Source organism: Acipenser ruthenus, chromosome 2 (assembly GCF_902713425.1).
Source record: "Acipenser ruthenus chromosome 2, fAciRut3.2 maternal haplotype, whole genome shotgun sequence".
Classification (NCBI taxonomy): Eukaryota; Metazoa; Chordata; class Actinopteri; order Acipenseriformes; family Acipenseridae; genus Acipenser; species Acipenser ruthenus.
In genome coordinates this window covers 21,721,399-21,865,577 of record NC_081190.1, presented here as the reverse complement: position 1 = coordinate 21,865,577, position 144,179 = coordinate 21,721,399, and the positions used below count along the sequence as shown (strand labels likewise).

The 144,179-nt window shown below is 37.0% G+C and overlaps 1 protein-coding gene across 2 annotated transcripts; it reads right to left on the bottom strand.

Annotated features, from left to right (window-relative positions):
- Nucleotides 1-26,360: 26,360 nt before the first annotated feature.
- On the bottom strand, nt 26,361-140,052 carry LOC117963540 (contactin-associated protein-like 5). 2 transcript variants are annotated; one of them, XM_058991942.1, is made up of 24 exons: nt 139,767-140,052; nt 110,973-111,083; nt 99,582-99,775; nt 87,017-87,164; nt 86,075-86,278; nt 84,962-85,146; nt 84,425-84,568; nt 82,303-82,564; nt 78,714-78,863; nt 77,964-78,135; nt 70,424-70,530; nt 64,221-64,340; nt 63,579-63,767; nt 54,131-54,287; nt 53,706-53,833; nt 51,532-51,702; nt 46,533-46,751; nt 43,385-43,624; nt 42,887-43,111; nt 40,730-40,863; nt 40,387-40,474; nt 32,217-32,435; nt 31,025-31,096; nt 26,361-29,051 (listed from the first exon to the last, which is right to left on the bottom strand). In XM_058991942.1, the coding sequence occupies exons 1-24, from the start codon at nt 139,852-139,854 to the stop codon at nt 28,855-28,857; spliced, it is 3,924 nt and encodes a 1,307-aa protein (XP_058847925.1). In that variant the 5' UTR covers nt 139,855-140,052; the 3' UTR covers nt 26,361-28,854. The 2 variants fall into 2 exon arrangements, with proteins under 2 accessions (XP_058847925.1, XP_058847932.1); XM_058991949.1 differs by lacking the exons at nt 86,075-86,278; nt 87,017-87,164; nt 99,582-99,775; nt 110,973-111,083; nt 139,767-140,052 and having other exon boundaries at nt 84,425-84,563; nt 84,962-85,074.
- Between the last annotated feature and the right edge of the window lie 4,127 nt (nt 140,053-144,179).

Genomic DNA, 144,179 nt, shown 5'->3' with positions numbered 1-144,179 from the left:
TTTATTTATTAACCACACCTCTCTGTCTGTTTATTTCCTGCTTCTGGTCTGACGCCACCCACCCCGGCCGTCTTTGTGACAATGACCCAGAGCATTCTGATGTCGCTCCAAACACACCGACAGTAATAAACCAAAAGCATTTGTGACAGGGGTCATTAATAATCTCTTCCTTGTGCTGCACCTTTTTGACTCTGCAAAATCCCAGCATGAAAACTTCTATCACTGGGATCCAACTTCATCAAATCATTTGAAAGCGCAGTTGTCAATTCAGACAGCTTTGTCAAACTCCATAACGTATATAGTGAGTATTGCAAATGTCAAATTCATCATTAACTTTAGAAAACAAAAAATCCTCTCACCAAATGTGTTGACAGCAAAAAGCAGATTTTAAAGCTAGAAATTCTCCATGGAAAATAGATCCAGTACTTTTAAAAAAGTGATGAAGACTGCAAAATATAGACACAATAAAATAAACGTCCAGACTTCAAATAGAGATCAAGGAATTGCTGCTGGTAAATCAAGCCAAAAATAGACTCGAGGGCATTAGTAGTATATTACAGCAGAACTTATAAGTGATTTATACATTTCAAATACACCTTACAAATATTTAAATGGACAATGGACATGGATCTTTTTTTAATAGTCAAGCCCCATGTGTCACATTTAAATGGGGATATGGTCAGGACCCAAAAATAATGCCAAATTTTACAGAATGCTGATGTGTGGAGGGGCAGGATTAGACAGGTTTCACTGTATGTCTTACAAAGACAATTGGTAAACAGTAAGTCGCTGTGGAAAACACTGCAAAGACTTATTATGTTTTTTTTGGATCTGCTCCCAGAAATGTTAAAACTGAGTTTGCCTTTGTATTAAATGTTGATTCAGAACTTGAAACAGTGACACGTTTGTGTTTGTGGTTTTATTCTGATCACTTTTGAATACCAAATTGAGCAACAGAGTGAAACGTTAACTCTCCATATGATGTAGCAGGCATAACATGTTTCATTCAAAATATATTACATTTATAGATTATGACAACTTAATATCCAACCTACAGTTATGGCCAAAAGTTTTGCATCACCTATAATTTTAAGATTTAGCCTTCATGTAATCAAAGAAACTACAAAATGATATCGCAAAAGTCTACCGAAAGCCATCATAGTAGTATAGTATTTAATGTTAGATTTTGTTAAGTATATGGAAAACTACAAAGTGGTATTTAATTAAATATGCTAATGTGACACTATTCAGCAGGTTTCATTTGACATTATGAAGCAAAATTAGTTAATTCTATAGGGTGAAGCAAAACATTTGGCCATAGCTATACACAACCCTATGGCACAGTAGGCTTTGATTTGGTGCTGATTTGATTTGAGTCATTTTTAATAATATTAGGAAAAAATGTTTTATTCTTTATGAATTACTGCATTGAGTATTTTGTTTTATGTTATGTTATGCCATAATGCTACAGCATGCTTTTTCACACAATGCATAAACCTACCTCCTATTTAATCCATATTAAATTCATGTACATTAATGATACACTCAGCATTAATTCATATAAGCAATTCTGTTTTTTGTTTATGCTAATGCTGCCCTTGTAAGTAAGTGTAAGTGTAGCAGGTTCCAGTGGGTGCTTGTGCTTCTTATAGGAGATTGACATGGTAAGGTGAAGCTAACGGATTCTCATTCAGAAGCTGGGCAGGAACCAGTGCCTTGTGCTCTCATCTTAAGATATTAAACACTATACAAGAGAGTCAGACCTGCTTACATGATCTGTTACCAACCTGGTATATTTCCCTTTGTATGCATTACCTCGTATATGCCACAAGGGTCAGTCTTGGTCTGACTCCTCTTGACCGTGTTCCCCACTGCTGGCCTGAAGTCCCATCCATGGAAATCCCACACAAGGCAAAAGGTTTGTACTGCCCAATTTGGACACAAAAATCTGGGTGAATAAGTCATTGAAAAGTGCACAGCCCTTCAGTATCAGGTAACGTCTTATATCTTCCTGTATAAACATCTGACACATGCCACTCGATTTCTGCACAGACATAATGGAATTGAATGCACTGTCAAATACAGTAAGCATTTTGTATGGAAATATTTTTTTCCTACTGTGCTGCATGTTCTGGACAGGCTCCCTGTTGCCCATTAAGGATTACACATTAGCACCTTTGGGTGAATACCAAATTATAGCTTCAGGGTGTTGTGAGGGAAAACACTATTAGGGGCAAGTCAGAGCCACTGTTGTATGATACTTAATACCAACATTGGCCATATATATTTATATATGTCTTAAAATATTTAAATAATATTTTAAATAATGTGTTAACTATCTTTATACAGCTTTAGGCATACTAGAAGTATAGATGACAAATAGCATCTAGTCAAGACACATATGGCTGGCTGTTTTAGTAGCGAGGAATGTTTTGGGTTACAAAACTTAAAAAAGTATGACTGGTATAATAAATGAATAAGAACATTACCTTTCAGTTGGATATTAAATATTATTTTAGATTTACTACTCTACTAAGCAGTACAAAACACAATTGTTTTGTGAGGTGAAAAGTTATTAGCACACATGTGCGTCTGTGGGTGAATACAGAGCTATCAGAAAACCACTTGGCTAATTAACACAAGTAAACTAAGAATATAAATAAACTCAAATATTAATTTGGCAATAAAACTGCTTAGATTTACAAAAAAAAGGGGGGCTATCGAAGGTTAATTATATATATCGTCATTTGAAACAACAGCTCTAATTGAACTTTGTCTACCTTTTTCCCCATACTGTCTCCAGGCAATTTACACCTCATTTCAGTCTGGTTACGTGCATTGTGGACTCTGTAGTTTTTTAACAAGCACTTGTATACCAATGGTGTCATGCAAGTATGTAAAGAAGAAAAAAACAGAATGCCACCCAGTCAACATACAATTGCAACGTAATACAAAAATACATCAGGGATGATAATACAGACCTGTCTGCTACTTAATGTTAGTTTATAGATTTTTCAAAATGTTTATTGCTAGTAAACTGAACAGAGGGATTTACATGTTTAAAGGTGTGGTGGTGGAAAAGTACCCCTTGCAATTTTCACTCTACTGAATTAGTGAATGGTACCACAGTGGCAATAAAGGCAGAATAATCTGATTAGCAAATGTAAACCCCCCAACCCGACCCCCAGTTATTAAATATATAATCTATGTCATAACAGTTTGGGACTGACAAACCGCTGGTTTAGGCTTAATTCTTAAAACTTGTAATTACAAGTCTTTGGATGCACAGAATCAAAAGGCAGTATTTGAGAATCTCTTCGGATGTACACACATTTGCTTTCTATTCGGCAAAGTTATTAAAAATAATTTACTTACCACTTACCATCTCAGCATAATTATGTGTGTCTTTTAAAATGGTTATAACATCAAAAACATGAACCTCATGGTAAAACTATAATAACTAACATACACTTTTTATTAAAGCCAACATAAAAATGATCTAAAGGGACTCGGTATAACTTTCTGTAGACTTTTTTGTTTTCTTCCTTTGTTTTTCTTTAGCAAATAAGAAATCTTTCCATTTTTTACCCGAGAAACGATACACAGAATAATCTGGATGTATCAAACAGCGAAAACAATTCAACCAGCCGCTATTGACAAAATGCAGCTGCGCCTAATAAATAAAACCATCAAAGTACTGTGATTATTATTTATGTTTACTGGAGCAGTTGTACTAAAGCATTCAGAAATATTGTGCTTCACTGATTTGTATTCAATTATACGATGAGTAGCAAACTGCAAAGTTCAGGAGCAGCACAGAGTGCTCTGATCAGAGTTCTCCATAGGCAGAATCACCAGGCACCTGCTTCACCCACCCTAATCAGAGTAGAAATCTGTTTAATCGGAATCATGCAAGCGTACAGGTTGGATGAGAGTTTTAAAATCTATACTATACTAACCTTTGAGCTGCTAAACAAAAATGAAATATTGATGTACAGTGGTTTAGAAATAATATATAATACCGTAAACAAATCAATTCCAGATCATTTCTGGTTTTTAGTGGTGAACGGCAACCTAATTTCTTATTTGATTCTCGTACAGGCATTTATCAATGATAATCGATGCATTGACATTTTATTTTTCAAAATAAAGAACAAATATTAGTTTTTAACAGAAGATCCAATAACTTAAAACACTGTTGTGCCTAATAGTTAAACAAAAAGGCACAACTTACATTCAAATTAGAACACTTCCAATTATAAAAAAAGAAATACAAAGGACTTGAGTGTTTAACAAGTGGAAATTAAACATTGTTATAATAATAAAAAATAGTATTGTAACGGCAGGCCTGAGGTGGGCTGGTGAGATGAGCGGGGCAGGCAGAGCAACCCGGAAGAGCGCACCCTGCTGGTTGGGGCGTGGTCAGCGCACTGGAGTGAACGGGAGAACTCAGCCTGTACTTTTCCATCCAGCGAGGTTACCCGCAGCCAGGCTGGGGCCCCGCCCCCTTTCATCTAAAGTGTTCCGATCCCCAGACTGAGGCACCTGAGCTGGGGGATTTCCATACAGCTGTCATTCTGGAACCTTCCAGCAGGATGAGGTGTCCGTTCTGGATTGGTTGGAACGGGCACCGCCTCCCTCCAGCTCTCCTATAAAAAAAGTTGAGAGCTGGATCCCGGGGTCGGACTGAGAAAAGGAGAACAGAGTGAAGAGAGAAAGAGCTAGAGAGAGAAAGAGCTAAAGAGAAGAGAAAGTCAACTTGTAGAAGCGTAAGATGTGGCTGACAGCAGCTTTGTTAAAGCGATTATTAAGGCTAAAACAATATAAATTTGTTTTGCCTTGAAACCTTGTCTTGCGTCCTTCTTGACACCGCCACACTATATTTTAAGAGAAGTAATTTCTATCTGAACTATGGTTGTTCATTACTGTTAACATTTTATGTCCAAAGCAAAGCAAAACATTTGAATTTCACAAATCCTGACTAATTTAACTACCATGCTAAATTCTGCTTCTTTGTATATAATATTGCCATATAATCCAAACACAACATGCTTTGAAACAAAACGTAATCGGTAGATTTAATATTGGCATTCTTTTGAAATTATAACGTATACCATAAAAGGCATTGGAACAGGGGAGATCTGTGCTGACTGTCTGGCACATGCATGGTTCTGCAGGAAGAGGGCAGCAACTCGTAAGATCCACCTGTCAGTCATGACAATGACATGGAGAGGTGGGACGAGGGTGTGTGGTGTCTCCCTTTCTCTGAATGGTTGGGAGGCGGGCGATTGCTGGGCCTATAAAAATACGCTCTGTTGTTCCCTCAGCTCGGCCCCTATAGGGCGACAAATGAGTGAGCGGAAGCTCTATAGCCAAACCGAGAACGGCCGGAGAATGAAAACAAAAAGAAAGGACAAAACAAGAGAAGAAAATAAATATAGGGGTAGTGGAGAAACTGTGGGCAGACCCCAAAAGTATAAACCGTAGTCTGAGGGAAAGGTAGAGTGTAGGACAGAGACCCGGACCGAGCGGGTAGCTACAGTCAGGGAAACGCTATTTATTTTGTAGTTTTGTTAGTAGTGTTTTGTTTTCCCTTTTTCTTTGTTCCCTTTGTTTTTATTATTATTTTGAGCACTTGTATGTGCACTGGACTGTCTACCTGTATTGGTAACCCTGTGGTCCTGATTACTGTTGTCAGTATTCAAGCCAGGGACAACATCGCCCTCTGCGGGTAAAAATAAATCGGGGCGCCTGAGCGGCATTACAAATAAAGTTCTGTGTCCTGTGTGTCAGTGAATTGCCCACCAGCCTTCCACAGGCATTCTGTGTTCTTGTCACTTTTTAGTGTAAAAAAAAACAGTGAAGCAACTCAACTCATTTTACATGGGGTCAATCCTAGCAACGCGCAAACGTTGTTTATCTACCGAACTAGCACTAAAAGAAGCACATTCTCACACACTTAGGTTTTAATGCAAACCTTCAACGGGAGACTTCAAACTGGGTTCTAATTTGATGCATCGATTCATCAATATGTAATCGAAGCTCGGGAAAGTTAAGGACAGATAAACAATAATCGATGCATCGATTCATTGTTGCACCACTATTGTTTTTTTTTATTTCATTTTGCGTGACTCTTAGAAGTACCCACAGGGGTATGCGCACCCCCGGTTGAAAACCCCTGCTCGAGAAACTAAGAAAAACTGTTGGAACTTCTACTAGCATCTCTGACACTGCATCTTTTATTGTCACACTACACTCCCCTAAGGATACAGTGCAAAACCATCCTGACCCTGCTGCCACGATATCAGCCCTGTCAACTGAAAACACAGTCCTCCCCAAGTTTGCTGTTGAAAAAATATACCAATTTATAGTCTAACAATATTTCCTCAGTATCCTATTTTTTTTCAGATCAAATATTTTGCTGCAAGCAAGACATTAAGTGAAAAGCGGACTTACATGTGATTCTTAAAATAATGGATCCTAAAGAAAAAAGCACCTTAAACAATTACAAGTATTTCCATTTTGAAAAAAATAAAATAATGATTTTATATTATTTTCTTTTAATTTTAATAATGTTAAGTAGTATATATTAATCTTTCAGTGGCATTTTTAAAATGTTTTTATGATTTAGAACGATGACAAATATCACCATAGTAATGCAATTTTTTTCATTAGAAACTATTACACTGCATCACATTTTTTTTAAACACAAGAAACTGTTAGTACTGTGACAGCTGGAGGAATAATGTGTTCTTGTTGCTGAAATGGCTTTAGATGATGAAACTCAGCCTCTGTACACACAATCAGCATACAAATGATGTGGATCTGCTGTTTACAGTTATTTCCTAAGGTTTCTTTGTAACCAAGGGAGATGTATTTTTAATCTCCACAAATAGGGGCCTGTGAAAGGTTATGAGGTGGCTTTTACTACCTTATTAACTTGTAAGAATAGTTATTTATGGAAGTATTTTTATACCCTGACATAAATTGCAGGTGAAGGCTCAGGGTTGCAGATAGTTTTGAAAATTGGTGCTAAACTGTTTTGAAAGTTTAGGCCCAGACAGCCTACCTGGTGTTAAATGATCAATTATATATTTTTTTTCATAAGGTTATATTTGTCATGCTATAATGCAGGGTGTGGATTAAAATGAACAACTGCAGGCCTCTTTTTTCCTGTATCTTTGAATGCAAACTAGTAGATATCACAAACATACCCCTGAGCTCTGCTTATTTAAGATGATAAGTTTGTACTGAATACTACAATAATGTATTCCGATTTCCTCATTTCTCGAATCTGCTTCATGTAAAGTAAGAACCGAGTTTGTACCTAACTCTGTAAATGTACAAAGATCATCGGTTCAGCGCCCATCCTGAAAATATGACTGTCAGGAGCAGAGGATTGGCAAGTCAAAGGTTTCCAGCTACAGTTCACTCCATTTCTCTTAGTCTGTGAGAAAAGGAGCGTGAATGATTGATGGGTGAAAAGCATCATTTTACGTAGCCTCGCTGTGCATAAATGCAAATAAAAATAATCCTAGATTTACAGTTTTCCCCATAAGGCTGAATGATTATGACAACTGGAAAATTATATTCCAGATGGACATAAATTATGTATAGGATTCAGTGAAATCAGCCTTGATGTATATCTTTGTTCTTGTGTTTTGAACCTGTTGAAATTCATGGTAAACCAAGGTGTACCTGTTAATTAAAGAGCCAGCTGCCCTACATATATATATATATATATATATATATATATATATATATATATATTGTAACCGGCCGGCACTCACGGTCGTTCGTTGCCCCTTTAAAAGCAGGACCCAGGACACAAGAAATGGATTTTCAAGCGCTTACGCGCTAATTTTAATACACACAACAATAAATAAACAAAACGAAACAAAACACCTAGCTCCGTTTTGAGCACTAACTAAACATTTTATGCAGGTCCCTGACTAGCTCGCAGGACGGCTAAGCCGTTTACCTGTCATAAAAACACTGAAACCACACAAGTTCAATTCAGCACTTTGACTGCTCGGAAGCAGAGCACCTCTCTTCTGCTTCCTTCTACTCAGCAGCCATGTGCAGACAAGCTGCATGTCTCAAATACCCCGCGTCTGGCATTAATTTACAATAAATATCAGGTGCGGGTGATAATTAAACAATAAACAAATTACCAAAATAATAAAACAATTAAACAAAATGTGCATACGCACATGTTTTCTTCAGGGAGGATACTAACCCCCTCCCTGATGTGTTACAATATATATATATATATTTTTTTTTTGGGGGGGGGGGGGGGGGGGAGTAACTATATACTTTACATATATTAGAAGTCAAATGTAATGTTACAAAGCAATCTCAAATTATATCCTATCCATAAAGTCTTATTCCCCCTTTTTGTCATAAAATGCACGCAAAGACAATGCACATGGAAGCTTAATTGGATTAATTGTTGCAAACTGTTTTTCTAAATGGATTAATTGTATACAAGCCCTTTTTGTTGTTGTGGGTACGCTGCACTTCACTCAAACAATGGCTGAAGATGAAAATATAACCTACAGTTTGGAACATTACAATATGAAAATCAAATAAATAAATAAACATATCTACAAACACTAACAATTATTATCTCATCTAAATATGTTTGAATTAAATATTTTTCATACAAAGCCTAAAAACTAACTCACTTGCAGTTACTCAACAGTGGAACATTTGTAAAATGTATTATCTCACTGAATTTGTAGCATCTAATGGAATAACTTGTCTAACCTGGCATCACATGGGACCAGAAAAGTGTGCTGTATAATAGAAGTAGTTTATAGAAGTAACTACTGTCAAATATAATACCTTAAAAAAGGTATACATGACATAACTATTTAAACACTCTGAAAAACTATTACAGTAGATACAGTAGGAGTACTGTCCAGGTATATCCTGCAATTCAAGGACTGTATTAATTTTAATACAATCTACCCACGGGATATGTGTGTATATACACAATATATCTGATTATAAAAGTATAAAAGAAAAATTCATGTGACTTGATGCCAGACTGCAAAGTCAGATTTGTATTGTTTTTCATCAGACAAGACTTACAAATCATGTCTGATTCTATAATAGACAGGTTTCGGGATTGTAGAGGGTATCACACCATTAATTTCAATAGGGATTTGGTCGGGACCCCAAAATTATGCCAAAACAGAATGTCGATATGTAGAGGGGCAGAATTTTACTGTGTGTTTGGTTACTGTCTCTTTAAATAATTAAAACGCAATACAAAGTGCAGAAATCCATGTATTTTCTTAAAGGTTTTGTTTCGTTTACACTTGTATATTCTATAGTTGTTATCCTTATCCTGTTTACTATGGCTCTTTCATTTTCAGTTTTTCTGTTCCATTATTCTTTTATTTTTTTGCCTTTTGAATGTTTTATACTTGTTTAATGTTGATGATGACGATGATGTCTTTGTATTTAATATAACATGAATAAACTGACTTTTAATAGCACATTTGCAATATCGGCTCTTCAATCATATTCAGAAGATAATGCTTAGAGGACAGTAGCTCATAATGTTTGCCTATTATTTCATAAAATCTCTGCAGGCTTGTTTTTTTATTCTCTAGATTCTTAATTATTAAATCCCTTTATGCTAGCATTTGCCCACCAGGTGGTCTGAACTTTTTTGTTTTGTAAAGCACCCTAGGATGATTCATCCATACAACTATAAAACACTCTATGGCAGGGGTTCTAAAACTTTTTTTGCTGGGCCCTCCATTGGAAATGTTTCAGACTGTGATGACCCCCCACCCCCGGTGTGATATCATATGAAATTACTGTACATCAGTGGTCCCCAACCTTTGCTGGCCCATGGGCAACAACACTAGTAACGCACCACGGGGAACATCATACTCTGCTCTACCTATCAGCCTGAAGAAACATGTATTGATGGCAAGCAAAATATAGGAGACAGCATTGCTCTCCCTCAACCTAAGGAAACATTTATGTGTGGTTGGGTGCCGGTGATGAATCGAGATTTTTGCACGTGGCTGATTTTTTTCATTGTCCCACCTAGTTGAATAATTCATTTCGGTGTTGGTTCAAATCCCTAAAAAACAACCCCCTTAACTACACCACTGACCTGGACACATTTTTTATTTATTTTAAATAAATAGCAATAAAGTATAAAGTAAAATAAATATATAAATAACATTAAAAAAATACTTTAATGCTGACATTAAATGCTGGGCGAGATTGGATCTGATTTAAGAAGCTGACTGACAAGAGAAATACAAAAAATAAGAACATACCATTGGTATGTAACAAAGACAGAGCCGGCAGATACTAAACAACTACCTGTATAATGCAGGAAAGCTTAATTATAATAGACACATACAGCAGTATATCAACCCTAGATCGATCAAGCAACAGTTTGCACCTCCTTACCTTGCATTCACATAGATTCCAATATCAAAGACACTGCTTATACAGTAGTAGACTAGGCTACTGAGTACTGTACTGGTACATTTTATCTGTGTTTTGAATGTAAAGTTAATGTACGAAAGGTGCTCCTTTCTTATTCCACTGACCGTTTAGCCCATTTTATTTAAGTTGAATTAATTGCCCACCAGGTGTGTCAAGCAAGTATATATATATATATATATATATATATATATATATATATATATATATATATATATATATATATATATATAGGCTAGACAAAAAAAGATTCCAGCTGGATTATTAATATTATTAATTATCGTTGTTGTTGTTGTTGTTGTTAATGTATGTATGTATTTTCTTATAACAGATGCCTTTATCCAGGGCGACTTACAGTTCTTATAAAAAAACACATTACAAAAATCAGATCAGATGGAGCAATAGCGGTTTGATAAGCAGGATCACGGCTAATACTGAGAAAGAAAGAAAAAAAACGGATGGTATCGTAACAGAAAACAAGAAAGTCAAAAAATGTAAATTAATTAGAATAGTTAACATGTACTCAAATTTGTGTGACACCTGTCAAAATGATGGAGACAGAAGTAGAGAAATCATAAACTCACTTCCCAGCAAACAGCACAGCATAGAGACATCTGTTTGAATTCTGTAGAACTTGTGATGGCCCTTTAAATATTTAGCTTATCAGCCATGCTAATTAATGCCTGTGATAATGATAAACATTAGATACAAATGTATGTATGTGCACAAATGTTATATGCTTAAGCACAAAAATATCTGAATTGCTTCAAAGGCCAAATTTGAATGAAAATGGCTAAGTTTTGTGATAAGCGTGAAAGGTTTGCAATGCTCAGAATGTTTCCATGACATGCGTTTTGCTAAGTGCCCTATCCTCAGGAACATTGGCAAAGGGCCACAGTGCCTAAGGGCTTAATCCGTATATCCGTGGCCAAAGGCTGCCTTTCCTTTTCATGCCACTCATCTTGTAACACAACCCACTGATACAACCTTTAATGACGTTGCTGGAATGTTGTAATTTACTTATGTCGTTTCTACAAGGTTGTGCGCAGGCAGCGTTTTCATGATTGCATTTGCAGATGTTAGTAACCTTACATAATAAACGAGTCAAATAGTCGTCGGGGCTACTGGCAAATATTGTAAATAAACGCTGGGGAGTTTATTTATAGTTTTACGATATTCATTCTGATTACCATAGTGTGGCACAATAAAATTAGCGTGCACCATAATATGCCCAATGTTTCCCGCGATAATAAATTCAATTGCAATAGTAGATACGGAAACCATTAACATGCACAGTAATTGCAATTATCGTGTACCATAAAGTTTAGTGCCCTTTTTTAAATGAGGCACGAAGTACACTATTTTATTACACATATGAGCAGTTACATTGTAAACAATACAAATGACAGTATGTGCATACAAATTAAATTTGATTTAACAAAAGGTTTCTTTTTACTTTCTTGTCTTTCACAATACTTTAAATGTATTATTATTCATTAAACACAGTCTCTTAATAAGCCAGTCAAGAAACTATTAAGTATTCCATTTTCTAATCAGATTAGCTAAATAAACAAAGGCACATTTAAAATTAAATAACAATTACAGGTCTGTTATAAATATGACATTTATAAAAAGAGTTCCATTTGTCTCAAAGAAAATAAATAACTAGGAAGAGTCTTATCAGATAATAACCATTGTAGTTAGAAAAAGAAAAAGGCAACTCAAACACAATTAAAGACGGTTTTACATTTTCAAATACATTTAATACCCTTATGTAAACTCTAAGTGACACTTAATGCACTGCATACAAAAAGTATTATACTAGTATTATATATATGTTATGTAATGTACAATTGTAGAGATCTTTCATTTCATATTGCATGCGCAAATAGACAACAGACGATATTAATGTATCAAAATATAAACTGTATTTATCAACATCCACCCATGACATGAATACTATACTGTAGCCTCATTTACAAAAGGGCGCTAAGCTTTCTGGTGCAGCATGATTGCCATCAGTGTGCACGTTAATGATTTCCGTATTTACTATTGCAATTTTATTCATTATCGTGTGCGATTATGATGCACACTAAATTCAGTGCTTCACACTATGTTAATCAGAACGAATATATGATTTTTATGGTAATTCACGCTGATGTGTTTAAATGAGCATCCTGCTCAGAATAATCAGATGAGCTGTATTCACATGGTATTTACTAAAGGACATTCATTTTAGTGAGCGTATTAAAGTGATCATTTATTAGTGAGTATGGATACCAGGCTTTAACCACTGACAAGCGCACTATTTAAACCTCATTTTCTGGCCTGAAAATTAATGATGTGCCGTTCAATTCTTTTTACTGATTTGATTCATTCAGTTTAGTGAATCAATTCAACAGATTTGTTCATTTGATTCACTTGATTCACTAACACAAAATAAATACATCTTGCTGAATTACTTGGTTATGAAAATTTGTTTGAACATGAAGTCCAGAAATTATTGATATTTGATTGTAGTTGTGCTTACACATGAAATGGTGTACAGTTAAAATAAAATAAAAAATACTATGTTTTATTTTTATAAATTTAGCAGTCACCAATATTTTTTTTTATTGTTTTCTCCCCAATTTAGTAGTGTCCAATTATTTTTAGGCTCAGCTCACCACTACCACCCTTGTGCTGACTCGGGAGGGCGAAGACAAACACACGCTGTCCTCCGAAGCATGTGCTGTTAGCCACCCGCTTCTTTACACACTGCAGACTCACCATGCAGCCACCCAGAGCTGCAGCGTCAGAGGACACCGCAGCCCTACACAGCGTACAGGCAAGCCAAACCACAGGGGTTGCTGGTGTGCAGTGAGCTGAGGACACCCTGGCTGACCTAACCCTCCCTTCCCCCGGGCGGCGGTCAGCTAATTGTGTGCTGCCCCCTAGGAACTACCGTCCACGTTGGCAGTGGAATAGCCTGGACTTGAACCGGCGACGTCCAGGCTATAGGGTGCATCCTGCACTCCATGTGGAGTGCCTTTACCAGATGCGCCACTCAGGATCCCCTCGACACGGGGCATGTTTTCTTTCATTTTTTCTCTAAAGGGACCAGAACTGCTTAAGGGGTTTGTATTTTTGGGACACTATTGCAGCAGATTTGTGTTGTTATATTGCTTATTGGGGCTTAAGTTACCTTTTGAAAGAGACCCAAGTTGCAACGAGGAGGCTGTGTGGTCCAGTGGTTAAAGAAAAGGGCTTGTAACCAGGAGGCCCCCGGTTCAAATCCCACCTCAGCCACTGACTCATTGTGTGACCCTGAGCAAGTCACTTAACCTCCTTGTGCTCCGTCTTTCGGGTGAGATGTAATTGTAAGTGACTGTGCAGCTGATGCATTGTTCACACTCCCTAGTCTCTGTAAGTCGCCTTGGATAAAGGCATCTGCTAAATAAACAAATAATAATAATAATTTAATATTCATAAACCTGAAAGAGTACAATATGTTTGTCCCACATTGTAGGCTATATTTACAAACTTTGTTGAAATAATAAAAAATAATTTAAAAAAGAACAGCAAGTGAAGTATTACTGAAAAATCAGAAATGAAACTAGGTAGATGGATGTAATGTACAATGAAAACAGAAAGTGCAAGTCTGCTGCTCCTCGAGGCATTTAGTCTGACAGCAGATTGTTTCTCCCACCGGTGCTGTCAGGAAATAATAAGAAGGGTGGGTCTGGCTTAGCTGTATTGAAGTGCCAATCTGTGATATGCTGTGAAAAAGAAAACTGCTGGAAGTAAAGGTGCCAAAAATGGTGTCATCACATCTGCTCCACAGCAGGCGGGGCATGTTAATGTAATCTCGTATTAAAACAACATTGATTTAATTACAGTAAACATGTCACTGCTGAAACTGGATGCATGCTATTATGAAAGAGTTACGTTCTGTTCAGAATGTGAACAACCGTCAGACACTTGAAAAGGAAGCAAGTCAATCCTGTCCTACCCTAACACACGCATACACACACATGCCTCAAAGGCAACTGAAAATGGGAAAAATATGTAACAAAAATGGTAACGGTGTACTGCACAGTCCTACTAGGGTCACCTATGTAATCAGGAAAATGATACAGACTTTGACAGCAATGAATATGTTTCACCAGAGTTATTTACTCCCTCATCACCAAAATGTACTTCAACTATACATTCAAGTACTTTTTCTTCTCGCTGTTAGGTTTTTTTGCACAGCAATTTTGGTTTCAATAATCCACCCACTTAGCCTTAGGTAGTGAAAGATTGTGTGAACACAGGGAAAAATGCATACTGTATGCTGTCCTCCAGTAAAAAGGTTATGTACATAGAACATATTTTTCCAAAGCTTGGCAAGCGATAAACCCACCATAATTTACACATGCAGGTTTTTGTAATTAAGAACATAAGAACATAAGAAAGTTTACAAACGAGAGGAGGCCATTCAGCCCATCTTGCTCGTTTGGTTGTTAGTAGCTTATTGATCCCAGAATCTCATCAAGCAGCTTCTTGAAGGATCCCAGGGTGTCAGCTTCAACAACATTACTGGGGAGTTGGTTCCAGACCCTCACAATTCTCTGTGTAAAAAAGTGCCTCCTATTTTCTGTTCTGAATGCCCCTTTATCTAATCTCCATTTATGACCCCTGGTCCTTTTTTCTTTTTTCAAGTCAAAGAAGTCCCCCGGGTTGACATTGTCTATACCTTTTAGGATTTTGAATGTTTGAATCAGATCGCCGCGTAGTCTTCTTTGTTCAAGACTGAACAGATTCAATTCTTTTAGCCTGTCTGCATACGACATGCCTTTTAAACCCGGGATAATTCTGGTTGCTCTTCTTTGCACTCTTTCTAGAGCAGCAATATCCTTTTTGTAACGAGGTGACCAGAACTGAACACAATATTCTAGGTGAGGTCTTACTAATGCATTGTAGAGTTTTAACATTACTTCCCTTGATTTAAATTCAACACTTCTCACAATATATCCAAGCATCTTGTTAGCCTTTTTTATAGCTTCCCCACATTGTCTAGATGAAGACATTTCTGAGTCAACATAAACTCCTAGGTCTTTTTCATAGTTCCCTTCTTCAATTTCAGTATCTCCCATATGATATTTATAATGCACATTTTTATTGCCTGCATGCAATACTTTACACTTTTCTCTATTAAATTTCATTTGCCATGTGTCTGCCCAATTTTGAATGCTGTCTAGATCATTTTGAATGACCTTTGCTGCTTCAACAGTGTCTGCCACTCCTCCTATTTTTGTGTCGTCTGCAAATTTAACGAGTTTGCTTACTATATCAGAGTCTAAATCATTAATGTAGATTAGGAATAGCAGAGGACCTAATACTGATCCCTGTGGTACACCACTGGTTACCTCACTCCATTTCGAGGTTTCTCCTCTAATCAGTACTTTCTGTTTTCTACATGTTAACCACTCCCTAATCCATGTGCATGCATTTCCTTGAATCCCTACTGCGTTCAGTTTGAGAATTAATCTTTTATGCGGGACTTTGTCAAAAGCTTTCTGGAAATCTAAATAAACCATGTCGTATGCTTTGCAGTTATCCATTTTCAATGTTGCATCCTCAAAAAAGTCAAGTAGGTTAGTTAGACATGATCTCCCTTTCCTAAAACCATGCTGGCTGTCTCCCAGGATATTGTTACCATATAAGTAATTTTCCATTTTGGATCTTATTATAGTTTCCATAAGTTTACATATAATAGAAGTCAGGCTTATTGGTCTGTAGTTACCTGGTTCGGTTTTGTCTCCCTTTTTGTGGATTGGTATTACATTTGCTATTTTCCAGTCTGTTGGTACAACCCCTGTGTCAAGAGACTGTTGCATGATCTTGGTTAGCGGCTTGTAAATAACTTCTTTCATTTCTTTGAGTACTATTGGGAGGATCTCATCCGGCCCAGGGGATTTGTTTATTTTAAGAGCTCCTAGTCCCTTTAACACTTCTGCCTCTGTTATGCTAAAGTTATTTAAAACTGGATAGGAACAGGTCGACATGTGGGGCATGTTGTCCGTGTCCTCCTTTGTAAAAACCTGTGAAAAGTAATCATTTAATATATTTGCTATTTTTTTTTCTTCATCTATGATTTTGCCATTTGTGTCTCTTAGACATTTAACCTCCTCTTTGAATGTTCTCTTGCTGTTATAATATTGGAAAAACATTTTGGAATTGGTTTTAGCCCCCTTAGCAATATTGATTTCTATCTCTCTCTTGGCCTTTCTAACTTCCTTTTTGACTTGTGTTTGCAGTTCCAAGTACTCTTTCTGTGTGCTTTGTTTTTGGTCCCTTTTAAACGCTCTGTAAAGTGCCTTTTTTCGCTGAATATTTTTTTTAATTGATCTATTAAACCATTTTGGCCATTTTGTTTTAGATTTAGATTTGTCTACTTTTGGGATGTAATTGTTTTGTGCCTCTAGTACTACATTTTTAAAAAACAGCCACCCTTTTTCTGTGGATGTTTTCTCTATTTTACTCCAATCTACTTCTGTTAGTCTCTGTTTCATACCTTCGTAGTTTGCTTTTCTAAAATTGTAAACCTTAGCTTTAGTCATTACTTTTGGGGTTTTAAAAAATACTTCAAATGAGACCATGTTGTGGTCTGAGTTTGCCAATGGCTCTCTGACCTCTGTTTTAGTTATTCTGTCTTCATTATTTGAAAAGACTAGGTCAAGGCATGCCTCCCCTCTAGTCGGTGCCTTGACAAATTCCGTTAGGAAGCAGTCATTTGTCATTTCCACCATTTCAATTTCGTCCGTCGTGCCCCCCATCGGGTTTTCCCATTTTATACAGGGGAAGTTGAAATCCCCCATTAGTATGGCTTCTCCTTTTCTACACGCATTTCGAATGTCATTGTATAACAGATTATTTTGCTCAGCGTCTGAATTTGGCGGTCTATAGCATGCTCCTATTATTATGCCCTTTGAATTTGTGTCCATTATTCTGACCCATATTGATTCTGCATTGTTTTCTTTGTCCTGATTTAACACCTGGGCTTCAAGGCTATTTCTTATGTATAGCGCTACCCCTCCGCCTCTTCTGTCCTGCCTGTCTTTCCTATACAGTGTGTACCCACTAATATTATATTCGTCTCCATCACTCTCAGACAACCAAGTTTCTGTAACACCTATCACATCGTAGTTGCTTGTTAGTGCTGTAGCTTCAAGTTCTAACATTTTGTTTCTGAGACTTCTAGCATTAAGATAAATACATTTAATAGTGGTCTTACCTGAGTTGTTGCCCTTGTTTTGATGTGATCTCCCTTCTGTTTTTTTGTTTTCTCCCCCCTTCCTTTCTGTATTTTTTTTGTTGAGGTGTAACATTTCTAAAAACCTCCTTTTAAGACTATGGGCCCAGTTTTGATAACATGGGGGCAAGCGCAAGGACAACGCTCAAAGTCGTTGCGGTAGCACTGCAGGGAGTGGTCTGTCCTAGCGCAAGCATAAGCCGACGCAATGGCCCTGAATAAAAGTGTCCTCTGACCGTCCGAAACTCACTGGCTCCATCTGTTTTAACCTGACTCTCATCCCGAACGTTGTTTTCATCAAAAAATGAACAACTTTTCTGATGTTTTCCTGACAGGTGGAGGTGGTGCAACTTACATAAAGGTGGCGGAATAACTATTCAGTATTTAAATGAGAAACCTATGTGTTCATGACGCAAGTGACAGTTCTTTACCGTAATTTCAGGATTTCAATCAATGGACAGGTGGGATTGAAAGGTAGTAAGGCGGAGAAAAATAAAACAGACTTGTGCTTCAGGAGATATGGAAAAAGATTTAATAGAACATAATAATAAGCAAGTACCTCAGGACAAAGAAAAAAGTAAAGTTGGAGAGCTCATTTTAATGTAGCCTAATTTGTTTATATATACTGTGTGTATATATATATATATACACACACACACTGTATTAAATTATAGTTTCATGTACCCGGATATGGAGGTCATTTTATGCCAAAAAGAAAAAAAATAATAAATACAAAAACAAATACATAAATAAATACATACATGTAAAAAAATAGATATATAGACATTTATTTCTATATTTGTAGATTTATTAATTTTTGTATTTATTTTTCATTTTGGCATAGCAGCTACATTATCCTTTTCATCCTCAAAAATTGCAGCAATCTCTAGCAGCACATTGCGCTCCATCACCATAGTCATCAGAGTCCCTGTACCTACATCAAACCCTTTTTATTTTAGACAGAGCATGTTTGAAATAGGTTCCCATCTCCATTAGGGCTCTTTGAAACAGGGAACCACTTCAGACAGAAAATACTCAATCCGACCACAGCAACCCTTTTGATTTTTGCACGGGAGGTATGTTAATTAGGTACCCACTTAATTTGCATACTGTCAGAATTGGGGTTTTGCGACCGTTCTCATGCTTCCTGGACATTTTTTATTTCTGTTCGGAACACGAAAAGTTGGAAAGTTAAAACCCTGGCATAAAAGCCCTCCCCGACGATTGGAAAAGCATTGATTTTCAGGCCCAATGTCTACGCCAGTCACTGCCAAGTGGGAGGTGAAATCTGATGCCCAATCGCAAGTCAGTAACATTCCCTTTAATAAGCTATTTGTGCTGGCGCCAGGACGCTCAGCAATTTCGAGTTGAACAAAAGAATAAGCAATGCCAGCTCTGTGTTTTTGGTATCTAACATGAAAGAGACACTATCACAGCATGAAGTGGAATTTGATAATTCGCAGACAACGAAAGGAACAGTACTAGATATTTTTACAGGAGGTTGACAATAATATATAGCACAAAACATCGAGAACCCAGGGCAAACAAGTCATAAAAGTCATGTGAACGCATTGCTGCCTCAATGAATGCTTCTGTAAATGGTTTGATGTTTTGTCTTTACGTTCCTCTTCTCTAGTTTCTCCACGCTTCATTAAATAGTGCTGTCTGAAGTTGTAATAGTAGATTCAAAGCATGACTACTGCCATCGTCATGGATTGCTATCTGGTTATGACAAAAGACAATGGCTCCAGAATCTATTAGCACAGAAACTAAAATCACAGAACTGCACATGTCGGCATACTTTATTGCATGATGCTGGTAATAAAATACACTGGCATTCAGGGACTTCACTGATGGAAAAAAAATCCATATGTAAATGTGGAAGATTGTGTATGCTTGCCAGTGGCTGGAATCATACATGCAGGGATGATCAAATATTAAAATGCAAAGCCGTTTAAGGGTAATGTAGAGGGAACCAATTAAATAAACCTCAAAGAAAACATGCAAAGAATGGGTAAGTAAGCAAAGAAAAAGCTGAATTGAATGAAGTGAAATGAAGTATTAGTGATGCTTGGTAATTACGTGAACCCTTACGCAGATGGTTATTAGAAAGTAACATGCATAGTTTTTGTCAGTATTGCTTGGCCTCTGCTGCTGATCCTGATACAGTTCATGGTTCCTTCAAGTTGTGCATTTTTTTAAAGAGTGTATAGTTGAGGAGCCGGATATGAAACTGTGTTTGCTGTGCTTGAAATGAAATGTGTCTATTTCAGTTTTAAGTGATGCATGTTTCATTCAGGGCTTTAGTAAACTGCAGAGCTATAACTGCGGGTATAGGCACTATAAACTAACATGTATACTGCAGTGCTTTAAATATTTTTTAAATGCATAGTACTTTTACAAAAGGAACATGGGTCTCTGCTGGAGGCTAAAACAATATTATTGTATTTGTAATTCCATCAGTTTAGCTTGGTTCAATGTTTCTATTCACATCTGACCCTTCACACCTATTGTACAGCTTTTCTTGAATTATGAAATATCCTGACTTCATTTGGAAAAGGTGTCAAAAGCTGTAATTAAGATTAAAAGCCTTTCCCATCTCTCAGTGGGTACATGCAGTGCTGAAGTGTTGGATTAATACATTTGATAAGTAATGATAAAAAAAAATAACTTTGTAGTCTGAATCTCAATTACTTGACACCATTGGAGGATGAATTCTAAAAGAGATTGCATTAAAACCTACTCTATATGTGTATATTGTGTGAACTTATTTATGTACGTTTGACTATGAACAAAATAAATAATCCAAGGTTAGTTCTTGAAACAAAGTGTTTCAGAAAGCCCATACAGTGTGGAATTAAGTGTGGTGCATATTCCCTGAATATGATAGACTATAAATATTCAAGCAAAACTAAACATTTTGCGCTCCACATCAATTGCTAAACAAGGTGCTGTCACTCTGCTAAACAAAGCTGTAACTCCGGGACTCTGCCTGAGAACAGGACCCAAGAAGAGAAAGCAAGCTGCAAGCGACCGAATGCAACAAGATTAAGGCCCGGCTGGAGGACTGTCGTAAAATAGACTTTTATCAGACAAACCAGTCTGGGTCTGCTGTACACCTAAAACCGTAGTATCCAAAAGAGACTGCATTCTTCTTTTATTAATTGTAACACATTATCATACAATTGAACTATTAATTGTTTACTTTGCACACCTTGCGTGTGGAACAACTTTTAGTAAAACTTGGGTGGGCTTCTCCCTCTCGTGCTGGAGACAGCGGGGCTTCTCCCTCTCACGCTGGAGGCGGGAGCAGCATGTAGTCTCCCTGTAGTGGTGGAGGCGGGAGCAGCATGTAGTCTCCCTGTAGTGGTGGAGGCGGGAGCAGCATGTTGTCTCCCTCTAGCGGTGGAGGCGGGAGTGGCAGGTAGTCTCCCTCTAGCGGTGGAGGCAGGAGTGGCAGGTAGTCTCCCTCTAGCGGTGGAGGCAGGAGCAGCAGGTAGTCTCCCTCTAGCGGTAGAGGCGGGAGCGGCAGGTAGTCTCCCTCTAGCAGTGGAGGCAGGAGCAGCAGGTAGTCTCCCTCTAGCGGTGAAGGTGGGAGCAGCAGGTAGTCTCCCTCTAGCAGTGGAGGCGAGCAGCAGGTAGTTTCCCTCTAGCGGTGGAGGCAGGAGCAGCAGGTAGTCTCCCTCTAGCGGTGAAGGTGGGAGCAGCATGTAGTCTCCCTCTAGCGGTGGAGGTGGGAGCGGCAGATAGTCTTCCTCTATCTCTGGAGACTGGTGCAGCTCTCCCTCGGTCACTGAAGACTGGTGCAGCTCTCCCTCTACCACTGATTATACATTCCTTGTGTCTAGCGTGTGTGTGTTCATAATAAATCCTCAATCTTGTAACACGTCAATTATTTGTTTTTATAAGATAACTAATTAACCTAGATAAACTCTAAATTATTAATTATAGAATTGTTCTTACATAAGCATCATTAAAGTTGTTGACAGTTGCTGGAATATGTTTTTACAGTACATGTCAAGGTTTATCTTTATTACAGTTGACCCTTCTAAATATTAACTGCTGTAAGCTTTCCTCATAAATCATACAGGTCTGTCTCTCTGCTCACAATTTAAAACTCCCTTTCTCTGTTTTGCAGAGGGTGGCCAGTGTGTTTGTGAGGAGATTTCGGTAGTGTGTGAATGAGTGATGTTGAAGGTTTTAAACGCTCTCTTTCTGTAGAGACACTGAAAAGGACACTTGTCAAAATGGTTGTTAATGCTCACCAACCACATTTATTTAGTGTAATTGTCTATTCTTGATACACCCAAACTAGTTTGATTGAATACAGTTTACTTTAACTGTTTTGTTTTCTCTGTGTTTACTTTGCTGCATTCAGTCACCTACTCTGTATATTATCAGTTTTCCAAGTAAGTTAATTTCAAAACCTCACAAGCATTGGAAAGAAAAATAAATAAACAGCTGACATTCTGGTAAATTTTTGCTTAATGAAGAAAAAGCAGATTTGTAAGAAATAAATATAAAAAAATACTGATTTCAACGATTAATACTACATTTGATGCCCCATCTATTATATTACTCAACTTTTGCTAGGGATCCTGTAGAAAATGATGAATAACAAAAAGGTTCAAAAAGTACAAACAAAGCTGTGAAAAAGAAAATGATCTTCTTCATGTCTTCTTATATCTTTAGATTTAAATTTAAAATACATTATGCTTATAATATATTGTCAAGTTCATCACTCTCCATGCATGTGTTATTCTTAAGGCCCTAATTTAGTTTTTTTGTGGAAATAGGTTTGATTCATATTAATATGAATTAATACTGTAGCAATCCTGGGGGGAGCTACCAGCTGCACTGTTCTCCACTAGTTTCTGGCTACACACTTGTGGCCTCCTTATGGTGCATACGGAAGTGCGTTCCCCCCACCCTGCACTTTATTAAAATCAAACATTCAGGCAGGTGAATACATCATGTTGTACTCTTTCTCTTAAAATGCTGTACATAGTGAGATGACTATGACAATGTGAAAGCCATGTGCAGTGTGTGAGTCATATCAAACAGCCTCTGTTCTTTCAGGATTCAGATGAACCTCCTGTAGCTTGATGTACTGTCATTATTTCTACTGTCTTGTGTATTGTTCCTTTAGAAGACTAAGGTTAGTAAGCTGAAACCAATTTTAAAACAAAATGCATATCTATTTGCAGCACAATAATATTTCTGATACATAAATGTCAACTACCAAGGAAAATTAGAAGCTTAATAAAAAAAAAAAAACCACAACTCATAACCTTTAGTGCTGCATTCCATTGTGCAAAATAACAACTTCAACAATTGGAGCCTTGCTGATAAATGTTTTATTTAGATGTGTCGCCTACTCAAAAGCAGCATATAATTGGAATCTATAAAAAATCCAACAAACAACAAAATTACTCACAACATGACCTCCGAGTGCAGCTCCTGTCTTTGGTTTCAAACCAACCAACCTTTAAATACTGGTATCCATTTCAGTATAGTTCTAGTAACTATTACATAAAACAATAAATCTACTGTACTGCTTGTGGAGTTTTTCAACTCTTCCAAATGCTTTCCGATTTTCCAAGGTGTTCTCTATCCTATCATCTTTCAAAGGCATCTTAGTTTTGCATTCTGCAGTGAATTATCTGGGTGTTATAAAGAATGCAAAAACAAAAATAAAACACAGTGAAGCACTTAAAAGTTCCCTCTTATAAATGAATTATAAGACCATTCAGGCAGTCAGAAAGGATATTCGAAGATGTACCGGTACCTGTAAGGTTTGTGATATTTTTCTCTTACAGTTCTTTATTCGTTATTATTGACATACATTCAACTTGGTTCCATCTACACATAGTAAAAATTAATGGTTTTATTTTCTGTTTTTTAAACAGATCGAGACAGACCGTCAAACAGTAACAAATATCTATGTTTTATTTAGTTTTTCATCTACATGTGTTGGTTGAAAATACTTGCACTCTTTGATGCACACACACAAAAAAAAACGTTGATTTTATTTTTAAACTGTGAACTGGGACAGCAATGTAGCGTTTCTTTTTATAGTCTTTACTTCTTACTTTGATATAAAGTGTTAACTAGAATCACATCTTAGAATACAATTAAAATATATATATGTATATCTGGAAGAATGTCTCTCAAAATCTATTTTACTGTAACTCATTATAATGTATATCAGTTTAAAACCTTAATGATATGGCAATTTCAAAACAGAACTGATGAGAGAACTACAGAAAATTCAGTTGTTGGGCTAAAATAAACCACAACTGGTACGGTACTGTATGTTGAAGCTGAAATAGGCTTCTGATATCTAGCAGTCATAATTAGTTTGTTGAAATTGAATCCACAAAGATGTCTTTTTAAGGCTTATTTTCAGGTTAATTCCTCTATTCAGTGTGTTACTTATTTGGGGTATACAGCAGGTGATGTCTCTGCTTACAGATCCTGTATCTCCAGGAGAATGGAACAGAGGAAGCAAGTCCCCAAGATCCCTCTCAGAATCTCAGCTTAGCCTTATAATTAAATCTGTTTAAGTTGAACTTTGCAATTGACCGGAGGTGTGTGTGCGTTTTTTAAAGCTAATTATGGTTGTTTTGTTTGTTACCAATTTTTGTTTAAGCCATTTTCTTTGTGCGGAAATACTGTAACACATGAAGCCTTACCCTGTGATTATTTGAGTGTTTAACTTTATTGCTGCTGTAATTTCCAAAATTTGATAATTCAATAGCGAATAAACAAAACAATGAATAAATGAATTAATAATAAATAAATTAATACTAATTACAACATGACAAATAATATTGTGAAAGTGTAAATAAAAATACATTCCCAGGGTTTTATTACAGATGGCTTATACAGTTTGCAAACCTCTCTTTAGACAGTTGATTGTTATCCATGCAAGTGACAGTTATGGAACAAACAAAACTAAACAAAAAAAAAAAAACACGAAGGAATGTTTGCGAATCACACACTGACTTACAAAGGAGACTTCAAGATTTAATAACCTGAAACCATTTAAGTGGATATTACTGTTGACAGTCATATCTGGTAATAGCAACATCTTGAATATAGCATGTTTCATCATTTCCTTTCTGCAAAATGTCAGAATCATGTAAAAAAAAATACTACACAACCATGTTTAATCTGAAATTAAACCCTGAACCAGATCAAATCATATAATTAAACTAGTGACTGTGAGATATGAGGAGGTTATGAATCTAATCACAGTTGGGTCAGTCTATAATATGAACATAATCACGCTAAACAGAGTTTGAATACTGAATTGGGCAGCAGCTTGTCTAAGATCCATCATGGTTTTCAAGGTCATTAGCAGGGAAGTATTTAGTAAAGGTCAGATCCACTTGATTATTAAAAAAAATAAAAATAATAATAGCTAGATATTAAAAGGCAACAGCACACATTGCAAACAAAATGATATGTGAGGCTGTTTATATGCAGAGGCTAATTCTGTTTTTTGAATGCAAACTTAGTTCTTGAAGATGTCCATTTACATTTCTAAAACATTTTGCACAATTATGAACTGGAAAGCGGCAGCACTGTTGGAGAATGAAGCATTATCTGGTTACAATACACATACTTTAACGCAAATGTGAGGTTATAATCCCAGCAGATGTATGACCCATGATGTATAAATAAGGATTACAATATGTTGTGAAATATATAGCGGTACATACAACACAGAATACAGCAAAGGTAAAGTAATGTACCCGTGCTGAATTTTAATTTTACCTTCAATTGTTCTATACTTAGTACTATAGATGCTGGCAGCCAGACACAAAGTGTAGATAAAGTCGATAAACACCCAGATAATTATTAAAAAAAAAACAAATATAACAAATTAACTCAAAGCTTGTTTTATATCAGCTATAGTCTAGTTTTTGACCTTCATAATGTGTGTCTGATCCAGTTTAACCTCAACCGCTTGCTGTATCAAATTTCAACATCAATCAATTAAATATTTAAAAAACGACATACTGTAACCAATCAACATGCAGCCCTTGCATTACTCATCAGTGCCAAAACGTGATCAAAGTAATAATGTGGTTGGCATACGTGCATCTTTATCTACTGAGCTTTCTGATAAATCAACAAAAAAACAAACAAACAAAATCTACAGCTTGTATGTCAGAATAAAAGGGCACTCCAGGGCAGGATGCCTGTCTAAATGATCACATTCTAACTGATGATGCAAAATCTCAACGTGATTCCAAAGTTACTGGCGGAATCTAATAACTTCCCCACTGGAGAGGAGCTTGTCTCTGCTTGCGTTATACACCCTTGAGCAAGCAGTTTTAGTGCATAGTCCATCAATGAAACATCCCATGGTAAATAATTGTGATTTGATACACAATGGTGTCAAATCTACTTCCCTCAGTTCTCTATAGATGCATAATGAATGGTGTGCTTGGTGTTGCTATATTGATTCAACTCAGGGAAGTGTATTTGTTTCTGGCTTTGTTATCTGACAAATTAGCAAACTGTTGTAATTTTCACAGTCACAATCTGACTACATTGAATAATGCAAAAAAAAACACAATCTCACAAAATGGCAGCTGATTCTGAATTTACTTTATTACATTTACTTACAGGAAATCTTTAAATTCAGAAATAATTAAGTCAAATCAATTTACACTGAAAAAAATGAACAATGCATCTTTATAAAAACATCTAAACAATGTAGAGCTTACATTGACTAATAACAGTTAATACTTTAATATAAACTTTACATTCTGACCTTGAGATCAAAAGTTGAGTGCCTTGTCTGTACATTTTAACAAGTTCCTATGACAAAAGCATGTGGACTCGGATACATCTGACTCACTCATCTAATAAGATCAGACCAAACAGGCATTGGAATGGTACTGTAATTTATTACAGGTCAGAAGTACTGTTACCAGCGAGAAAGTAAATACATTGCATAAATGAGATATCACATTAAAAAAGTATAGATACAGATTGAAGATGCACCATTTCTGAACTATATGAAAGAAGAATGTAAGGTTTCTATGTGTTTAAAAAATGTGTCATTCTCAGAACTAACTGGCATAATTGAGATGTCTAGTTACCTAACAGAGGTGGGCAAACATATTGTAAATAGCATATTACTGGGGAATAATGCAGTGGTTACCAGATGTTTTTTTTTTTGTCTAAAATTTTAAAACCTTCCAACTGGATTATATATTGTCGTGCTTCTCAGAACATTGCGCATATAGCAAAAATACAGTGCATCGAAAAAAAAACACTTTTTATAAAAATATAGGATATTATATCCATTGCAAACAGAGGCACTACAATAATAACCTTTTTGTTAAAGCCACAAAAAAAAAGAAGTACACATTTGCCCAGAGAACTGAAATCGAACAGGCACTCTAGAAACTATTACCACTTACAAATATGTTTATTACAGCAGAACGGTGGCAAGGTGAAGTAAATGGTCTCAAAATCATTTTATATAACGATGAACAAATACGAAGATTGAATTCAAATTAAGAGCAATTACTAATAACTGGTAAATAAATCCAGTAAGATACTTAAGACAAAAACAGACATGTTACTTACGAAAAATTATCAGTTATCAATTAGCTGGAAGGTTCTGAATCGTAAGATGCATGTCAGTTAAGCTAGCACTGTGTATATATAAAAACAAGAAATCCCAAGACACTGGCAAAGCTGCAAGCTGCATTAGCATCCACTGATGGTGCGTTGCTGCTGAGTTCCCAGCATACCCAAGGGTTATGAAATATAATGAGCTATAACCACATTCAGGAAGGACAGAGCAATATTATGTTGCTACTTCACAGAGAAGAGGGAGACATGCATACTGGGATGTTAATATACAATACAGTAGTGCATTTTCAGTGTATACAGAGGAAATCAAAGGCGATTATAATTTATGAGTGAGGAAGACAGAATAACTTGCGTGTGGCAAAGCTGTGAGCTTCAGGAGTTGTTTTAGTTTTTCCAGCAGCAAAGTGGATGTATTCATTGAGATCCCACATGTCTCCATCAGAGTTTATACCACTTGCAGTTTGGCTTCAGATAAAAGTTCATGTCTTAGATATATCTTCTTTAGGTTGTTTGATTGTGTTTATGAGGCACTATTTAATGGCAAATGTGTTTCGATACATATTAAATATACAGGATCAGTACACAGGAGTTTTGTAACAACATATAAAGAGCTATTTGTGTGTTTTGTTTTTTTTACTTTAAGGACACATCATTTTATTGTAATGTTCTCTCTAGTTCCGACAGCAGGTGTACTTGGATTGACATTCATGCCCTTTTGTACAGGCTATTTCCAGACGATGAAAACGATGGTACCTTCCAATGACCCTGTACTGTTCAGTAGGCTTATAATAATAAAATAAAACAAAGAAGTTCTCAAACAAAATTATTTAGCTACTTGATATAACAAAAATCTAATTTAAATTTTTTTTCCAATCTTTTTTAATGGTTCTTGTTAGAATGTTAGAGCTGGATGATCCGTGGCATCACACCTACGCTTGTACTGCACAGACTTCATTTCACTTTCAATAATAACAAAGCATGGTTTTCTGTCCAGCCTCTACATTTACACAAATAGCACAGCTGTGACTCACTTTGATCACATCTAACGCACATTTAAAATGACTTCGCTTTTGGTTACTACTTTAGGGTACGCTTATATTACCTAAAATAACATGCATATTTGACCTTGTTACATTTTAAATAAACCAAAATAAATAAACACAGTAAAATAAAAACAATTGAACAGAAACGAGTTAAGCAAACTTGTTGAGTATGTTACGAACATGTCAGAGCAACATTTACATAGTGCAGAATATCTACAATACAGGAATGTGAATGACCGGAGCACAACCTCTTGATTATCACTCTATGTGGAGTACAAAAAGCAAACAAAAGATACAATGGGTGAACATTTGAATTTTGCACAGTTTAATCTATTGTGCCTTGACAACTGAAAACTGCTTTTGCACAACAGATTTTTATGTCTAAAGACAGTCTTGGCAAAGCTTTGCAATTCCTTATGTTTTGTTGATCGTTCATCATATGAAGTATTCCCTTTGATTTTCACTCAGTGTATTCTGTGAGTTGAGTTCATTTTTTAAAGTAAGGTCTGAGTTGTCATCATGCTGTGGTCCCTTTGCTTCCCTGTTCCGATAGGTTTCTTTTCGTTGATATAAAAACCGTGCCATTACTGCGACAACACAGAGGATGACAAATATGATGACTGCTATCACACCTGTGGATTGAGATAAATGAAGTTATTTCACTGAACCTTGAACTACCCAATCATACCGTACTGGTTTAAATTAATGTTTTGCAAGCTAAAAATATACAGTATATTACTTGGTTAAACAATTAAACTTACAGAGTACTATCAAATAATAATAAGCATAATACTACATTCAGTTCTTCTGTATTCCAAATTAAGAATCAAATAAAAACTAAACCTTAAGAATCAAATATTTAAACTGCAATCTTAGTATTTCATAGCATGTAAGATTCTGCCTTTGACAGTTACCCCAAATATATATATATATATATATATATATATATATATATATATATATATATATATATATATATATATATATATATATTTCAAATCAATTACTGCATTAAAGAGAAGCTGTTATCTGATAAGACTTAATTTGCTGTAAACTATTAAACACCTCACAGTAATTGTACCTTATTTTCAAATAGTTTACCAGGAAATGTGCTATTTTAACTGTTCTGGTAAATTTCCGTCATGATAATATTTAATGAAATTAAACTATACACTGCAATTGAGAGAGCAATTTATGAAACAAACCTCCATCATTTGTGTGTCATTATGCCTGGCACATTCAATTACCAAGAGAATAAGAAACACCTAATGAGTGTCAAGACACAGTTCAAGTGAATTTCATACGACTTTGTAGTGGATTTGAAAATTGCAAAGTATTTAAATATAGCTGGTATTAAAATCCTTCTTAATCAGCAAATAGGTAAAACCACAAAAAAAGGTAATTTGTTTTTGGTGCCCTTGTCACAGTACATCCAAATAACCGCGTTTTGGTTTTACTTTATAATTTATGGTAGGCTCCTAATGTGCTGCCATTATTTGGATGATCCTTTATCTCTTTTTGAACGCAGGCAGGGAGATTAGACTGTTTTCCTTAGCTGCTGGATGCTCAGCACTGAGATTTCCATGAGACAGCACTGAATTAATCAATGATCTCCACAACAATTTTTAACACCTTTTGTGTCTCTTCGATTCAGTGCCTTCTGGCTGCCCATGGTGGCCCACACCCTGTTGATGGTGTTATTACAATCTTATGTTTTAACTTTTTAGTTTGTGTGTATAGTATACTTAGCATCAAAAGAAACATATCACTTATAACTGAGCATCAAAAGAAACATATCACTTATATCTGAGTATCAAAAGAGACTTATCACTTCTATTTGGATAAAATTCACTAGGTGTGATCGAAAAATGACACACTCTGTTTTAGAGCAGGTGCAGTGACTTTTCATTGTGCTGGTTAACAACTGACTTCACGAAGATGCTGCAAAATGATCTGCTGATCTTGGGCAGGTGTTGTGACTATTGGTCTACCAGTTCGTGGCCTGTCATTGACAGTGTGTCTCGCCAGGTTTGAAATTGCTGGCTGTGAGCACCCAAGACGACGAGCCACAGTACGCTGCCCTAGTCCAGCCTCCAACATGACGATTGCACGAGGGCACTGCTCTCTTGACAGATGTGGCATATTGTTTTTTTTCTGTGATTTTCTTTATTGCTTTTATTCAAGCTTGCAATTCAACAGCTGAAATCACTCCATATCCAGTGTCCAATCAACTGTCTCACTAATTAGGTGATTAAGTGCATATGCTTCAGTCATAGTCACTCAAGCATGTCATGGTCAAAAGGATGAATGATCGAGTGATTAAAAAGAAACCAAAAACATTTTGTCAATGTCCACCATTTATACACCGTATTTTTTCGAAAATAAATGTGTTATAATAGTGATAAGTTTATTTTGATGCTCGGTATATTATTATTGATGGTTTATTATTGTAAGGATATATGAGCTGCACCATTAAATAGTAGGCATGAACTTTTAGGTCCTCGTATGACTTAATTCAGTAACATTTTCTTTATTATAATGGAGTTTATATGGCTTTTTGTATTTTGTTCAAATATATTTTGGTGACAGCTAATGTCCCCTTTACCTCCAATAAGAGCAGAGTCACTCCTGATTGCATTTACTATTGGCTCACCCTCATCTAATGGACCAGAATGATCTACAGCAGAAAAAAGAATAAGAGGACAGGCAGTTAAACAGATCTGTATGCTTCTGTTAATTGGAGACTGATACAGAACAGAAAAAAAGTAATGTGGTTTTAAACAGAAAATAAATATGGACACAAAAAAGGCAAAGAAACAGAAAAATCTGTACTCTTGTGCATATTTTACCACAGGAACGAATACAACGGTTAACGCCAAGAGCTACCCCCAGCCCTCAGATGCATGTCCATTAGAAATAACAATATCATATTGTAAACACCTTCATTTCAACACAGTCACATTTCTGTAATAAACACATTCATATAATGTTAACCGTATATTGAAGTTTAACTGTAAAAACAATATTGATTTATTTTAAGTCATCTTAAGATGCATACATGTGTTCACTGTATGCACAGGTTCTTTATGTTTCAACTATACCCTAAGTTTGTGCCTATTCCTTTTGCTGTGTTTGCTTCCTGCATTAATGATGTAACAGTGGCTCCTGTTAAGCTGCATATCTTGTGTTGTCCATACATAATGCAATAAGAGCAACCACAATGTACTGTGTAATGCCTGTAAAGTAGGATGGCTTTGTATGCAGCTATGGCCGAAAGTTTTGCATCACCCTATAGAATACTTAACGAAAAAAAAAGAATATATATATATACAGTATATATTAATTATGTCTCAATTCTAGGTGATGCAAAACGTTTGACCACAGTTGTACACTAGTTTCTGATAAAAGAGGAATACATGTCCCCAACAAAGGCTATAATTGTAACTAACTGGTTTAACCTTTCATAACCCTACATTTACCCACATAGTCTATTGATCTGTCGAATCTAGACCACTGTGATGCCATACAATTGAGAAAAGCATTCCTAAAGCTCTTTAAAATGTTATGAAATATTATGAATAATAATTATTATTATTATTTTTAACAATTGGTTGACTTTTTATTTTACATACAATTATACTTTGACAAACAACAAAACAAATTACTGTACCATTTCTGCTACACATTTTGCTAACACAATACCATTTTTTTTCTACTGAACCTGCTGTCTATCCGCCCCATGCTGTCCCCGCCCTCTCTCATACAAGTAATGACTTTCTAACCCCTCCATGAAATACCTGACAAGGAATGCGTTGTTTCAACTGAGGACGGATCAGCTGCTGAAGAAGCTCCACAATGAGAATCAACCAGCTGTCCTTTCACTGTGACTGGGGCTGAATCAGGGTACAGCAACGCAGCTTTTAATGGAGCAATGTTGTTGAACTGCACAGAGGAGAGACAGCCACTGAATCCAAGGGAGTTAACCCTTGAAATATCTTGGTCCAGGTCACTGCTTTCTATATACAAAAAACAGAATTAGAACAGAATTAAAAATGTCTTGACATATGATGCAGCATTTAATTCATATTTCTTATAGCATATTCTTATAATTATGCCATGCTTACTGATTTTCAAGTGAGATGTGGACACTTTTTAGCATTGCTCTTTGCACTGAAGCCCATATGTGAAGTGTCAGAGGTCGCTAGAGTAATCACGGAGCACAGTGTATACCAGGAGAACATTCCCGCAACAGGGCGATGTCCAATCAGATTAGGTAGACAGATCCTAGTGAAGTGGTCAGGCAGTGTATATAATAATAACAGGAATAGTCTTCTTACATTTCTTACATTTCTAATATTCAAGTTTAAACATAATGGGGGACAGGTATCAAGTGTTTGTGACAGTATTAAGGCCATAGTGCTGAGTTTACACCGGTCTTAAAATTGCCCCGTATGTACCATGACACTTTTGGCAAGTTAAGGCTGTGTTAGCACCGCCAAAATGCTCTCCGCCGCTCATTAACCACGCACTTTAATGTGTGTCAATCCTTAATTATATGCATGGGCAAATTGTAGGTGGGGCTTATATGTAAATGAAGTCTGTGATATCAAAATGAGATTTATGAAGCAGCAGAACAGCTGCTTCATAAATCTTCATATTTGTGGACCTAAAAGGGTCCACAAATAAGACCGATTTCAAATTGGTCTTATTTGGGCGCTATGAAAAAGTCAGAAAGCAGCTGATAGGAAAGAGCATTATGGTAGAAGTCATATAGAGGCCTGGAAAATTCACAGTATTTTTAAAAGAAATTCACAAACGACTATAAAACAAGCAGACAAAATAGATTATTTAAAAACAACCTTGAATGACAAATTCAGCAACATTTTTTTAGTTTTGTAAACCTTTAAAACGTTAGGTTACTTACCGTAACCCTGGTTCCCTGAAAAATAAACCTCTCACATGACCTGAGCATGTGTCTGTTGCATTCTGGAACAAGACGCTGGAATGTCACACAGCAACCTTCGCAATTTGATTCCATATGGCAATAAAGGCGAGCTAACGACCTTGTAAATTTAATAGTTGACATTTCTTTTTCAGGGAACCAGGGTTACAGTAAGTAACCTAACATTCCCTTTCAAACTAAGGCAGCCACAGAGGAATCAACGGGGTGGAAATGCTGGAGCCCCAGCTTCTCCGCGCCATGGAGGGCATACAAAAACTGCAACTCCTTCACAAAGTCCGGGAGGACATGGAGGGGCTTACAACGGTGTGTAGTCGACACAGAGTTTTCAAAAACTGATTGGCGAACCTGGGTCTCCTCAGTCCAAGGGCTCTGGACCCGGGCAGTAGCTCTGCTCACAAGGGCTGCTAGCTCATCTGCCAGCGGACCGCTAGGAGCCATATACGTCTCCGAAGGGGAGCCCTCTAAACAGGAGGGGTCCTCTGTTCCCCCTTTGAATTCGCCTTCCTCCATGGAGGCGGCCAGGGACAACACATTGTCCTGCTCCTTCTCAATCAGCTGAGGGAGAGGAGGGACCAGTACTGGGGCTGAGGGGGTCTCCAGTACCCCAAAAGTCGGAGTGGGTGCAGCGGGAGCTATCAAATTGACAAGATGCTCCAGCAATGACTGCTGATTAACAACCGTGCTTGCTAGCTGCATCATTTGTGCCTGTAAGGCTGACACATCTGCATTGGGAGAGTGCCTGCGCGTCTGCTTTCTTGGTCTTGTGCTCTGGAGAGCGAGACACAGACCAAGCACTGCGGCTCGCAGACGCCTCATGCGAGGAGCTCCTCGAGAGAGTCAGCAAAGGCTGCAGAGAGTCAAAGGAGCGACCTTCAGCATGGTCTGCCCTCTTAGCCCTGGACCTTTTTTGGAACCGGGAGCACACAGCACAAAAGGGGATCTGTCAGTGCTCACCAAGCATGGTCAGGACCCAGGCATTGGATGCACATATTGTGGCCGTCCTCTGGAGGGAGGTTGGCCCCACATGTCATACAAACGTGGAAAATAAAATGCATTTTTTTCATGGTAGGCAGTCAAATACACGATTTCCGTGAAATTCGTGATAGCGTGAATTTTCAGGGGCATTTCTTACGACAGAGAGTGCAGACTCCTAACCTTCCTGAACAACCCAGAAACAAAGGGAGAGTATTTAAGGTTACCCTTTCTGTCCCTGAGGATGAAATTATAGCTCAATACCAGCTATTTCATTATGTACAATTGTTTGTATTGGTTGTATAATAAACTTGGTTCATTATATCATTTTCATTATGTATATTTGGTTTTATCCGTTGTACAATAATAACAATATAAAGTCAAGACATGATTTCCATTACATGAGAGTAGATGTTAAAACTTCATGCTGATTTGAACTTGGCTCTCGCCAAGATAAGCACCAACTAAGACATAGCTTTACAGTAAACTAATGTGATCCATCTGCGTCTCCATCCATTTGCATTTCCTTCCATCTGATGATGTAGATATCCTTCTGCCTGGTGTTGATGACTGAAGTGTAATGCTGGCTCCGGGGATCAGCTTATTTTGCCTCCCCAGCGAATCAGCACACACAACAGCTGTGATACTGGCTCTGGGGATCAACCAGAGTGCGGTCTCCACAGCGCATCAGCATGACAACTGTCTGAACTGAGCTAAGTAGGGTACATCTCTGTGGGCCATCTTCAAGTGGGCTCCTTCCATCCTTGGTGTTTCGTCGACTAGCCCACGACACCTCAAGAGGGCTTGACGGTGATGTTTTGATGGAACTGGTGGCGACTTATTGGTCATGTTAAGCTTGTCTTCCATGGTCAGCATGGGTCATTGCCTCTCCAAATGCCCTACCTATTGTTCAACTGAGGTAGCCCATTTGGAGGGGAGACACTATTTTTCAGATTAGTCTGTTAATCTGTGCTACCAGTAGCCCATTTTGCGGGACACCGATGCAGCAGAATTTTTCACACTTAAATATGCCAGTTTTAAGCCGTGCCTCATTAATTTTAAGCCAGTAAATACATTCTGGATGTGGTAAAATTTGTGCTGCGGCAGAGCGATACTTTACTCTCCGCCAATTTAGCACTGTGTTGGTCAGTCTTGATACATGTCCCCCAATAAATAATAATAAATACATGTCTGTTGCCTCAGGCCAAACCCTCACAGAGGATGAACACACTGAAGGTACCTTTTCTTTTCTTTTAAGTGCTGCGTTATTCCATCATAACGATTCAATTTTATACCATACAAGTAATATACATAGTTTCATTTAACCTTTGCAATGCCTACAGTTGTTATTTTCCCTTCCATACTTTGTATTTGTACATCAACCAATAAAATTATTATAGTAAAGGTGGTATTTTTTTCACAGTTATCACAAATCACACAATTCCAAAGAAATGTACCCAATGCTGTGTAATATGTAGTTCCCTGTGAAAATCCTCATTTCTGAAAGAATATTGTAAACATATTTTTTAGCACTACTTGTCACATTTAGGAAAACGGCAGCCAGTTTAGTTTGCTTCCTGTAAATGATTAAACACATTGCATACAGCTGTACACGTTTTTTAAAATGTCTTCAATGAAAAAGACAGCAGCTGTACAAAAGATCGGAAATTGCTCTACAAAAACGGGACATTTCATGTGGCTGGTGATACCGGGCAGCAGTGTGGAGTAGTGGTTAGGGCTCTGGACTTGACCGGAGGGTCGTGGGTTCGATCCCAGGTGGGGGACACTGCTGTACTTTACCTAGATTGCTCCAGTAAAAACCCAACTGTATAAATGGGTAATTGTATGTAAAAAAAAGTGATATCTTGTAACAATTGTAAGTCGCCCTGGATAAGGGCGTTTGCTAAGAAATAAATAATAATAATAATAATTATGTGTTGTTCTACATCCAGTACTGTTGTGGATCATAAATGGAAAGCTACATGCAGTTGCCATTTAGAAGACTTGTCACATATAGAGAAAAAGAAAAAGCTGAATTCCACTGCAGTTTCCTCAGCAGAAAAGCAAGCAACAGTGACAGAACAGGAAACAAGAAAAATGTTATATTACCGTATACTGTATAGCATTTTAGAACATTTCTATGATACTGGTATGTGGCTCAAGTAAAAATCACATCTTTTCAAAAGCAAACAAACAAAAAAAGTCTGCTCCCACAGATATTTACAGGGACACTACTGAAATAGTTTTTGCAATAATACAATTGTTGTAGTTAAATTGCCAAATACCAATGTGCTGAGAGTATAATGCCTTCAGATTTGTTATTATTTCGCTGTCTTTTCATGAACAAAACTTCACATTTTCCACAGTATTTCCTGTATAATCAATCCCGTAGATCTATTTTTTTTCTGTGCTATTTCCACGTTACCACAGATACATCTCCCTTTTTCTTGAATTAAATCCCAGTGGTTTAACAAGCATCTCATAAATCACTTTGTACTTAGTACTCAGTTATCCCTACCTATAGTTACTTCATTTGTGCCTTTTGAACTGTATGAGTTCCAGCTATTCCGGAACCACACTCCAGTGGCTGGTGCCCCCACTCTGTCTTTCAAAGCTATGAAACTCACAAGGGAAATTATGAGGCTATTATCGGGATCACCAGGTTCAACTTTTCTTACATCTTTACTGCACTTCAGCTGTTATTTGTGCCCTTATCTCATGAAAATGTAACATTTTGTTTTGGAGCTTGTCACTCCCGATGCGATATCTTAATGTGTCCCCGGTGTACTGTGAGGGCCTATTTGATATGAGGAATATTACTTGATATATCCATTCACATTAATCTGCTTGTTGGCAGAATATAATAAACAGGATCATTGTTTCCCTTCACCCCTACCTATTTATTTATTTATTTATTTTTAATCAAAAACATTTAAACATTGTTCTGCAGCAGCCTAAACTAATCGCTGTCACAGGTCATATTGACATTACAATCCCTGTCAGGGAAAAGGAGATTTTAATCTTAATGAACAACACACAATGTATCACAATCATAATAATAATAATATCAGACCGTTATCAGCCAGTAGAAACCGACTGTGACATCAGCACTGTTATTTAAATCAATCATTTTCACTTTTCAGCTTCTTAAACATGTCACTAGCAACTCAGCAATGGGTATCTTTCCTGTTTCAACAACATCAAGCTGATTATTATTATTATTATTATTATTATTATTATTATTATTATTATTATTATTATTATTATTATTATTATTTTCATGTTTGAATGCTGTTCTTGTTTATTTAATAACCAGGACTATTTATATTAATGCCTAATAGGGTTAACAAATGATTCAGAAGTATTAATAATAGGGTTAAAAAAGGATTCATAAGTATTAAGCTTTGCTACAGACGCAGCAAGATGTCAATTTAGGAGTCCATTTCTGTTAACTTTACCTTCAGGCTCTGCCACCTGTTACACACAGAATAGGTGTGGTATGAAAAAGGCATTGCATAGTGTTTCTATACTTCAAATAAATGCTGAAAAGAGAACAGTGAACACAACAAGAACTATTTAAAAAATGCCATTAAGGCAGAGTCCGATTACCTTGATTCATGGTTCAGTGTTTTGTCTGCTGATAAGCAGCCTTTATAATGAATAATAGACTGGGCTAAATTTACATTGCAGAAACTGTCACAGGCCCTTTCATTCCGGTGGAAGTATTCTGGCATTACATACATCAAAATGGTTTAATCTTATTTTGTTAAGTAGACTCATACAAGATTCATATCCCCCCCATCCCCCATTTGAAAAATAACTAATTGTATTTTTCATAAGTTATCAGGATATCTCCTGTACTTTAGTAGAAATTTTGACTTTGTTTGGTCTTAAGTGATCAATTTTAAACAAACCTCAAAACAATGACAATAATGTTTGCTGTAACATGCCCAATCCGTTGTGAACATATTACAAATAACACAAAGAGCTTCAAGCAAAATATCTTTTTGTGGCAAATCATTTTCAGACAGTTTCTCCAATCTGCAACTACTCTTTCGACATTTTGACATAACTACAACTTTTTGTGTCCTAATTGGAACATACTGTATAAGGTACAATAAACTTGATAAATGACTCACACTGTCAATTAAAATATGGAAATAATGTAAATTTCTCCACGTGTTTTTACTAGATTATTGTTACTGTGAAAGACTTCACTTGTAATAAAGGTCCGATAGCCCTTTTGAAGCAGACCCAGAGTCAGAAATTGAAGTTTTTAAAGCACTTTCATGCCATTTTATTAAATTAAAGGAATAAAATAAAAACAAAACAAAAACCTAACTCACACATAGAGTTCTTTTTTTAAAAAAATTTAGTCGTTGCCAATTATTTTTATTATTTTCTCCCCAATTTGGAAATGGCCAATTATTTGTATTATTTTCTCCCCAATTTGGAAATGGCCAATTATTTTTAGGCTCAGCTCACCGACCCCAGCGCTGACTCGGGAGGGCGAAGACGAACACACGCTGTCCTCCGAAGCGTGTGCCTTCAGCCGACTCACGCTTTTTTTCACACTGCGGACTCACCATACAGCCACCCAAGAGCTACAGCGTCAGAGGACAACGCAGCTCTCGGGCAGTTACAGGCAAACCCGCAGGCGCCTGGCCAGACTACAGGGGTTGCTGGTGCGCGGTGAGCCGAGGACACCCTGGCCGACCTAACCCTCCCTCCCCCTGGGCAGCGCTGCCCCCTGGAAGCTCCCGTCCTCTGTCGGCAAAGGAATAGCCTGGACTCGAACTCGTGACGTCTAGAGCGCATCCTGCACTCCACGTGGAGCCTTTACTGGATGCGCCACTCGGGAGCCCCACACATGGAGTTCTAACTAAACTTTGCACAGTTCCTAAACTAAAAAACTGTACAGCTAAGCTGTTTACCAGTCACCAAACACAAACATTATGACAAAAACACTTTTTTTTTTTTTTTTTTAAACCACACAGGTCTCTTCACAATGACAGCCTCTCTCTTCACACAGACTAGAGACTGCCTAGAACAAACATTTGATCCAGTTTTGAATACCTGCTATAGGTATGTGACAATTAACTTTAATGACAAATAATTACACATGTGGCTGTGCGAACACAGCCACACTCCCACACTTCTCTAGCAGGAAAACAAATTAACCCTATCCCTGCCAACCCCCAACACATTTCTTCCAGGCTGAGATCCGCTATGCCACACTACATAAAAATACTACTGATATTTTCAAAGAGACTTAAGAATATTGAGTTTTGTAACATACATTATTTGTACTTCTGTGTGAGAGGTTTCCATTCCTTTACTTTACTTTGATACAGACCTGAACTAAATGTTAATATAAACATTATGTATATCAACACTTGTATACAATTAGTAAAATTGGACTAAACTTTAGAGTACAATTAAATTAACCTCTCTTTTTGGAAAGGCATATGGGGGAAATACTGTAAGTTAATGTAACATTCAGAAATAATTTGATTTGGGTTGAAATACTGTATATTACAGATGTGTTACTCAAATCAAAATAAATATTGCTACACGTTAGCTGCAGTTGTTGCTCAAACGTATAATATACATTGCCAATCCCAGTTAATTAAAATATTTGAATTGTGCCCAAACTATAGTCTTATATTGAAGTATTCATACTGCTAAACTACATACTGTAAACAATAGTCTGGTTGTCGACCAGTAATGAATTTTAAAAATACAGTACCCAAGGGAGGGAGGGGAGTATCAAGCAAATCCTAAGCAGAAATCACCTTGAGGAAAGTGGTAAACACCCTGCTGAAAAAGGAAAGTACTGATGCTCACTTCCAGCTGCGCCGCAGGGTTACCGTGGTATATGTGCCACGCCTCGAGGCACCACAGATCTGTTGTGGTGTGGTGGAAGTTTTCCACCAAACCCACTGTACTTCTACAGTAGATGTGTTTCTCACTGATGAAACAGACAAGAGCAGTTGGTTTCTAAGAACTATAACAACTGTAGATTTACTTACCAAAGATTTTTCCAAGGATGATAGATTTGATGGCATTAAACTCAAAATCAGATGATAGACTAAATTCTTCTCTGGGATGCTGGTCAATCTGAAAAAAACAAACAAAAACAAAACATTCAGCGCCTATTAATTAAAAAAAAAACTTAACAGTGCATATTAATAACTTGATTGGTTGTTTGACAACTCTAGTATTCATATTATTTTGAATAAACCCACTCTTCATCATTAATTGTAGGGGGGTTTCTCAATATCAAGGCATTACCAATAAGAAACAGTAAGCACCCATTAACTCATTAAATCGTTAGCAAAAAAGAGTATGCAATAGTACAATACAATGTGTTACCTGTACAGAAAGCTTGTCTCCTTCCCTATCAATTTCAACTTCGTGAGGGTGTCCATTTGCCAGGTTTCGGAAATTTATCCTGAAAATGTCTGGAGCTTTGTTATTATGAAGCTTATACTTGATTTGTAAATGGCCTAAGAACAGAACAGAGCAGACAAGTATTGGACAAGTAATACTGTAACACTATTTTAATGATATGTAGTTCCTGTTCCTACCCCTCAGATATGTATATCATACAGACATACATCAGGACACACTGCACAGTTTAAATATTGAGTAATTTAATGAAACAGAGGACACATGCACTTTTTATAAACAATACTTTTTGTCCTGCAATTCATATGAAGGCAACACAAAACACAAAAACACATTTATTGTGAGGTTATTCATCATCGTATTTGGTGCATATTTTATGTTTCTGTTAGCTTGTATTAACTACAAGCAACAAATGAAATGGTCCATGGTCCACAGAGCATTTTTTTTTCTTTTTGTAATTTAAAGTTGAACGGCTTTATTTATTTTCAAATCAAATACAAAATATTTGAAGCCCAGTTAAGATAACCTTGGTTAAGGTCAATTCTTGGTTACTATCAACTTTGGTTTATGTGCCTGAGCCGATGATAACGCTCTGTTATGTCGTAGTCATACAGTACCTTTCACGTTAAATGATTATTAAACAGACATAATATATAGAAAAGAAGTGAACACTTTTTTTTTAAAATATGGGACTGGGAATGGTTGTACTTAGGTAATGAGCAGTAACAGCATATGACTGAATAGTTTAATATGGGTTCTTAAATAAAATAATCTTGTTTATGAACTAATCAGAGCATTACATACCCGTACCTCCTATGTTATCAATGCAATAAGTTCATTAATAAAAACATGGGAATGAATGGCCATGTTGAGCAATAACTGAAATTGTAAGAAATGATGTTCAATATTTTATTCCCCACGGTTTCAAACATGTTCAGCCAAACTATTATATTCCCTAAGAGGAGGTTTGACATCCAAGGCTGCTGTTTTTAAGAAGCCTTTAAGAAGAAGAAAACACTGTACTGTATATCAGACAATAACAATCATTGTGCAGAAGGAATAGCTTATCACAGTATAACATTTTAAAAAAATGCAAATCATGAGCTTGATTGGACAAACATTTAATATGCTACGTTTTGGAGAAAACAAATACATTGTTTTCTTCTTGTAGTTCTGTATTCCCTGGCAGCAGAGCAATTGAACAAGTTAACATAATTACTGGTTCAAGAGTACACCTGCAAGAAGAAAGATACTCCTGCAATCAATCAAAGTTTGCTTAACCAACTCAGACTTTACAATCACATAGTTTTATTGTTTCCTGTAAAAGGAATTGTTAATTTCATTGCCTGTCACATTTGAGTGAGCATTTTTTTTTCTCACAGAATTGGGAGTCAAATAAAACAATGCTCATGAATTAAATCCTGACAGCTGCCACAGAAAGTGCAGAGTCCTTTGATATGCCAGAAGAGATTTCAGAATGGTAGTGTGCTTATCCCCTAATTGGTAAGTCATGGGTGCATGTACAGTGCAACTGTCAAGCAAGCTGGCCTTTATCTGCCACCATGTTCATACCTTCTTGCATTTTTTTCCATTTATAGCCGTCACCCCTGCGCATGGATTCTGCTAGATGTTTGAATATCCCTGGAGGTATCAGGCACCATTCATCTTTCAAAGCCTCAGAGAGAGCTTTGTTTTATAGCAGATTAGGGTCCCAATACATGCTGAGATTGTGTAAGAAGTTATTCCTATGATGTAATGTTTACTGGCACAAAAGAAATTGTCTGCCCAATGAACACATTTTACTTCATTTCAAACCCTTGAATAATGTGATCTGGAAAAGCCACACAAACCTGCACATTTTAGACTTTGAAAGATGTGTGGTTAATGATACTGCAGCATCTTGCTTTAGGCACTTACAGACTCCAGATGACCACTGGTAATGAAGTATATCAATATGATTTGGTAGAATAGAAATTAATAGTTCTCCATGCATAACCTGAACAAGATGGCATGTAGTCTGTAAATGCTTCCTTTTTGCTCTCCCTGCACCACACACATACTGGTTTGGGATCATTATGTATGGCATCTTTCTATTTTTCTACAAAAAATAAATGAACTCACCATTTTTATTCAGTGTAACTGCCAGATATTCCTTGTAATAGGAGCTTACATATAATAGTAAGCTTGGTGTCTGAGTTGTACGGAAGCTAAAATAAATCTTCTCACTTCTAAGTGTTACATCAGAGTAAATGGAAGATGACTGAGCACTCGAGTTTGTATTAATCTCATGAGGCTCCTTAAATGTATACATGACAGATGTTCCACTCTTAAAGTATGCAGCGACCTCTGGAAACACAGAAACAAACACAGAAAAGTTATTCATTTTAAGAAAACCTTTCGAAAAAGAAACACTATACATCAGATGTTTTTATGAACAAATTATCTTGAAAATGAGGTGATGGATTTTAGTATTTTTAATTTTTTGTTTCCAATTATTAGATAATACATAGGAATACTACAAAATTAAAGTTACATGTGCAGTATATATATATATATATATATATATATATATATATATATATATATATATATATATATATATTTAAAGTGTTTTGTTACCTTTCTTGCAAAATGGCCCTGTGAAAGCTGAGTAACTACAATCACATGAGAAGCCATTGTATTTCTCAATGCATTTTCCTTTGTTGTGACAAAGACTACCATAGCTGCTGCAATGTCCTGGACAACCAGGTTTCACACCAGGGGTAATCTTGGCTCTCTCTTCAAGGTCAAGTGTTATTCCATTTAACTGCAATGAACGGATACATCCAAGAAATCCTTTTTGCCTAGAAGCAGTGCCTCCTGCAAGGAAATCAACATCATTACGTGAGTTATCTTTTGAGTGCAGAGAATTACACTTCACTTAAATACATTAGATTGCATGGACTTTTGTTATGGACCTTCTCTGATATTGTGAGCCATACAAAGCCGCAGATGTTTGTTTGTAGAGGACACAAAGTGACTACATCCACAGGCGGCGTGTATAAGTGGCTTGGGGAGGCTAAGCCTCCCCAAAATAAACTGCCAAAACCCTCACAAGAAATTGTTCTGACCAACACAAAAAATATTTGTCAGAGAAGATCGATTTTTTTTTTTTCATACAAGCACGCAAAGCAGGTCTAACAAACATATTTCTCATTTTCCTACTGTGCAAACACCAGACTGCTATAGGGCAGCTGGGATATCAAGGTACAGGATTTATTTACATTTCAATGTCATTGTAGGAGACAATGCTTGGCTGGTTTAATGTCAATTCATCCCGCCGATCTGAGCCCCCCATACCGCTGCAGGAGGCAGCGGACGAAAACTCGGAATCCTTTTCGCTCATTCCCTTGCCTGGAACATCCTCTTCACAATTTCAACATTTAATCAAATTGTTGTTATTTATACAAACAGCTTGATCCAAATCTGATTTTACAGAACTTTTGGCAAAATATTTTCGTAGCATATAATGTCCGTTTTCACGCACCACCGCTTTGCGAGAATTTGATAACTGTGACGCTACAGTCAGAACATACTTCCTTCGACTGTTTGAACAAATGCCACTTTTCAGAACACTGTTGGTGTTGCCAGATTATGAATGTTTCTGAAGTTTTTTCTTTAGATTTTTTCAGTCCTTCAATCCATTTTCAGTGAAAGTTGGGTCTTTTTAACTTCTGAAAAAGTGTATGCAAGGAAAGCAGAAAACTGCATCTGCCTGCTTTAATGTACGCTAAACATGAAAACGTATTTTAATATTCTGATGAAAATGAATGGTTTTGCTTACCAAAGACAGTTTTCAGATACACAGGTAAACAAGGCCATGACGGCCCTGTTGCAGTATCACCAAGGTCCAAAATACAGGATTTAGTGAATTTCAGTGTCATTCCTGGAGACAATGCTTGGCTGGTTTAACGTCCATTCTTCCCATCGATCTGAGCCCCATATAGATATTCGAAAGTTTACGGTAAGAACGCAGTTATTTTTTTTTGCAAATATGAAATACGTTGAATGCCCCTTGATTTTAAGTATTATAGTAAGTGCGTGTTTAGAAGCTTAATAGACAGTATTGATGATTGATTTAAATTGGTGTGAAGTGATGGAAATGGTGTTCGAAATTGGTGTAGGTACTGTAGGGCTGCAGAACAGGGTAACGGATTTAAAGGGTTAAAAAAAACAAAAAAACAGTGCAGCTTGTCATCCTGACTGTTTTTCTAATTTGCTTAAATAGGCATAACATGTTTTAAAGTACAAGCTAGTGCTGTGTTAAACTTCATTTATTTGGCCGCCTTATGTTGGGGGAAAAAAACAATGTCAAATATATATGTAGCATCCCTGAGTGGTTTCGGGGTCTGGTTTGTGCTACAGATTATTATACAGTACAAGTTCTCAAAAAGACGCAGGAGAATGAATCCGGTTTACAGCTTTTATTTGTGTCCGTCAGTCCAACTATTTTTCAAACTCAACACAATGAATGAAACGTAGTATTCAGACTCACTTGTAACAGAGTAATAAAAAATAATGCAAGTCTTAATTATATATATATATATATATATATATATATATATATATATATATATATATATATATATAATGTGTGTGTATCTTACTGTACATTGTTGGGTTCAATAAATGCAAGGGGGGAAAGTGTGGAATAGCTTCCCCAAACGAAAGAGTCTATGACTACATCACAATTTGGTTATATCTTTTCTTGCCTTTTGTGTAATGTAATGATATGATTTGCCCATTAAATTAGGTGAAACTCCGCTCAACAGATTAGTGTTTGTGAGTTGTTTTTCTTCTTGGGATTGTCCATTGTTTTAAGGAAAAAAAATATGCTTTGGAAAACCCAAAAGGCATATGATAAGAAGGGCTTTAATGAATTTTGTGACTCTATCCATTTACATTATTGTTTAGTTTTGCACAAACACTAAATAATGATACATTCAGAATGAGGTAACCAACAACCACTCCAAACACTGTATCTGAATTTTAATTCACGCAATATTCACCATATTTACCAAACTCAAGCCATCTTTAAAATGTGTGCATTCAGCGAGGGGGGTTAATGGTTAAATAAATCCAAGTGATAAATGGTGCTTTATTGTCAATTGTCAGTGAATCTTTCAAGCTTGAAATGATTCCTAAATGAATGTCTACCTCATAACACTATATCACAGTAATACACAGATTTAGTACATCAATGTCCCACTTCATGGGAAAAGTGTATTGTTTTTATTTATTTATTTTTTAATATTAAATAGTACATTTGTGTCACAGCCAAATAGAGGAATTGTTTTTTGAGCTAGCTCCATGATTCTCGCTGATTGCTAAGAATCAATGAAGTCACATAAACATATGACTCATGGTGGGATACAGCAATTGGAAGAGAGTTCCAAAGACTGCTGAGGAACCATATAAAACAGTGCAGTCAGACCTTGATAACAGTTCAATCCATACAGAAAAAAAAACATCTAGCAATAACATCTGTTTACCTTTATTTAGACAAGGTTGTGTGTATAATTTCAAACATCGTGATCTACTGATTGCTAACCTGATTGTTAGTAGTCTGTCTATCTGTGTACTATAGCATATTCTCCCTCGCTGAATAGATACTCAGTGAGGGAGCTTCTAATATAATTTATTGGTGGAGGGCTGCCAAATATCAAGTCAGTGGTTCAGCAACAATCACATCTTGCATAAGCTTAAAAGGGAAATGATGATTTCTTACCTACAAATAACTGGCTGTTGAGTTGCAGGTGAATGTGTCCATCAGCGGGAGCTTTCTGAGTCCTTCTTGGTATCTGATCCACTTGAAGCGAAGCTTCTTTTACATTCCGCTCAGCCTTCACATAATGCCACTGGTTGTCATTTAAACGTGTAGGCGTCTTCACGGTTACATCAAAGGGACCGTTTCCCACGTCATACGAAAGATTTACTTCTGAAGGAGCTAAAAGTCAAAATTATTATATTAATCAGCTAATGAATGTAATTTAGTGTTTATCTTCAAAACTATCCAGCCATACACAATCAATGATCTTTATGTGTTTTTTTTAGTTTACTAAACAAAATGCTTGTTGAATAATACATCACACTGTGCCAATCAGAGGCTTTATAAACTCACTATTAAGGCTAGAAAACAAACTCAATGATCTGCTTAAGGTTGTACATTTAGAATTATCAGTACAATTGCCACTTTGACATCGCGAAGCCAGAAAAATGAAAGCTAATTTCTTTATTGATATTCTGCCTTCAGTCAGTTATAGCATGTGTTTTTGTCTGCATTTATTCCTATATTAAATATAGTATCTAAAATTAAAACTCTGATAAAGGTTTGATAAAAGTGCTTGGAAATAAAGATTATAATGTCATACATTATACATAAGGCCCTGTGAAAATCACAGAATTTTCTTTAAAATTCATGGCAGTATCACAGGTAAAGTATCGTATTTCGCAGGATTTGCATGGAACTATTTTATAAATTATGTGTTCAGATTATTATTATTTTTTTAAAACATCAAATATAGATATAAATGCATTGACATCATCAAAATCAACGTCAAAGTTATTCAAGCACATTACAATAGCTTGTGAAACGGTGTTGTAATTAACAGCCTGTAGGTAAAATGTATCTGCAAGGACAGCTTTCAGTTCTAGTATGTCAGATGCATGTTCACCATTTAGGTCTTGCAAAACAAATACAATGTGTAACTAATACTGATCTTGGGCATCAGTCGACTTGTCAGAGACCACTGTTTTACCAATCCCATAATCTCCTGCTTGTGATACTCGGCAACTTTAGGTCAATATTCATGTCTCAGCTGGGCTGATGAAGGAATCACTCCACCATTTGCTACACTCAGTCTGAAGAATTTACGTAACTTTTGGTTGTCCAATTTTTCAAGCGGGATATTTGTGCAAACAAATGCCTCTGTCAGGTCAAAATTTAATGTGTTTCGTGCTTCACGGTTGTCAGTGGACGTTTAGAACATGGAAGTCACAGTTTATTGTTTCTTTGCAAGTAAAGCAGTCGCAGTACTGCTCTGCATTTCTGCTCTTTCGGTGAATACTTGAATCTAAATGCCTGTCAGCAGCTGATTCTTGGTAGTGATCTACAGTAACGTTGCAGGACGTACAGAAGAGTTTATCTCCATCGCTGTGTATAACTCCTGCTGGATACTGCTTTACGTGATCTGCTGCACGTCAGCGGTTGCTTGTGTCACCTATCCGCCTACATCTATTCTCTAACTATTTTATTAACAGAAAACATAATACTAATTAAGACAATGATAAGTAAAAAAACATAAAACTGCAGTTATTTAAAAATAATCAAAAACTGAAACATGTAACATGTTATTTTGCATGATTTATTGAAATTCAGATATCCATAATGAGCAATGTGGATAAGATATAAGAAAATCTGTTGTTTTAAGGTCAAAATTATGTCTTGTTGGACATAACTAACCTGTAAGTGCACCTCAAAGCCAACTATAACTGACAATAAAAATTGACCGTCTGTTACTACAACTCGAGTTTCAACAAATTTTCGATTGGCAATCGAGTTGGTAGAATAGACCACTGCTCTATTTTCAGCAATTCATTTTTCTATGTGCCTGTGCATGCTCAGCCAATGACATTGCCTTCAGTTGTCTCGTTATTCTTTCTTTGGCGCAGCCTTGGGGTAGTGGAATGCCCTTCTGGATTCCACTGTGTCATTGTCAAGCCTCTCCGGGTTTAAAACTGCTGTTCAGCGTCATCTGCGTCTGAGGTGAACTTGTTTTAGTTATAATGCAACTGTTATTAAAATATAAAAAAGACGACAAATATAAGTAATTAGCAAATATTTATTTTTTACATTGATGTACTTTCAAAATGATTCCAATTACTATAGCAGCTGCTGAAACATGTTTACTGCAAACTGGCACCATCTTAAAATTGTGTGTGGCACGTTAAGCAACAGCAAACCCGTTGTCAGTTTTTTGCTTGTGTATATCAGGCTTCAGTGAATTCTGGATTCCCAATGCCCCTGCAGCAAAACTCCAGATTTATTTCCTGGGCCTCAGGTCCATGCACACACAGGCTGTTCTTTTATTCAAACTAACCTTGCAGCCCCATGGCCATCATGTCAGTGCGAGCATATGTGCATTGGACTCCTTCCCATCAAATTTGTTGACAAAGGACGCAATGTTCTGTTCTGTCACCAGTTTACACAAAAGTCTATGGAAAATAACTATAGTCCTTTTCATGTTCTGTGAAACATATGTCTCCACCATTGCTGTTAAGTTTCCCAGTTAACCACCCTTTGCTGTATAGTACATGGATCCCAATTGTTGTTATTATTTAAAGTTTATTTTGAAAAACTGAGCCACTGTACCAAAAATGTTTTTTAAAGTGATCTATTTGTGGGTCACTCTTCACATGACCCAGGCAAAAATGACTTTATACCGCTCCCTTGTTAAAAGGCATCTGTCTTACAACAATGGTAGTTAGTGGTAATTGTTTATTGGTTATTATAATGCGCTACTCAACTACAGTAATATATGCTAAGTTTTCTTTCTATTAGAAATACAGAAGAGACACTTAGACAGAACACACCTTTAGAATGTCATGCCTATTTATTTTTACACAGATAGCAGCTCTTGAATAAAGATTCAAGACTGATTACCAGACATGTCTGATTTTTAAGCTTGTTGTAGGTTGTTTTTAAGCAGGATACATTTATGGACGTTACAGTATATATATATAAGTATACAGTTTGAATTTGCCTATTTGATCTAGTCTGATCTCTCAAAATTGAAAATAATAATAATAATATTTGTGGCCAGTAGTTTCTCATTGGTGAGTTCATACATAACAAGTGTGCATTTACAGTACATGCTTCAAGTAAAGTTTTACAAGCCTGGAGATGTTCATACTGTAGAGGACTACCTGAGTGACAAACAGTTGACTGGCACAAGCTATTCAAATGAATAGATGTGCATGGCAGCAGGCCTGGTGCCAGGTTTTTGTGGGCCCTAGGCAATGGACCTCCACTGCCCCCCGCCCCCTCACCCCCCACCTTCACCCCCAAATCAAAAATATTTTTCTATCAAAAAGGTTTTCATAATCAGTAGTCCCTCGCTAAACCAGACATGTCTTGAGGGAGGCACGAGTTGTCCGATTTATAAGAGAAAAAAAAAAAAACATTTGGTAATAAATCTGTACAGTAGGCCTATACAGTATTAAAATCAAATGAATACCTATAGCACACTTTCTTTTTATTTTAGCCTACCGGTAACACAAAATAAAGCATGCTGCTGCATTTTACACATTTCTGTACAGTGTGAAAATATTAAAATATTTTTTTTAATTAAAACTAAATGATTTTAGCACATTTTCCTGTTTTTACTGTAGCCTAGCTTAGTACACAATTAACACAAAACAGAACACACACTTTACAGAAATAATATTTTTTTAATGCACATATAAAATTTGCTTATTGCAGTTTTTTTTATTGTCTTTTTTTGTTGTCTTTTCCTTCCATTTTTGACATCCAAATTTGTGTTTGTTTTTATGTGGAGGTATGGCAGGTTTCATTTTTGATCGTTTAAAATCGTATAATTATAATTGGTGCTATGATAGTAATAGACGTTATGATAATGAGGCTCGACAAAACGCTTGTGAAATGAAAGTTGGATTGTTGGAAAGCAAATGTGCCAATTATAGAATGTCTTTAATGTATGTTGAGATCAGCCAATAGCTTTTGGCTTTACGATGACATGAGGAGGACTGAAGCTAATAGAGAGTGAGAAGAGTCGAGACTAAGAATGCATACGGTTTAGTTTAGTTTAGTTTAGTGCAAAATAAGCATTTCTTGCCCTAAAGACTATTTGAGTAGGATAGCTGGCACAGAAATAGTACATTTATTCATATTTGCAATTTTATTTCTGTATGTGTATTTCTGGCGCCAGAGCCCTGGGCGTTTGCCCGGGTTTCCCGGGTTCTGACACTGGCCCTGCATGGCAGATACATTTTATGGAACTATTGTCCTGCAGTAACTATCAACACCAGGCTAAAGAAATTTGTGATGCTATTGAGAGCATTTTTCTTTCTAAAGGCCTAATCCTTTTCATAATTTTCCAAACACATTTTTTGTGTACATTACTGTTTTGTTTGGAGTACTATACAGTAATCTGTTGCATATCCGACTGCGGTGACAATTACTACATTCACAGAATTATTGTTTTGAGAGTCAGCTTTTATTAAATCCCTTGTTTAGAAAGATACAGGGTATTTATTAATGCTTGTCACAGAGTAGCCGTCTGCCGTGTGTGTGTGCATTCACTGCTGAATGACAGGCAGGAGATCGAGACGGAGGTTGAAGTTGATAAGCCCCGCAGGCGAACAGGATTTATTTACATATCAACACACTGAACAGCTCACATGACACTACCAGCATTGGCAGCGCACGGAGCACATACAACACAGTGTACGGAAACTTTGGTAGGATCAACAATATCTGAACTAATCTTGTCTGTTCAATAATAAACATTGCTGAAGAGGTTGATCATGGCGGATATGTGACGGGCGGATACGTGACGGATTACTGTGTTTAAAATGTACTTTTTGGTCTTACATATTCAATGTTTTATTATTTGTAAAAACAATAAGGAAACTAAAAGCAACAGTAATTATAAATATAATGTGAATGATCATGCTAAAAAAATAAAAACTATTAACCATTTACTTACATTTGAGTTCAATCCTAATAAAATCTTTAATTCCAAGATTTTCCAGAAACACACCAGATGAAGCTGTGGTTTTGAATAAGAATGATATGTCTGCACTTAGTTCACCATGGAATGTTGGGAAGTGCAGGTAGGAGGTTTCTGTATTGAAGGAGGCTGCATTCCAAAAGTGCTCTGTGTAGCACAAGAAGAAGAAGAAGAGGAAGAATAAGAAGAACAACGACAACAACACAAAAAATGAATTAAGGCCCTATTAACAAAACTTTGAAAATATATATTAAAAAAAATTGATCAACAGTGTAGAACATTTGTATAAATATCAGACTTTAATTCAATAAACAAAGCCATAATAACTGAATTCTTTGTGAATAGTCACAGTGGATTCTTTCACAGAGCTCAGATCCTGAATTGCACAACATCCTTTTGAGTCCCATCCACAATTGTGGAATGGAGTTTGTATTGATATACATCAAGTATACACTGTATATTACTACTTGGCCAACTGCACAGTCATATAAAAATGTATACAGAACTCTCATATATTCATGATGACCTGACAAAGTGCGACTCAATCTCTGGGCCCAGGATTTTTTCTTCTTTTAAACCCCTTTAAATATGAGCAGAATATAATCCATTAAAAAATAGACATAAATACAAAATATTTTAGATTTTTTTTTATTAACTATTAAACATGTCTGGTTATTTGTTAATGATAATGTGGACTGTACAGTAGAGGTCTTCACGGGTCTACCCGGACCCGAGGACCCGAGACCCAACCTGTACCTAACAGGTTTTCGGGGGAAGAATTGTCATGCACCACTTGGGTCGGGTTTTTGTTTACTCAGTAATACAAAAACTGTCGATTACTACTAAAGAGGCTCTCTTTGGTACTAAAAATCATTATTTATAATTCCTGTTGCGTGGATTGGCTTCCCCCAGTAGCACATGACATGGCTTCCAGAGAGCAGCAGCAGACACGTGACCCATATTGAAGGTGCTTCTTTTAGATCATTCTTAAAAGTCGGAGTAATGGATTTGTTTATGAAGGATGTGAAAGAAAAACTTAAGAAAAACAAATTCCATGAACAAAAGCTCACAGAAAAATGCAAGTCTGCGGTGTGGGAATCATTTGTTGTTATTGTGGACAAAGAAGGAAAACAAATTTGACATCTCAATTGGATTTGCTCTTGTGTTAAGTTTGTAACAAAATCACTCATTTACGAGATCGTACTTCGGTTCATTTGTTTTTCAGATACTGTATTTATCTTTGTATCTTTTACACAAGCATCTTATATATTTCATTTTACTGTCCTCTGTGTAGGTTCATGATTGAAATAAACACTGTCTGTAGTTTAGCAAAAAAAAAACCCACTGCTTTAATACTGTATCTAGTCAGTGCATATACAAAGCTGGGGAAAAGAAAAGCGCTCCACTTTTTTTCGGGCTGGGTTGGATCCGGGTCTAATAACAAGAATTTTACATTGGGTCGGGTCGGGTAAATGATTGTCGGTTCGTGGTCAGGTCGGGTTGATTAACTTGGACCCCTGAAGACCTCTACTGTACAGTATAACAATACATTCAACTAAATAACAATGCTGAATAAAAAACAAAATCCTGCAATACACACTGCCCCATCAGTTTAACATTGGCCACTTTTTTATTTAAGTGTGACGTTCCTTAATTTTTGTGCTTTCTTATTTCTGGGCATGGTTTGTGGAGTTTATCGACAGAATCCAGGAGATAACATTTCAATGAATTCTTCTGAGTCATGTATGCTAATACTGTGTGCTTAGCTAAATATGTACTTTTTAATTCCACATTTTCATCTCTATAACTTATACCAGGCACAAACCTTGGTCTGAGTGGTGAAGGACGTTATGCTACAAAACATGGTTTTAACATTAAAGCATTTATCTTAAATATATACAGATCTCAGCTATATGCCGTTTCACCTTGATATGAAAAATTGTCTGTATCAGTTTTGCATACTTTAAGGTTGTCCCAAATGGATTTGAGTAAGAATTTCACATTTTACCCTTGTGTGGCTGAAGCAGAAGGTCCTTTGAGATTGTAGTACAAAGACAACTGTAGTAAAAAAACTCAGCATGGTTTTCATATTGTATGGCTTACATAGAATACATCACAGTTTTTAACATTAACTCCATAAAGACACTTACTGTCACCATTGCACTGCAGAAGTCCAACTTTATAAGCAGCTTCTGAACTGGCTCTGTTTATGTCACCAATTACAATTTTAGTAACCGGCAAATGTTCTTTGAAGGTCAGAAGACCTGAATCATTGGTCCTAAATACAATTGGAAAAACAGTAAAAAAAATAATGTATATGTATAAAGCATTTATTTTCATATAGAATTACCATACATTCATGAAGATAAATAACAATTATATATATATATATATATATATATATATATATATATATATATATATATATATATATATATTTATATATATACTGTACACATCTACTGTTAAAAATATATATTTTAAGTTTAAAGATGCTTAGTTCGTGCATATGTGAATTACAAAATACAGTACATGTTTAAAACAATATAATATTCTATGAAGAGTGCAATATTACCATTCATTTCTGTCAGAATCACAATTACAGAAATGTTTTGTATCAATGCAATTTTCCTTAAGGCCACAAGCACATGTCTGCCTCCCAGGTACTGCACCTCCCCAATATGTTTGCAATTCATTTGTTCTTCCAACCCACCAAGTGAATGGCGTTCCTTCTACAAGATAAAGCAAAAAAAAAACAACATTGTATGATACAATTTAAAAAACATTTTGGGTATATAGTTTTCATGACAAAATGTTAGGGTTCCAGTTATTAGCTTAATATTCCTGCTTTTAATAAAGCAGTTAAATTGCCTGGGAATGTGATAGATTGCAACATGTTTTCTGTATACAGTACTTCACGCAAAATCACGTTTTAACTGCGGTATGTCAGAAAACGTTAAAGAATTGTGTAACATTTTGCAACACAAAATACTGTATCAGTAAAAAAAACAAACATATATTTTAGAGCCTTTTATTGCTATTCATAAAACTGTAATGCCTGTATTCATAGAGCCTATGCTGCCCAATGTTTTCTCTGCTATGATTTATTGATGACTTAAAAAGGGTGACTTAAGCCCGCTTCGACATGTACCTGGATGAAGGTGCCTTTACTAAGAGTTGATGTCAGACTACAGAGAGCACAAATTCACCCAAACAAATGTTTATTTAGGGTTGGCATTATAATTTACTTTGATTTATTTAAGATAGACCAGAAAAAGTGCCTGGGTCACATTCAGTAATTGATTCTTGTAATGTAGATCTTATGATACAGCTTACCTGTCAGAAGCTGTCACTGAGATCATTTAAGTCAACGAACTAGGATGAATGAGGTAGGGGTGGTTACAAATATAACATGTATGATGTTCACAGTGTTTTACAGTATGAAGATTCAAAACTTCACAGGTTGTCACGCACATTACATACTGTATGTTATACACATATAATATTGTACTTTAGTAGTATAATTTGCACTTACTGTAAACTATACTGTATTAAAATATTTACCTGGCATTGTAACCCTGTATCACCTGTAAGTCTGCCAAATACATCAATAATAATAATACTAATATTGGGGCATACCCAAGACCTCACTTGTTTGCTGTGTTGAGTGGAGTTATTTGTCGTAGACATCTTCAGTGTTGAATGAATTAATGGATGTTTTGTAAGAGTACAGTGACTGATCAGAATCAACTGTAAAGATGTACAATAACAATCAATTCCTTTAATTTCTTAAATGTGCAAAAGATGTGTAAACACAGAACCTTAGTTAAAACAAATTACTGGTCAGCATGATAAAGAGCCCTTCTGATTTTACTTCTTGTAAGTTAGACCAACTCACTGTATATTCAAAATGAATCTTTTGGTCAAACTGGTACGCGTAATTTGAGTGACCATGAAGCCAGCATGAGTCTCAGAGGTAAAGGCTGCCAGTAAAACTGGAAGAAGCACAATAACATGATCAGTATTGCTGTTTATGTTCACTCTGATTTCCCAAGCTTGCAGACAGAACACATGTAACCATACTCCAACTTGAAAGACGGTGTGAGTCAGAATTGGAACAATGGAACTGACGACCACAAAAAAGTCGAAGCCGTACCAACGGCTGGATTTTATTAGCTGACAGAAAACAACGTTAATGTAATATCTCTCCTAGAGAGATGACCATATATATTAAAGCCTAATGTTTTTGAAAGTTCTCATTTATTCAACCTTCTATACCATATGCTAATCTCTGCCTTGAGACTTTCAGAACATTCAATCATTTCTCTGGAGAGACTTAAGTGTTAGAGCATGACTATCTGGTAACTAGGAACCTGCAACTATCTGAGAAATCCAATGTCAAAATACTTTTCCAATTAGATGGAGGCACAGAAAATGCCACTAGCGTCAGAGACAAGTAGCCAAAATGAAGCTTTATACCTTCTGAAACACATGGACCAGTTAAGATATCCACCTAGGAAATAAGACAAAAATGCCACCAACATTTTCCAACATGTACATGTTGCTCAGACTCAGTGAGTAGGGTAGCAGATGTGATTTTAATATTGACAGGGCAATGTTTACTAACAATACATGTATTTTACTTTCCTCAGACACACAGGCACTCATTGGATCCCTGTCCAATACTGTTTTTAAAAAACTGAAAACTAAAAAAAAAAAAGTTATTTTATACTTACATGGTCCAGGATTGAAATCAAGCTAGATATATACTTTAAGCTTTAGAATAATCTAACCCTGTGTGGGTTCTTTTGAAAAGAAGGGTCGCTTAAAACTGTGTGCAGACTCTAAGTAGCTTACTTTTCAATACCAAACAAACAATACACAGTGAACTAGGTTATCAGGCAGTAATCAATCAAAAGTCATTGTACTCAAATCAGCAGATTTTGTCAGAATACAGGTAAATGTGATACTAACTAATTGCACTTTCTACATACAGCAATACAGTATTAAACCATATGCATTTACATTAATAAATGTCACATATCGTGATATAGTTTATACACATAATATTATGCAGATTATAAATTATGGAAAAAAAATCTGTATCATAATACCACTGCTTTAAAATGTGTATACAGTTATCCAGTATATCTGAAAAGGGTGTCAATTTATATGTAAAAGAGAAAAAGAATTTGGTTTGAAGCAGTTTTTTTTACACAGGAGTAAACATTTTGGTTCAAAACATGTTTTTGGTATGCTTCTGAGACCACCACTTGAATATTTCTTAAATTCCTAACTCTGCTACAGATAAAAGAAGAGCAATTCAAGTAATGTTACTAATTTCCAACTTATTTTCCAATATTTGGATCAGGATGATGTTACTGAGATTTAAATAATATGTCCAATGGGTCAAAATAGTTGGTCATACCTTATCTAAAGTTCATCATGGGTAAAAAATCTAGAACTTGGGACTATCGGACTACTTCTCTGGGTAATTAAGTTCACATCTAGTAGCCTTGCATTAAATGAATTACACAAATTAGAAATATACATTTCCTCTTAACAAGAGAACTTAAGTAAAGATGGCATTCTCTCCAGCAGCTTTTTCAACTCCTGCACAGTGCTGTGCCAAGACAAACTGTGGCACGGCATCTACAGCAACTGATCAATTAATATTGGAATAGCAGTGTGAAACTTACTTCTATGTAATTGGATCTGGTGGCTATTTGTCACTAAAATTAGGTCTGGATTTGTGAACTCTACAGCACAATAACAGAGAAACAGCTGTGCATGTGATCCTGTGATGAATTTCCCAGAAAACAAATAATGGGATTTGTGCATCTGGGACATTTCTGGGTGTTTGGAGCTAAGTAGAAGCTGTAGATTGAATGGTAGAAGGTTACAGCAGGACCAAAAATAATTTATTTTAAACGTTTGTAACTGTGAATCCTGCATACAGGAGAATGTACTCAGTACAGACAGATTGACTGATGTTACCTAATTAGTTGGCTTTTTGAGGGAAATGAGAGCAATAACTCCATGTTGTGTCCACCTGACAAACTATAATGACAAAAAAAGCATTCATAAAACTATAATGATTACAGTTATTCATAATTCAAAACTATAAGCATTGCACCAGTCATGTTTTTTTTTTTTGTCAGGAATCTCGAATCACATTGGGGCGATATTATTGAATTAATTGTATTAAAAAGTTAAAATGAAAGAAGACATTTCAAACTTCGTCTGGCAATTTGTTGCATGCCTTAAATAGTCAAGGTAAAGAACTTTAACAAATCCACCAACAGCACACGGCTTCAAGATGAGATAATGCAGTGAAGCGTCACATATGCCGCAGGCTGACGTGCATTCAAAATGTCTATAAACAATTAGTTAAGAGGAGCAACCCTACATTCCTTATTGCAGATTGTTTCAACGCTTGGCTCTCAAGAACAACAACTCCAACTGGGTTCAGAGATTGTTTAATTATTTGTCTTGGAAAGGACAGGGATTCATTTCTGGATTAAAAGTACAGAAAGACTAGTAGGATTTACTAGCCTTGCTGGAAATTCCAGCACTGACCAGCTTGGAACTCAAGGACAAAAGTTAAGGACAAATCCTTTTTATGAGAGTTGAGTAGCGTACTACATTTAAACCACAGAAGTACGGTAACTATGTACAGCACAAATTACGTTCTATCCCATAAACATTGGCACTTAAAATTTTACTATAATGACAAGTTGCACTTCAGAAAATAAGTCAAACTTTAACTCAGCCTATTATAAAAAATAAAAAATAAAGTTTTGAACCAAATTACAATGTTCAGTTTATGAAAGTGCTGATTTACTCCCAAATGAAAAACTCCCAAAACATAGTAGGCTAAATGTTACATTTAACATTTGCTTTTTTCTTGAATAAGTGGACAGTTCTATTTTCGCAACAGAAGAAACTGCAGAGCTAGCAAAGACTCAAGAGTGGAAAACAAACTCGTGAACCTGGATTACTGGATTGAAACAATGAATGTGATGAAGGAATGGATACAGTTACTATTGAAGAAGAGGTAAGGCAGCAGCACGAGAATGCAGTAAATTCAATTCTTTAGTTTTTCAGCAACTGTAAAGGATTATCTATTTGTCCCCTGTATACACTAATAAGTACTTAAAATACTTGAAAATACATGCAGGCCCATGATAAAATACAATCTAATTAAAATAAAAGGGTACATACTCAGTGTCCTGTTTACAAACACTTTTTACAAGTGCAAGAGAACAATCATTTTGTTGCACCCAAAAGATATGGAAAGCTCTGTAGTTTACTTTTTTAGCTGTTAAAATGAATCTTGCTAGCTGAATGTGGGTCTCTGCATATGCGAGGTAACATACATTTTCCAAAAAGTATGATTTAATAATGAACTCCAGCCATGATCAACAAATAAATTAGTCTACATAAAATAAACAGAGAAGTAATCTAATTCAGATTATCAGAATACAATGTATTGACTGGATCTGAAAAATGTGTAGACTAAAAATGAAGGGCAGAAAATCTCATCTTGCAATTAAAAAGTCTGTAGTGTACAGGTGTTGAAAATCATTTTCATAAATAGTACATACATACATTCAGGACGGGGTTTACCTTTTGTGGGCCCTGCGCAAAGGCTCAGTTTGGGACCCCTACACTTTACTAGACAACCATACTTCAATTTACCACTGGGCCTGCTCGGGGCCCTGAGAAATCCCAAGTGGTAATATCAGCTAGAATTAAAGAAATGTACATTTAAAAGACAAACATGCAAACTTTTGTCTAGAACTGGACAGAGCCAAGTTATTTTCCCTAATGTAGGTGTCATTTCTTCATTTAGGTTCAGATTGGAGATAATGTGTACATAATGAAAGAAAATGGGAAAGAATCAATGCACTACAGAAAGATTCATTATTTGTGAAATCCAGGGATCCAGCAATCTGACGGCGAGAAGTCTTGAAGGCAAGAGTTGTACAAAAACTAACACTGTAGTTAGACAACATTAAACTCCTCATACATATAAAGCATTAAAGGATTAATATAGTACCGATTTGTGTAGAAATGTATGTGATGGCTATATATATATATATATATATATATATATATATATATATATATATATATATATATATATATATATATATATATATATAGTGTCACACCAGTAGTTTTGAAAACATTTTGTATAACAATAATACCTTTGTATCCTGAAAATAAATTATTGAAGATTTCTATCATTGAATGCTTATTGGATTTTTTTAAATTTTTTTTTTAATGAACTATAATTTTGGAAAGTGTAAATTCTTAATGAATGGTAATGTATTCTGTGTTAGGTTGTGTTGCTTGAGTAGAAACGGTGTAATATCCTTTTTTGTAATAGACTGCTACAGAGAATGGCTTCTAAAGAAGAATCTGGAGGAGACAGAACTAAACAGTTAGCCGGTACATGACAGAAAGAATTATGGACATCAATAAACAATACAAAAAGGCAAAATGAAAAAACCCAAGGCGCACGTAACACACATTAATCCCTAAACCCTTTGTCTATACACCCAAAAGATACATTTAAAAAAATAACCCGTACAGTTCTACTCATGTAAAAATGATATTTGTAGCGCTCCAAATGTCAAATAAAATGTTGTCAGCTATCACTTTATCATCATATTTATGACATTTCTATTGTGTTTTACGTGTTGTTTATGTGATGTGTGTTGGTTTGTGATCAATTGATTTTTCTTATTGTTTATTCATAGTATTTTTTTTTAATTCTATACAAATATGTAGTTTGTTCTTAAATTGTGTTGTTTTAATGTAGAATTCACAAGATTTTAATATTGATGGTATTCTGCAGGTCTGTTATTAATAAGGTGTCAAATTATTATATGTAGGAAAGGACGCTGGCGTTGTTCCCCAATTATTTTTTTTATACCACTTTAAAAGTATTTTAAGAACATTATTCTGAATATTACTACATTCAGTTGGGGGCTCTGCTTGGTGGGAATTTTTTTTTTTGAATCCCCCATAACTTTCAGAAAGTATTGAAGTATACAAGCAATAAAACCCTCCACATCAGGTATTACCATGTATTAGGAAGCTTTAAAAGTGTCAGAGCTTTGCCTCAGGTATCATTGCAAACCAAACTCCATAATCCATGGTAATTAACTTTGTGACGTGGCTTTTTTTTTAAACTAAAGCAAATGAGTTCATGTAGAACAAATAACAGATACCGAATGATAAAGAACAGACATCACATTATATAAACTACTGTCTGGAGGAATAATCATTAATGTGTTGAATGGGAATTTGTCTCAAGTTGTAGATCCTGCTAATATTATCACATACATTAAACCCTCTAATATATCAAACCCATGCCAGGACAATCATTTTTTTCAGATTAAGTATGTTTTGGGTATGTTGCTAATAATTGTTATGGAAATTAACAGTGCTTTTTTAGATAAAAGACATTCCATACAGTTGTCAAAATTTGCAAAGGAAGAATTTACATCAGAACCCTATTTTCAGAATGGAGGAGGAGCTGGGAGATGTTGCTCAGACCAGCTTAGAGCTGGGAGATGCTGGTCAGACCAGCAAGTGCTGGTAAACTGGTCAGACCAGCTAGGAGCTGGGAGATGCTGGTCAAACCAGTAGGAGCTGGTGAGCTGGTCAAATCAGCTTAAGTTGTTCCAAAACACAACATTAGCTGGTGACCATCTAGACCAGCTTGACCAGCTTGAGCTGGAATTTCCAGCAGGGGTAGGAGCAGCACACAAAAAAGCAAGGCAGTTTTAACAGCGACAGCGTGAGAGCGACATCGTGTGAGAAGTGCTTCGTTGAAAAGTGCAGAGCAGTTAGAAGCATTTTGAAAGCAGGTTGACAGCTGCATAAACTAAACTTAAACTTACAAAATAAATAAATAAATAAAAGAAAATAATAATAATAACATGGCCTTCAAGCCAGTAGCCTGTGACACCGGCATGATGTAGGAAATCTGAGAAAACCCAGCAGAACTAAACCAAGTGTATGTAAAGTGCTGCACGATCCAGGACTTGCTTAAACGAGTAATTATGCTAGAAATGGAGCTGCAGGAAATGAGACAGCAACAGGAGCTTCAGGAGCTGGCACATCCACAATTCTTGGAAGTCTGCACCCCTAACAGACAGAAAGCCACCAGGGAGATAGAAGAGGGTCAAAATAGCTGGGTTCAGGTAGGCAGAGACAGGGAAAAATTTCAGCTGTTTTAACCTTCTTCTAGACTAAAAAGAAAGGCTTGAAATAAAAAAAAAAACAAGTGTGCTAGGAGGAGGGGGCGTGTCTTGTTTGCTGCAACGAATATAAGCGGATATAGACTGTATAGGAGACTGGAGTAGATTGGAGTAAAATAAAGAAAACATCCATGGAAAAAGGATGGCTGTTTTTTTTAAAATGTAGTACTAGAGGTGTAAAACAATTACATCCCAAAATATTCAGAGAAAAAGGCACTTTACAGAATGTTTAAAAGAGACCAAGAACAATGTACACAGAAAGAGTACTTGGAACTGCAAACACAAGTCAAAAAGGAAGTCCAAGAGAGAGATAGAAATGAGCATTGCTAAGGGGGCTAAAACCAATTCCAAAAAGGTTTTCCAATATTATAACAGCAAGAGAACATTCAAAGAGGAGGAAAAATGTCAAAGAGATACAAATGGCAAAATCATAGATGGAAGAGAAAAAAATAGCAAATATATTAAATGATTACAAAGGAGGATACGGGCAACATGCCCCACATGTCGACCTGTTCCTATCCAGTTTTAAATACCTTTAGCATAACGGAGGCAGAAGTGTTAAAGGGACTATGAGCTCTTAAAATAAACAAATCCCCTGGGCCGGATGAGATCCTCCTAATAGTACTCAAAGAAATAAAAGAAGTTATTTACAAACCGCTAACCAAGATCATGCAACAGTCTCTTGACACAGGGGTTGTACCGACAGACTGGAGAATTGCAAACGTAATACTGATCCACAAAAAGGGAGACAAAACCAAACCAGGTAACTACAGACCAATAAGCCTGACTTCTAGTATATGTAAACTTATGGAAACTATAATACAATCCAAAATGGAAAATTACCTATATGGTAAACAGTACCCTGGGAGACAGTCAGCATGGTTTTAGGAAAGGGAGATCATGTCTAACTAACCTGCTTGATTTTTTTGAGGATGCAACATTGACACTGGATAATTGCAAAGCATAACATGGTTTATTTAGATTTCCAGAAAGATTTTCACAGAGAACTGTGAGAGTCTGGAACCAACTCCCCAATAATATTGTTGAAGCCGCCACCCTGGGATCCTTCAAGAAGCTGCTTGATGAGATCCTGGGATCAATAAGCTACTAACAACCAAACGAGCAAAATGGGCCGAATGGCCTCCTCTCGTTTGCAAACTTTCTTAAGTTCTTATGTTCATGACAAACTTTTATTTGTAGCTGTTTTTACAGTGTTTTGTTCTTGTGTTTTTTTGTACCACTGTTTATATTCACCAGTGGCCCACCATCGCTGGTAGTGTCACATGCTTTTTCTTTTGTTTGTATGTGCTGCCTCAAATAACTCTTGCATAGCTGTGCGGCCATTAAAAGAAAGCTGCCTTTGTCTGTCCTGTTCTGTCTACAACCTGCACAAAGAGAACTTACATTCACAGAAAGATAGAAAGGCGCTAACTTCAAAAAAATAAAAAATCCAGTCCAAGTAGCACCATAGATGGGACCACATTTACTCTGAATTGCCTGTTGTCTCTTTCTAGCATTGAAGTCAACAGGGGCTGTGTAATAGTGGTACCCTAGTAAATGAAATATGCCTTTTGAAATTCACTAGCTGACACTCTACAGTATTTAAGTATGTGTGTATTTCCCCTTTTGAAACCTAAATATACAGGTTAATACAGGTCATTCCTTCATTGCACTGGAGCAAAATCTTAGTAAAACCATGTTTATATTGATCTGTCAATCAATATTCCTTAAAAAAAAAAAACTTACCAGGAGTGTTTAAAAGACGTGACTTTTTACAGTGGTAGACTAGCTCCTGTTCGCAGTACTCTGCTTGGTTAATTATAGCCTGGAGTTGTTCCATGTTGGCTGTGTAGTTAAAATAAACTGTGTGCTGATTGGAGCCTCTCACTTTAGTCAGCTCTGTGTTATTGTGTTGTAGCACCGTCCATGTTTTATCTTAAGAAGAAACAAAATAATGCAAGATTTTAGTTTTACAAATGAGGTAACATGGTAGATTTAAAAAACAAACAAACATATACAATTCTTTATTCTTTTTAAAAATGTGGAATTGGCAATTATTTTACCCCCGATTTTCTCCCAATTTGGAATGCCCAATTATTCAACCCGGCTCACTGCTGCAACCCCCGCACTAACTCTGGAGAGACGAGGACAAGCACTCGCGTTCTCCGGAACATGTGCCGTTAGCCGTCCACTTTTTTTCGCATGCCTGCCGGGAAGCCACAACAGAAGTACAGCGTCGGAAGACCATGCAGTTCTGAATTGCTGACAGGCAGGCCTGCAGGCGCCCGGCCAGCCACAGGTTAGACCTATTCCTGATTCAATGTGAATTATACAGTTGTATCTGCAGCAGTAAGAAGCATTTAGCAGCACAGAAACAGTGCAGCTTACCTGTCATGTTGCAGTACACTAGCAGTGGTCTCTGCAGGCCACTTCCATCTAAATCAATGTAGTAAAAGCCTGATGCATTTCCTTTGTGCTTGTATGCCTCACATGACTGTTCATAAATTGCTTTAAAAAGACAACAAGTACAGTACTCAGTCAGGGTTTATATTGCAATCATATACAACACAGAACAGTTTATGATAGTAACTTGCTTTACCGACATTATATTTGGAGGATTTAAAAATAATACAATATACATACTCCTCAGGGTGGGTAAAATCAGGTCGCAAAATGTGACCAATTTGCATATGGCCAGTAGATTTTACTGTAAACTAGCCACGTTAAAAGCAAAGCATTTACTGTACATAAAACAGAGCTTTGGCTCTATAATAAAAGGCTTTCTGCTTCAAAACTGGCAAAATCTACAACATCCCTTTTGATCTTGCAGAGCCAATACTTTTGAACTCGTGGAACCAACCCCCTTTTATGTTTCCATAGTAACGCACACCAGCCAGTCAAGTTAGGGTAGAACAGCAGAAATAATTTATTCTGCTCTGTCTGCAGTTCGAAAGATATGGCTTTTTCCAACTTTAATGAAATTAAAAATCTTTAAAAGCAAATAGATATTTTTCTAACTTCAGATAGTAGGTTGACAACAAGGGACCAAGGGAATGTTGAGGTGTCTTTGCAGCTCTACAGCCCAGGCGGGCATGTAAAATAACGGGATAGCTTTTAAAATGTCTCCGTGCTGCCATAGAGCTGCAGGCCATTGATAAGGCTGTATTTCGTTATGGATATTAGTCACGGATTTCACGATTTCCATGAAATGTACCCATCGCCATTTAATATGTAGATCCTTGTGAAAATTCCCATTTCTGAAAGAATAGTGTAAATATACATATTTGTATCACTTAAAAATAAATACAGCAAACGTTTGCCTTATTGACACACCATCTGTTACACGGCACTTAGGAACCTGGCAGCCGGTTTAGTTTGCTTCTGGTAAATGATTGAACACACTGCATAGAGCTGCACCATTTCTTTAAAATGTCCTCAACCAAAAAGACACCAGCTGCACCAAGGATCGGAAATACTGCTAAAGATCGCTCTGTCTAGTACAAGAAGGGGACAGTTCACATGTCTGTTGCATTCTTACTTTTATTTATGTTTTTAGCATTTTAATATTTAGGAACATTTGTTTGTTTGTTTTTGCAGTTGGAGATAGTACAGTAGCTAGGTTTTGGTGGGGAGGAGAGAGAGAGAAGCTGAGACTCGAGCCCATCTGGGGGTACAGCTTAGAGGCGATTAAAAATAATAAAGTAAATTCTCATTTCAAGCAAAGTGTGCTGAAGTAAAATCTGCTGTAAATTGTATTGGTTTTTTTAGGAATCAGATTTTGTGTTGCTTACTTGACATTTTTAGAGTTCAAACAAAATCAAATATGACAGTCAAAAATAAAGAAATATGTTCACTTCCCTAGAATTTGTATATAGTTATCTTCCCTGGTATTTTTATTTCCTGGCATTTTATATAGCTCGATTTCCTTTTTATGTATATATGACTCACTGGCATTTTATGTACACAGGAAATAGTTCCCTGGTGTTTAATACATATGGTTCCCTGGCATTTTATGCACAGAATACAGTTCCCTGGAATTGTATGCAGTTGGTTCTCTGGCACATCGATTGTATATAGTTCCCCTCCCACAATTTAAAGTTACTAATAAAAAATAAAAAAAACCTAAAAACAAAGCATGTAAAAGTAATTTGTGTGCAAAATATACATGTCTCCTCTTGTTCCCATTTGAAAATGTTGGCCACCATAAAAGTTCACTTGGCCACCATTTTTTTTTTTAACGCGAGTGGCCGAATGGCCACCAGCATACACAGTGATTTGTCCCACCATGATACTTCAACAGTATATCTAACATTGAAACAGCTGTATTTTTTCCTTGCTATCTGCGAAACACATTGCAATCCATTTAACATTACTGATCCTTGTACCTTCATACACATTATACAAATGAATGTAACCTACTAATTACAGTGACCTATGCATGGTTCAGAAACTAACTGTAAGCCAGGATACATTATGGACAAAGGACACCAGTTTGACACATAAACACATCTTTCACAGATATACCACAACTGTTCCTTGGTGTGTAATACACATACTTGCTACAGTAGAAACAACATGATTCAACTGAACTGGGAAACCAAAGGCTTATTATTATTAATTAGTCATTTAGCAGGCGCCTTTATCCAGAGACTTACAGAGACTAGGGCGTGAACCATGCACCACAACTGCACCTGCAGAGTCACTTACAATAGGACCTCGGTTTTACGTCTCATCCGAAGTACATCATTAATAGAAAAGCAGAGGTATTAAAATCATTCTTATCTCAAGTGCTGTTGGTGAGATATTACATACACTTTTCTCTAAATTTACTTTAAGACCCAAATGTCTCCTTAATGTAAAAGCACTGAATTATAAATGTTCATCAGTACACTGCTGGTGGATCTGTCTATTAGAACGACAGGGTTACAAACCGAAGTCTGCTAGATGGCAGCTGTTTTGTCCTGGGTATGTGCCTAATATCATATTTCTACATAAACCCTTGGTTTTTCTCAAAACATTTTTCATTGTATGTTCAAAATGCAAATAAAATACATATGAAACACTCTGAATCTTAATAACTAGATATGTTTGAAGTGCTTTCACTGCAGAATGATTCTCCTCTGCTATCTGTATAGTCTCCCAGGACACTCAAAATGATTGTATCGTTTCAACTAAAATTAGTTTTTTGTTTTTTTCTGGTATTTTTTTTTTCTTTTTTAAATATAATGTATAGTATATTTAGACTTGGGTGGCATACAGACTACAAAGTAGCATTTCACACTACCTATAATAAGGCAATCAAACACTATATGATCAGTATCAGAAATTAAAATACAATTAATTATTATAAATGAACAAAGTAAACATCTGTTCATACATTTCACACTTGCCTATATTAAAAAAAAAAAAAGAAAGGACTGCGCATATGCTGCTTTCAATGATTTCTTGCACGGTTGGTAGTTTAAAATGTGCGAAATTTCAGTAGGGCACCATGAATAAATTAAGTATGTTAATAAAGGAAATTCATGGCTGTGTGCTGCCAGTGTAACTGCACAGGGGCCTAGGCACGGTTTGTAAAAAAAATGTTTATTTTACACATTTACGCAGTTATACTTGTGTTAAATCTTCAGATACATATGTTTTTTTTCCTCCCTGGTTTCAAAAGGTAGCACTATTCTCTTAATTATGTTAAAACTGTTGAATGAAAACTGGAACAATGAAAGCACAGGGTTTTATTGATATTTGGCTGCAGATAGATCAGCCCTTCATTGCCAATTAAACATGCATCACTAATAATCATTAATAAAACTCTCCAATTCAGTTCACAAATTATCAGTAATGAGATCAATAACTAGTAAAGAAGTAAACCAAAGTTGTTGTGATGCAGTTGGGTTGACCTACAGGTAGTATATCACATGTTTTTCTCTTGACAGATCCTGGGAATGGTGCAGTTCAGAAATTAAGCCTCTGGGTTAAATTATAATGTATTCTTGGAAGCACTGCTAAACTAATTATAAGCTCCATAAGTCATTTTTTTGGGAGGAACAACAATTATGAGGTGACACTGGGCAGCAGCAGCAGCACTCACTCCTGTCTAAGGCAGGTTGTTGTTCAATTACACAGGATTTTGCCAAAATTGGATTTAGTACAAAACACCAGTATAAAGGTATTGGCCTTTTTTGCTAACCTCTAAAATCACTCTGTTATATTCATATTCTACAGATTTGTATGACACACTTTCCCTGTAACTTATAAAAAATAAAATATGTTATGTTTTTTTTTTTTCACAGAATTGTTTTAATTAATTTTAAAATCGGTACACAAGAGATTATTTTTTAAGTCTCATTTTCCTGTATTCACAGAGGAATCAGAATTAATGCAGGGGAGTGTTTTGTTCAGATACATTTGTGTGGGGAAAAAACATTAGTGAACATCATTATAAACTACCAACATGCATGTGTAAAGTAAGAACATAATCACATAATGTAGTGGCAATCACATAACATACTTCACATAAACCCTTAAGTACAGGCAACAGCAATTTAAGCGCCTCATTTACTAAGCGGCGGTAATTTGGCCAGAATTGCGGGAGGAAAACTGAGATGACTGAGCATGGTATTTCCCAAAGTGTCACATCCTATTTACTAACTAATAAGAAACAAAAATACCGGTCAGAAAAATTCTAATTAGCATACATATTGTGGGTGGCAACAGGACAGAAGTTGCGCCCAGTATTTATTCTATTGACAACAGGTGAAGGTTAATGATGGCGGCAGGGATGAAAATATGTGAAGCCTACAACACATTGGCATGGTTTGTTTTCTACTGTATTGTTTAAGCCTATTGTACATATCTATATTTTTACATAATGTAATGTGTACAAACACATTAATGTTAATATTATTTTAGATTGAAACTAAATTGTTTCAGCATATTTTAGTTTTATCTTAGCCTACTTACAATGCCCAAAATAAATCATAGTGTCGCATTAGCACGTTATGGTTATACAGAACCAGCCATTTCAAATCGGTATTTTTATGAAACACAGCTTCCGCCACTTTGCGGCGGCATTCAGTTGGCGGAATTTTTTGGTAAATTATGCCTGTGCAAAATCCTTGTCAGACCTTCATGAATAGTTCATGAATGTATGGCGGCTCATTATCTGTGTTTAACATGCTGCTTTGCATACGTACACATCATTCATTCAATGTAAATGAGGTGGCGGTGCTATTCCGCTATTTTGCATCCGCTAAATCCTTGTTTTTCGCATGGAGATGGGAATAGTAAACAGGACAGGGACAGAACTGTGCACGATAATCATGTTTTGCGTACGGGAAACGCTTTGTAAATGAGGCTCTAAATATCAGACAGGACGCTCAACAGCCAGTGACAATGATACTCAATTCAATAAAATAAAAGTATCAAATCATTTACTATATTACTATTGATGATAAAAGTCAATTTAATACATTTAAAAACATATATTGACATTTATTAACAATGCCAGTAACAGTAAATTCAATCAATTGTAAAATTAAATCATTACCATTTATTCATGTTGTCAGTGACTATAACAAGCTATTCAATAAATTGTGAACAATTACACTCCTTTAATCTACAGTCTATTACTATTGAGGCGATAATTCTACAATTCCAGTCAAGTAAGTTGTCTCTAGATAGGGTTGAGTAATCGCAAATAAACAATGCTATCGGACTGCCTCAGCAACAATCAATTGTATCTTAAACTTTAAAGCAGAGTAAATGATGTCATTATTCTAGACAAAAATTATACATATTGATCATATGCTGTGTGTTTTGTTTCATAGTGGTGTTATTATAGTCTTTCATGACTCCAAGGGGCTGTTTGCACAGAAGACAGAGAGGTTTGCTCTCCTTCTCAATTACAAAATATTTTCCTGTCCATTGGTCTTGAAATGTTGGAATTATTATTATTATTATTATTATTATTATTATTATTAATGTCATATTAAATTGGGAACCAACAAGGAGAGCTGCATTGGCCTATGCACTTCCACAGGGTTGGGGAGAAAATTGGGGCTAGTTTGCCTCATCGTGCTTCAGCGACTACTGCTGGTGAGGCACCCAACATGTCCAGGCTTCAATATATAAGGTTGTTTTTGATCTCCATATTAAAAAGAAGTGATATCGGAAACAGAGGTAGACCATTCATCTTCTGTCCCCCTAATCAGTAAGTGAGTTACTGCAGTCAGGCAACTTTTGAATTGGGAATTTCAAATAGAAGACACACATGAAATTGAGAAATAATTGTTTGAATTAGATAAAAATGTGAAAGAATTTAAACTGCCAAAAAGAATGGATATATGCTAATCAACCAGACTTATAGGTGATTACAGACTTAGGCCAAATATTCAGGGTTTTCTTTTTTTTTTGGTGTGTTTTTCAGATTATTAAATTAAACTAATTTAGTCCAAATTAATACACTATCCTTGTAAAGTTATTAACTGGAGCTGCTGGGCATGAATAATAGAAAAGCCCCTGACCTGTGACCTTGGGCAAAATATAGTCCCACCCTGCCCAGTTTTAAATATTTTGAAATAATCAATACTTACAGCTATGGCATGTGGCTCCAGTGTAACCAGTATTTGTACAGTTACAATAGAATGTATTCCAGGACTGAGAACATTTGCCACCATGTTCACAATAGTTTGGAGAGCATCTGAAAAGATCAAAAGTGTTTTTAAAGTCAATACAGGTGACATTACAGAATTTTCACTTTTAAAAATACAGTAGGGTCTGAAAAATAACATTCAGAACGCAGCCTTTCATACAGGACAGATAAGTACAGTTTCATTACACATACATATTTATACTATATACAGTGCCTTGCATAAGTATTCACCCCCCTTGGACTTTTCCACATTTTGTAGTGTTACAACCTGGAATTAAAATGGATTTAATTATGATTTTTTGTCACTGATCTACACAAAATAGTCCATAATGTCGAAGTGGGGAAAAAAATCTACATATTTTTCAAAATTATTTACAAATAAAAAACTGAAAAGTCTTGATTGCATAAGTATTCACCCCCTTTGCTGTGACACCCCTAAATAAGCTCTGGTGCAACCAATTGCCTTCAGAAGTCACATAATTAGTTGAATGGAGTCCACCTGTGTGCAATTAAAGTGTCACATGATCTCAGATTAAATACACCTGTTTCTGGAAGGCCCCAGAGTTTGTTAGAGAGCATATCTAAACAAACAGCATCATGGAGACCAAGCAGCTTTTAAAACAAGTCCGGGATAAAGTTCTGGAGAAGCACCAATCAGGGTTGGGTTATAAAAAAATATCCCAAACTTTGAACATCCCCCGGAGCACCGTTAAATCCATTATTAAAAAATGGAAAGAATATGGCACAACCGCGACTCTGCCTAGAGAAGGCCGTCCACCAAAACTCAGTGACCAGGTAAGGAGGGCATTAGTCAGAGAAGCAACCAAGAGGCCAATGGTAACTCTGAAGGAGCTGGAGAGATCCACAGCTGAGATGGGAGAAACCGTCCATGGGACAACTATAACCCGGATGCTCCACAAAGCTGGACTTTATGGAAGAGTGGCGAGAAGAAAGCCATTGCTGAAAAAAACCCATATCAAATCCTGTTTGAATTTTGCCAAAAGGCATGTGGGAGACACAGCAAACATGTGGAAAAAGGTTCTCTGGTCTGATGAGACCAAAATTGAACTTTTTGGCCTTAGCGCAAAACGCTATGTGTGGCGCAAAGCCAACACTGCTCATCACCCTGAGAACACCATCCCCACGGTGAAGCATGGTGGTGGCAGCATCATGTTATGGGGATGCTTTTCATCGGCAGGGACTGGGAAACTGGTCAGGATTGAGGGCAAGATGGATGGAGCCAAATACAGGGAAATTCTAGAGGAAAACCTGTTTCAGTCTGCAAGAGACCTGGGACTGGGGCAGAGGTTCACCTTCCAGCAGGACAATGACCCTAAACACACAGCCAAAGCTACACTGGAGTGGTTTAAAAACAAGAACCTGAATGTCTTAGAATGGCCCAGTCAAAGCCCAGACCTCAATCCGATTGAGAATCTGTGGCAAGACTTGAAAATTGCTGTTCACCAACGGTCCCCATCCAACTTGACAGAGCTTGAGCAATTTTGCCAAGAAGAATGGGCAAAAATTGCAGGATCCAGATGTGCAAAGCTGGTAGAGACTTACCCAAAAAGACTCACAGCTGTAATTGCTGCCAAAGGTGCTTCTGCCAAGTATTGACTCAGGGGGGTGAATACTTATGCAACCAACAAATGTCTTTTTTTTTGTTTAATTAACTTTTGTGTCACAATAAAAAATATTTTTTACCTTCAAAGTGTTAAATATGTTGTGTAAATCAAATGGTAAAAATCCCAATTAAATCCATTTTAATTCCAGGTTGTAACACTACAAAATGTGGGAAAGTCCAAGTGGGGTGAATACTTATGCAAGGCACTGTATATATATATTTTCTGTACTTTTTTTTTATCATTCAACAAATGATCATTTTTAACAAAGCAGTCACATACTTGAGAAAAATAATTGTGCAAGGTCTGTTGATAGGGCATTGTTGGCACCACTGTAAATTCCAGCATCATCTGCATATAGATGAATTTTAACATTTCTAGAAATGGTATTTATGGAAATTGTAATAAAAAAGGGCCTATTGCTCCTTGTGGGATTCTATTGCAGATGCACAACCACAAACAATTACCGGATGATTTAGACACAACATTGTTTTTCATCCAATTTATTAAATCACCCCCAACCAGCTTTTAAAATAATAAGCAATGATCAGAACTAAATTGAAAGCTTTGGTAAGGTGAATGAAGGTCAATACAAATCGACCCTAACTTCTAAGCAACTAATTATGTCATTGGTAATCATGGGATGTACTTCTATAACATATATATATATATATATATATATATATATATATATATATATATATATATATATATATATATATATATATATATATTGTTGATCAACAAATCTTTCCATTATAGAGTTAGCCATTGTAAGAACTGATCTAGGTTGTATGTCACATAATCATATACTGTAGTTAATCACCATTTACTGCAAACAGAAATAGAAATATGGTTGTAGAATTGACAAATTCATGATATGCAGAAGGGGATATGCTATTTTCATAAAAAATGTAGGCCCTACTTATTTTTTCCCCCTAGCTTACCGGTACTTGCCCACAGATCTGATTATGATAGCCAGTGTTTACTAGAAATTGTCCAAGTAACCGCAGCCAGTGTGGGGCATTCAAAACACAAGCTCATTTTAAAGTCAACAGCTCTCTGTTTATAATCTCCACTAAATTCAATCCATAAATCAGTTTTCATACCAGCGACCACTGAACAAATTGTACATAACTAATATGACCACGGACAGGAAAGACAAACAAACTAACACTGTACTGAGCTGCTTTGAGAAAATAAGCTGAAACGTAGTTACATCAGATCGGTCATTTCCTGGTGACCTGATACAGTAACCAGTAGTCTCTGTTAAAAAAAAAATGTTATCCACCAAGACATCATTTATGAACACAGCCTTCCTGGGTAAGGACCTGTCTGTGTTGAATAGCGCTTAGGCTGGATGATGAGTAAGGTGCCATAAGGTGAGTTAGATTTGCACCAGGTGCTTATCAAAACCATGATGTCTACGGGTCAAACAGTACTGATATATACAGTATTTCATTCACATAAGAAATCGCACAGCCATAGGCACTGTGAGACATGTCTTCCTTCAAATCGCAAGCTCATTACACTTGGATATTGCAAAAATATGTACTAAAAAGAAAAGAACAAATCAAGGCTGAAGCAAAAAAATGCAACACACAGCACGAGAAAACAAAACCCTGTTATCAGTCAAGGTAACACTCTGGAGCCAAAAAAGGCGTGATAGTAGTACCATGCTGGGCCTCCCATTGAACCTGCTCATCATACACAGTGCTAATAGCACAAGCCCAATCAAGGTGACGGAACGAAAGATGGAGCCCTCGCTGTGCTGCAGTGTCAGGAAAGGCAGTCACAGCAGGCAATGAAACAACAGCTAGCAGTCTGTAGAGCTCCCCAGGTGAAGTGACACTCACTGAGACATAAATAATAAAGATGACACGGGGCTGCTCCGGTGCACCCATCACATCTTCTTGTCGGGAGATAGTGCTAACAACATTACCTCAATCAAGAAGACATGCTGGGAGACAGACCCCTAACCAGGTTGAAGTCAGTGACAAGAAGCAAGTCATAGCTGGCCTTGAAACAGACTCACAGTAGTAGGCACTCCAAGAGGACAATATTAGCTACAGGCAAACAGTTTGAGGCTGAGAAAGCAGAGGTCCACAGCAGTAGGTACTAATGGGAGGTGATGTTTAGGCCAAAACAATAAATAATATTTAACAGTAAAACTATGATGAAGAAAAGGGGAGGTAAGAATGAAATATTGAACATTTTAACTACGTAGAGAAAAGTGGCAATATCTACATCTACAATTTGTTTATAAAATACTCAGAGTTTTCACAAAGAACACTGAAGCCAATCATTGTTGGATCAATGGTTTTGGTTCTTGGTCAATAGTACCGGTACTTTGAGAAAGACGAAAACAGATGCTTATTTGACCTACTTGCGATTCACAGATTTACTTCAAATGTAATAGGAAGCAATTAGCTAACTGTTTAATTCTACAGAATTTAATCCAAATCAGAACATCGGTTCTACTCCTATTGCGAGAACATCGAAAACGGACAATTGGCTTGGTATTGTGTGACCTTGACCTGGAGGTTAAAAGTCAAAGGTTTCCTACAATCATATGACCTAGTCTACCTGTGTGACCTAGTCTACCTGTGTGTCCTTCTTAGTTTGTGAGTTATGGAGTGTGAAAGACAGGCAGGTGGACAGACAGATGGAGGGAAAGTATCAATTTAGAATACTACATCCTGCTTTGCAGAATTCACTTATATATTTTTTACTCTGTAGCTATTGTGGACAATTTAATATAGCATGCTCTAAATTCAGTGTATTTCATTATATATTTGTTTATGGCCCATTTTTTTTATTTTTCAGTACAATATAGTTATTAATGTAACTATATTTGTCATTCATATATTAACAATGACAAATAACACTATGTAACACAATTTTTGTTCCTGGGTAGTAAGTGTTATTTCCTAATTGCTTATGCCTCAAAAGTATAGAAAATGGCTATTATTCCCCACAAACTTTGCTTTTGTGACCAGGACAGTGATATTTTGAAATTTACCTATTTCCAATGAGAAAACGGGCGAATTTGTGTCTTTTCGTTCACATAAAGTCAGAAAAAAACAACATATGAATCCAAATTAACATGTATTTATACTAAAGTAATACAAAAATGACTACAAAAGATTTAGAAGTGAGTAGTTTTTCGAGATTTACGATTATACTGTAAATCACTTTCACGAATCAGCCCCAAAATGTAGTCTCCCATCAAGTTCTCGTTATACTGTCCTTGGTAGCGGCGTTCAAAGTCCAGTATATCCTGGTGGAAGCGCTCGCCTTGCTCCTCCGAGTACGCTCCCATGTTCTCCTTGAATTTATCAAGATGAGCATCAAGGATATGGACTTTAAGGGACATCCTACAGCCCATTGTGCCGTAGTTCTTCACCAGAGTCTCAACCAGCTCCACATAGTTTTCGGCCTTGTGATTGCCCAGGAAGCCCCGAACCACTGCAACAAAGCTGTTCCAAGTCGCTTTCTCCTTACTAGTGAGCTTCTTGGACAATTCATTGCACTCCAGGATCTTCTTTATCTGTGGTCTGACGAAGACACCGGCTTTGACCTTTGCCTCAGACAGCTTAGGGAAGAAGTCTTGAAGGTACTTGAACGCTGCCGACTCCTTATCTAGAGCTCTGACAAATTGTTTCATAAGGCCCAATTTTATGTGCAGTGGTGGCATCAGCACCTTCCGGGGGTCCACCAGTGGCTCCCACTTGACGTTGTTCCTCCCCACAGAGAACTCGGTCCGCTGTGGCCAGTCCCGCCTGTGGTAGTGCGCCTTGGTGTCCCTGCTGTCCCAAAGGCAAAGATAGTAGGGAAACTTGGTAAAACCGCCTTGGAGACCCATCAGGAATGCCACCATTTTGAAGTCTCCTATGACCTTGATGCCATCTCAGAAAAATGCAGATATGTATCCACTTAGGCAGCTGGAACTAAACTGAACTGGTGGGCTTAAGGCCCCTGTATTTATACTACTATTTATATTACTGGAAAGTTCTAGAAGTTACTCCAAGTTTACTCAGCACTGAATCTATCTGGAATGTTCTGGAAACTAGGTAAATTTCAAAATATCACTGTCCTGGTCACAAAAGCAAAGTTTGTGGGAAATAATAGCCATTTTCTATACTTTTGAGGCATAAGCAATTAGGAAATAACACTTACTACCCAGGAACCAAAAAAAAAAAAAAAATTGTTACACGGTGTAATTAATAGTAAAAAAATTCAGTATGCAAAAAAATAAAACAATGGGCAAACCATTATGTTGATTCAATTAGTGCAACCATTGCAGTGAATCTTATCTTAGACTCCAGTCAGCTCTCGGATATCTGTTACCCAGATACACGTCAGTTGCATTTTACTGCTCTTGTATAAAGAATAAAATTAATCCCCATTATATATATGTAACAAATTAATGCACTTACCCGTCACACGCGATTTCCGACTCTGCCACCTTTTTACTGATACAAAGCCCATCTCGTCAATGTTATAATGTACTTCTTTATCTGTCACATCCCGCATTTTTTTTACTTTATCACATGCCAAATCAGTCTGTCTTGATTGTGCAGTTACACAGCGCTTCCTCCAATTTCCCATGACGAAAATGCAGCAAAAACAAAGCGAACGAGACAAGCTACGTAATGTAAAAAAGTTTATCAGTTTTAGATACTGTGATGCATTTTTTAAAATCTGTGATCTTTAGTTGCTTTTGTGCAGTTTAATTTGCAAGTGAACTGTGACATTAGGGTCTTATCGAGCACTATATTCTGCAATTTTGAATACCGACTTTGGATACGGTTTTAATTCTGGAAACTGGTGCTGTTGTTTATTTAATCTTTTGCTTAATTGCATTGCCTTTTACGTTTTATGCAGTTCTGTGCATGGGTAACATTTTGATTTCATTTTGCTGTTGGGTTGTTAATGGGGAATTTTACATACTGCTACATACGCACCGGATTTAAAAGTATTGTAGTGCTGAGCATATCCCCTTCTGTACATCATATAATGAGACAGACAACAGTTGCGGTTCAAAGCAGTGGAAACCGCTGTATTTATTTATTTTTTTAGCTTTTAGTGAACAATGGCTTTCATTCCTGTCCTCTCATTCACACACTCAACCTCTTCTCTCAACTCTCTTTCAATTCTCCCACCGTCGGTCCTGCTTCTCTCTTTCAGATTGTAATCTCCACACACCCCAGTCCCTGTCCCTCACTCACTGGTCCAACATTCCCTATCTCTGGTCTTGTCAGACCTGCTCCCACCCCCCTCAGTCTCAGCTCTCAGTCACATGAGCACCAAAACACATAGAACGCTAACAGATCTGAACAAGAATAACACAGTTTACAAACACACATTATTTACAGAGCACTCCCATCCCCTTCCCCAGTCCATAATCAGGTCCATTCCCACATTGTTTTGCAAATCAGCTTCCCCCCGCTACAGTATGTACTGTATTACAGTCCAGGTGTCGTCTCTTTTGGCAAGTGATATTTTCAGAAATCGTTCTGAATTAAAATACTTCTTCTGTTGAAAATATAGTAATGTACCAACAAAACCAATACGGTACATCAAAATGGAAGCTTACTTATTTTAAAACACAGTCCTTTCAAATATGTATTTTTTATATTGTATTTTTTTTTGTGTTCCCTGAATAACGGACAAGAGTTGAAACGAGCCAAAATGAAATAATCAGATATGTGTCACACACATTTAACTGTCACTGAAGTCAAAATTTTATAGGGTCAGATATGTGAGTGCTGACTGTATTAAACCAAATTGTAAAACTAATTAACTTGATCCAAATTCCATGGCACGCTGTCTTAAAAGACAATAAAACAGTCATACCTGTCTATAATACCACACAAGTCTACGTGCAAGTCACTGAAATTCCCTGTGATTCTTTGTTGCACCTGGATGAGATTCACATCCTGCTTGTCTATAGATATAAGTCTCATGCATCCTTGAAAAACACTGAAGGGATTCTTGCATCCTTGATTACTGATGATTTCAGGACAACCTGTAATAAAACAACACAGAGAATGTGAATGAATTGTGGTGCCTACAAAAGGTCTTGAAGTGGTAACACTCAGGGTAGCTGTGTCAATGGGAGCTTTCTCTGCATTGACCTGGGAGCACAGCAGGTGAGTGAGTGGTCCAGAGCCTCAATTGTAAACGTGTCCAGTCACAATTTGTGTGTGTTTTTTTGTGACACAGACCTCTGTCCACTGAGGCCTAAGAGAAGATCACAAGTTTAATCTTATTATTCAAGCCTAAGCTGCACTGTGGTGTCCCAATAATTTGCACTTCACTGAATATAACATGTGGTAAACAATGTGAATACAATAGTTGACATTTTTGGTTTACTAGCATGCATTTTATTATGGACAGACTTTTGTTTTAAAACAGCATATCTGACCAACGTAGCTTGACCTTTTTTTTTTTTTTTACATTTATTCACTGTATTAACTTTTAAGTTATGGAAACATTTGTTGTTACGTGTACCAGTATTAGAATAAAAAAAAAAAACCCTTAGTTTACAAGCCATTATTTAACAATTAGAGTATTGCTTCTATTCTGTAAAGGAATAATGCTTACCACCAAAATAATATTGTCCTCCAGAAAAGATATAAAATGGTGAGCTGGCATGAGTTGCTGCAGAGGCATCATTGTCCAAAGTTACACTTAAACGATTCCTTCTAGCACTAAGTTCAATAGAATGCCACTGTCCATCATTCAGCGTGGTTCCTGTAAGCACAAATATTTCCAGTATTGTAGAAGTAATGACATAAACCACAGCGAAGTGATGACAAAAGGTATTACGCTTGAAAAATTAGATTAAAAATATTTTATATAACACTTGTCTGAGAATACAATATTGCCCTGGAATGCTTATGCATGGTTCCAACTACCTTGTAATCCTAAAACACAGCAATGCTCTTAATAATTCAGTTTTAGCTTGTAGATACATGTTTGCTTCTTGTTTCTATACATATTTATTGCCTGTTATATTTGTTACAAGCTGAAGTACCCGGCGTTGCCCGGGGAAATTCAATATTTCAATATCTCATGCATGACAAATTGGGGAATGGTAGCCTTATGGTTTCCTATAAGTTACCGATCTTGGGTGTCACACAATGCGCTCAGACCCCTTTCCCTTTTTATAACTTTTTTTTGTTTTGCCTAGTGACCAGCAATGCGGTTAATAAATAAAGTACCCCGGGGGTCCAACTTTTGGATCCAAACATAGCCCTCGAACTTCCCCTGGATGAAAGAGGAGGCCATGCAAAGTTTGGTTGCACTGGCTCCTGTGGGGTCTGAATGCATAAAGGAACAGACAGACAAAAATTCTTCTTTAAATATTAAGATTAGAAAAAAAGACCCCACTGGTTTTGTGGGTTTTTCAATTCCGAGCTTCATGGAAGTAACCACCATCAATAACGGTTCTCGGTGTGTAGCACACTAGTATGCCTGTCATAAAAATGTCTTCTTGCATTTTCTTTAATATTTTTATGGAACTTAAATGCATTTGCATACTACTGTATATTCTTTTTTTTGGAGTAAAACCATTCTGCTGTTATACTGTATGTACAACTGCTCTTATAATAGTAAATGCTGTTGAATATTATGGCATAAAGTTTCTTGGGATAAATCCACACATATCATAATAATAATAATAGTATCTTTATATAGCGCCTTTCATAGTGAACCACTATCACAAAGTGTTTTGAACTGTGAATTATATGCAGAGTCACTTACAATAGGACATTGATTTAACATCTCATCCGCAGGATAGAGCACAGAGAGGTTAAGTGACTTGCTCAGGGTCACACAGTGAGTCAGTCAGTGGCAGGGGTGGGATTTGAAGTGGTGACCTTCTGGTTACAAGCCCTGACTGTAACCACTGAACTACACTACCGCCTATATAATCACCCATGTGATGTGCCATTGTGGACTTCAACAGCACCCCTATGGGGTTTTTATTACACCACTGTGTTCCCCATGAATTGTTCTGTGCACCAAAATTCAGCACTTTATGTCGACTAGGTAAGTCACAGCATGTGTGTGTAAACCAAGCTACTTTATGCCTGCCCTACGTAACTGCAACTAACCTTTAGAATACATTTTAATTATGGTATGCTATCCACATACTGAAACAGCTTTTGGAAAGTATCAAATGGGATAGCAAAAAATTGCTATGTAAATAACTGATGGCATTTTACATTTTTAGGCAGCATTATCATTAGTTAATTACACAACTTTTTCATAGTTATTGTTGTTCAGTATTTATTTAAACGCTGCAATAAGGATAGTGGTGTCATCATTTATTGTTTCTTTATTCATTTCTGAGAAGTTGCATTTGCCTTTGCTTCAGAACTTGGCTTTGATGTAAGTTCTTTACAAAAAGACCTGCAACTCACTAAGGAATTATAACAAGATCATTTTCAAAATTAGTTACACATGTCTCTGGTGCCGGTAATCTGGTAGTTACTGCTGGAACTTGTTCTCACAGCACCCAAGATGCAGTGATGGAAACCAGGACAGTCTATTGGTGTCAGTGGGTATTTCTACTGTATATCGCTGATATCTATGAATAAAAAAGGGCATAATGCCTTTTCAGGACAAATCCATACTATTCATCTTACTACACTTCCAACAGGACATCCACAACATAAGTATTTTCTTTTTACTCAAGAGTTAAAATAACTCTTCATTCAGGTTTTATTTGTTTCTTTTGTGAATGATCAGTAACATTCAATATTATGAATTGTATCTGCACATTACTAAGTCATATCACAAGTATCTAGATACTGTACTATTACCATAACAACATTTTCCCTTTGTAGTAAAGTTTGATAAATGATCATTAACACTGTGCTCAATGGGTCTATTTGGTTTTTGTAATTGCCACTGGAAAATGAAAACAGTGTGGTGTTTATCAGTCACTGCAGTTTCAAACAAACAAACAAAAAAAAAACATTACTGAAGGGCATTTTAATTTCCTACCTAATTATGCTATTAAATATTTTTCCTATTAACTGCAGGGCTGACAAAAATAAAAGTATTGAAATATATAAAATGATCCACATAGTTCACAGCCCTAAAGGAATGTACTTCAACCCATAATCACATTAGCAAGTCTGAACAATAGACCATTACAAATAGTTTATATCCATAAATCCCATAAACATGTATTATTACAAATGTCTTGAAATAATGAAATGCATCTTATTATTTTTTTTATAACAAAAATGTAGGGAAATAAGAAGTACTGGCATTTGCTTTATTGTACAGACATTGATTAACTTGCAAACAAGGCCCACAAGTTCTGTTTAATGCAATGTTACAAAGGGAATAAATGTATAAGTGTGTTGGGGGTTTTCTCACTCATGGTCCTACACTTCATACAGCTTAATTCAGTTATTTGATCGATACACAACCCTGTAGTCAACAATGGTAACTACGACTGTAGTCAACTATAGTCCCTTTCACACTGGTACTCCTACCTGGGTCCGGACCCGGGTCCTGGCTACCCAGGTCACAATCCCGTGTAGTGTGAAACCACGTACCTGGGTCAGACCCGGATTAACCCAGCGACCCACCCCAGGATGTGGGTTGTCATGCTTTGTCCCGGGTTGAGTGAGACAAAATGCTTGACGGCCAATCGTGAGCCGACGCAATAACAAACAGCCATGCCTGCGTGAAGGTTTCACTTCCACAAGGAACGTTTCTGTTTATTCAGTTTATCCATATTTGTATTGCTTGAGACACACCATGAGCCACTGCAGCAAGGGATGTAGAAACATTTGCTCTAACCAACATTTGGGCCGCTGGTTCAATCCTGAGACGCTTGGATCGTCAGTAACAAGCTGCTTCCGGGGCACTGATACGCACATTGTGTACTTGCATCTGTCACCCAGGTCAACCCTGTTTTATCAAAAGCAGCGTGAAATCGCGTACCCGACCCGCATGACACCAGGTTCTGCCCGGGTAGGTTCTGATCCTGGTAGATCATGCCAGTGTGAAAAGGGGTTATGATTTACAACATACTTAGATGTACTACTCTGCATTTCAAATCATTGATTAACAAAACAATTCTTTAAATATACTTTGAACCACTACATTGCATTGTAATTTGTACTGATCCACTGACCACACACAACAGTGCAATTTTTGATTAATGTACCTGTAGTAACATCGACAAGGTTCCTTCCAGATTTGGAAATTGACAGTTTTACTTTTCCATCAATGAGGTAAAGCCACAAGACTCCGGAACCCTGATACAGTTCGCTTCTTAGCAACAAACCAGCTATGTTCCACGTACGGAACTGGAACTTGACAGATATACTGTCTTTCTGCAGGGATCCAGGCAAAAGTAAGTAGCTAGCAGGACTCACAAAGGTGACTGGAACATTGGCTTGCTCTGGGCAGGAAAAGGTCACATTACCCTAAAAGTACACAAATGATAAATACAATTAAAAAAAAAAAAAAAAAAAAGTTGTGTGCAAAAAAAACATGTAACTCAGGTTTCTCATTGTTTTTCACTTTCACTCAGGTGAAGCCAGTTTTTCCTGTCACAATACAATGTGTTCACTTCTTGTGTTACTGCTACCTGTAATAGAACTCCAACTAAGCCTTTCACTTACATTCTATTCTGCCCGTAGGGAACTACAGTATGTGGGATCAAAAGGGGTTGTTTTACTGTACCTCTACATAGGAAAGTGAATGGAAAGTGTTTAGTGTTATTAAAGAATAAGTGAATATAAACTGAAGTCTGGAAAACAGAAATATAAACAGCAACACAATAAGGGAATTGTGGAGGACGTATGGTATTGAAAGGTACAATTATGTTTTTACTTTCTTGGTTACGAAGACTTTTAGGTTGTTTATTCTACGAAAATGCTTTGCATGCAAATACTGGAGAATGCAAGGTCATTTTTCAAGCATTTATTTTCCTTTACAAAAGTCAATAAATCCAAGGTGAGTTTCACAATTTAGTAAAAATTACTGTATCAGAAAAGCTACTGGAATTGTAAGAATTTAAGCATGGTTTGCTTTTTACCAGGTATTTACCAACTGAAATGGAACATATAGATACAGTATTTCAAACTACTGACATTTCAACCTATATACATTGGCACTATGAATTGTATTGGTGATAATGTATGTAGTAAATGTTAAATTCCAAACAGTGAATTCATACAAACTATAATGAAAAGATTACTTAAAATCGACTTATACTACCAGATAATAATTTGAGATCATTTGAAAGTCTAATTATCTGCATAACGTGGTTGCATATAGTTATAACAAGAAGAATAATGTTTAGCTGTTCAATGTAAGCTGGCATGTGATATCACCCATGCTGCCATGTGTATCTGGTTTTCTCTATTATGTGGGGTTATCTGATATCCAGTTGTAGATGAGGCCAGTGCAGAAGGTGAAATAACATCAACCTTTTCAAGATAAGAAGTCTGCCTGCGTTTTTGTTTGTTTGTTTGTTTATGTTGATCCACCATCCACCACGCCAAACCAAAAACAGCTTAATGGCATCAATCACAGCCTAGAGATACCAAAAAGCAACCTTGGTGATTTGTTATGGAAATTCTATTGAGATTATACGTCATTGTATTTTGTCTTGCTCTTAATTGTATTAATACTTGTACTGTGATTCTTGAAATGTATTTTTGTTTACGACTGTAAGTCGCCCTGGATAAGGGTGTCTGCTAAGAAATAAATAATAATAATAACAATATACAAAACACACTAAATGCCATGCACTTATTTAGTTTGAAATAAATGTTCATGACATCAGTTAATATGAGAAATGATTTATGTGCCAGACAGTTTTATGAACCAGTTTCATGATAAACCATCTGTACTATATAAAATGACATTTCAACAGCATCAACCAGTCCAGGCTAATGGCTACATCACTCTATTAAGCCTGGGCATTAAATGTCAACGCTCAGTGTCCACCACCTGTTTACAAATGCAGTTACAGGCTCATTATGTTCTGTTTTTAATTCATTTGTTCTCTGGGCAGGAACATTCTCACCTTCCTGTAAATTAACATCATTCTTCTTTAGGTTTGAGATCCCACACATCCACATTGCCATTCGCACGCCCAATGAAGTTACCCAGCCACAAAACAAAAAACGCATGCAAGTAACCCTAACCTCTTTCTTACTAGTTTTAGTATTGTAATTCCCATTCTTATATACAACAATAGTGATGGGGAGTTTGTATTTGTACAACTACTATATATTTGATGTATCTGTGTAAATCATTTAAATTAAAACCCTTACCACAATACGAATCCCAGGTTTTTGTCTTTTAGCCAGATCAATGATGTTTATTCCATTGTAGAATACATTTTCCAGGCACCCTTGGAAGCTCTTCTTCAAAGAGGTCCCTGGTTTCCCTGGAATTGGGATACCTCCAAAGCTGAGCTTGTGAAATAAAATCATTAAACATACCAATTCACTGTCTAGGAAAAACACAGCCACAATAGTAATAATATGTTAACAATTATGGTACAGTATATGGGTTTAGTATGCATAATGAAAGAACAAAAATAATTTAGAATTAATGTCTCCTGCCTACAAAATTGTTTTTTTCTACATTCATACTTTATTTCAACATGACTGTTCACAAACTAAAAAGGTACTTATTACAGTAAATGAGATATTTGAGTATTGTTATATTTATAATAAAAGCATGCTATTATTGTTAGCAGTATTATTATTATTGGAAAAATATGATATTGTACATGCAAAAAACAGGGGGGTTGGGGAGTTGTGATGTTTGAAAACATTGTGAAATATATGCTAAAAGTAACACACCTCATAGTCAATATTCAGGGGGTCAAATTGTCCTTTAATTTGGAACTGTTGTGTGTTTTTATCCACAGTGAAATTGATGTGCTTGTTCACTCGTTCAATAAGTACACTATGCCAATGCTGATCATCAAGAAGGCTGCCCAGAGTCACCAAGGCATGACTGTCAGAAGAAAGTGCCTTGGCGCTGTCTGCAGAAAAATAGTATTAAACACCTTTAGTGCATTCATTTTCAGTACCGTTTGTGTTCATTACATATTTGGTTAAAATATGGTTCATTTGAAATACTGCTAAATAAATACACAATAACACATTCAAGTTTTTAAAGTCAGGTTATTGGAATTAGAATTATTGTACAGAGTGGGAACAATGGTCGTACATATAGTGAAGACTAGACTTTTCAAAACATTTCCAAGTGTTGGAATACACTTCCTTACATTCTGTCTCTGTTCCTATCCAGAGCAACACATGCAAACAATCATTTTAATATTGGTGATGGATATAATAACTATAACGTTATGCTGTATGATTTGACAGTACAGTTATGCTTCCTGGAGGATGAATGCACTGTCTAGTGACATGGTGTAAAGACTCTTTTAGAACAGCAATGGCATGTTTTAGCATGTATGCATCCCATCCCATGCAAGGCAAAGTTCAACACAGCTCTTATTGAAGACTTATTGTCTGAGATGATCTGAGTACAGTTATAACTTACTGTTGCGGAACTATGATTTTAAACGACATATACAATTATTATTATTTATTTCTTAGCAGACACGCTTATCCAGGGCAACTTACAAGATATCACATTATTGTTCACATTACTATCACATTATGTTTACATACAATTACCCATTTATACAGTTTTTCTTTTTTTTTTTTTTACTGGAGTAATCTAGGTAAAGTACTTTGCTCAAGGGTACAACAGCAGTGTCCCCCACCTGGGACTGAACCCATTACCCTTCGGTCAAGAGTCCAGAGCCCTAACCACTACTCCACACTGCTGCCCCAGATTATGCATCAAATTCAATGTATATTAGTGATAACTTTCTACCTGACATTAATAATAATAATAATAATAATAATAATAATAATAATAATACATACATACATACATACCTAAATTAATGTGTAGAAAGAGTTTTCCTTTATGCAACTCCAATGTAATGTAGTCCCCATGCTGTCCTTCACCATGTAAAATGACCCCTGTATTCTGCATAGTCTTAAACTTCATTGAAATTGCATCTCTGATTGTTTGTATTGACTTTTGACTGAACCTGTAGAGTAATGAGCTGCTGCCATCGAAACCTGCTACATCAGACTCTGCAAACAACATATTATAAGTTAACTGAAACAAGCATGACAACATTTCCAGTATCTTTACGTGACCTAATTCCCAAATACATATTTGATAAAATAGGATATTTAATCATTTAACAATATTAATAATATTAACTACTTTCATCAGAAGAGGATGAGGTAATATCAAACTGGTAAAAAAAAATACATGTATACAGTATACTTCATACTTTTACTGTTTGCTTAACTTTGTAACATTTATTAAGCCTGCATAAAAATTACCAGAACATTCCTCATTTTAATGAATTTCCTAAATGAGTGACTAAATATTTTAATACTGTAAGTTTGAGGACAAACTCTGGGCCACATTAAAGGGTTTTAGAAAGAAAAACGCCTTGGTATGAGTTACATCAACACTCACCACATCTAAACAGACCCTGACTTTCACGTCTGTTCACATGACAATATTCCCCTCATACATATGTTCGGTGTTGTATAATGCTGTAATATGGCACAGAATTTATCCTCAAACTTAGTGCTGTGGCAGGATAATCGGGGAAATGAAAATCTGCAGCATAGATCAAATTGACTTCTGAGAAAGTTATTATGCTAATGAGAGGTATGAAATGTTTTTTTCAATTACCCCTTGAAGATAAATACAAACCTTTTAAGCCCATTATCACAGCCCTGAAGACCTCTAATACCCTACCATATCATCATAATCCATTTCATGCAAATAGTAAGTACTTCATTATTACTTACTGTATAAGCATCCATAAATCTCCACTCTCATGCCTATCCTACCATTTGCATTCCAGTCAAGAGGAACAAATCGCAGAAACCTTGCTATAACATGCTGCTGCAATTTATATTGCACAACACTGTCTGCATTTGTATTTCCTGAAAAGGCCTAGGAAAAATACAAACATTGAGAAAAGTTATCTTGACACCATATATATTTTTTTTTAAGAATTGTATTGCTGAGGCTCTGTTCTGATCTTCTTTATAGACTATTCTGAAAAGGTTGTTTCTCTAGTAGCTCTACAAAAAGTAAAGGGTCTGCAAGCTGATGTTTTACTCCAGTCTACATTTATTTTTAATAAAACGGTGTACATTTTTATCTGGTTTATTAAGGGCAGTATGTCATTATAGTTAGAAAGACAGGAACAGAGACAAATGAAGAATTAAAATCACAACATTCAGGCTAGCTGACAGTTTCTGAGATGAAATGCACAAGCTTGTGTTCATTATACATTTCTATTTGAAAGAACAGTACCTAATTAAGTAACAAGAAGATGTGTAAATTGATAATAAAAAATAAAACATAAATTTTATCATGATCCTGTAACATTTGCCTCTGGCTCAGTCACTGCCCGCTTAGGAGCTGAACTAAGCTCTGAAGAGCTACTACATAATAAAACAGTATTTTAATTAAACATATTTTTTTTTTTTCAAATAAATAATTCAATTACAAATGATCAACATATAGTCATACAGTTTTACAAAATGTAAGGAACATTTTCACCCTCAGGCTCCAAGGCCTAATATTACTATCAACAATTAATCACTAGAACTATAAGACATCCAAAAACACTGAACTTTTATTTTATTACTGCAGCTTTGACAACCGAGATCCCCCACATTGGCCTCTTAGTAATTATTTATGCATACAGTTTCACTTCCATTTCTGGTGTAGAAATGCTGAATGTCTTTGAAAATGTCATTAATTTGGGAAACATTCTTCATTTGGGAATACATTATTTCTTGTTACAACTGTAGGGCTGTGAATAAAGTGGCATCATGGTTGTTTTTCTGAGACTTTTATTAGTATTCTGTCAATTTGCTGCAACATACCTTATGTTTTGGTTGGTGCTTATGTTGGTTTCTAGTAAATTCTGTAGTTCTGTAATTTAACAGTGCCACTTTGGCCTATTTTATAAAAGTTTAGTTTAACAATTCACACATACCATTCAGGACCGTTCAAACAGTCCCTGCCTCTTTTGCCTAACTAACCCGCTGGAGCAAATGCTACTCTCCCTGCTCACCACGCAGATATGCTTTTACCTGATGAGTAGTGTTCCGTGTTTCCGGTTTATTCCAAATTTTACCGAAAAATTACAGGGTGTAAAATGTGTGTACTGAGATTTTTTCCCCCAGATTTTTACGATGTTTCAATTAAAACTATTTATTACCGATGTTATCCCTATTTTAATATATGTAAAATAAACTCCGAAAAAATTCCTAGAAAATGTTTTTATAGATAAAAACACAAAATGCGGAACACTACAGATGAGCCACTCGGGACACCCAGTTAAGTTTTTTACACAAATTACTGTTTAATTTTATCTTGATAACTACATGAAAAATATTAACCATGACAAGCCTATTTTTCTTAAAACATTTAAAAAGTGTAATTAGGTTTGAAAATGAATGACACTAAATATGAAAGCACCTTATAATGTACAGCTGAGGCCAAAGGTTTTGCATCACCTGGAATTTTTGGATTGAGATATCATTAAACAAAAAAAAACTATATGAACATAATTTAGATCTTTTATTTAACATCATGCAATCAAATAAACTACAAAATTATATTGCAATAGTCTACCGGAAACCATAACAGTAGTACTGCATTTCCTGTTAGATTTTGAAATGTCACATTTTTCAATTTGTCAGTTTTTGGTTAAGTACATGGAAAACTACAAAGCTGTATTTAATTCAATATGTCAACGTAACATTATTCACCAGGTTATTCACTTTATGAGTTAATTCTACAGGGTGATGCAAAATATCTGGCCATAGCTTTATGTGAAAAAATGTAATTCAACAACACTTTTTAATCAGGTTGTTCTATAGTTAGAGTATGTTGAAATTGTGTTGTAGACTTTCCTGTAGTGTTTCTTGAATTAGAAAAACATCCTCTATTTTTCTTGCTGACTGTGACAGGATGACTGAGTGGGTGACGTCATAGACCAGGAAGTGGATGCACACAAGTACTGCGGGTGAGTTGCTAATGCGCTCATCTCTTTCTTTATTGTAAATGATATAAAATACACTCACAGAGCAAAATAACAGTTCAAACAAAAACCAAGTATCGTGCTGGTCTCAACCCAGCACGTTTAGCAATTGTTTTTATACTTTGTCTCTCTTACTTTCTCTCTCCGCTCTCTTGTTCCTGCTCTCCACTGAACAAGCCACCATGGTCAGCAAATGCTGAAGGTTTTTATATACGCGTGGCCATCTCCAAATTAACAAGCATTTAATCCATTTGGAGATGGCCACATTCTGCACGAGATTTTTAATTTTCGTGGTCGACAGCCAATCGTCAATAAATCATTAGCTGCCGACGATGTGGTTTGGCCCCTGCCAAACCACATCAAACTGTAACAACAACATCGTGTTTCTAAATAAACACAAAACAATACATTTAATTTGAAATCATACAAATACAACAATAAAGCATTATTTTTCAAATCATAATCATAACAATACATTCACCAGCAGGGCTCTGCCTGCCACATTGACACTTACTGTAATCTGGAGATAAACTGTAATATAAATTATTAGCTGCCTTTGGCTTTTGACTAGCTTTCTTTGATAGTCTTCATAAGCAGCTGATTCATTTCTATGTGACAAAACATTGCCTTCTGTTCCTTCATTCTACATGTTTTTCTAATGAAGTAATCTGTTTCTGTCACATTTGGCTTACACATTCATGCCTGCTTGCCCCAAGAGCTTAGAAACCTTATTAAAAATAGGATAATTTATTGGATGCACAGTGCCACTGTACACACATAAGACTCGTACCCACATAAAGCACTGACTTTGAACAATTCTTGCTATTATCTATATTAGTTAGTGAGTATGAAGGGTTTGAATACAAACAATAAAGAATAATTTGTTTTAAATGTATAATTTAAATTAAGTAGCCATATAAGCATTTGAGTGTTTTTTTTTTTTTAACAATTTCTTGATGTTTAGTCCTCATTCTGCTTTGTATGTTTTTAAATATATTTTTAAGTCTGTGTTGTGCTGTCTTAGCTTTGAATGGTTCCCTTTAATGCATATTCATAAACCTGCCAATGCCCTGTGTACACCCCAGAGAGGAAGGTGTAGTTTTATTTAGTAGTTATTTCCCTTATATATACACTGCAGTACCAACTATTGGTACCTGGAAAGAAACCGGTAACCAGAACAGAGATCTGATGTATCCATGTTTTATGTCTAGACGCTTTATTACAGTCCATTGTTAGTTTATGTAACTATGGATAATTTACATGCAAAGGTCAGGTTAGTGATTGCTGTATATAATGTATTTATGTACAACACATTATCAATGTGCAGTAGTAGGAGCATGCATATTTGGCATTCACAATAGTAAGCAAGACAAATGATTTCTGCTGGTTCCTTGAAATGCATAGATGACTGTAGTTTGACTCGAGTAAGCATACAAAGTCAAATAGAACTAAGGTTCTTCACCTGTCTCCCTTGCTATTTTAAACGCTGGCCAGTGTATATTCAAACTTGATGAAACCTTGTTATTACCAATATGAGTTTATTAACACCTTGTTGTCAATCCTCTTGAAGAATCATCTAAACATCTTTACTGTATCTCAATACTAAATTTAAGAGAAAAAAGGACAGTAACCATTAACTTATTCAATTAAAATGATGTCAGTGAAAAGCAAAGTTACCACAGTGGTGCTGGGCTTGTTTGCCTAGCAACCAGGTAACACTTAGAATATGTAATGCTTCACAGAACTCTATTCAATTGCACAAGAAATGCTTCTGCGCACTGTGCTCTACAATCCAGTAATATATATATATAAGTATATAAGTGGTAATGTAGGAACACAAAAATGTGAATAATTGATAATAAAAAAAACAAAAAAAAAAATTATATCAGGACGTTTTGGACTACAAGACAACTTGTTTTTAACAGCTTGTTACACACTGCTTTTTCCATCCAGCTGTGTACCTACATTACCTAATATTAATTAATATAATATTATAACAACTTTGGCTTGCATAAAGCAGGACTGGAAGACCCAAAAAGCTGTCTAACAAGAATGAGAAATACTTGATAATAATATCCTTAAGGAATAGAAAGAAGACAAGCATTGAATTGACAACAGAACTGGCAGAAGGCACAGGTGTCGTTTTCCATCCATCAACGGTCCAAAGCACCATTGGCCAGTGTTCCATAGTCCAATTTCTGTGTTCTTGTGCATATTTTAGCCTTGTTCCCCTATCTTAACAGGTATTCTTACTGCAACACAGCCTTTAAGTCCTGATTTCAAGAATGACCTTCGTACTGTTGATTTGATGGACAACGACACCTCTGCCTTCTGCCAGTCTATGTAAGGAGGCTAAGATTACCACACAGAATCAACGTCTGCCTCAAATTCACAGAAATGCACGTTGGAATTTGGGAAACTTATTTAAAATGGCCTAATAGAGCATATAAGAAAGCCACAAGAAATATGGTAGGTCTGTATTGATCAGCTATATTCATTTTACTTCTATTATTTTGGCGGACTGTGTGTATGTCTTGGGGGTGCACTTACTAACTTCTGTGTGGAACCCCCACCAAACACACACTCATGTTGAATGTATTTAGTAGTTTTCTCCTAGTTTTCCTTCAACTTTGCACTTGATTACAAACAGGGCCCATCTCAACAAGCCCTTGCCTTTTTAAACCAGCATGTCTACATTGTGCAGTGGTGAATCATTTCCACCTGTTGCACTGAAAGGAGCTTGAAGGTCGCTGTCCCTGGTGCTGATCCTGAAACCAACCTTCAGAAACACTGCCACTGTCTCTCATCTCCCACCTGGCTCAAACCTGCAATCTGAAAATACTTCAGGAACCCAGGCAGGCTGACCAAACGAAGCAGGGCTGCGTCTACCTGCCAGCCACTCTATACTGCCTCAAAATCAGATTATTCTTGGCATATGTTACCCAAAAATGCAAACACCCCTCGCTAGGCAATTAAATCAGTTTAGCACTACATAAAGATATCCCATTTGTATATTCATAACTAAAAGAATACAGTCCCTCGGTGAAACATGCTAACCTGGACCAAAGGAAAATAAGGAATGACCTGGTTGCAACTGTGAGACTTAATACGGTACCTACAGTACAGTTGTTGACAGCCATCTTAAAAAGAAAATGCAGAGCCCCAGGAATACAAAATGCGTATTTCAGAGCAACAATTTCCTCTCAGGGATTTTCATCAATTCAGATACATTGGTAACTTTAAGCAGCCACAGAAGAGCAACCCCATGAAGAGTGTTATGCATTGTCAGAGCAAAGGGTGTTTACTCAGTTATAATGCTTTGAAATTCAGCTAAACTCTTACTTCCAAAGGTTATTTCTCAAATGTTAATTGTAATAGGGATAAAACAAGGTTCACAAAAACATTTTAAACTGCTGACATGAGATACCCAAGTAGCATAAGTCAGCAGATTTCCATACTACGGTTGAATATTATGTTCCATTGTAAAATATTTTCAGTTGACCCATATAATTTAATAAAATAATGACAACAAAACTATAATGTAAGTAAAGTGCTTGGTACATCAGGAGCCATATGGATTGCATAACACATTTACTGATAAAATACATTTCTATGCTTATCAAATCAAAGTCAGAAATGCTAACAACAGGTTTTTTTGTAATTATTATTATTATTATTATTATTATTATTATTATTATTATTATTATTATTATTATTATTATATGTGCTATAGGGCTATGTTCACAAAGCTTTAACTAAATAGTTACTATAGTTAAATAATATTTTTTTTTCTACTCTGTAGAAATAAATGAAGATAGTGTCTGAAAACAATTTATATACTCATATACATTACACTTTATCACTCATAATATCTGCCTACCCTAAGAACTTATTATCATTAAAAGGGGATACTTGGACTCATACCTGACTGAATCAGTGCTTCTCACTTAGAACATGTGGCAGGTATATACAATAAAGCACAACTTCTGGTTGTAGCCCAGGGTATGCAACAGCTGAAACATTGTACACCTCTGGGGAATCTGAGTTCCTGGCTCTAGATAGACAGCAAGCTTTGCCTCCCTTCATCTTCAGAAGTTCCAACACCATGACCAAGACATAATGCCTTCTAGCACAGAAAAAGCTAATCTGGGAGCTGGCTACAAATAGATAGCAAGCTTTACTTCATAGCAATGTATGACTTGTTGACAGAGATATGTCGTAGGGCATTAGGCACAGTGGTTCTCAGAGACACACTCCACAAGCTTTCCCTCCATGCCGCCTTGGTTAACTATGGATCAGTGGCAGAGAAAAATAGCCCATTCTAGCTTTTCAGTTCTAATAAAAGGTAGCCAGAGACATCAATGAAATTCACATACAATGTCCTCTGATTCAAAGGTTATGGTAAAGACAAATAAAAACAATCTCCCTCTTTCAATTGCATTGCATTGCACACATCAGATCTAGTTTCATGGTATGTCTGGGTGGGATATAAACAAAAAACGATTACAGTAATCCGTCGTGTCTCCACCAGTCACATAGCCACCCTAACCGTTTATCCGTCATGGCCAAGCTCTTCAGCAATGTTAGTTTATTATTGAACAGACAAGATTAGTTCAGAGGTGGTAGATCCCGCCAAAGTTTTCGGATACTGTGTTGTATGTGCTCCATGCACTACCATTGCTGGTAGTGTCACGTGAGCTGTTCAGTGTGTTGACTTGATATGTAAATAAATCCTGTTCGCCTGCAGGGCAATACAACTTCAACCTCCATCTCAATCTCCTGCCTGCCACTCAGCAGCGAATGCACACATCCACACAGCAGACGGCTACTCTGTCACAAGCATTAATACACTGTATCTTTTAAACATGGGATTTAGGGGAACTCCCTCATAAACGCCGAATCTCAAAACAATAATTGTGTGAATCTAGTAATTGTTACAGCTGTGTATAACGGTATTTAAAACAGGATTCACTTAACCGACTTTTTACATATCCGCCCTTACCCTGGTCCCACCGCAGTAGGATATGCGACAGACTATTGTACTATCTTCTGTGAGTTTAGCATAATATATTTCGGTTTATTCTTTATTAATTTAGGTAATTTAACAGGTAATGAATGACAAAATTAGAAGTGATGAACAAACAGAACGTTTTCCCCCTGTAAACTCACAGGAGAAATTAATCATTTCAGAGAGCAAATATGTGCCAGCAATGCATTGTAGACACTTTCAGTTAGCCACCCCCTTTTCTAGATTAAATACACATTATGAACACACTCCAGCATACCAAGGAATTGGGAGAAAAATAACAGTCAACAGAGGATTGAACAACCAGTGGGGCAAATGTTAAGGTTTAAAAGAAGAAAAAAGCTTACGATAGGGTGACCAGATTTTCAAAGCTCAAAACTAGGACATATTGTTAAACAAAGCCATAACTAGGGGTGGGCGAGCGGGTCAGCCTTGGGTGCAAAGCCGTGGGGGACGGAAAAATGACTTAAATGCATTGCCACTCGAGTAATGATTTTGTTCAGCGGTTCTCAATGTTTTCACTTGTCAGCTGTCAGCGCCCACCCAGCGTAATCTGAAGTTCGCATGTGCCTCTGCACTAGAAAAGGGAACGTGTCACTTCCTTAACAACTTCCTTAACAACTTTACACAAACCAACACCATAGCGTTGCCAGTTTGTTATCATTTTGGCATATCTGTGTTGTTCGCTTCCCCTGCGGTGTGCATTACTTATTTGTTTATTCGCTCCTGCAGCCTTCAGGACCAGCACTACTATAAACGTAATGAAATGTAAAGGCATGTTTCACAACAGGTTTTAACCACCTACGTAATAAAGGTAAAACAAAAACATTATGATAGGATAGACAGCCCTTAAAACTCACCATCCTGAACTACAAGATGTTAAATGTGGTACCACTATTTATTGATTGGAATAAAATTCAGAACAAATTGTGTTACGATTATTTTCAATCCATGCTTTTTTACAGTACCAATGAGAAAACGCCACACATGAACTTAACTAAAAGTTATATAGGATATTATAGAAATAGTAAAGGATTTTGAAAGGGTTAATGTGGCTGCTAAAATACAGTCGTTTTTATTGTTTACAGCGACACTGCTAAAATTCCATAAATCTGTGCACTTACTGATCAAGTTTTAATTTGATCAGAAAAAAAACACAATGTAATCATCCTTATTATAAGCAGATTGCTTGATCTCTGCCTTAGTTTTTACTGAGGAGTCAAAAACTAAACTACAGCCCTGACTAACAAAAAATATCCATACGTAAAATAAACTAATTATCATTGGCTGGTACTGAAAATGCGTGGATTGAATATAATCGTAGAGGCAGGAAATACAACCTTGCAGTTAACACATGTTAACAAGTTCCTTTCAGTTTTAAGTAATGTCTTGTTCCTTTCAAACATGTTAAAGGAGAGATTATGAAATAACAATAAGTTATTCAAAACTATGAGACGTGAGCAAATATACCATCCCAAGTTTTAACACCCAGACAGAAAATAAAACGGCGGGGTGGGGGTGCGGTGGGTGCAAATATGACTGCCTGCCCCGGGCACTAAAATGCCTAGTTACGGCCCTGTTGGTAAATTGATGAGACTAATTAAACCATTTAAATATAGGCTATTTTAATAATACATTAAATCATTAAAATACATTTACGTTTTGGCATTTTTCTTTCTTTCTTTTTTTACTCACTGCGTCAGGCTCTATTTATTGACGTTGTGGTTTAACCTGGTGGATTCGGATGATTGCAACCTCTCGCTGCTCTGTCTGGGCTAAATCCCACCAGAACTGAACCGCTACAAAATGACCGTATTACACACACTTGTAGATTCATATTGAATACATGAAAACGCATGGCGCACTCAGGAATAAGCATGCATGCCTGTGTTAATCAGTTTATAAAAATGTACCCTAGTACCTTTTTTATTTATTTTTTATTTAGTTTTCACTGCAGGTGCCATAAACTAAAAGCGTGTGTTCACGTTATTTTGACAAAAGGTATTTAGAGTGTGTCGCGCTACATGAAGTGGCTGAGACTTTTTAAAGATTTTGAGAAAAATGTCGGGACACCAGGACCTTTGATGAAAAACCGGGACACCTGGTCACCCTATTAATGGAGTACTCTATGTCTTGTTTTTGATGCTGAAATGCAATAATATGAGGTAAGTTTAAAAAGGCCTGAGTCAAAGCTTTACTAGAACCCCTTTTAACTCAACAACCCTTCCATATTTCTACATCAGATTTCCTTTCAGCTTCCCTCAGGCTTATCGAATATAACCACATGAAGTTTCCACAAACTTTCTCCCAGGTGCACTTGGATGTTCTCTGGCAACCAAAGAAACGGTGGAATCAAATGTACTTGTTGAAATTTTGTTGAAAGGCAGCAAGAGAGATATGTTTTATATTTTGTGAAGCACACTGCTAATTGCAACTCAACTCGCCCCAACACAGCATAGTCAAGAGCCTGCCTCTGTTTGCAACATTAATTTATAATTGCTAAATTATGCCATATAGTATTCAGTGTGAAGGCTTAAGGCACATAACTCAAATGTAAGGACAAGCATCAGATACAAATTCACCTATAGACTATATGTGTTTAAAAGCAAGCCCAAAAAAGTGGTACCATTCCCGTGTACTTTGTATTGTGTTAAAGTACATCTAATGCAAATATAATTATACTAATAGTTAAATCAAAGAACCTAACCTATCCAAACAAACACAATATATTCATGGGATGGTAATGAAGTGTGTCTTGCAGTTACATTTTTAAACTGGACCAATGAATCTAATGGTTGAGCAGCTAGTGTATATCAATCAGGAACAGTTTTTGGCAGGAGATTGATTGAACATTTTAATGTAGCACAAAACATTCACTAAACAGTGGTAACATGTTTTGCACGCAGTAAGCCCCTTTACTGCGTGCTTTGTACACTTGCTGTACATTTAAATATAATGAATGAGTCATTTAAATATAATGAATAATGTTAATGGGTGGAAATGTAAGCAAATTACGTCACAAAATACCACAAGGGAGGTGTTTGAAATGCAAACCAGGCACTAACTTTACTCGGTGCCTCAGCGTGTGTGAAAAGTACCGCTTATTGAAACCAGACGGTGTCACAGAACCAGCAGAAGAGCTGCACAGGAGAGCGAGAAGAAGAGTCAGTGGGAGAGTATTTCAGACCAGGCAGACGTTACTAGGGCTGTGTGAGGAGGAGGTAATAACTAGATACAGACTGAGCACAGATCATGCTAGCCTTATATGCAGGGCCCCAGAAAATTCACAAAATCACGAATGTCACAGAAATCGTGTATTTGACTGCCTACCGTGAAGAATATGCATTTTATTTTCCTTACAGTATTTTACATTACTCTTCACCTCTCCTGTTCATTTCATACTTTTATCAAGTAGAAGCAGTGCTACAGTAGCTGTACACGCTCCGGCGTCAATGCCGTGCATTTGGTTACTACGGCAATGGGGTCAAACACATACCAGCTTCATGATTGGTGAATTCCTCATACTGTACAATGATGTAACATGCGAGTCAGAGGCGGGAAGTTTAAAATGGTTGTTTAGCTCGTGTTGATTTATTAGCTTGCAGTGTATGATTAACATCAAAAAAGCAGACAGCTGACAAATAAAAAAAAGCTAGTGTTCAGAACTACAAAAAGGGGACGTTGCATGCAGATGGTGGGATTCTGTTTTGCTCAACTTGTAATCTTGAACCTATATTTTGTATTATTATTATTGTTTTGTAAAGGTATGACAGGTTAAAAGCCCATCCTCTATTAATGTCTTATTGGTTTAAGTACTCTCATGAAAATGCGTGGCAGTCAGCTAATGAGTACTGAATTGGCTGTCGGCCACGCTGATAATTAAACCTATGCATATGTGGCCAGCTCCAGATTAATTGAATAATTTATTGATTTGAAGATGGTCACATATAGAAAAGGGGACATCAGCCATTCGAATAAGGAAGGAGAGGAGTTCGAGAGAAAACAATTGTTATCTACCTGCCTATTTACCTACCTACTTACCTACGTGCTTACCTGCCTACCCACCTGCCTCCCACCTTCCTGAAGGGTACTTGTATTTCATTTGCTTGTGTTTTGTTTAGTTTGGCCAATGTGCCATTTTTTTTGATTATTGAAAAGTGTTTATTATTTAATAAACATCTGGAGCACAGCCGCGTCTCAGTCACCCGCAGTGCTCATGTTGCTGCTTTCATTTCCTGGTCCGATGTCACTCTACAAGCCAACCTGCCACAGGCTCCCACACTGAATTCCTGTTACAGCCAGTCAAAATTTACACTTTTCACTTTATTAAAATGGTCCAGTATGCTAGGCAACAACTAATCAAACATTTTGTATTTCTTACTTGTGGTTTGCATTGTTATTTATTGTTTAAAGTGAGACCCAAAAATGCTCCAAAATTAAAATGGATAGTGATAATAGGAGCATGCTGAGAAGTCCTTGCAATATTCATTTTAGTTAGGAGAAATATTGTCAAATATTGAGACGCTTTGACAATTTCATTAACGCAAAAGTACACAAAAGTATGATGAGTTACAATGATTTTAACTTAATGGAAGAACTAAATGGAAGAATGCACTCTAACCTCAACAGTGGGTTTTAAATATTTAGTGAAATAAGAACTCAAACAATAGCTCCTTGCAAAGAAAGCCGTAGTCAAAGGAATATTCTACGATATAGCAGCGTCCATGCTTGCCTTGGTACTGTGATGTGGATCTCTTAGGTGTGTACTGAGCAGTGTTGAGTGGGGCACTGCCATTATGGATTTGCCAGTTCATGCCCAGTCTCCACCCTGTTGCATGCACAAGGCTAAATACTACAGTGCAAGGCTTTTTTGGCTGTTTGGGATAAGTTTAGTTAAACAAGCAAATAGCTTTGTCATGTCTCCAAAAAGCTGATAAATGAGAAGGCAAAAAATATTTATCCAGTAGCTAAAGGCGACAAAAATAATAAAAATTAAGAATAGTTATATATTTGTTAAAATAAAACCAGTTTAATTGCATTATAGATCAATGACTTCATTAGGTTAATGGTTAATTAACTCAAGAAAAATATTTACAGTAGAATATTTATGTTTGATATATTTTTTTTCTAGCCTAAGGCTATATTTTTTTTTAAGGAAGTTTAATGTTAACCACAGGAAATCCACCCATACATCTGTCTTTCTGCTATATGAATGTGTGAATGTGAATGTGCTGAGATGTAACGTATGTATGCTGGCATTCAACAGATAAAGCTGTGTCCTTACCCAGATGCTTTCTTCTTGGCGGTATTGCTTCCAGTTTCGACCGGTGTCACTAAACATTAGGAGATAACTTGTCACCCAGTCTGAACTCCCATATCTCCCTTGAGTGGCAACACCAGCTATCTCAGTTCTCTCTCCAAGATCAATTTCTAGCCATTGATATTTGTTAGAATCCAACGGGGACCAACCTCCTGCTCCTTTAAAAACAGAACAATAATATGACAAAAAGGTAAGTCAGAGTATAAAGCCTATTTTCAATTTCATGAACAATGGGACTGATTGATTAAATGGAACACCTAAAAAGACATTTTCATTCACTCCAAAAAGAGAGCCAGGTGATATACATAGCAGAGTATTCTTATCACATCAGGCTTCAGTCTCTGCGTTTATATGTTTTGAATAAAAATAAAAATAAAAAATTAACAAAAAAAAAACAGTCCAGGTAAAGCTCTGATATCTCTGCTGCTGGCAGAAGATCAAATCCTAATTAGGATTATACTCCAATATATTTTAATAAAACAGACTTGACTATGGACTTGGCTGTTAACTTGTTGTAATAGTGCTTGAATGCTATACAGCACTTTAATATTAGCTGCTGAACATTTGAAATTTGCAGAATTTAAGTGCAAATATATTAGAAAATGGAATACAGCCAATCCATTAATGGTTAGTTATGGCCCCCAGAATACTGTCTTTGAAATTATGTACAATAACTTCCACCTCAATCAGCTAAAATGACTAGAAGTAATACGCATTGCAGATTACTTTGTAGAAATATGTACATTGTATGTGTAATTTTACTGAAGAAAAAAGAGTGATTGACACTTACATTTTTAATTAAATCTAGAGATCCACTTATCCAAGTGAGAGGAAACATGTTGCTTTAATGCCACACAATCTATTGTGTTAGAAGCAAACAGGAGAGACATTTCAAGGACAGTAATCCAAGAGGAAAACCAGTTACATTATTAAAGAGAAAGTTACATTAACAGTTTTTATGTGCACTGCCCCATTATTATGCTGTTTGCAATCATTTTGAGTGGTTCTTCCTACAATTAGGTCTGTGATGAGGTGCTTTGGCTAAAGTTCAGAAACAGTTCTTCACTTCTATGTGCCTGACAAATACATAAGTAACAAAGGCTAGATAAGCCATGTGTCTATTATGTTTAATAACTAACTGGTATACAGACACATTCAAACAATCAATCAATCAATCAATCAATCAATCAATCTTTTTTTTATATAGTGGACCACCATCGCAAAACACTTTATCATTGGCTTATCAAACTTTTTTTATTTGTCAATTTGTCAGCTCCAAATGACTGGCTTGATTTGAAAGACATTATTTTACACAGAATGGGTGTTCCACGTAACTTTGTGGATTTTAGGAATCTCTTTTGTGTAATTACCTCAACAGATACTTAACATATCTGCCATTTTGGGACCAAGCATTCCCATCATGAACTGTAAATTAGATTTGCCAGCCCTGTATCAAAGTGTAATCATGAACCTCATGTTGATAACATACTCCAATCAAAGCTCCAATTAAAATGTGTTAGCTTTTCAATTTACACATAATCCTCAAAACAAACTGTATATTGTTCTAGTTCTTTGGGGTATGATGTCTAGTTTCACCAAGTCTAGTTTTTTTTTTTTTTTTTTAATATGGTGAGAAAATTCTTAAATGAAAAAATGTGAAAAAGGTGATTCAAAAGTGAAAAAGTAGATCATAATAACAAGTTCAGCAGATATTCTAATTGGCATACTACAGCAGTACATGGAGCAAATACTTTGACCTTTGCCAATTCATTTGAATGCAGAGGAACAAAGGCTGAGTGGAAGCACAGAATAATGTACTGCCTCAATATCCAGAGTATCACCAGAGTCATTTTAATCTAATAGCTGGTAATGTCTCACGTGGAATGGGTCCAGATATTTCTCAGACGATCCTTGGAGATGTCCGTTACATACCGTATCACTAAAATACCTGAATTTACTTTTGTTATTTCATTTCAAAGGCATAGTCAGTGTTATTCTTCTCTCTTTGGCTGTCATTTAAGATCAGGGTCAAGGGATTTTTCTGTCCCAAGCACAAAGGCATGGATAACATTTAACTGACAGGGCCACTGCAAGACTTGTATCACAAAAAATATGGTAAATATTATGCATAGCTATGGCCAACATTTGTGCATTACCCTATAGAATGAACTAACTTTGCTTCATAAAGTCAAATAAAAGCTGCTGAATAATGTTACGTTAACATATTGAATTACACAACGCTTTGTAGTTTTCCATATACTTAACGATAAACTGACAAAAATTAAAAAATGAGACATTTTGACATCTAACATGATATAATGTACTACTACATAATATATAATAGTTTTTTGATTATGTCTAGATCCTAAAATTGTAGGTGGTGCAAAACCTTTGGCCAGAGCTGTACGTGTATATTCACTAAAAGTAGTAATAGAATGAATTATATGTTTATTCGCTCAATCCTGTTTTTGTAATTGTTATCATACAAAAAGCCAGACGTCGAGAACTATACTTCACTACACAAAGTTCTCAACTTGAACAAGTATCATGTGAGTGATACGATATGTTTGTAAGAAGTATAAATGTTTAAATATGTTTGAATTATTTTGTCAATGAAAACAGTTAGATCACCACCATCAGTGAGTTGCTTTGTTAAGAAATCAACAATTTTACAAGAATGGCTTCAAAACTGGTACTATTGGTTTATACCAGTTTGAGCAAAAGTACTCGCTGGAATAAAATACAATTTTTTTCTTTTAAGCTAGTTGTTTGATCAATACACTTTTTTCTTTTTTTCTTTTACTCTGGCTATTTATAGTTGCAGCATAGAAAATCAAAACAGATAAGAACATAGTGAGCCATAGCGGTTTTTTGGTGTAGCATCTCTTTTTATGGTAATTTATTTATTTTTTTGTGCAAGAGCAGAAACAATTTTGCTGCAGAGTACGTGACTGTAAATTCAAAGCAGTCTTGTGCATCAAGTGTTTTCTGGTATTCTGCCAGTAATCAACCGATCGCAGACCTTTAAGTACACAGTTGAATTGCAATCGTTGACTCTTTCCTGACTAGAACGTCCTGATGGTTTGACAGCGTTGATCCTCATTGAGCCACATGATGGTTGGCAACCACAATGGAAAATGCATCTAATTTTATAACGATAAGGCCCAAGGTTTATGTTCTGCAATTTCACCACAAATCTGCAAAAATGTGTATCTGAGTTTTGGAACGATCTTAGGTACAACGTAAGTTAAGGTACAGTATTAACATCCATCCATCCATTACCTGTAACCACTTAATCCTATAGCGGGTATAGAGGTAGAGCCTAACCTGGCAGACACAGGGCACAAGGCAGGACTACACTCTGGATGGGGTTCCACAGAGTTACTACCCCCACCCAGAGTCAGCATATTTGTAATTTAATACCACTGCACATATTTGCAGTCGTTCAAGGATGTAATGTTTTTGAAAGACATAATAATGTCACCACATTGGAACAGGAAAATTATGCTTGTGAAATGTAGGATTTACTACCGCAGAGGAACACCAGTGTGATGCTCTGGCCTTTGTTTCAAATGATATAAATTCTATTAACTATGACTGGAATGAGTTAGGACGGTGTTTATAAGTGATTTTCTTAAAACAAAACAGTAACACTCTTGCTCTGCCTGTAAATAGTGTTTGTGTGTTTTGGTGGCGGTTGGCAGGGATGGGGTTAATTCGTGTCCCTGCCAAAAATATGTGAGAATGAGGCTGCTCCAAATAGAATAATTGGTGATGACTGAGAGCAGCCACATCATATAAAAGGAGAGATCAGGGCTCCATTAAGAGAGAGACTACCAGGGAGCTAGAACAAAGGAAAGGTACTGTGTGGATACTTTGAGAAAAATCTATGTTTGATATTGGTAAACGGCTTAGCCATCCAGTTTATTAGTTTACAAATTAAAATGTGTAGTTAGGAAGGAGTCAGGTTTTTGTTTTGTTCATTTTGTTTTGTGTTTAAATAAACATACAGGCCTGCCCTGTTTAAAAAATAAAACATCTAAAAATAAAATAGATCTACCTTGTTGGAATGCTGTTTTTTTACACAAAATGACAAAGACGGTCATGCATGTAGCAAACTCAACCCAGTTTGTCACAAAGACGTTACCACGATTCTATCTGCATAAGACTAACCAAACAAAAGTGTCATCTATAATGTGTTTAATTAGCATGCCTCCACACCTTCATCTTGTTTAGACAATAATACCAAAGAATACTGCAGGTTTTGAACAAAAAATTAAACATAAACTGCCCTTTGTTCATTTAGATTCAACATGTCTGCTGTTGTTTAATGTCTTAGAATGGAACTGGACAATTCTCTCTAGTTTTTTTCAACCATGTCCGTACATCAAAGAGGACTGTTCAGACAAACACATCTGTCTACTGGCTGTGTGGTCCAGTGGTTAAAGAATTTTTATATTTGTAGACAAGTATATGTAGATAATGCAGTTTTGATACTGTTGATTATCTTTGATACATAGTACACATTTAGGATTTATTTATGACTTTTGAGATTTCTGTTCTTTTATATTTATGTAAATAATATAATGTCCTTATTTATTACGTAATAAAAAAGTAGTGTGTTAGATTATTCGTTACATATTACTTGTTCTATTGCTTTCTCTTGTCTTGTCCTGTGAAACAGCTGTTGTGACTACTTACTATTTAACTGTATGTCTGGTAATTCATTGTATTAAATGTGTCCAAACAGGTTTTTAAAATGTATGTAGTACAACAAACACACAACTCTTAAGAATTGACTGGATATAGCAAATTGTAATCATTACAAGTCACAAGGAGTGAAATTAAAAAAAAAAAAAAACTTAAGTTACATAAAGGCTTTTTTATAAGAGAATAGAGTGTTAGTTGGGAAAAATGGACAATGTATATAAAACACTGTGTTAGAGAAAGAAAAGTTAACGAGACAAGCTCGTTTTTAGAAAGTAAATATTACTCCCATTGGAAATCGAAAGCGTTATATTATCATTATTATTAAAAGTAATATTACAGTAACAAGTTACTTAAGTTACCCCACCTCTGTCAATAAATTGCTGTATCATTCAACATACCATGCACTCAATGCAGTCACTTGCTAGAGAAGGCACATTTCACCTGAGACAAAATTAAGAAGGTGCTCCCAATAACACATAAAACAAGCATACAAACTTGGTAAATTGGGCCCTGTGAAATCTATTTTAATATATAACAATCACACTGCATTTAAATATACTTTTTAAAGCTGTAGCACATCTTTGCCCGACATTAATGTTTCCTATATATGCCAGACCAGGTCCCCCGGAATTCCTGGTTGCCATGGTGTTGCAAGGCCACAATGTGTATATATTTAACAAGAAATGTATGTTGGTAAAAGCTACACTACCAAGGACAGAATTGTACTTTTCTGTCTTTATCAATTTTTTAAAGGGAATTGGTGCTGTTTTACTCTTTACAATGTATAGTAAATAAGAGCGTAAATTCCTTAAATTGGTAGAAATTCTAGCAGCTTTAAAGTAAAGGAGGAAAGCTAACACTGGAACTGTTTTTTGGGGGGTTTTTTGCATCGGTGCTGTATCCATTTTGAACAACAGATCATGTTATCCACATCATTTAAGTTTCCTACTGAAATGATACTTTCCACCTTAAAAACACTTTGCAGGGAGATTGTGCATGAATTCCTGTGGAGAACAGATGCACGTCTAATGGACTGGTGATTTTCTCATCAATAATTCACTGGTTTCAGTGCTACAGATAATGATAATTTTAAGGCTAAGCATGCCCTTTTCGTAACAAAAATGTCTAGCAGAACATTATATTTCCAAGCCACCTACTGCATTTTGTTCAGTTAATTGGAGAGCATGTACATTTCTAGTCATCTAATTAATCATTTACTTAAAATATGTATGCAGCCTTGCTTCTAATGTTCAAAATCTTATCAACAGGGTATCTTATTTTTAAGTAAACTATCAACTGTATAATGGAACAAGGATTGACTTTTAATTTAATACATCATATGGGTATGTGGCGGAGTGTCCCGCCCCTGTATATATTTGTATTATTATTTGTAGTCTTGTTTACGGCACAGATCAAAGCGCCGCGTATTTGTTATTGTTTTGTTTTTTAAAAACCCCCATGAGGATGCGTGACTGATCAGCTGGTGATTCATTTAACTAGCTGACAGTCACGCATCCTTATTAAGCTCGTGCAGACGGTGACCATCTCCCGAGTTAATTCATTGATTAACTGTTGCTAATCGGGAGATGGTTACTGTATATAAACCTGCAGCTCTCTACCCTGGGGGGAGAGTGTATTAGGAGTGAGAGCGGAGAGAGCGAGGAGAGAGAGAGAAAACGAAACTTAAAAACAACTGCTAAACCTTATTTGTTTATTTGTTTGGCCAACGCGCCTTTTTGTTTTGTTGTCTGTTTAAATCTTTTGGTTTATTATTTAATAAAACACTGACCAGCGTTGCACTCAGTTTCACCACCATCCATCCATTGTTTGGTTTCCGTTTACTTCCTGGTCCGTAACGTCACCAGTCACATGGCACTCAACAGCTGCTCGGCCACAGGATATCATTTATTTTGAGCACTTTGGTTGACAGAACCAGTCAGATGGCCCTCTTACCCACCCAAAAAGTTCTCAAGAAGACACTCTTATACCATCACAATTTAGTTCTGAAGAACTTTTTGTTTAGCAGGGAGATAAGGGAGTGATAATGTTGCCAATACTAATACAATAAAACAAATAAGGTTTGGTTACTACTTTAACTGTTGTAAGTGACTTTTAGAGGGTCCAAGTATCAAATACATACATACATAGGGCTCTAAATTGGCAACAAAAAGGGCAAGACCAAAATGGCCTTCAGTTCAATAAATTTGTAGAGGGCACCAAGGCCACTAAGCTTAAGCAGTTCTGTAGCCAGCCATGAAAAATCACTGAGGCACTTGCCCATGCAGTACACAGCCCCCCCACCTCCACCCCACAAACGTTTTATAACGGGAAAAAAGATGAACAGTTGTTTTTTTTTTTTTTAATTTAGTAGTCGCCAATTTTTGTTGTTGTTGTTTTCTCCCCAATTTAGTAGTGTCCAATTATTTGGTTTAGGTCAGCTCACCGCTACCACCCCTGCACTGACTCAGGAGTGGTGAAGATGAGCACACGCTCTCCTCCGCTTTTTTACACACTGCAGATTCACCATGCAGCCACCCAGAGTTACAGCGTCGGAGGACAATGCAGCTTACAGGCAATCCCGCAGGCGCCCGGCCAGACCACAGGGGTTGCTGGTGCCCGGTGAGCCGAGGACATCCTGGCCGACCTAACCCTCCCTCCCCCCCGGGCGGCGCTCGGCCAATTGTGTGCAGTCCCCCTGGTCGACCGTCCTCGGTCGGCAAAGGAATAGCCAGGACTCGAACCGGCGACCTCCAGGCTACAGGGCACATTATGCACTCTATGCAAGTGCTTTTACTGGATGTGCCACTCGGGAGACCCAACAGTTTTTTTTCTGAATAAGATACTATTAAAGAATTAAGTACGTGAGGTTCTAAATTTCAGGAATAGCAGTGATCTGATTGGCTTTTTTTACGCAACATCATGTGCATCTGATTTTAAATGTAGTTTGCCAATCTTCCTGTGACCACTGGCATCAAATTTCTCATCTCTGTGACAGTCCAGCAGGGCAAGACCACAAAGCCGATCTTCAGACATGGAAGATCTTGTCCAGTCCTTCAAATAATTAATAATAATTGTGATGATTAATTGTTTGCTTGCATTAGAAGAGCAGTACTTAAAATGCAGCGCAATTCATTTTATTCCGCCACCTTCATTCTGCATGTTATTCGCTGGAGTAGAAAGGTCTTATTCGGCTCGTTTCACTTTTTAATAAAAATAGTCAGCAAAAAACATATTTAAAGTCAGGTACACTCGTCAAAAATAAAACCCCAAAACCAGAAACTATATACTGATATTAAACTGAAATACAGACAATACCAAACACATCAATCAAAGCAACTGTCTATATACCTGCCACTCAGAAAAGGAGAGAAGTGAGGGCTATACAGAGACTTGACATAAAGAAATAGATACAATTTAAGCATGCAGTATGTCGAGCGGCACACTGGCTCAGTAGCTGCAGCGCCCAATCCCCTTCTCCTCTGCTATAGACAAGCAAAATTAAAACAAAAAAACACACACTCCGGCTGTGAAATCACGTTTCAGCGTTTTTCAGGTCAGCACTTTAGAAATGTTTACGCCACTTAGAAGTGGTTTTCTTTCAGGTTTAACATATTTACTGTACGTAACTTGAATATGCTTCAATTGCCGTTATCCCCTTATTTTAATTTCCTTATTTTTTACCACGAAACCAAAATGGTAGGAAATACTATTCTACATTGTGTTACGATGTTTATTATCATTATTTGTCCATCTCGTGGTATTTAGGGGAAGTGGCCCCAGTGATCTGTTCCTTTTGATGTGGATACCGCTAGGACTGAAAAAGGAAACAATCTATTAGTGTCGGAAGTGTTTCTTATTGCATTTGTTTGTTCTGCTAACTGTTTGTCATTTGTGTTGTCAGACGAGTCAGCACTAAACTCGGACTACACTGCACCACTTATTCACAAACTGTTTGTTTTCGGGACTGTAAACTCTTGTTTTGCACGGAGCGATACACATGGCTGTGTAGTGCCCGTGCTTATTAGTTAAGTGTTGTTGACACGCAACCCAGCCGAATAAAGGAGCTTTTTTTTTTAACTTTAACTGTCTGTGTGTGTTATTATTGCACTGCACCAACTACACCTGTGTACTACCAACCAAACGTTCACAGACACCCACAGTAATTGCTGCATGGCCGTCGTTAATTTTGAGCCCTGCATATAAAAGTCACCATAATAAATAAGAGGTAATATTACTGCGAAACAACTTCCTCTCACACTGCCTGGGCTTTGATACCATGGCAGTGGCAGCGTTGTACAATTACCAAAATAAAAGGTTTAACTGTTCTTGTACACAATGCCAAAACTTCACCCCAGTATGACAGCCATCTTAGGTCACAGGTCAGTATTAAGAGTGGCGGTAGAATGTGTCCAAAATACTGGACTGAAAATATGAGTTAAGCTTCTGAAATGGTTAATGATACATTAGAAGCAGCGGCAGTTGAGGCGGCTGCAGAGTTATTACAGCAACATATAAGCACACCTCACAGTGATGCTTAATAAATGTTAATGTTCTTTACAAGTCACATGCAAAATTCTCCTTTCATCATATGGGGTTGGGCAATTTAGCATTAAGAAGGTGGTGTTCTTTTGGATTTAAATATAAAAGTATCCAAATAATAATGAAAATGTACTCAATGGTTTAGCACCATGTGGAGCTGCTGCTGCCTGGCACTGATGGAGAGCTGTCAGGCAATGAGAAACCCTGCTGGCCAATTAGCAGGATAAGAGCAGACTGAACTCCACAGCCATCCCTGGCCTGGGATGAACCAATCAATTTCTTTCCAGGGAGAAAGCTTTGTTGCCTGGCTGGAGTACAGTTTTGCCCATGCCTAGAAATGTCACTGTCCCCACTACACTACCCTATTTGGACAGATGAATAAATGCAGAACAGCAGAGGATGGCATAATTACTGCCCTAGTTTACCCACTCAGAACCCTTGCAATTTTTGGGGGGTAAAACCAGGAATAGTGCATGGTATCCCAAATATTAATTTGTAGTACACTCTACAGTTACAAGTCGGAGGCCCATAATGAGATCTACAAAAAAACATTTGGTTTTAAACACATACTGCAACAGAGAAGTAGGGCTACTTATTTTCTGCGATTGCAGAATTAGGTATTTTGGGAATGGAATTTTGCAGTGTTTTCTACTCGCAGATCCAGTTTTCTGGGTGTTTTTTTGCACTACACCCAGCCAGGTTGAGTTAGTTCTACATGTGACTTCACTCACTTGTCTCTGCTGGAACTCAACATGGCGACTGCACTAACGAAGAAAAATATTTCAGCAAAAGACAGACCTAAGACATTTTCTTATTATCTATATGATGATGGTGGGATACTATTCTGCAAATGTTGCTGTCATGCACAAGTCAATACCATTAAATATCATATTGCCAGTTGTAAACACGTAGAGAACAAGAAAGCAAAAAAGACTGCAACAAAAAAGGCAAAGCACTGCATTCTTCTATGCTGAAAAACCTAGACCCAAGGTACTGCGCTTAAGATGGGATTTCCCAAAGTACATCAGCTCAATTAATTGTGTATTTCATTACTGTTTAGTTTATTTCTTTCCACATTTAATAAAGCTGTAATTTGCAATGTTTAATGATGGTCGTTTCTTAATTAAATTATATTATTTGACGATTAAGAAATGAGCTCAAAGCTATTTCAAAGGAAGCTCAAAGCTATTTCAAAGGAAGATTGTAAACATGATTCTCACAACAGTGCTGGACATTTGTTTTAATATAATTAAGTGGTCCTGCTTATTTTAATTTCAGCAATGAGCCAAGTGATGTTTATAAACATTATGACATGTGTCTTCAGGTGCTTTACTTAATATACATACCATATGGGAGATACTGAAATTGAAGAAGGAATCTATGAAAAAGATCTAGGGGTTTATGTTGACTCAGAAATGTCTTCATCTAGAAAATGTGGGGAAGCTATAAAAAAGGCCAACAAAATGCTTGGATATATAGTGAAAAGCGTTGAATTTAAATCAAGGGAAGTAATGTTAAAACTTTACAATGCATTAGTAAGACCTCATCTAAAATACTGTGTTCAGTTCTGGTCACCTCGCTACAAAAAGGATATTGCTGCTCTAGAAAGAGTCCAAAGAAGAGCGGCCAGAATTATTCCGTGTTTAAAAGGCATGCATATGCAAACAGTCTAAAATAATTTAATCTATTCAGTCTTGAACAAAGAAGATTGAAAATCATGGCTTTAAATAAAAAAATAAAGGAAATGGTGGTAATATTTGTTAATTTACAAAGTTTAATTATCAACATTATATTTATGGTCAAGTGCCAAATTGATGAAAAGTGGGAGAAAAGGAATTGGTCATTTTTGAAGAACGGAATTTGCTATTCCCCTGAATGGAAAATCAGTAGGCCTAGAGAAGGATTTGCAACACTGGACATTTTGAACAGCAGACTGCAATGCACTGTACTTGGATTTATTCAGGTATATTAAGGTACTACAAATTTATTGCAAAAACAATATTTATCTAAAATTATTTTTGCACCTTCAATGCAGGATTATTAGCCTCTCTTTTACCATATGCCACATTTGCCAAATGAAAAATAAAGTAGAAATAGTGAACTCACCATCCCGTCTGTTAAGCTTGGCAAAGCCAGGACTGTGACTATCAGACAGCTGTGATGAACTATTAAATGATGTCTGGGGCGATGTAGATACCAGTGGATCGTCACAATTACCTGTCAAGGGAAAAATATGTAAATTAGATTAATAAGCTACTGATTTGTATTGCTTTACAAAAAATAATCAAATAAATAAATAAATACAAATATTTTGAATCACAGGTATGAAGTTGATATATTCCTATAAAAAATACTTTAAAATGACCAAAAATAAAATGTTTTATCAATTTATAATATACAGTGTGCAAACTCCTTTATATTGAGGTGTACTTTTAAATCACATTTCGATAAACTCCTTGCTAGGAGATGACATGTCTCTTTCAATATCTCTAACCATATTTATTTTCTTTGTTAATCCTTGAGGGGATGCTCTTATCCAGTTTTGTTTGCAAACCCCTCAACTTAAAGATTACAAAGTTCCTGAAACTGAACATCCATAATAAAATCAAATTACAAAACAAACCAGGATGTGGGTCGACAAGTTTTGACAAGTTGAGCGAGACAAAATGCATGACTGCCGTTCGTAAGCCGACGCAGTAACAAACAGCCACGTGTGCGTGAAGGTTTCACTTCTGCAAGGAACATGTCTGTTTATTCTGTTTAGCCATATTTTTGTTGATTGAGACACACAATGAGCCAGATTGCAGCAGGGATGAATCAACATTTGGGCTGACGGTTCAATCCAGAGAAGCTTGAATTGAAGCGTCTGTAACAAGCTGCTTCCGGGGCATTGACACGCGCATTGTGTACTTGTGGCTGTCACCCAGGTCAACCCTGCTTTATCAAAAGCAGTGTGAAATCGGTTGTATTTCTTAATAAAAGTTTTGAGCCATTTGAAATGTCCAACTTTGAGATATCACCATAAATTACTTAATACAGTTATATTCCTTTTAGATTTAATACTACTACTACGACTTCTGCTAATAATAATACTACTACGACTACGACTATGACTAATAATAATAATAATAATAATAATAATAATAATAATAATAATAATAATAATAATAATCAATGGCAAAAGCATTTTCCACTGGTTTGTAAGTGTTTTTGATCACTATACAATGAAATCAGTAGTGGGTGTGTATAAAAACTACCAGCACAGATGCTCCAGATAATCTGTCAACTGAGCATTCGGAAGGTACATCTATATAATAAATACAATATTCAGTGTGTAAATTCAGGCCTTTTGTTAAGTTTATTCCACCTGCAGTGTTGGAATTAGAAAAGAAAAGTTGTGTCAGCATTTACTTGCTTCACAGCCATATTGTTTGTTATCATTAAAGCAGATAAGAATAATTATTGTTTTTGTTTCTATTGTAAGACCAAGTTTTTGTACAGTAGTTCAAAGTAACATTACAGTTAAAATATAAGGTTATTGCATTAAAGTAGGTACAGTATTTATTGAAAGTATTCATGACTTAAAGGTAATGTTGCATTTTACTCACCCAAAACACATTTTACTCACATAGGGCCTAATTTACTAAGGGGCACGCGTTATTTAGTGACCAGTTTAAGATTGCAAATAGACTAATGAGATGAGCTGTATTCACATTTACTAACAGGCATTCGTGTTAGTGTGCACCTTAAAGTAATCACTGATTAATGCTGATGGAAACCAGGAGGCGTTTGCACTGATAGGTGCACTAATAAAGCGCTTTTTCTGGGATGACAACTATTTGGCATCATGGAGTCATTGCTCTACAGAGGTTACAGATACAGAGGTTGAATGGTTTAGGTTCCAGAGCTGTAGAAAATGAAAGGAGGCCTTGCAGGAGAAGACAGCACATTTTCAGCTCCATCAAACTCTTCTAGGCCTCACTGAGGAGATGGTGGGAAGGTATCGATTGAGCACTGAGATTATATTAGCTTTGTATGCTACAAGCTGATCTCGAGCCAACAACTGCCAGGAGTAATGCTGTGTCTGGTCTAGTGAAGCTGCTGTGTTCATTACATTATTTAGCCTCTGGCTTTTCAATCTACTGTGGGTGCAGTTGCTGGGCTTTCCCGACCCAAGCTCACTGGGAATTATATTACATTTCCCCCACACAGGACTGGTTTACAGGACTTGAAAGTGGGCTTCTACCAGGTGGCTGGCTTCCCCAGTGTGATGGGTGCTATTGATTGTACTCACATAGCACTGCCACCACCAAGTGAGGGGAGCATATTTTCCAAAATAGGAAGCTTTTGCATTCCCTGAATGTACAAATGGTGTGTGACTCTCAAATGGCAATCCTGAATGTGGTTGCTGGCTATACTGGTACTGCCCACAATAATTATATACCGACACAGAGGTCTGTTTGATGATTTTGAGACTGGAAAATATGGGGAAGGATGGCTGTTGGGTAGGTGTTACTACATTCCAGGTGTTAATGTTGTTGATAACTGTAACTTTGCAACAATCTTGTTTACTTGTTTATTAGGTGGTGCCAGCTATGGGCTAAGGCCATGGCTTTAACCCCTGTGACTGATCCTAGCAGTCCAGCAATGTTTCAGTGTAATATAGCACACATGTGTCTACACCCTCGATCACTGAGCGGACATTTGGGCTGTTGAAAAGTCGATTCAGACATCTAGACAAATCAGGAGGGGTGCTACAGTATAGTCCTGCAAAATGTTGTCAGATCATTGTTGCATGCTGCATTTTGCACAACATGGCTTTCAACAATGATTTACCAGGAGATCATGTTCAGACAACCTTCCCCCTGATCCACCTATGGAGCCTGCTCTGCTGGGTGATAATGAAGGACAGGGCAGAGAAGTGAGGCTACGTATCATCAATCAATATTTCTCGTATAAGTATAATAAAAAGAATACAACATTATGCCATTGCACAACATACATTTTATTGTATATGCATTAAAGGAGAAAGGAAAAAGTTTTTTTTTTTTTTTAAAGACTAATTCAGCTCGCATGTCCAACATATGTAATGAGTGTAGTGGTTCTCAACCAAAGAAATCAAGGCATATTTCACTCTCAATTGCAGTAATTATTTAACACGTGTTTTTTTAACATGTACATACTATCATATTTGTGACAAATTAACATTATATAAATGGAAAAAAAAAAACTTTTATACATAGTGGAGCATCTGCTTATTATTTATTTCATCTGGACTTTCTCCCAGGAGCATTTTTGTGTGATTGATTGGGCATCCCTTCTCTCTGTCTTCGTAAAGTAATTCTGTGTGTGTGTGGAGGACGGACATTTGGAATTGAAGATGCTGAGGGTGCAGCTGTGGTTGTCATTGAAGTATCATCCTCTTTGGTGGATGATGTGTTGCTGCTGTTTCTGATCGTAGTATTTATCATCTCCAGACCTCCAGTAAGTGAGGAATTCATGCTGTGATTCCTGCTGCTATATGTTGATTTTCACTTGACATATTAGCTGACATCATCTGTAGAGCTCTGGTATGCCCTTGTAAAGCTTGTGTTTGTCTCTCCACAGCCTTAATGAGCTTTCTTAGAGGTGCACGCTGGAGGCTGGACCACATAAGGTATTATAATTTGAGACAACCTCCTCCACTAGAATTTCAAGCTCATCTACGTGAAGTTTAAGTTTACGTTGCCTCTGCCTGTCCCCTGCTGAGGCCTGTGTCTGTTGTTCAGTCATTTTGCCAATGTAAGCCACCTTCACCTTTCACAAAAAGTCACTGACAAAAATATAGACCTGCACTGCTAGGACCTTTTATGTCCTGCCTCTTGGGAAATTTCGCCGATTATCGTGCGCCTTAAATTACCACTCACTATAAATTAACACGCTCTGTATATTTAGCGCATGTGTGCTATGGCATATAAATTTGCCAAATAGCACTGTGGCAGGGCGGAAGCCCTACACATGGGAAATATTTAGTTTTATTGTTTATTTTTGCATTATTTGTTGTAAATTGATTTAATTAATTGTTTAACTGCTGTGGTGCTCCGCCGGGGACGATTACCTGTCTGCGTTGAGCAGCAGCTGAAAGCAATCGGCTGTTCCAGCAGGCAGGTGGGCGTGTCTCAGCGGAGCGTCAGTATAAAAACATAGAGATCACTGTGATCGGGGCTGCTGCAAGGTCTGCCATTTTCACGGCACCTTTGATTTATAGTTTGTTGTATTGTGTTTTATTTTGAGTGTTTGTACAGCCATGTATCGTCCTCTGTGCACTACCATGTGTCGGCGTATCAACGTCAATCTCTCTACCTCAGTCTCTTCTGTGTTCTCCTCGGCTGCCTGAGGCAAGTACACCAGGACTCTACCACAAGCACACGCACATATTAGTACCTTTTCTGTTAGTAAATCAGGTGGTAAAATTAGATTTAGTGCGCACGTTAGGCTCACTAGTTAATGGGCAGACTAAATCTGAATTTAGCGGCAATCAGTAAATGATGCCCATAGTGTCCAAATTGGAGAATAAATTACTCAATGACCCAAAACCTTATTAGGATCAGGTCGACCCCATCAGCTTAGGGTTAAAATTGACATTTTTAGAAACCCGAAATCTTTTCGTGTTCAGCTTGGGGTTGTCTTGTGAATGACCCCATCGCGATGGAGTCAATTCACTTCCCAAAGCTGATCTGAAGAAGAAGATCCATCACCAGAAGATCCGACCATTCCTTGATATCAAAGTGAGACTACTTTGAATTACTGATCTGAGTTTTCATCCCTTCATGTCAAAGTGATGTGTTAATCTAGGCTACTTTGGAAATAAAACAAACAAAAAAAAAAAAAATATATATAGCCTTTTTCTGAGTGATCTATGTTTAGGCATATAAACATAGATCTACATATGGGTACTCCCACTTTTTCAAGCAAAACAGTTCATTTTCATTCAGAAGTAAACCTGGCCCAGACCTCCATTAAACCTTCCTGTTAATGCCGACTCTGTTATCTGGGGTTTGATATACATATAGGACATGAAGTCAAATCAGAAATCAGTGGCTTTTACTTCAGGAAGTGTTAGGAAGTGTGAGCCCTTATAGTTTATAGTTAGACAGAGACTTGTAACTCTATACATGTCTCACTTTGAAAGCTGATGCAGGGTTTATATCTCCAGAAATTACACATTATATTTGCCCAGGTAAGCGCCGCTTTATCGGGATGCCTCGGGATAAGTAAAAATATCTCAAATAAGCGGCTGTCCCAATTAAACGGCAGGCACTTTAAATATATAATACAAAATGTGAGTCAATCAAGTCACAGGGTAATCACGTACTCCCTGCACTGTGCCACGCGAAACTGTCTTGCTCTTAAAAGCGTCTCCGTTCATCATTTGAAAATACTGTATCCCAATTACACAAAGTGATGTCCCAATTAAACAACATAAATAGCATAAGGAAAACCGTCTCCCAGAGTTGTATCCCGTTTAAGCAGACATCCCGATTATCAATATCCCGATTAGGCGGCGCCGACTGGATTACATATTGTAAGAAATTACAAAGCTACTGGATGTGACAGTGGCTAAATAGATTTATAAAGAGAGAGTACATCTAGTACTTGTACTAGTACTTACTGCTTTATGAATAAGCAGCTTTGAAACAAATCACTGACCTTGATTTTCAGGGAGTAACAAAATCTCATGAGAGATGGTAGCCTTAAATGAGTCTAGTTTCTTCCTCCCACTCCTCTCCCCTCCCCTCAAAAGCAGCGACATCATAAAGTAGACACTTCTACCAACAATGCTAAGAAATGACAAGAGTATTGTGCTTTTATAAATTGCACACTTTTAAGTGATAAGGGTTAAGGCTACATGCAGAGTAAATAAAGGCAACTCATTTTATGGTTCAGTGTAATGCATCAAATCTTTAGATTGCCATCAACAGTCAAGACTGTATAGTGTTTCATTTTTTCTTGGTAATGTCTCTGCTGAACTGCAATCTGTGTACCAAAGCTCCCCCATTCTTGGTCAGGGTACAGAGAAGGTGTTTGTTTCTAAACCGTTCTATAAATACTGGTTAGCTACTGTACAGTATTCAATACAACATCATTTAACTTTTTTTCAGATTTTTTAGCTTTCTGTATTTTTTTGGTATTTAGGATGTTTTATTAAGACCAGTTAAGGAGATAGGATTAGGAAATAGAAAAGTAGGCAACATGCAGCAGTTAAGTTATTCATCTTAATTATTATACATACCACTGCTAGTTATGTTACTCATGAGCATAAGGCAACATAGCTTGATGTGTCTGGTCACAGAGTACGTTCACATGAAACTTTTTTAGTAGCCTAAATGGCACACTTCCATATAATTATATGTCAAGACACACCTACGACAGCACTGTCACATTTCAACTGTAAATCTCCCAGTTTGTCCTGTGCCAGAGGCAGCAGCAGTATAGTAATGTCTTTAAAGCTACTGTTCTACAAATCTTCAAGTAGATTAAGATTACTTGAAACCGTTAGCAGTGGGTATTGGAAATGCTGCACCTCCAATTTAATAAACAACATATCATTTTTGATCTATTGAGAAAAAAAAAGATAATAATGTGGCTTTATTGAAGAAAATATTAACCAGTGGTCAATAAGGTTTGTTGATGTAAGCAGTTCAAACTTAAAAATGGCTAAATGCTCCTCAACGCTTCCCCTCTCTGAAGATGATTTATTGACTAGATCAAGATTTGCTGTAAACACAAAATTCCCCAGCTACTTGCACAAAAGTATCATTTCAACCACAGCCTTGGAAGATTCCATAATTCTCAGGCAGCAGCGTGTAGCAAAACTGTAGGGTCAGCAAAAACGATGTTGCTTCAAACAGCAGTTAGGCAACCTATCCTGATATTTGACTGACTATTGATGATAATAATAATAATAATAATAATAATAATAATAATAATACATCATAATTCCTCCTTGAACTGTCACAAAATTCTTAGTTTACAAAGCTTGTTTACTGTAAATAAAAATAAAAAAAAAACCTGCCTGCCAGCGTATACTTATTTCCCCCCATACAGGCTAATCAAAATGCATTTTGCAGAATTAAATAAATGATCACAGTGAATGATGTGCTGATCAGCATTTACACTTGTGAGCTACCTGTGCCAGCTGACTCTTGAGACCTGGTCTCTCCCAGGCCGCTCCAGACCTCTTTACCTTTGATCTCAACTTCCTGCCCCTGTGGGGTCCCAATATGAGCACTTGTGCTTCAATTACAAATGCCTGTGTATTTATTCTGTTCATCTTTCACATTTCTTTTTGGGAATAAATACCCTGTAACCTGAATAGATATAAGAAATAATAATAATAATAACAAAAACTGTTCGTCAGAGCCTGTGACGCAGTCGTGCCCGCTCCCGAGGGCATATATAGACTGTACACACAGATCTCATTATCATTTTTCCTTTCATCTGACCTGAGACGAGAGAGACTACAAACAGATAAGTATCAAGTTACTTATATCTGCTTATTCGCTTGTGTAATTACACGATTTATGCTATTTATTGTTACGTACTTACAGTATTTGCTACTTACACATAATGTGCACTCAGCTATGGTTTTCGTTAGTCCCTCAGCGGCCTTGTTTCCTGTGCGAAGCCGGCGGCTCCATCACCACTTCCCTGGGATCGAATAACCTTAAGTCAGCTACTTGTGTTCTCTCTCAGGTTTCGTTTGAAGTTTAAAAATACAATTTTGTTTTTTGTTACGAATATTATACTAAATTAATGGTAATTGGGTTGTTACTGTGTTATGTGAGAATTTGTTTCTCTGTGTGTATTTTTCTGTTTTTTCCACAGAAATACGAACGCAGCAGCTGGGCAATCAGCAGTCCTGCGTTGCACCGAGACGCACGCTTCGGGCTAAGCTGCTTGCAGCCTTCCTCACAGTGTCTCGTTGCCACATTAGTTCTGCTTGCAGAATTAGTGTGAAGACTGTTAGAGTTCTAACAGTATGCTTTCCTCAGTTTTTCGGACTGTTGGTTCACCAAGAGCGTTATAGGTGGGCATCCCTATATATTACTTCTTAGGTAACTGTAGGTCCAGATCTGCTCCTGTTCCCGCCGGTACTTTGTACAACGAACGAGGTTACCTTTCCCGACTCACTAGCAGTTGCTAGGCTCAGCTGTGCTTGGGTTTCTGACTGTTCGCAGTCCTTCCCGCAATGTTTCCGCTGTGGTTTTCTGCTTGCTGTGGTTTTCTATTGCGAAGGCTGTCAGGACTCTGACAGCAGGCTTCCTCCAGTCTTAGGGCTGTGTTGGCTTGCCAGAAGCCATATAGGTGGGCTGCCCTATATATATATTGCTTTATCGGTAACTGTAGGTCAAAGACCTATCCCTTTCCCAGCGAGCGAGGTTACAGCACTGGTCCATGCCATGTGCACCGTGGTGTGGGCACCACACTGTGCCGTGCGCACCGTACCGTGGGCACCGTGCCAATTAGTGCGTCTGCTCGGTTCAATCATACTTGGTTTGAGTCTTGACTCGCCCTGTTTTAATCTTTTTTACACGTTGCTGCTTGCGCTGTCTGAGGCAGCGGGTTGTTGTTGCTGAGGCAGCAGTTTTTACAGTACTGTACACTGCAGACACGTCCAGACTCGGCTGGGGAGTTACCTAGAATGGCAGGGGGGGAGGGGGGGAGCAGGGGAAGTGCAACCCCCATTGTGCACTAATGTACCTACCAGGTGCTACAGGCACCGAACCATTGTGGTACATGTCTAATACCAAGCTGGCCTTGTTGACAGTCCAGTTACTGTCTTTAGCAAGCTGAAGCAGCAACTGTACATTCTTATTGTACATTGCTTGTTATCTGATAATGCCTGGGTTTTATCCCTATGACACATGCAAAGCCAGCCTGCCTGTATAGTACCAAGCAGGCCTTGCTGACAGTCCAGTTACTCCTTTTAGCAAGCTGAGACCAATCCTTGACCAGGGCAGGTCAACCTGTATCTGAGCCAAAGGAGATTAAAAATGCTGACGACGCAACAGCTGTTGCAGTCATTCAGGCCAGACGATTGGTACACCACTGTGGACCTCAAGGATGCCTATTTCCATATACTCATAAAAACCGGCACATTTAAGTACCTGCGGTTCGCTTTTCAAGGAACAGTGTACAAGTTCATCGTCTTGCCGTTTGGCCTCTCTCTAGCTCGCCATGCCTCTGGGTGTATTTTGGGTTATTTTGTACAGTGTGGGTTATGGAGTATGGGTGATTTAAAATGTATGTTGGTATGTGGGCACAGGGAAGTCACAATTACTTCACGTGCAGACTGTGAGGGGGCAAGACTGAATGATTAGCAATCAATCCTGGCACAGCTGCTTAAAAGAGTCACAGTTCTCGCACTCGGGTTGGTGTGTTCAGAGGTGAAATGAAAGAGACAGCGATCTAGAAAGGCACATTTAAAATAACAATTGCTACACATGCTGGCTTTACACCAGCACACTACTTGTTGCTTTATTTACCTGTTTGTTTTGACCCTCATGCCGTTTTGTTTTGTGTTCAGTGTTTGGTTTTTGTTTGGTTGAAATCTTTTATTTGTTTAATAAAACGTGCACACCAGCGCATTCAACCACAGTACTGTTTATCTGTATTTCCTGTTCTGATGTCACCCTTAAGCCTGCCTTGCTTTCGAATTACAGTTCGTCATTTGTTTGGTGACGTCTCCCCACTGGTCGTATTGATGTTTTATTTATTTTATTCATTTAATTTAATTTATATAGTACCTTACATCATAGATCCCTAGGTGCTTTACAGAAAACATAATACACACAGCATAATAAAACATTAAAATAGCATAAAAAAGATTATAATACAAAGACTATTTTAAATAAAGGTAAATACATTTCCAATCATATTTATTTAAAAAAAAAAACAATAAAAAAATAGTAATAATAAAAAGACTATAATAAAAAGACCTGTGTATATAAATACGTCTTCACTCTTGACTTAAAAACAGCAAGGCTCCGAGCTTCTCTGACAAAAAAGACAGAGTGTTCCATAATGTAGGAGCCTTATAAGAAAAGTCCCTTCCTCCCATACTATTAGTATTTACTCTTGGAATAACCAAGAGCCCTGCATCCTGAGAGCTAAGATTCCACTTAGGAATGTATGGGATCAACAGCTCTTGTAAATAAGTGGGTGCTAATCCATTAAGGGCTTTATAAGTTAAAAATAAAATCTTAAAATCAATTCAAAACTGACCAGGAAGCCAGTGTAAGGAGGCCAAGACAGGAGTAATATGTTCACCTTTTCTGCTTTTAGTTAGAATTCTTGCAGCAGCATTCTGAATAAGCTGCAAGCGAGACACCAAATACTTTGGAATCCCAGAAAAAATGCATTACAATAGTCGATTCTCAATGAAACAAAGGCATACATTAGCCTCTCAGCATCAGATACAGAAATAATAGATCTAAGTTTAGCTATATTTCTCAAATGATGAAAAGATGCTTTAGTAATTTGGGACTCAAATGATAGAACAGGATCAAAAATGTCCCACAAATTTCTTGCTTCAAGTTTTAGTTCTGAGGAAAGGCTGCTAAGATCTATTGTATATAAATCAACATTTTTAATTGGTGCTGTGAACCCACAAGCATGACCTCCGTTTTATCAAAATTCAACATCAGAACATTCCGTGACATCCAACACTTTATGTTTGCAAAGCATAAAGTGTTGGAAATAGTGCCCCAGTAGAGGGATTGTCTGGATTGAAAGACAAGTACAGCTGAGTATCATCTGAGTAACAATGGAAATTCACTCCATGCATGCGGGTAATATCACCTAATGGCAACATATATAATGAAAACAACAGGGGACCTAAAATAGAACCCTGAGGAACACCACAGACAACCTCTGACAAATCATCTCCCCGACAGAAACGTACTGAAACCTATTAGAAAGATAAGATCTAAACCAAGAATGGACATCGCCTGCCAAACCCACTAAACTCCCAAGCCGATTTAATAGAATGGAATGGTCCATGGTGTCAAAGGCAGAGCTAAGATCAAGAAGAATTAAAATTGAAGGAAAGCCAGAATCTGAGCTAATCAAAAGATCATTTACTACCCTAACAAGAGCCGTCTCAGTGCCATGTGCAGATCAAAATCCAGACTGAAATTTCTCAAATAAAGCATTACAAGCTAAAAATTTGAGTAATTGATTGGCAACAACTTTCTCCAAGACCTTGGCTAAAAATGGAAGATTGGAAATTGGCCTATAGTTGTTAATAACTGTAGGATCCAAATTACTTTTTTTTAAGCAGGGGTTTAACCACTGCAACCTTAAGTGCAGTGGGGCCTATACCAGATGAAAGTAATTAATTTATAATTGTTAAAATGCTTATATTAGCAACAGTAAATACATAGTAGTTTAGTAGAAATAGGATCAAGGGCACAAGTGGTTGGTCTCATATGCCTAACTAACGCTGTCAGCTCTTGCAAAGTAACAAACGAGAAAGCCTCCATCATAACTTTATCAGGTCTAGTTCATTCAAAGTAGGAGGAAAGGTCCATAACAGAAGGAGTCTGTAAGATCTGATCTCTAATGTCAAGAATTTTATTTTGAAAGAATTTTAAAAACTGAGTGCAACTAAAAATTGAACCAATATTAGAGGTAGAAGTAACAGAAGATAGATTTACTAATTTATCTACAGATGCAAAAAGAAATATAGGATTATTTTTATGTTTTTCAATCAGGTGAGAATAATATAAAGCTTCAGCTTGGGACAAAGCCTTCTTATATTTAACTTGGTTGATTTCAGTTTCCGAGTAAAATCATTATACCATGGAGTGCTTCTTTTGGAAAAACACCCTCTGTGTTTTAACTGGAGCTATAGTATCAAAAATGTTAGTTATGGAGGTGTTATAGGTGTCAACCAACTCATTTAATGATACAGCCTGAGCAATTGGCAATAAATTAAAAGCCTCACAAAACTTTGTAGCTGTTAATGAGTTAACTTCCCGAGTTGTAATTATACAAGCCTGGTTCTTTACAATTAAGGGTAGTTTAATCTCAAAATAAATTGCAAGATGATCAGAAATAGAAAGGTCAGAAGTTACTATATTTTGAACACCCAAACCACGAGAAATCACTAAAGTATGCCCACGACTATGAGTAGGACCTCTAATATGATGTACATAATTTAGAGAATGTTGTACTTACCTTCACATTATGGATTCGACTCTCCAATCATAGCCCAGTTCCAAGATTTGGCAGGAAAGCATTCTGACAGGAATCGTCTAAGACCATCTGACCAACACTGCAATGTTTCATTTTTCAGCAATCCTTCATCCCAGTCACTCTGTCGCTGAACGCTCCTCTTTCCAGTAAACTTCATGCTCAAAATCCACAAAGGTAGGAACGTAAATTTAGGCATATTGTTACTTCGCCTTGAAATGCATGACATCAAGTTCAGGACTGTGTCACCTTGCTTGTGAAAAAAAGTAACTTTTCCAGAATTGTTCCAGCTAGTTCTCAGACACAGCCCCAGGACGCATAACCAATGTGGCATCAGGTACACATCTTGCCACGGGGCATAGCCGAATGCGAGAGCAATCACGCACAACAGGATCACAGAAAAAAGAAAATACATTGTTTCACCGTTGTTAATGTAACACAGGATCACAATGTAACATACATACTTTACAAGTTAGTCTTCCAAACGCTGCATTTGTACTCCCATGTTTCACTATTTTAGTACAACGTTTCAGCTCAGTCTGTATCAAACCTAACACGCCGAGCTCCATCACCTTTCATCCTTCGTCCTGATAATAATAGGGAGCGACCTCGGAGCGTTGGACATGGAATCATATAATCATGCTGAATGTTTTGAGACACTGTAGCAGACAAAGTTCTACTGAGGTATGTGTATGTTTTCGATAATGAATGCTAGGGTGATCCTGCATAGATATGGGACTGGGAGAAGGGCGTTGTTATTTTCAGTATTTAGTTATTGTTATTCAAGAGAAATAAATAAATAAATTCACAAATGCAAAATCTGCAAATAGAATCCTGCTTGATAATAGGTAACACCTTCCAGCACGAGACTCTCTATAGGATTCATGCCCTGTTCAAGACATCATCTTGTACGAATCAAACCCTTTTCAAAGACACGCATTATGATCTAGCATTCAACCTAATGGCAAATTAGGTTCCCAAAACACTGAGGATACTATAATACAGACTGGAAATTGTTACCAGATTCCGTACTCAATCATACTTTGTCAGGTTGCATACTGAAAATCTTATAATAGAATTCTACTTTTGCTTTACTCAATGCAATTAGTGTCTCTTTTCACAAACGTCATTACTCATCAGATTGCAATATTACTCATTAATTGCAGTTCAATCATGCTCTGTCATGTCTACTACTCAAAAATCTACTATATAATTGATGGCTTTCACTTACTTAATGCAATTCATGTCTCCCTACGATATGCGTTACTAATCAGGTTGACATATCACCTTCACTACTCGCAATTAATGTTTCCTTTAACTCACTATCTCAGATACAAACGTCGCTGCAGGACATTCAAAGATCTGCTCCAACCTTCAGGATACAAATGTCGCTGCAGGACATCCAAAGATCTGCTCCAACCTTCATCTTTCAAAACACCCATCACAAAAAAGTCCAGGAGTCCTGTCAACACACTGCGCTCCGGATGCTTCTCCCCACCCAAGGATGTCCTTCTAGAAACGACATTCGTCTCTGCTACCATGGGTTCCTCTGGCATGGCGAAATCACCACCAGAACCAATTCCTTGATCCATCATCAGACCCCCACATTGGAGTCCTTAAACTTCAATCTCAGGGTCATGTATTTCATATATTTAAACTGTACAATTAAAATGTAAAATATCATACTAATTGTATTGTCTTTTTCTGCTCCTTCTAGCTACCTATTGAGGTCCTTCTGCAGTTCAAGGGGTGGTTTATATCCTTCTTAAACAAAGTAAATCTGAGAAATTTAAGGGAAGGAGTAACTGTTCAAATTGCTCTCACTAATTCTGTTTTTTGCCCACGCATCCATGCTGAGATATCTGGCCTTCAGACCCCGAGCCGAGCCTCCGAACCTGCTGTTTCTAACTGCACAGAACCTGCCAGTCTCCAGATCCTGGTTTTCTGCAAGACTCCAAGATCCAACATGACGGCCTTTCTTCCTCAAACTATTTGTGCCATTGTTGCAGGATTGGAGCTGCAACCACAGCTGCTCAGCGAAACATTCCTTCGCATGTCAACAAAAAACTTGCTTGGTGGTTTTCAGATGCTCATGAGATTTACATAAGAAGCAATATTAAAGACATTCTTGTTGCCCAACAACACACGGAACCTGCATCTTAATGAAGGACTTTACTCCAGGATCCAACCCTACCATATCCTTTGTCATATATAAACAAAAAATGCATTTTTCTATATGATGCCACCTATGGATAAATATTTTATGTTCGTTTTTTTTTTCTTTTTAGGATATTTTTTCCTTTTCAGTTTTTTTTCTCTCCGTTTATCTTCGGTCACTAAATTTAGATATTACATTGTGGAAAAGTATGGGTATTCACTGACACGGGAGACTAAAGGTTGTAATTGAAACACCTCTCTGGTGCCCAGTTTCATTTTTTATTTTCTTTTATTTATTTTATTATCCGCCAGACAGCGCTGGTTCTGCTATCTCCAATACCAACGATGGTAAAGGGGTTTCACTTGTGTTATACAGCACGTGCAGGTGCTCAGAAATAATAATGAAAACAAAACGGCGAAGGAAAAAGGGAAAATAAAACACAGTAGTAAAAGTACAAACAAAAGGTGCTGCTTATGCAGCGTCCCCCACCACAGCTAAACCGGCCAGCTCGGGTCTCCAACCTATGCTCTGGTATTCACTACACACTGGGGTGGCCAAGGTTCTTCCAGCTACCTACACACGTCCCCCTCGGGCATGTAACAATTATCTCTCTCTTATTTACTATCAGCTGTCTCCCTCAGCCATGCTTGCTTGTCCCGTTCTCTCGCTCCAGCTGCTGATGTTCTTGCCTCAGTTTTATTTACACCGGCTTAAGAACCCAGCATCACTAGGTTTCACCAGTTATGGCCACCCGAATGAATAACAGAACGTAGTTCTTATAGGTCGAGCGACCCCCCCCCCCCCCCCCAAGGCCCGCCTCTCAACCACTCAGAGAGAGGGAAAGACAACACACACTCACACAACCTCTCTGTGTCACTGCCATGATTGACAGGTGGATCTTACGAGACTCTCAACCTCCCCCTGCAGGATGGTGCATGCGCCAGATAGCCAGCACAGATCTCCCCTGTTACACACAGTATGTGATTTTTGGAGAGTTCTCTATTTGTATTGGATTTTTTTGCGCATTCAACATATCAAAATATTTGTTCATGAGAAAGGTATTGGCAACTTTACATTAAAAGTCTATTAAAATGTAATAGAACTAATTAAAAAATATATTCATTGATTGAAAACCATTACACAGTAATTATGTTGCATCATAAAGTCAATAGCCAGACAAAGGAGTTGGATTTAATTTGGAGAAAAGCACTCATAGCAAACTACAACAAAGGAAATGGCTACCGAACATTATCAAAGAAATATGGAATACCAAAATCCACAATCAGAGCAAAAATCAAGTACAAAAAGCCATACAAAGGCAACTGAACACAGAAAATGTGTATGCATGTCAACCTCGCTGCAAACCACTGTTAAAGGAAATTCAGAAAACAAACCGTCTAAAATGTGTCAACAAATATGAACAGGAATCTGAAGCATATTTCACACAATTCTCTGGAATTCTTGAAGAAAATTAAGATAACAGTTCTGGAATGGCCTTTGCAATCACCAGGTCTCAATCCAATAGCAATGCTTTGAATTGATCTGAAAAAAAGCTCTAGACAAGCATTGTGTATCCAATCTGTCTGAGCTGAAGGAAATATGAAAGACAGAACAGACCCAGATTTCACCAACAAGATGCAACATACTGGTTAAGAATTATCATAAACGAATGATAGCTGTAATAAAAGCAAAGGGAGGACACACAAAATACTAAAGCAGGGTGCCGATACTTTTATCCTGAACAAATACTTTAAATAAAACACGTTTGTTTTTTGATAAAGATTATTAGTTAAATTACTAGAAATTGTGTATTTTCCTTTATTAAAAAGTGTTTCAAGTTTAGTAAATGCTTGTCCATAATTTGTTACCTATGGTATAATAAGCATAGGGTGCCAATACTTTTGTCTGTAACTGTATTCCAAGAGCAACTATACTGAACAATAGTCAGGCATCATTCTAAATGAACTAACCTGCAGTATTATTATATTCTTGAGAATTTTATTATTATTTGTCATAACTCTAAGGAACATTTTTTATTATAAAACTGAGGACGTTCTGCTATCGCATATTATTTTGATACCATAAACAGAGTTTAATTAAAAGTTATAAATATTACATGGAACTCTAGAGCAACTCTATAGAGAATATTTTGAACTTCAGCTTGCAGTGCAGACACATTTTAAAGCATGTTTGAATCAAACCTCTGTGCTACCTGTGCATCTGTCAAATAAAAATCTGAAGGAATTCTCATTTCTTTCTGGCTTCAAACCCTTAAGGTCTTCTCTTCATTAACTGCCTACTGTGCTGATAGGATTTAAAAAATGATGAAATATTAACCAATTTAAAGCTACTTTGGAAAATCAAAAGCTTAAACATTTAAATATACAACACCCACTCAACGGGTGTTGGGGTCCAATATAAATCCACTATATATCGAGGGCCGCGATATAGTGAGAGACCCATAGAAAAACAAATAGGCTAACAAATACTGTACAACCACTCCCTCATTTTATCGGGGGTGTCAGGGTCCAATATAAATCATCTACGCAACCCGCTTTTTCTCATTTTTCGTATAAAAAGCAGCACACCGTTTTAATTCGTACTGTGGAGGGTAATTGCTTCTCATCAACTTCAGTCTCAGTTCACTTTTTTTTGAGCAAAACATTTACTTGAAGTGCTTGTTTCTGCTTAATGTTGCTGTTCTTTTTCTGAGCAGGACCTGTGATTTGTTTTTTATTGAGACTATAATCTACAAAATAAAAAGAGTTGTGCTTGAAAATATAATAAACGTGGAATTACTCTAGAAAGGTGTTTTACTTTGCTTCCTGGACTTGCTATGTGAACATCTACACTGATGAGCTGCATAGGGCAAAAGTCACACTAGACACATCAGCTGTGCAAACAGTAAAATACCCATCTACCAAAGACTGCCTACTCCAGTTTTAATTGGTATTTTAAAAACTGTAAAGAACCAGCAACAATACACTACCCAAGCAAACATTTTAATAGCTACTGTACATAAAAGAGCATGGCTGAGCAGTTAGAAAGCCACTTATATTGCATCACCTCATCTTTGCTGTAAGGGTCATTACCATACTGACACTCGTACCTCCAGAAGCATGCCATGCTACAATATGAATTAAGCAGCAGGAGGCATTGGTGCACTGTCTTTGATATAACTGTCAGAATTCCACTTGCAACAAACATCCCTGAAACAGTCACTTCTTCTTAGACTTTTCATTCCAAAGAACTTTTTCCATCGTCCTCAACCTTCCAAAGCTTAAGTGACCTATTTATTTACTTTGTTTTGAGACGTATGATCATTCCATTGCCTCCAAAAAGTGTCCTTTCCTTCTTTTGTTCCTGTTTACTCAATATAACTAACACCATTCATGGAAACACTAGTCTCTTTTTTTTCCACATAACATAGCCTTTAGACCCGCTTGTTCACCCGCCGGGAGAGAAACATTCAGCCATTTCTACTTGCAAGATACTGGATTTCACTTGATTGATCAGAACTAGGCATTACCCAGCACAGTATATGTCAATAAGCTTTATGTTAAAATGGATTAACAATATGCAGTAGAGGTTGAAATGTATCAAAACCAGACTCGTAATAACTTACATTTAGATCGAGGGACCAGACATCTATATCTATTGTCATAAAGGTGAAAAGCGAATTTTATCTGAAATGTGAGTAACACAACAGAACACAAACAGCCACACATGGAATTGACAATGAGAAAGAACAAACAGCTGTGCTAAAGAGTTTGAGCCTTAATAACAAGACATTTACTGCCAGTGCTTGCAGATAAAGGTGATAGATGGGAGTGACAGCTTCACTCACTGTATCGGTGCAGACAGGAGCAGCTGGTCACCTCAGCGTTCAACAAGATTAAGAAATACACGTTTTATCGACTACACAACTGGATAACTTCAGATCATACTGGTGGAACATTCTTTTTTTATGCATGGTAAATAAATACCTTCAAACTTTGTTCAACTTTTATTAAAAAAAAAAAAAAAAGATTGCTTTTGGCAACTTGTCATTAGTATCACATACGATCTCTCACAACTAACGTTTTCCAGGAAGACAAAATACTAATAATAACTTTCTCAATGGTGTACTTTTAAACACCATACAGTTTAAACCTTCCTCTGTGACCTGATTTTTTTCAATTACTGAAAATCCATAATTTATGGTAGGTAGAAATATACAAACATCTGTACACTACCTGTTTGCCTTCTCCCAGAAAGCATTATTTTTAATAAGTCTTCTGCACTAATGGGAAAATAACACTTAGAGAATACTTTACCACATCAATATCAATATCGATCATAGTTACCAAATATGTACATCACGGGCAAAGGGGAAATAAGCCTCAATCAGTATTTTTTAGCGCTGACTATGTTCAACAGGCATAGCAAGGATTCCCACAATACCAAGTTGATGAGAGCTCTTGTCTAACCCTGCTTCTAGCATCTCCTCCCTCTGTGCATTCCTTCTCAATCCTGCCCTCTGCCACCTCTGCATGCAAAGTGTCTGCCGATTGAAGCTGGCTGCTCTGGGCCTCACCTCCTCAAGGAGAAGGGGGTCTCTGGGCTCAAATACAAAATCAGACCCCCAACAGAGTCAATGCCCCAGCCAAGTGAACATGAAATTGGCTGAGAACAACCAGGGACTAAAAACCATGTGTCAACCAAAGAACAAAACAAATATGTAAGTGAAGTGGCGTGTGTGTTTCACTCATTGCATAGAGAATACAGCAGTTTCCATGGTTTTTAATCTTTTAAGGAAAGACTGTCAACTGTACTTAATCTTACTGTTTCTTTCATTAAATTTGGCTTTTGGCAAAACTATATTATTAAATTACACTACATGTCGTTTATTTTTTCCCCTTCTTTTTTATGTTGCAAAATGCTTCCTGTAGGGAGGACCACTTATTTTTACTGTCTTATTGTTAATAATTTGAACTGATAAAGAACATGGACCAGTGCAAAGTTACCTGGATTTCTTAAGCAGGTACATTATTCTTTGTCACTTCAGCATTTAAATGCTGTGAGACAGTGGTATAAATCATAATGCATGCTTACCAGACAGAAGTTAATATACAAAAAAATAGCTTATCATATGCAGTATTGTATAACCTTGACTTCTTTGAGAGAGATTGTTTCCCATTCTTGACCGGCATTTATTGTTATTAACGGTGTTAAGTGGGGGTGGGCAACAATATTAAAATTGTATATCGATATCATGCACGTATTTCGATAGTGATAATATCGAGGTCTTCCAAAACACAGAAATATATACAGACGTTAACTGATATTTACATATGAAAAGCAATAAACTTACTTTAACTTAGTGGTGCTTTGCTTCACAATACCCATGGAGAAAAACAAGGTCTTGTGATACTGTTTTACTATTCCATTATCAGCCACCACAAAACTGAAATATTTCTATACTTCACTGCACAGACTTTAGCCAATCCGGAAGCAATTGAATCGTCAGCTGCTGTGTGTGTACATGCTGACTCAGACACCTCTAAGAGTATTAAGGACGGTGTCATGCCAGATTCTGCATTATTTAGAGATGTTTCTGTGTTTTAAAAGTACATCTCATTTATAATACCGAAAGTTCACATTTTAAAAAACATTAATAATAGTGTAAGTAATGAACCGCTGAAGCATGAGCATATCTCAAAATAATACAAAACAGATGGCCAATGGTGCTTCTGCAGCATGCAAATAACATAGCTCTGTGACTATGAAGGTTATTATGTTTAAATCAATGTATTTATTTATTTCAATTGTACTTGTCTTTTTAAAAACGTGTAATTAGTTTCAACATTGCTGTATTAATTGTTTCAGTTAGCATATTCTGGTTGTGTGTCATTTTAATTACATTAGCCCACAGTCAGTTTATAAAAGTACTCTCCAAATTAATCCAATAATTTTTCCTGCTATATACCTGTAGTGTCAAACAAAGACAATGTGACAGCATAAATCAGCATAAGAGCCCGCTGTTTTAGATCCTTGAAGAAGAATGAGAAGCTGCACAGTTTATGAGTAGGGTGTAAAGTTTAGAGTTCCAGTTCTGTTTTTGTTATTGCTCATTGCATTACCAAGTACTATGTCTAACTCTTCTACTAATACATCTAATAATACACAATAATAAACAAGTTTGTTTTACTTATAACAAAACTGTGTTGTGTGTGACCACAGTCACTCTACCCAGGAGTGGTCGTCCTACCAAAATCTCTCCAAGAACAAACCAGAAAATCATCAAGGAAGTCACAAAGGCCACTGCAGGCCACTCTCGCCTTGGCTAATGTGAGTGATCATGACTCAACTATCAGAAAAAGACTGAACAAGAACGGTGTTCATGGAAGGATAGCCAAGAGGAAACCACTGCTCTCGAAAAAGAACATTGCTGCCCGTCTGAAGTTCGCCAAAGAGCACATAAATGATCCACAAGACTTCTGGAACAATGTTCTCTAGACAGACGAGTCAAAGGTAGAACTTTTTGGCCTCAATGAGAAATGTTATGTTTGGCGAAAACCAAAAACTGCGTTCGAACAGAAGAACCTCATCCCTACCGTCAAGCATGGTGGTGGGAGTGTGATGCTTTGGGGCTGCTTTGCTGCCTCAGGACCTGGACGACTTGCCATCATTGACACAACCATGAATTCTGCATTGTATCAGAAGATTCTAGAGGAGAATGTTAGGCCATCCGTCCATGAGCTGAAGCTGAACCGAAAGTGGGTCATGCAGCAAGACAATGATCCTAAACATACAAGCAGATCTACAAAAGAATGGCTGCAGAAGAAGAAATTCCGCGTTTTAGAATGGCCTAGTCAAAGTCCGGACCTAAACCCCATCGAAATGTTGTGGCAGGACCTAAATCAAGCTGTCAATGCAAGGAAGCCCTCAAAATGTCACAGAGTTGAAGCAGTTCTGTAAGGAAGAATGGGCCAAAATTCCTCAAAACCGATGTGAGAGACTGACCAACAGTTACAGCAAACGCTTAGTTGAAGTCATTGCTGCTCAAGGGGGTGCCACCAGTTACTGAATCTAAAGGTTCACGTACTTTTTCACACATGGATATTGAATGTTGAATCATTTGTGGATAAATAAATGTTGAAAAAGTATCATGTTTTTGTGTCCTATCTTTATCTATTATTAGGACAGATTAAGATATAATAACATTTTAGCTTTGAAATATGTGAAATATGTGAACAGAACAAGCCCATTTTTTTTGCATTTCATCTCAAATGGAGGAAACGGGTCTTGTCCAGACACTTGTAAAATTCTGCCAAAAGCAGCTACAGGTGGCGGCTGCGAAGCACGTCATCACACTGCAGTTCAGTTAGTTGGAACTGCAAGTTTTCATTTGTTTCTTTAATATTTACAGTAAAGGGGCAAGAGAAAATCTGAATCTCCTTGTCAATTGTTGAAAAGTCTTCAAAGCGCTTGTTGAACTCTGCAATTAGGGCTGATATAATGACCACGTATTTCCCCACTGATTCTGAGATACGTTCATTGGGAAAACTATCAATGACTGATTTTAATGATGGGAAGTGCACCGCGTTGTGCTCTTTTGCGTGTTTCTCAAACAGGTGGAGTTTCACTACAAATGCTTTGACCGTTGGGTGCATTTATGAAACAAAGGCGTTTTTCCCTTGGAGGCTAGCATTGAGCACATTAAGTTGCCCAGTGATGTCAACTAAAAAGCCAAGGTTCGCTAACCATGCAGGATCTGTGACGTTGTTAAGAAGCTCTCTCTTTTCTGAGTGAAAAAAGAGTTTCAATACTGAACCTCGACTGAGCCAGCGTACATCGGAATGATACATTACGTCACCGTATTCAGCTTCCACTTCACTGAGGAAATTCCTAAATTGTCTATGATAAGTGCTCTCGACCGAATAAAATTGATTGTTTTCACAACTGTTATCATTATGTTTCCCAATTTGATCACTTTGGCACACAGAACTTCCTGATGAATTATACAATGCAGTTTAACAGCCTGAATACACACTTCTGAGATTTTGTTGCAAAGCATAGTTGCCAAGCCATTGGCTGAAGTGCCATTTGTTGTTACACCACATAACTTATGCCAAGGCAAATCAAACTTTTGAAGCGAAGCTGGCACTGCTTCAAAGAGATCGGACCCCTTTGTTGTCCCACAAAGGCTCTGGAGATCAAGGAGTTCTTCAGTGATACTGAAATTATCATCAGCTCTTTTGAAGAAGCACAAAGAAACGGGCAACGTTGAGGACCGTAGACGCAGTGGTCGGCCAAGGAAACTTACTGCAGCAGATGAAAGACACATCATGCTTACTTCCCTTCGCAATCGGAAGATGTCCAGCAGTGCCATCAGCTCAGAACTGGCAGAAAACAGTGGGACCCTGGTATACCCATCTACTGTCCGGAGAAGTCTGGTCAGAAGTGGCCTTCATGGAAGACTTGCGGCCAAAAAGCCATACCTCCGACGTGGAAACAAGACCAAGCGACTCAACTATGCACGAAAACACAGGAACTGGGGTGCAGAAAAATAGCAGCAGGTGCTCTGGACTGATGAGTCAAAAATTGAAATATTTGGCTGTAGCAGAAGGCAGTTTGTTCGCCGAAGGGCTGGAGAGCAGTACCCGAATGAGTGTCTGCAGGCAACAGTGAAGCATGGTGGAGGTTCCTTGCAAGTTTGGGGCTGCATTTCTGCAAATTGAGTTGGGGATTTGGTCAGAATTAATGGTCTCCTCAATGCTGAGAAGTACAGGCAGACACTTATCCATCATGCAATACCATCAGGGAGGCATCTGATTGGCCCCAAATTTATTCTGCAGCATGACAACGACCCCAAACATACAGCGAAAGTCATTAAGAACTATCTTCAGCGTAAAGAAGAACAAGGAGTCCTGGAAGTGATGGTATGGCCCCCACAGAGCCCTGATCTCAACATCATCGAGTCTGTCTGGGATTACATGAAGAGAGAGAAGTAACTGAGGCTGTCTAAATCCACAGAAGAACTGTGGTTGGTTCTCCAAGATGTTTGGGCCAACCTACCTGCCAAGTTCCTTCAAAAACTGTGTGCAAGTGTACCTAGAAGAATTGATGCTGTTTTGAAGGCAAAGGGTGGTCACACCAAATATTGATTTGATGTAGATTTTTCTTCTGTTCACTCACTTTGCATTTTGTTAATTGATCAATATAAACTATTAACATGTCTATTTTTGAAAGCATTCTTACTTTACAGCATTTTTTCACACCTGCCTAAAACTTTTGCACAGTACTGTATATATTTTAAAGCCGTTCAATACAGTAAAGGAAAAGATGGAAACAACAGGATTTCAAATAAACTGCTCATTTGCCGGAAATTGAGATACCGGTATCCTCATCTCATTGAGATACCCGCATCCTCATCTCATTGAGATACCCGTATCCTCATCTCATTGAGATACCCGTATCCTCATCTCATTGAGATACCCGTATCCTCATCTCATTGAGATACCCGTATCCTCATCTCATTGAGATACCGGTATCCTCATCTCATTGAGATACCCGTATCCTCATCTCATTGAGATACCGGTATCCTCATCTCATTGAGATACCCGTATCCTCATCTCATTGAGATACCCGCATCCTCATCTCATTGAGATACCCGTATCCTCATCTCATTGAGATACCGGTATCCTCATCTCATTGAGATACCCGTATCCTCATCTCATTGAGATACCGGTATCCTCATCTCATTGAGATACCGGTATCCTCATCTCATTGAGATACCCGTATCCTCATCTCATTGAGATACCGGTATCCTCATCTCATTGAGATACCCGTATCCTCATCTCATTGAGATACCCGTATCCTCATCTCATTGAGATACCCGTATCCTCATCTCATTGAGATACCCGTATCCTCATCTCATTGAGATACCGGTATCCTCATCTCATTGAGATACCCGCATCCTCATCTCATTGAGATACCCGCATCCTCATCTCATTGAGATACCCGTATCCTCATCTCATTGAGATACCGGTATCCTCATCTCATTGAGATACCCGTATCCTCATCTCATTGAGATACCGGTATCCTCATCTCATTGAGATACCGGTATCCTCATCTCATTGAGATACCCGCATCCTCATCTCATTGAGATACCCGCATCCTCATCTCATTGAGATACCCGCATCCTCATCTCATTGAGATACCCGTACCCGGTAATGAGCAACTTTACACTGGCTCCCTGTGCAGTATAGAATTAATTTTAAGATGTTGCTGTTAACTCGCTGACATCCTTATTAAACCTGTGCAGACTATGGCCGAGGGGTAATGGAATAATTAATAATTAGTTAACCCCTCGGCCAGGACATAAAAAGCCTACCACTTCCCTGTCTTGGTGTGGGGGTTCTGAGTGGCGTGTTTTGGAGTGAGAGAGCGAGCGAGGAGAACGAAACCGAAAGTAAAACAAAAAAAACTTTAGGATCAGCCTGACCTAAGTATTTGCGTAGTTTTGTTTTGTTTAAAACTTTTATTATGTGCTCTGTTAGCAGTGTTTATTTGTTCAATCTTTTTATTTATTTTTGTGTTAAATAAATATAGCGCCGCAGTGCACTTGCACCCAAGTACCTGTGTGCTTGCAGTTCCTGCTTCTGGCCTGACGTCATTTAGCGCCTCCTGGACCCAGGCCAGAGGAGGTACTGCAGGTATCTTATTTTTTTTGAGAAATCTGTTTTTGTTTTGGAGAATGGAAAGGAAAAGCTGCAGGAGACAGCAGCAGCAAGAGCAGCAGCACAAGAGGTGGAGGTCACGGGTTCCAACCTGTCTGGGACCCCCGGACTGGGCAGCCGAGCAGGAACAGTGGAGGGTTGAAGGGACCCCCTGTGCGGGGCCTGTGGCGAATTCAGTCACGACCAGGAGGACTGCCCCTATAGAGACCCCTGTTATGAGGAGGCGTGTTACTAGGGCCTGGTTGGGGACGTGACAGAGTGGTTCGGGCTGCAGACCAGACCCGGACATCTCCAGCGCCCAAGAGGGGGAAGTCCAACTGTCCATCGCCCAAATAGGAGCAGCCCGATCGTCCTACGCCCGAGTGGGAGGAGCCAGAACGTCATACACCCAAGTGGGATGAGCCTGAACATCCTATGCCCGAGTGGGAGGAGCCTGAACGCTCTACACCTGAGTAGGAGGAACCAGAATGTCCTACGCCCGAGTGGGAGGAGCCAGAATGTCCTATGCCCGAGTGGGAGGAGCCTGAACGTATTATGCCCAGAAGGGGGGAGCCCAAACATCTTACGTCCAGAAGGGGGGAGCCCGAGCAGCCCAAGAGGAGGGAGGCTGAGCGTCCACAGCCCAAGAAGGGGAAGCCCACAAGTCCAGGGCCTAAGCCAGCAGCAGAGGAAGATTACCTGATGCTTCTGCCCACAGCCATAGGAAGATTATCTGATGCTTCCACCTCCACCAGAAGAGGAAGATTACCTGCTGTTTCTGCCTCCAGCGCCATGAGAAGAATACCTGGACCCATTCCTTGAAGTCCTTGTACCAAGGTCACCCGAGGCAGAGACTCCTATATACAAATAGTTCCTACATACCATGGCTCATACATCAAAAAAAGTTTAGAATTCAATTGTATAATACTGATGAGCCCCCCATGAGCCCCTTTTAATCCTGTAATGCTACATGCTGATCTGAACATTACAGATTATGTGGTGCAGCCCATGATGTTGCTTAAGTACTCTAAGCAGATGAGCTGTTCCAGGATGACAATGCACCCAGACACCTTGCAAACCATGTGTCAGAGTGATATGCAGAACAAAATGTGATGTTTAATCATCTAAATTCCCCAGGACAGTCACCAGATCTATATACCTTTGAGGGCTTATGGAGCATCTTTAAAAGATTATTGGACTGTGACAGGGAGAGCCCTGTCGCTGGTACCTGCGCAAATGTGTGCAGCTGGGACTCGGAACAGGAGACAGATTGCTGAGCAACCAAGTGAGCAGTCAGGCTCGCCCAGCGCTGAGCTGATCGGGAGGTTCGGATTGGCTAGGGGGCGTGCCCAGACGGGCGCTGAGTGAAAGCTTGCTCTGGTTGACATTGAGGAGGCGAGTGTCCACGCTGCATGATTAACAACTACAGAACCTTTCAACTGCAAGACGGTGCTCATGAAGGCACTGCCCGGCCGTGGCCGTTTGAAGAGGCAGAAGTCACCGTGAGGATGCCGGGACCCTGGGAGTCCAGAAGTAGGTTAGTTTAGGGAAGATTGATTCCAAACAGTGTATACAGATAGTTTTCGTTGTGCAGTAGGTTCCTGGAGAAGTTCGTCTCTTTTAGTGAGACTAGCACTTGCCTTGTGTGGCAAACTTACATTTTTTAACTTTGTTTTGTTTTCTTTATTAAATGTGACACTAGGGCTATCATTGCTGGTACCCTAATGGCAGCACCTATTATAATTAAATATGCGCACGTGTGCAGCGTGTCAACACCCAGCGCTCTGTGTCTGCCTCATGATTATTCAGTGACGACCCACACATGTAACAGTTCCCCTTTTACATGGACAAATAAGAATTTGACAGTGTTACAGTTTTCTGCTGGCAGAGGTTTTTGACAAATGCATAAATACAGGAGATGCAAATATGGTACACATTCAAGGGAGATAAGGCAGAACCAGGGAATAACATACATATGAGCCTTCATAACATGTAAAATCATTAAATCAATCATTCGAGGTAAACTACAGGATTATTTATAGTAACAGCATTATAGGAGAGGGCCAACATAGATTCAGAAAAGGACAAAGAAGTAATTGCAAGCAATGATATAAAAACAGTAGATAAAATCATCAAGCGCCGCATGAAACACTAATCCATCAATTGAAATCATTGGAAATACCAGGTACTGTGGTACTGTAAATGCAAGTGGATACAATACTTGTTATAAAACAGGGAGCACAGAGCACTTGTAAGGGGAGAAACTGCTAGTTGGCGCCATGTAGTGAGCAGTTGGGCGGCAGTGTGGAGGAGTGGTTAGGGCTCTGGACTCTTGACTGGAGGGTCGTGGGTTCAATCCCAGGTGGGGGCAGCACTGTATGTAAAAAAAATAATGTGATACCTGTATAATGTATAATGTGATATCGTGTAACAATTGTAAGTCAGGAACCCTGGATAAGGGTGTCTGCTAATAAATAAATAATAATAATAATGTTCTCAATGGGGTGCTAGAGGGATAGGTGCTTGGACACATGCTTGTATTTAGAGACTTTCAGCAACTCCAAAAGGATTTAGACCACATTGCATAGCATGCCCAGAAAGTATATTTGCTGTACACTGTGGTCTAAATATAGTATGGGAATGCCCCATTTAAGGTGGATGAAATATGAATGGAACAATAGAAATTTGCAACAATACATAGCACAAAAGAAGCAGCAAGAGCATATCATGAGAAAGTTTATGTTCTCTTACAGTTTAATCTTGCAGCTGAACTACAATAGTGGCATTGTCGCTATAGCTTGGTCATTTAAAACCTTTGTAGAAATGTGTGTGTGTGCATATGTCACTGTTTCCTACATAAAAAATGATATCAAAATAACAACATAGTATTCCAAACAAAAATAAATGTTTCACTTATCTCCGGTATTGTATCTGCATGTGCTGTACAGACACTTCAACTCCCACAATTTATGACTATTCAAGTACATTTTAACTGTCTGGAAACTAATTCGTGTCGTATATATTCAAATATAATAATAATAATAATAATAATAATAATAATAATAATAATAATAATAATAATAATAATAATAATAAACAACGAAATTTGGAGGAAACGTGTCCAGCTACACAAAGCACGACACAATCGTACCACTACAGCTAGTATATTCAAGTGTGTTTTGTGATCTGCTGTTGTTTAAATAATACATCTATCCAACACTGCATGTTTAATTTAATGACTAAATCATATTTCTAAAGAAAAAATGAGTAACACCATAGAAAATATCCTAAAACATTCTGTCTGAGCACTACTAAAAGAAAAAGAAAATATACACACAAAAACCTTTAGCATTCATGACCGGTTTATAATTTAAACTGATCCAGGCAATCTCTTTTTTCTAGGACGATAGCAAACAGACAATGTTTTATCAACCATTACTGTTGACTATTCAAATGAAACAAAGCAAAAAAAGTTTGTACCTTTTTTTCTTAAAAAAAAGTTTAATCGCTCAACTAAAGGCATTGAGATAAGGGGTAACCCATATATATATATATATATATATATATATATATATATATATATATATATAATTTCAAATCAAAATCCTCTATCCTCACATCCTCTATATATTTAAATTCGCATTTTACACAGTGATGTTGTTTATACATTTACAAGAAAACAATCGTCTGCCAAAGTTGTCAAAACACAACTTCAAGTATTTAAGTATTTTTTAATTATATTTTATTTATAAAACTGCATTATTAGTTAACGATAAATATGTTTTAAATGGATTTACTTACGATTATTTTCTGCCAGAATCAGGCAAATGCTTAGTGAGACGAAGAGGAAATTAAGCATTCCGAACACTGGTTTTAGAACAAAATCCATTTTCACGTTTGTCGGCGCTGAAGGAACTAACAGTCTCTTCTTACTCCTGCCTGAGTGTGTGTTCTCTCAACTGACTTTCCCTTCGTGCAGCTCTTTCACGACATCCTGGTGCCAAATGCATTTTAATACACTGCCTGCATATCCTCCTCAGACACACCTACAGTCCTGCCTCCTCTGAAACAAACGCAGCCACTGTAACGCGTTCATTCGAGAAAGCCTCTGGACCTACAGACTGTAGTACAGTCCAGCAAACAGCAATATGAATGCAAGGGCTAGTACCGTGGGGTGAAGTACCAGTGAGGAAGGTAAGAGACGGTGTTTTATCCCAGTTATTTAAAAAAAAGAGCAATGCCTAAAATAATATCCCATGTTTTCAGTCGAAAGAACACATTTAACAACATTTTTGAAGATTAAATATTTAATGGTAAACAATGCAGTTTGAGCAAAACACCACCAATTCGTTAAGATTACTTCAACGCCATCATCCAATTAGTCAAATCTAATTTCCAGCTCAGGAATAGTTTTAGCAGTCATAAAACAAATTATATATAGATGTTCACACATTATTATTATCCTGCAAAAAGGTATTTATTGTGGGTGTTTTTTTTTTCTTCTTCTTTCTTTCTATATACAATACATTATATAAACATTTGATGTAAGTAAACCATGTTTCTTTAAAATCTAAATGTCCTAAAGATGATTTAGTTAAATTAAAATGAACAGAAAAGCATAAATGGTTAAAGCTTAATGACAAGCATCCGATAGATGCACAGATACATTAATTGGTGTCTACTCATAGCTGGACTCTTTATACATTATTGATTAAGCTTCTGTTTCGGTTTGCTGCCCTACTACCGTTTCATGACTGGGTGGCACAGGGGATATGCACCTCTGCAGGTAAAATCTAGATGTGCAGTTGACATTAGTCTACATCACAAATTAAAATACCACACAACGTGTCACTCTTGACTCTCTGCTTGAGAGAGGCCAGGGACTGATTTATATGTTCTATGACATACTGAAGTAATCTGGCAGAGCTTTGTGTGGAAGCCTTCGATGAATCTCCCAGGACTGTGCCACACAGTTCCATGAGCTCTAACCTTCTATGAGCACTGCATTTTGAAGCACCAACAATGTTGGTAAAATGTACTGGCCACACTATTTCTTCCCTTTGAGGGGACAGTGCTCCACCATGCCACACACACTAGGTGATCTGAAATAAATAATATTTTAAATCAATATACTGTACTTGAGCATTAATGTCCAACGCAGTGGTCATTACCTGTTAGGTAGCCGATAATTCCAGCAATCGAGTATTAGTCTGTTGAAATCAGAAGTTGTCATTTTTGTATTTTTATTCAGTGTTTTTGTTTTATATGTTTGTTTGTTTTTTAATTTAAAAAGGACAGTTCCAAAATTCTAACATGGAATAATAAGAACATAAGAACGTAAGAAAGTTTACAAACGAGAGGAGGCCATTCAGCCCATCTTGCTCATTTGGTTGTTAGTAGCTTATTGATCCCAGAATCTCATCAAGCAGCTTCTTGAAGGATCCCAGGGTGTCAGCTTCAACAATATTATAGGGGAGTTGGTTCCAGACCCTCACAATTCTCTGTGTAAAAAAGTGCCTCCTATTTTCTGTTCTGAATGCCCCTTTATCTAATCTCCATTTGTGACCCCTGGTCCTTGTTTCATTTTTCAGGTCGAAAAAGTCCCCTGGATCGACATTGCCAATATCTTTTAGAATTTGTAATGTTTGAATCAAATCACCACGTAGTCTTCTTTGTTCAAGACTGAATAGATTCAATTATTTTAGCCTGAGTGCATTCGACATGCCTTTTAAACCCAGAATAATTCTGGTCTCTCTTCTTTGCACTCTTTCTAGAGCAGCAATATCCTTTGTAGCGAGGTGACCAGAACTGAACACAATATTCTAGATGAGGTCTTACTAATGCATTGTAAAGTTTTAACATTACTTCCCTTGATTTAAATTCAACACTTTTCACAATATATCCGATCATCTTGTTGGCCTTTTTTGCAGCTTCCCCACATTGTCTAGATGAAGACATTTCTGAGTCAACATAAACTCCTAAGTCTTTTTCATAGATTCCTTCTTCAATTTCAGTATCTCCCATATGATATTTCTAATGCAAATTTTTATTGCCTGCATGCAGCACCTTACACTTTTCTCTATTAAATGTCATTTGCCATGCGTCTGCCCAGTTCTGAATGCTGTCTAGATCATTTTGAATGACCTTTGCTGCTGCAGCAGTGTTTGCCACTCCTCCAATTTTTGTGTCATCTGCAAATTTAACAATGTTTGCTTACTATACCAGAATCTAAGTCATTAATGTAGATTAGAAATAGCAGAGGACCTAATACTGATCCCTGTGGTACACCACTGGTTACCTCGCTCCATTTTGAGGTTTCTCCTCTAATCAGTACTTTCTGTTTTCTACATGTTAACCACTCCCTAATCCATGTGCATGCATTTCCTTGAATCCCTACTGCGTTCAGTTTGAGAATTAATCTTTTATGCAGGACTTTATCAAAAGCTTTCTGGGAATCTAAAGCTAATGACCACTCTACTCAGAACTTGATTGACTGAGACAATCTGTGAGGATTATAATTATGGCTATTTTACTAGCCTGTATAAGTGCCTACACAAGCATTCCCGGCTCCTGTGTGACTTGGTTAGAGTGCTGGATGGGGAAGTGCAATGTCCTAGGCTCAAGCCTTCAATCAACCTTCACCTCCCCCTCACCCCAAGTAGTTTGCTTATGGAACCCAAGTGCTTGTTGGATTGCTTTAGTAGTAATACAAATCATATAGTAATGCTATCCCTATTATAAAGTTTCATTGGTGTAGTCTATGAAATTATATTTGCAGGCATACAAGAATCGAATGCTTGCCTGATGAGTTTCATTACTTCAAAACTGCCAGATATTGAATGGATGTTTTCGAAAAATGTCAAGCGATAATGATATGCTTTTTGGTGTAGTACTGATCAAAAACAATTGCAAGAAGCAAGAGCTGTTTTACAGTCCTCGCAGATGTCATGCAAATCAAAAAACACTATCAAAAATGTATTATCCATGAACCATATAATTTAACACCGAATCTGTTTCTTCAAATGATATTTTTAAATTGAGTTCAGAAAAAAATATGGCATGAATATCTGAAAACATCTGTTTGTGTACTGTAAGAAAGAACCATCATTGTCATAAATAATGTTTATAGGAAACTGAACGTGGTACCCCATGCAAATCTGCCATCTTTATTGAACAATTTACAATCTACCGTTTGTACAAAAAAAAAACTTCACTTACCTAAGATGTTTTGAAAATTGTAAATAACTTGTTGAAACAAAATCACTTTATATAACAAGGCTATCCACTGTAGTCACTTGTTTCTGCTAATAAACTGAGACAGTGAAACCTGTATTTGTGTCGCTAACACTTTCCTCCAAAACCATAAACAAAATGCAGTAATCAGTTCACACTAAATTAAAATAAACATTCAGTAGAGCTATCAATAAGACGATAATGTTGAATAACTATAGCTTGTATTAGGCGGAATTATAATACAATCATTATAAAGTTAAATATCATAAAAAGTATGTTTCACTGAGAGTCAAGAAAATAGTCTTAGTATAAATTATTCTGCTAAGCCTGTGTATCTTTACCTAACTTTTTTTGGGCTCTGTAGTGCTTTTATTATTTTTTCTTGATTTAACAGTACGTGCACCAGGCCACAATGAAGACAGATAGGACCTGAAAGTTGCAGATCCAATGGGATTTGTGAAAATGCAGTCAGCGGTCACAGAAATGCCAGTTTCATCAACATCCAACATTATTTTATTCATAAACACAATCTGTGAAACTTAATTGATTCTTACATTTTGCCTTTATTCTAATGCAAAATACATAACAATTACACTGTGGGAATCACACCACTTGTATGTTTAAACAATATCCTTGCATCTAAAAGTTCAGGGCCAAGGCAGCAACTGATTGGTGAGACATTGTTTTCCAAAATGCATGCATTTTGTTGAATAATAAATATTTTATGCTTGCATTTAATATTGTCTAAAACCACTAGCATGACAGTGCCATCTAGGCTGCTCTGATTGGAAATTACTTTTATACACTGAATTATTGCATCCATTCAGTCTGAGCATGATGTGGTAGGGATAAAGGTAATTTATATACAATAATTATGTTCTAAAGTATACTTTGTTTAATTCTTCAGATAAAAAAATAAAACAAACAAAAAATACTTGGCTTTATTTGAGTTTACCAGGAATTTCCTTAATGTTTTCAGGT

Bases quoted from the DNA above. Each gene is read 5' to 3' on its own strand.
- LOC117963540 (XM_058991942.1), bottom strand. From the start codon at position 139,854: ATGGATTTTGTTCTAAAACCAGTGTTCGGAATGCTTAATTTCCTCTTC. The intron at 85,147-86,074 runs GTATGTATGTAT...ATTTTTCTGCAG, and splicing joins CTTTCTACACATTAATTTAG to ACAGCGCCAAGGCACTTTCT. The intron at 78,136-78,713 runs GTAAGCATTATT...GTTTTATTACAG, and splicing joins AGGACAATATTATTTTGGTG to GTTGTCCTGAAATCATCAGT.